Source organism: Panthera leo, chromosome B4 (assembly GCF_018350215.1).
Source record: "Panthera leo isolate Ple1 chromosome B4, P.leo_Ple1_pat1.1, whole genome shotgun sequence".
Taxonomy (NCBI): Eukaryota; Metazoa; Chordata; class Mammalia; order Carnivora; family Felidae; genus Panthera; species Panthera leo.
In genome coordinates, this window is record NC_056685.1 from 47,955,484 (window position 1) to 48,099,662 (window position 144,179).

A 144,179-nucleotide genomic window follows, 5' to 3' on the forward strand; every position below is an offset into this window, starting at 1 on the left:
TACACTTATATATTATATAGTATATATATTATATATAGTATATATATAGTATATATATAGTATATATATACTATATATATTATATAGTATATCTACCCTATGACCCAGCAATTATATATATATATATTATTATATAGTATATATAATATATATATATAATTATATAGTATATAATATATATATTATATATATACATAATATAATAATATATATATTATATAGTATATATATATTATATAGTATATAATATATATATTATATATATTTATCATATATATCATATATATATAATACCTATTTAGGGTAAAGAGAAAAAGACAGTGGAGGAAAACATTCGTACATAGATTAAGGTAATTTACAGATATAATATCATTATTTACCCATGTAACTTTACATATAGGTATAAGTTAAGAGAAGAAAAATGCAAAATAGTATGCTATATAAAACATGTGTAAATATGACAAAATATTAGGTTGTATTAGTCAAGATTCTCCAGAGGAACAGAACCCATAGAATATATATGTATACACACACACACACACACACACACACACATGCATATACAAAGACAAGTTTTATCTATCCATATATATATATATATATATATATAGAGAGAGAGAGAGAGAGAGAGAGAGAGAGAGAGGTTATATGTAAAAATTATATATATTATGAAATTTACATTATAATTATTATAATGTAATATATAGTATCATAAATATTAATTATATTATATTAATTATATTATATTATATTATATTATATTATATTATATTATATTATAAATTAGAGAGAGAGAGAGAAATTTATTTTAAGAAACTGGCTTACATGATTATGCAGGCTGGCAAGTTCAAAATCTTAAGGGTCGGCCAGCAGACTGGAGACTCAAGGTCTGATGTTGCAGTTCAAGCTCAAAGACCTGTCTGCTGGCAGAATTCAGGCAGTCTTTGTTCTATTAAGACCTTCAAATGATTGCCCACATTATGGGCAAAGTCTACTGATTTAAATGCTAATCTCATCCACAAAAAAATCATCCTCACAGAAACATCCAAAATAACATTTGGTCAAATTTCTTGACCCTATCAAGTTGACACTTAAAATTATCATCACAAAGGTACTGATGAAAAATGAAAATAGTTCGGCCCGGTAGCAAGATTGCTAGTTTTTCTTAATACTGTCTTTAAATTTGTTACAGTAAAGGTTAGGCATAATTTATTAACAATGAACTCATGCTGTTCAAAACTCAGAAGGGCTTCAACTTTTATAATGCCTAATCTTCAACCACATTAACAATTATGAGGTCATTATACTATCTATACATTATCACTGACTCCTAGAATTCTTATCAAACACCAGTATACAATTACATTCCTGACCTAATTTGAGCATGTCCCATCAACATTTACAGAGTGGAAACATCTAATTACAAATATAGAAGTATATGGGACAATAGTATAAATATGTGGCAATTATATCTTTTGGGAAGCAGAGGTCATGCAGCCTGGGTTTTAGGCATAATGTTACCACTAACTGGCTACAGCAATTTGAATAATTATTCAAGGGACATGAGTCTGCCAAACTACAAAAAACAAGAGTGACACTTGCACACTAGCCTTAAAGAGGTGTTTTAAGGAATAGATGAAATAATAGATTTTGCTTTGAAAATATAAAGAGGTCCAAAATGAAATAAATATTTCTACAGTGATTTAGGGAAAATTAAAGAGGAATCAAAAAGGTGTCAGAGAGGAACAGATTTTACTTTCAGTCCCTCATAAGCTAATCAGAACTTCCAAACAAGGTCAGGCCTAAAAGGACACAAGTCATTGGTTAAGGGATGGGGAATGAGTAGATGTTTATCATCATAATGGTAACATCCAACATTTAGTAAATGTATAATAAGTGTTAGGCAACCTGCCATATATTGCCTATATTATCCCTTTTAACCGTCATAAAATCCTGAGAGCTGTTATTGCCATGTTATAGATGTGGAAAGTGAAACTCAGATTTGTTAAGGGACTTACCCAAAGCTACTACATGTGGCATGATGCTTCCTGAAATTTTCCCGTTGCTCTAGGCTCATGACAAGGGGGCCCCTCTGGATTCCAGGTTTTATAGTGGGAAGTTAAAGTACAAACCATCCCCTCCCCACTCCACATCTATTGAGCTTAGAGCTAGTCAGCCATGGAGAAAGGAAAAGTTTTTTATACTGAATAAGAGATTGAAACTTTAAGTAGATTTGACTTATTAATAACTGAGACAGTGACCAAAACGTAATGGAATCTTTTCAAGATATCATGAGGTTAAAGGAGAGATCTGATAGAGAATGGATGAAGTTTTCACATTTGTCTCCTGAGTTGAGAATATTCAATAAACCAGCTACATTTGAGGGTGGGAAATGGAGCAGTTATCCAGGATCCTTCAAGAACCTCCACATAGACATAAATATGTATACGGGGTTCATCAAACAATTCCAAACACAAACTGGGATGGGAGAGATACTGCCAATATAGACATAAGAATAGCCAATGGAAAATATTTAAAGATACACATATTACGAACAGAAATTATCTGTGGATTATAGTATTTATGAGGATGTCAGATGTTGGGTGAATCTTCTTTTGTTGTCCCAGAATTCATAACTAGGGTCCAAGCTGTGGATAAAGAGGCATCATGCACCTCAAATTCCAAAGACAGAATTGCAATCAGTCATTGCCTTTCCAGGCTTACTAAAAGGAGGCAGAATCAGTTCCACCGCCATGAGCCGCTGCTTCCGTGGGAAGATAAGGATAATCACAGCTGTGAGTTATCAGTCCAGAGAGGCATTTGACAGCTCTTTTCTCCTCCTTCCTTAGGGGAGACTGAATGAAGAGAATTAATCTCCTATTCTGGACAGACATATCCACAGGCACTAGACTGTTTTGCCAGCAGCCACCTAAGCAAGAGAAAAGAGAATGGACACATATGGTAAAGCTGAGAGAAGGGATGGCAGCAGTTATTACCTTTGGGCCACAACCTGGAATGTAACCAAATTACTTTCTTTCTCTGACCACTGAATTGAGAAACCACTGCAAAAATCGTATTTCATCAAATATTTAAGCAAGACTATTCCCTGGAAGAATTTAAATGTTAATGATTACCTATAGAATCCTTATCTCCCTTCTGGGTCTCCCACTATAAATCAGGGACTCTTCTTTCAAAGAAACAGTTGGCAGGTCTAATTGAGGAAATGAAATCCCTTTACACCCTTACCCCTTACATGTGAAATGTAAGTCACATAAGAGATACAGACAAAGCTATTTTGGGAAGGTATATATAACCTATAGATAATATCATATATAGTAGAGTAGTGTCAATGATACATTCTTCCCACTTGTAATATACACATACACATGTGCATGTGTATATGTATCCTTTCCATATGCACTATATAACCTTCCCATTAATCCTCTGGTCATATCATGCTTGTGAAAATTCATTTCAAAGTAAAATACTTAAAAATATTGATTTCATTACTAAAGTATTATACTAAAGTATTTATACTCGGAAAATACAGCAATATCTAAAGATGAAAATTAAAATAATCATAAACCTCTACTCATTAATAACTACTGTTAACATGTTGGTAAAGGGAAAGATTAATTGTAGTATTTTACTATATCAATATTGTGCTCTATGTAGTTTTATATCCCACTTTTAAATTCTTACTTATACACATATTTGTGCTTCCTTATTTGTGCTTACAAATAAAAGACTTGGAAATAAGTGTTTCTGAATGTAGAATACTAGCAATTATAGCTATGATAACATTAGATGCATGAAAAATGAAAGGTTTCCAGATCAAAAAAGAGAGCTTAGAAATTGAGTGATATATAAAGTATTTAACAAATGGTTACGGGTAATAGTCACTGGCTGATCAGAAGGGAAACCAGGCACAACAGTCAGCTTGTCTCCACACTCGTGTGTCTGGGCTGAGTATTACTCCTGCATAAGAGGAGACAAAGCCTTGAGAAGCCAAATAATCAAATGTCACACTGATATTTGGCAACAAGATCACAATTACCATCTAAGACCCAATTTCCTGTCCAGGGTTTTTCGTACTTATCAGGTTGCCTCCTTATATGAAAGCTTTCTGAAATGTATAAAGTGCTATTTAAATGTACATTCTAATTAATACTATCAATACAGTTAAACAAATACACAGAGATTAGTACACAGGACCAATGAAATATCCAACAGTAGGAGGTCCCCAATACACCAGACCTGGGAACTACTGTGACCTTTGTTCATGACATTTGTTCCCTAAGCTTGGTGTGGCATTCCCCTTCTAATACCATCTGACCTTTGAAGACAGCCCTACACCTGACAAAATTTGTTCTGTACACCAACAGCACCTCATTCATACCCCTCTGTTAGAGTAAACCACATGTGTACCACCCTCCCGATGTCTACTCAGAAAATAGAAACTTCTTGCTAGCAGACACGTGCTTATTTATCTCTGAATCTTCAAACCTTAACAGTACTTGGAACAAAGGAGGCATTAAATGTTCAAAAACCAGAAGAGATCGCTTTGCTAATTTCAACAGCATCCCGTTCACATTTAAGGGAGGCATTACAGAGAAGTTTTAAGTTCTTTAACAAACATTTGTAGTAGGCATTTTAATTTTTTTAATGTTTTATTTACTTTTGAGAGGGAGAGAGAGTGTGTGAGCCAGGGGAGAGGGAGAGAGAGAGAGAGAGAGAGAGAGAGAGAGAGAGAGAGAGAGAGAGACACAGAATCCGAAGCAGGCTCCAGGCTCTGAGCTGTTAGCACAGAGCCCCATGCGGGGCTCAAACTCATGAACTGTGAGATCATGACCTGAGCGGAAGTTGGCGGCTTAACTGACTGAGCCACCCGGAGGCCCCTGCAGTAAGGCATTTTATTAGTCAACTTCAGAAAAATCTCAGTTCCAATTTAAGATACTTTGTTGTATTCTCAAGTCATGTGACCCAGCTTGGGTTTGGAAAACATGATTACTTTAGGACTGCTAGTACTATCATAGGACTCATACAGACAAATATAAAGATTTCCTGTGCTCCAATAATTTGGTTATATTTTATAAAGAGCATAAGACATGAGCAAAAATAGCTATGTTCCAAGGGAGAACGTGAATTCTGTTAGGCAGTTAGGAAGAAATAAGGCCATCACCAAAAATACAAGCAAAAAAAAAAAAAAAAAAAAAAATTAAGCAATTCCTAGTAAGCTAAATACTTAAGGAATAGATATATTGAACTGCCATACAAATACTTATATCCATGACCCACTGGGGTCCTAATCTTCACCCTAATATTTGATTCATGTTAAATTGGAGCTTTAATAGCTACATTATCTATCTACCACCTACTTACATTCACCCTTTCACGGTCAACAAATACAGAGGCACCAAAGTGTGCCAGACTTTGCTGTTTCTTTTAAGTAACTCAGTTTTTTTCATTTGCATTACAGAAAGTTGAGCTTCTGGGACTGTCTCAGTGCCCTAGAAATTTAATTAATACCAGAATCACGAACACACTTCAGTCTTTATGGCGTAGGGGAAAATACTGAGAAGTGAAATATCAGCAAATAGGGCCAAGAGGCCTCCATGGCAGAAGCAGTGTCATATAAAGGTAAGGCCGAAGGCTGCAGGATCTAACAGGGTTGGGTTCAATTCTTGCCTCAAATTCTTACTCCCCCATTATCAGTTTCCTCATCTGTAAAATAGCAATAAATACTTCATAAGTTTGCTGGGGAATCAAACGCAGTAATGGGACACAAAGTGTTCCAAAGCGCCTGACCCCCAATAATTGGTATAATGCCAGATTCCGCTTGGAGAATACTAGAAATGTTTCCAAGTGAGCTCCGTTCCCGCCTCGCCCCACTGGCGGCCCCTGACGGCCAGCACAAAGACGGGTCCCCAGGGTCCTGATCCTACAGTCGCCTGGGGAAAGCGCCCTCAAACAGGCCGCCCCTTGCTTCAGGTTTCCAGGCCACACCGCGGAATCACTGGGCAGGACCCGCGGTTACACAGCTACCTCGCCCCCACCATTTCCACCGAATTTATCAGAACGCGGGCCTCCGTCCATCTCCCACCCACAGCGCCGCCGACGGCTCAGAAAAGGGCTTTTACTCTACAGCTAGGGCTTATCTCCTCCTGAACAGCAGCACGATGCCGCCCCGCACCCCTGGCCGCACTGCCGGCTAACTCCTGAATCTCCACGGCCAGGGGTCAGAGCACCACCGCCAGGCATTCGGGCCGGGATGCTCACCCGCTCCATGCCGCTAACTGCAGCTGGCCACTGGCCGGGGCCGTGAGCCTTGGCCCCGCCTTCGACTTCGCCCGCGCTTGGCCGCCTTTATTCAGCGTCGGCACTGGGTCACCTCCTACTCAAACGTCAGCAAAGAAAATATTCACAGAAGGCGGCACTACTGCGCGCCACACTAGAGCCGCACTTAGCACTTTCCGCGCTATCTGCACTTCCGCGTTCTCAGGAGCCAGGCAACCTTGCCGCACTGACGAGGAGCCGTCCCCTCTGACGCGTGGTCCCCAGACCCAATCGGAGGCAGCACCAACTAGCCCTAATTTGCATAGAATCCTGTATATAGGCTCAGGGACAGAGGCCTCGGCCGCTTACAAGCCAACCGCCACATCTAAAACGTGGTTTTTCTGCAGTGGAGATGCCTCCTTCCCTCAAATGTAACCCGAAGTCACCTCAGGAGCCCAGTGTGTATGTGTACCATAGAACGAGGTCTCCACCCGGTACCGCACGCCCCACACTACATCCTATGCGAGCGGCGCTGGGCCCCTACTGCAAGCACTAACCGCCCACACCTCTCCCCGGAAGCCCAAAGCCCGCCGCCTGCAACCCGCAGCTACCCTCCGGGACAGGTACTTTCAGGGCATCGGGCTGGATTTCACCCAATGCACCGATCTGCGTCTAGATTGCACATTCACACAGTAAATGCAAAGTGTTCGCTCTTTTCTTGACGTCCTGGGGGCCCTTAAAAGGGCCTTTAGAAATGTGGAGATAAGCCGCCGGGACTGCTCAGCCCCCGAAGCCATACAACGTGCGGCCCTGGCGTTTCAACGCGTACACCACGTCCATTGCCGTGACTGTCTTGCGCTTGGCGTGCTCCGTGTAAGTCACTGCATCGCGGATCACGTTCTCCAGAAATACTTTAAGCACTCCCCGGGTCTCCTCATAGATGAGTCCCGAAATGCGCTTGACACCCCCTCGGCGGGCCAGCCGGCGGATGGCGGGCTTCGTAATACCCTGGATGTTGTCCCGTAAGACCTTCCGGTGGCGCTTGGCTCCTCCTTTTCCCAGCCCTTTGCCGCCTTTCCCGCGACCAGACATCCTCTCAGTACGCAAACACCTGAAAGCCGAAGAGCAAGAAACTAGGGGTACGAGACTGGAGACCAAGCTTTATAGTGCCTGGTGGCGGACCTGTTTGAAAACCTCAAGCAAGTGGGCGGAGCTCTAGGCGCGAAGGGACTTTTTTTTTCCACCCTCCCAAAATGAGGGAGGGAGCTGTGAGGAGAAGGAGCTGACTTTCGTTGTTTGCTTTCTTGGGAAAGCTTTTTGGTACTTTTACTGTAAAATTGAGGAAAGACTCATTGGAATTTCGTTTTCTCAACGCTTGAATAAAAGTAGGCCAGATTTATGTGCGCTGGATTCCTCTCCCCAGCTCCTCCCTCCCGTGTCCCCCCTATACCCATTCTCGCGCGCGATTTCTAGGAATGCTTACTTTAATAACAGCATTCCCAGACTAACATGAAAAATAAAGAGTAGCCGGGAATGCATTATATCTTGTTAGATTTCAAAGCAATTAGCTTTACACCTTTTCATCTGTGGATCTTTTTCAAGTCACTAGTGGGAGGCAGAGGAGATTTTTTAATACTTTTTTCTCATTTGTGACCCACGCAAAGAAAGAATTAAAATTGTTTCAAAAAAGATCTTATCCCCTCCTCCCTCCTCCCAGACTTTCCCTTATCACTGCTTGTGCGCCCTTTACAGATCATTCTGCCTCCTCTGCCCTCTTCCCCAACCCCGCGCACTTTTGCTTTTCAACAAATAACGATTTCTATGATTATTTAGTTGAAATAAAGTAAATTTCTTATTTCATTCAAACTTTAGGTTCTCACATCTTCCACTTTAAAATTCAGAGGTCTTAAAATAATAGAGCCCATGATCGTAGCTTTGAAGAGTGATTTGTACTGCAAATAGCTCATCAGGAGGCTTTCAATCTTTTTCTTAAGAGAATCCCTGAACAAAACGAAACTCTCAGTAGTTTCACCGCTCTAGGATACAGGACTCTGTCCTCCCAAAAGGTTTTATTGATAAAAGGCAGCAGTATTTAGAGGATGATTCATAACTCTCTCCCAGGCACTTAACATCTGGAGGAAGGAATATTGTAGTAAATTGTACTCCCTGTCCCGAGTCTTTAACTTTCTAAAAAAAGCTTTATAGTAATTTTTTCGATAGGTATAAATGCTTATAATTTACCCATCCCTACCCATCTCCATAACACATTTTTATTGTTAGTGATAAAAGAGTCCTCAGAATACTGTGTGTATGACTGCAAAAAATCCTGAATACTCATATTGTACTACATGACTTTAACCCTTGACAGGAAGAAAGAAAAGTCTATCAGATCTTGAAGAGATTGGGATTCTTATAATAGTAAATTGGTTGATTAACTTATATTTTATTAAGACTAAAAAATCAAAGAACATTTTCAAGTTAGAAATCCTCTTGCTGACAAGAATAAAAGGAAAACATATCCAAAATAATAATTGTTAAAAGTTTCCCTTAATATAGGCAAAATTTAAGCAAAATTTACAAAACTCATATCAATAACATGTTAATAAATGCACCGGAGGTTTGTCTATTATTCAGTTTATCTAGCAGTTGTTGGATGCTTACTAACATATTTAATCTTCAAACACTTTGGGATACCTACAGAGCTTATCAACTGGTAAGTGGTACAGCCAGAATTTGGACCAAGGCAGTTTGGCTCCAGAATGAACGACTTAATCATAACAGTATACTGCTTCTCAACTTTAAAGACATTTATTGAGTGTCTACTATGTATATATAGGTTAATCATTGTTCTAGGCAATAAGGACACGTACAGAAATAAGCAAAAATGTGATTTCATTGCAATCAAATCTTTAATTAGGATGGTGGGAAGGTAAATCTGTTTTACTTTTAAATGGATACTATAATCCACATAAAATGTTGCTTATTTTAATGTGCTTAAAACAAATAGGATAATTGTATAATTGTTAAATTATGTCAGTGAATTGTTAAAAAATAGTTTCTTATAAAAAAAAAAAAAAACTTATTTTGTTCCAAATGCTATGGCTCTGCAATTTAGGTAAGTACAGTTGCTACCATTCTTTTTAGCCTTTTCAGGACTGGAGCACCACAGGGGCAGCAGAGGACTGGGAAAGGGAACTACCAAGTGCCACCAGAATGTCTTAGGCGACCATATTGATTTCCGGACTCCTCTACAAGGAGACCCTCAGTCTCCTTGGAGAACATGATCAGCAGCGCGGTGATGAATAAGGAGCAAACCAGGGCCAAGATTTTTTGCTTCAGAAACTGTGCTGCTCCTGCGGCCTCTCCTTGGAATCCAGAGACTCTTTTCAGGCTCATAACCTCAAAGACAAGAGATGTTAGGTTTTGGCTAACCGACCTTGTTGCAGTCTCTGAGGAAAGCATTCACGTCTAGTCTAGCACTCTAGTTTCGCAGTCCCTAGAAGCGAAGATTGGCAACCTGTGAATGGCAGAATTGCTCAGGGATCCAGTGTCATCTAGGCTGATTAAGATAGTTCAGATGGTCAGTTCAGTCCGAGGCATCTTTTGGGGCCAGCTCCCCACACTGTTGAGTAACAGCAGGCGCATCTGAGTTTGCAGGATACAAGGCGCGCATGTTTAAAGAAACGGCAGGCAGGCGCTTGCCCACAAGCGCGGGGTCTGGAGTCAGATAATTAGCTGGTTAGGATGCTGTATACGGTGAGAAAATCCACCTACCGGGCAGAGCAAAGTACGGCTCACCCTGCGTCCTCAATTGCTTTTAGTATTTCTTGCTGGAGTGCTTCCTACTTGTAGACAGAGTAGCTCTTCCAGATTTTTCAGTTTCTAACCATGGTTCCTTAATTCTTAAGACGTTCCTTGGAGCAAACTTGCACGTTCAAATCTCAGGATGCACTGAATTCAACGGAGGCCCCAAACGCAGAGCGGTCGGGTCCTGCGTATTCATATGGGGGGTTATGTAAATGAGGACTAGGAGTTTGCTCTTTTGATTGGAGAGAGCTGGAGAAGGCGGTCCCTCAACCAGGAGCGCTGGTTGGAAGCGGAGCCTGCCTGTCATTGGCCAATAGAACTGAGGATGTTGCTGCGCCCAATGAGAAGGCACCGCCTAGTGTCAGCACAAAGTCTTAAAGGCAGTTCCGGTGTAGTACTTCACATTCACTTGCTCAGAGCTGGATTGCTGCGTTTCGCTTCGCAGGCAGGAGTTTTTGGCGAGAGCTAAACATGTCTGGTCGTGGAAAGCAGGGCGGCAAAGTGCGGGCAAAGGCCAAATCTCGGTCCTCCCGCGCGGGCCTCCAGTTCCCGGTCGGTCGAGTACACAGACTGCTGCGCAAAGGTAACTACGCGGAGCGAGTAGGCGCTGGGGCGCCCGTGTACCTGGCGGCGGTGTTGGAGTACTTGACAGCGGAGATCCTGGAGTTGGCTGGCAATGCCGCTCGTGACAACAAGAAGACCAGAATAATCCCTCGCCACCTGCAACTCGCCATCCGCAACGACGAGGAGCTAAACAAGCTGTTGGGGAAAGTCACCATTGCTCAGGGCGGCGTCCTGCCCAACATCCAGGCCGTGCTGCTGCCCAAGAAGACGGAGAGTCAAAAGGCGAAGAGCAAGTGATCCTGACGCCACCACAGGGGAGCTGGCTTTCCCAGCAAAGGCTCTTTTCATAACCGCCCGCAGTATTTTTCAATATACTCGATGTCATGGAAGGCTGGCGGGATTTAGTGGGGAGGTGGGCGGCGAGGGGCCCGCCAAGTCCAGGGCCAATAAAGTCGGTGAAAATCGTGTGGTGGAGAGAGCTATGTAGTCTCGGGGACCTTCCGGATGACCCGGGGGGCAACCGGGAGACCTCTGGAGCAGGTACTGGTGGGCTGGCTTCAGCCGCTTTGTGGGCTACTTTGGTCCGCACCCTCGAGGCGTTTTGTGGGCGGATAAAGGAGACCAGGAGGGACCCACTGGCTTGGAATTGGGCAGAGTTGGGGTCTCTCCCTACTCGCCTTAATGGAAAAGACAGGCCGAGTAGGGTGCGGTTGCGGCAGGGGGATTATTTTTACACCTCTTTCCCAGGGCTTTCACTCTTCTGTCTTGTCCCGGCTGTTCAGGAGGACCCAATTTGGAAGACGCAGTAGGGGCTAGTTGGTGTCTGGCAGGACGTTGGCTTACTGGCCATACTTTTCAAAAGGTGGAGTAACTCTCAGTCTTGGAAGAGTGGTTCTGATGACACCATGTCAACAGATTTTTCTTAGCCTAATAGCTGTTGTGTTTACATGCTTTGGATAGCAGGTATTTTTATATACACACTTATGTTCACATTTCTTTAAGGTGAAGGAAACATCCAGTAAGATGTGTAATACAGAAGCATGAGTCATGAGTAAATTTGTTCTCCTGACACTCATGTTGCATAACAGTGCAGTGTCTTTAGTCATGAGTTGCTTATGCTTAGGAGCTTTTAAAATGATTTTCTCATGATGGCCTTGTCTCCACCATATTATACTCCTTTGGAAATGTAATCAATTTGATTTTGCTTCCTAACAACAAATAACTTGCTTGAAGTCTTTTATGTTCCCCCATTGGCATGGAGTAAAGATCTCATCCCAACAGTCTTCTAGGGTTTGCATTGCTTAATTGTACAGTAATGCTTAAATAAACATGGGATGTGTGAAAAGGTAAGGGTAAATGACTTAAGTGCAAGAAGAAACACGTCTCAGATCAGGAATCCATATTTAAAAGTTTAAACCCTAGCCATCCTATTCTGTCCTCAACTGACCCTTCTGTCTTACCCTTTTCTGCAAGCTTCATCCTGGCCCACCAGGCCCACAAGTAGGATCCCAGTTCAGATTTCACATCTTTGGAGTCCTCTTTCCTATGAGTCAGAGTTGCAGTCTTCCTTTCAAAAAACAAACAAACAAACAAAACATATATATATATATTTCTTCATTTTGGTAGTGTGTGGCCCATTTTCCCACATTGACTTTCTTTATTTCTTCCCCAGTATTTTTTGAGGGAGTACAGCTGTGAATGAGGACAACTAGATTTCCACTCTCTGTGAGCTCACTTCTTTTTCCTGGTAACTGAAGACAGGACATTGAACAAAGAAATGTTAATATCAGAAAAAGAATCCCCTTCAGCTTCCATTAATACTTGTGTCTGTCTGCTGCTTGTGGAAATGAAGGTCGGGATTACTTCTCCAACATGGTCAACTTTGAGGGCTACACACATCTTTGTTAGGAGGCAGATTATTGCCCCCTAATTCCCCAGGAGAATAGACTCCAAGGGTACCATGGGCAGGTGCCAAGATGTCCACAGCTATTTATTTACTTCACTCCTACCTTCCATCCAGAAGGCTTCTTCATGTGTAAAATAGTCATAATACCAATTTTAAGGACTGAGATAGTTCATTTACTATACGTATGAGGCACATATTAGGTACTGAATAAATTAAAAGAAGTATGATTTCCTACAAGATCTGGGGTTACCCTTATAGGTTAAGGTATAACTGTAACAGGCTTTTGTTTGGTTTTGTTTTTTTAGCACACAATCATTAGGATAGTTCTCAATGTTACCACTTTGGGGAAATGGTAGGCAGTAGAGGACTGTATATATGGCATATAATATATATACCTACATATATGGCATATGTATATATATAATATAAAGTGTGTACATATCCAATGCTGGTTTTGACATTTAAGTCTTTTTTTAAATGTTTATTTAGTTTTGAGAGAGAGAGAGAGAGAGAGAGAGAGAATGAGTGGGGGAGGGGCAAGAGAGGGAGACACAGAATTCGAATCAGCCTCCAGGCTCTGAGCAAGTGGTCAGCACAGAGCCTGACTCGGGGCTCAAACCCACAAACTGTGTGATCATGGCCTGGGCCGAAGTCGGAAGCTCAACCAACTGAGCCACCCAGGCGCCCCGACATTTAAGTCTTAATTTTGTAAAAGATTTGAGGCATCTGAAAGGTTATTACCAAAATGGTGGCAAAACAAGAACAAGGGCCACCAAGACAATTATAAGAAAAAAGCAATTTTTCTTGTTCCTCTGAAGATTCACAGGAGTCTGTCTAACCCTGTTACATGAAGAGCAAGCCAGTCAAGCCTAAAAGTACAACCAGTGCCCCCTTTCCTGCACCACCTCCACTGCCCCAGGGATTGTTTCCCCTCAAATACTTCCCTTGCTGCAAGACTCAATCAGTCTCTCACCATTTCTGTCATTTATGTATTTGTTTGTGTGTTCGTTCGTTCATTCATTCATTCATTCATTCATTCATTTATGAGAAAGTGAGCACACAAACCTGCACCTCAGCAGGGAAGGGGCAGAGAAAGAAGGAGAGAGAGAATCTTAAGCAGGCCCCATGCCCAGCATGAGATCATTACCTGAGCCGAAATCAAGGGTTATGCTTAACCAACTGAGCCACCCAGATGCCCCTCACCATTTCTGTTTTCAAGGGTTTTTTTAAACCTGAATAATTTATTGGCTGTTAAAAATGCATACTTTTTGCATTACTTTTTGTATTACTTTGCAGTAAGCATGCATTTACTGCAAAATCAATTCAGCCTGTGATCCTCGATGAACAAATAATTCTTGCCGATGTATGACTGTTAACTGCAAAGGCCAACATTTCTTCAAGCACTAGACTGCATAGAAGATGACTTAGGACAGAACAGGTGGGACCTGAATTCTGATTTTTTAATACATTTACAATCCACAGTTGTATTTATAGACATACGTACCCTTTCCTGCCAAGATAAGTCATTCATGTGGCAGGCTGTGACTTGGGTAGGATTTATGCTTTGTTTTTCCTCTGGGACCAGTCTTGTCTTTGTTTCTCTGAGAACTGGTCTGTGTAGTTTTTTCTGCCTGGAATCAAAAGGTTTAGTCTGTCTCCGTAATTGGTGATGACTGACCTACTGTATGCACTCTTCACAAATGCCCTTGAAAGGTCATAGACCATGGTGTTCAAGGACTTCAGCTACGTGGAACAAGACTTAAGTTCAAGTCCACTCTGCCCCATACTAGTTAGGTGATTTTGGAAATGTTGCTCAATTTCTTTAAACCTCAGTTTTATTTATTAAGGGAGCATACTAGTAGAGTTTATATCAGTGGATTTTGCAGAGGAGTCATTGAGTTAATGTGAATGAGAGCACAAAAGTTTCCCGTGTAGAAACAAGTAATTATTATTTCTATGCGCAACTCGATTTAGAGTGAATTGCAATAATTGTGGCACCTGTTGAAATAGAAAAACATCACTCTAGCAATCCTGTGACTTTTCTGATAGCAACCCATGAAAACAAGCTTAGTGGCTGTTTTACTAATTACAGGACATCCACAAATCAACCTATAACAGGAAAGAGAGTAATAAATGGTTAAAGCTTGTTAACCGGTCAGATTCAAATCTTAATATGCATTCTCCCCGCCCCTAAAGACCGCCTACTTTGGAATTAATGGCTTAACTACACCCACGCAGATTAAAAACGGAACCTGTTTGTTCAACAACTTATTGCGTATATATTATGTGTGAAACCTATAATTGATAACCAGCTGTTCAGAAAAATGATTATAATATAATAAAAAAAAGATTACAGTATAACAGGCTACACGTAAAGAAAGGGAGATGTTTTGGCAAAACATCTGTTTCGGTAAAAGCAGGTGTTTCGGTAACAGGGAACAGAGGCACCTGTATCACTCAGCCTGGCGGGGAGAGTGGCACCTGAGATAGGCCTAGGTGTGTGAGTTAGCCTGACATGCTAGCGTGTTCCAGGCAGAGAGGCAGCACGCACCAAGGCAGGGGAGTCAGAATACAATGGCTGCAGTTGGATGTGAGAGGACCTAGGGAAGAAGGTCTGGCCTGGAGATAAGAATTTGGGAGTCATAACAAAACGGTCCACTAAAAATGGTCAGTGGCTAAAGTCATTGAGAGGGAATATACATACACAGAATATATGTATAGATGCCTAAGTGGCTGTACAGAAAACAGCCACAGCTGAACGGGATGTGGGGATCTATGAGATCTAATCTCCTGGCAGAAGAAGAGGAGCTGAGGAGAAGGAAGGACATGGCCCATGGAGACAGTCTGTCAAAGGATGGAGATTTCTCATAGTTTGGCTCCCTGAACTCCTGGACACCCCTAATTTGCTTATACTTTGCCATATAATTAGAAAATGCTCTTTAAAAGTTATTATGTTCTCCCACACAGGCAATGCAGACAGGCTGACTCAGCTTACCAATGGTGTTGGAATGGATATGGATTTTTACCATATGAATTTTCACTTTGCACAGACAGAAATTTGGGGATGTATCTGATGACAACGAGAGCATTTGTTTAAAAAAATTTTTTTTTAATGTTTATTTCTGAGAGAGAGAGATAGATCATGAGTGAGGGACAGGCAGAGAGAGACAGAGACACAGAATCTGAAGCAGACTCCAGGCTCTGAGCTGTCAGCACAGAGCCCCACGCTGGGCTCAAACCCATGAGCTGTGAGATCCTGACCTGAGCTGAAGTTGGACAGACACATTTGTTTAAAAAGCTGGGAAGAATGTTGGCAAAGGACCCTTTAATAATATATCCTTTATTATCATTCCATTTAGTTGAATATTTTTTTGAATATTGAATATTTTTTGAATATTGAATATTTAGTTGAATATTTTTACATGTTTTAATTTTAATTGAAGTTTTAAGTTTTAATCTTAAAGAAGTTACAGAAACAGTGGTAACTTATTAATTCATCAAACTAGTTATTTAATTTATTTACTTTCTTAAAGAAATATATATTGCTTATAAATATCATTTGTAGAAAGCTATAGTTATTCTTATTGAGGTACAATTGCCATATAACATTTTCAGCTGTAACATAATTGTTCAATATTTGTGTCTAATTAACAAATGTCACCACACATGGTGACGATTCTTGTGACCAGAACTTTTGAGATTTACTCTCTTAGCAACTTTCAAATATGCAATACAGTATTCGTAACTATAGTTACTGTGCTATATATTACATCTACATGACTTAATTATCTTATAACTAGAAGTTTTTACCTTTTGACTCTCTTTACCCATTTGGTCCAACCCCCTCAACGCACCTGCCACCTAAGGCAACCACCAATCTGTGGTCTGTATCTATGAGCTTGGCGGTTTCATTTTTATTGTATATATATGTGAGATCATATGGTATTTGACTTTCTCTGTCTGACATTTTTCACTTAGATAATACCCCCTAGGTCCATTCATGTTGTTGCAAATGACAAGTTTTTATTCTTTTTAATAGCTGAATAATATTCCTGTGTGTGTCTGTGTGTGTGTGTGTGTGTGTGTTTGTGTGTGTGTGTGTGCGCCACATTTTCTTTCTCCCTTCATCTATCTAGGGACACTTGAGTTTTTTCCATATCTCAGCTATTGTAAAAATACTGCAATGAACATAGGGGTGCATATATCTTTTTGAGTTAGTATAATATAGACTTTTTCAAATGTTTGAAATGAGAAATTTGACCTGGACAAAGTGATTTTCTTTTAATCAGCTAATGTTTAGTTTCCCAAGGGAGGGAAGTGGAAAGAAGAACAGAAAAAAAGAAAAAAGAAAAGAGAAAAGAAAAAGAAAGGAAGGCAACTGGCTTCAGGCAGATATGAAGTTACCACTGTAAAGCTTGACTTGGTTTTCCATATAAGGAGAGGAAATAAAGTTTAGGTGTTGAACAACGGATTTTAACACATACACACAGAAAAGAGAATGACAGCACATTTAGAAAGTAACTCAGGTCCTTGATAATTTTATCAAGTCATACAATTGAAAAGCCAGTACTGCTTAACTCCAGTTGGGAAGGAAGGAGGAATAAGTCCTGTATTGTTACCTTTTTTTTTTTTTTTAAGACAAATCAGACCAACCAATCTCCTCATGTGGGTTTATTTGCTTTCTGTTTTAAAGTACTTCTCAAATGAACTATCTTGTTCATTTCAAAAGCCCAAGTGGCAACTGCAACTCTAAAATATCCCTGGTGAAATTGTGCTTATTACAGAGAGAGATGTACAAATTCCTATTAAAATGAGAAAACATGAAGGAAGCAAGTGGTTGGCTTGAAAGAGGTGCAGTTTTAGATTGTGACAACTAAGAAAAACAACATGGTTTATAAAAAGGGTAATTTCTGGGGTGCCTGGGTGGCTCAGTCGGTTAACCATTCGATTTCAGCTCAGGTCAGGATCTCACGGTTCACAAGATGGAACCCCAACTTGGGCTCTCTGCTCTCAGTGTAGAGTCAGCTTTGGATCCTCTGTGTTCCCACCCCCCCACACACACACACCTCCGCCCCTCTCTCACTCGCATGCACCCTCTCTCCCTCTCAAAAATAAATAAACGTTTGAAAAAAAAGGGGGTAATTTCTGATCCCCACAGCTTGTGATCAGTGATGACTGATCATAGATCCAGACAAAACTAAATGGACCAGTCTTCAGGGACACAAAGACAGAGCTCTTTATCTGATTTAGAAATGATGATTGAAAGCAAAGTTTGTCCTAGGGTCGCTGGTCTGAAGAGTCCTGAACGCCTCAGCCCTCGGGGGATAGCTCAGAAACAGACTTGTCAGGCTTCTGTCCACTCTCGCCCTGTGGACTTTTGTGCTCAGACACAATTACAGAGGAGTCTTTTGGTTTTGATTTTTCATGGTCACAGAATGGCCTGGTCTGCTGTTGGCGTTCTATGACACGGTTTATGTTCCACAGAAAGCTATGGTGTGGCTGTGAGGCCAACCCTCAGCAGCACCAAGGCCTGGCTGACAGTCCAGACTGGTGACAAAGCTGTCCTGGGCTGCCTTCCCCTTTGTCAGTGGCTAAAGAAAAAATGTGACACCCGGAAGAGGGCTTGCTGAACCGTGGAAGTGGACAAGGGCATCTCAAGACAATTGCCGGCAGTGTCCAAGCACCATGCAAAAGAGGGAGCTACTGTCTTTGGGTGTTTCAGCCCCACATTTGTATACTTCAAACATCCCGATCCTCTAACAACATCCGCTTGTTTTCATGTTCATCAAGGAACTTTTTATCTTGAATCATTTTTTGTGTGTCTTTGGGTAGGGTAAGAATATTCTGGTTTCTTTAACATGATATAATCCATGTATCGCTCATAATAAATGATATTTTAAATTTATATTATATTTATATATACTTCTATATATATAATTTTTGTATGTTTAAATATAAATACTAAGTAAATGCCATGACCTCACTTTCCTCCCATCTTCCAATATCCTGCTCCCCATGGCCCAGCCCAAATAGAAATCACTGTTACTCTTTTTTTTAAATTTTTAATGTTTATTTATTTTTGAGAGAGGGAGAGAGAGAGAGAGACAGAGTGTGAGTGGGGGAAGGGCAGAGAGAGAGAGACACACACACAGAATCGGAAGCAGGCTCCAGGCTCCAAGCTTCATTCGGCACAGAGGCCCATGCAGGGCTCGAACGCACAAACCACGAGATCATGACCTGAGCCAAAGTCGGTCACTTAACCGACTGGGTCACCCAGGTGCCCCACCACTGTTATTCTTATTTGAACTCGTGTCAGAAAAAAAAAAAAATCCAACCCAACAAAAATATAGACATTTATTTATAAGCTGGCTAAGCCTCTGTTTTTGCATGCATAAAAATAAGGTAATAGTGTCTATCCCTTATCATAAAGCATTTAGTGATTAGTGTATGGTAAGGGCTCAGTAAATTACTGCTATTGTTATAATCATTACCTTATATTTTCTTTTTCTTTTTTTAAAAGAGTTTTTATTTTACTTTTGAGAGAGATTGAGAGAGAGTGAGAGCGAGAGAGCCAGGCAGGGGCAGAGAGAGAAAGGAAGACAGAGAGGACACTGTCAGTGCAGAGCTGGATGCAAGGCTCGAACTCACAAACCTGTGAGATCATGACCTGAGCCAAAGTCAGATGCTTAACCGACTGAGCCACCCAGGCGCCCTACCTTATATTTTCTCTGTGGCTTTTCTCTTTCCCTTTTGTATTACCCTGTGTCTCCATCAGTGTTTATGATCTATATCCCCTGCCTGCCTCCTGAGCTTCATAAGTCCTTCGCCCATTTCAGGTTCCCATGGGGTTTTCTCCCAGAGATCTCAACCTGAGCCTGTTCCGAACTAGACCAGTTCCCTTCGTTCTACTACCCCCTCCCTGGGTCTGAATTTCGACTCCCTTCATTGGGTACCCTGGGCGGGCTATCTAACCATTCTGTGCCTCAATTGACCCATCTGTAAAATGAAGGAAATGACAGTAGCTACCTCACTGGGTTGTAGTAAGCACTGAATACATTGATGCACACGAGGCAGAGGGCATGCTGAGAAGGCCTGGCACACAGCAAATGTTCCACAAGCGTTAGCTGCTCTTACCGTCCGTTTCCTCCTCTTCAGCACCATTATGCCTAACGAACCTGCGCCACACCCTTTATAAGTCCCCCGAATAACGAATAACGTCACTGCCATACAACCAAAGCTCTCAGCTGGAGACTATGCTCTTCCTTCCCTTTCTGTCTCATCCCTTCGATGACCTGGACTATCCAGTCTTGTGCTCTCTGTCCCTGAACTAGATCTTCAACTCCTCTCCTCCACCCTTCTGTGTTAGTCTGGGTGCTTGCCTGCAGTGGTCTCCCCCCGGGTCTCCCAGCTCTGGTGTTTCACCCTGCAGCCAGCCGATCCCCTACATCACAGCCAGGGTCTCATCCTGAAATGCAGAGCCTATTCTGGCAAGCACATTGTAGTTAACCATGTGCCAAACGCTACTCTGAGAGTTTTATGCTATGAACTCAGTTGTTATCTGTGTTCAATGACTTCTCCCTGTCTCATATATTATTTATTTACTCAATAAATCTTATATTTATTCAATAAATCAGGAACTAAATCAGCCAGGATCCTGCCAGGAAACAGATGGCATGGCCCAAACACGGTGAGTTGAGAGAAGTGTAATAACGGGATTATATTTTTTAATATTTTATTATTTATTTTTGAGAGAAAGAGAGAGAGAGAGAGTGGGGGAGGGGCAGAGCAAGAGGGAGACACAGAATCAGAAGCAGCCTTCCGACTCTGAGCTATCAGCACAGAGCCCAATGTGGGGCTCACCAACTGTGAGATCACGACCTAAGTTGGACACTTAACCAACTGAGCCACCCAGGCGCCCCAATGGGATTATTTACAATGATGTGAGTAGCGCACAGGGAAACCACATGGAAGGGGGTTAGTGACAGCTGGGCTCCACTACCACCCTTAGGCTTGATGGAGTGAAAGGAAGGAGTGATCACCAGACCTGGTAGGAGAAGGTTGAGTGGAGGGAGCCTGCATGACAGGAAGAACCAAGAGAATATAACCCAAGACAGCCATGCAGGGAGGGTCCAAGGGAATAGTTCCCATGACCTCACTTTCTTCCCTTCCTCCAGTGTCCTGCTTCCCATTGGCTGGCCCCAGTGAAAGCCAAAAGACAAAAAAAAGCCCATTGATGCAGTCTCCCCAGTTCAGTTTCCTGGGGCCATAGAACAGAGCAGAAACATGCAAAGAGGGGCTCTGGAGGGCCAGGCCTCTTAGTAATCTGAACGCAAAGTGAGCAGGCACCCACTGCCATAGGGGAAGAATATAACTGGGTCTTGCCTCGCATGACAAAGGTCACCCCCTCACATGACCCTTGATATACAGAGTGTGCTAACAAGAGCAAATAAAACAGATGAAATTCCCGTGTTCCTGAAGCTCCCACAAGAGTAGACCTTAAATGAAGTCCATAAAACTTACAGATGCCAGCCTGTTCTGCCATTTTTTCCCATATATATACCACTACTTCCTGTCTCTTCCAGTAGCCGACGTAGAAGCATGGGAGAACTCACACCCACTCTTCTTTGCTTCAGCTCCTTGAGTAGAACTAGCTCCATGTTTATTTATTTTTATTTTTTTAATACTTTTTTTAATGTTTATTTATTATTGAGAGACAGAGACATAGCATGAGCATGGAAGGGGCAGAGAGGGGGGAGACACGGAATCTGAAACAGGCTCCAGGCTCCGAGCTGTCAGCACAGAGCCTGACGCGGAGCTTGAACCCACAAACTGTGAGATCATGACCTGAGCTGGTCAGACGCTTAATGGACTGAGCCCCCCAGGCGCCCTGAACTAGCGCCACGTTTAATCTAAATGTCAATAAGGCTGGAATTTGTCGAAGAGCCGTTGGAATATTTTAGCGAGTGCCACCGTCTCTGCCAGAGTTTCCCAGAGCATGTTTTGCTGACCTCCTAGTTCTTAGCTTTGTTCTATTTAACAAACCTCTGACGTGGAGACTGCCAGTCAACCAGGGTTCCCTTAAGAGTTTGTTAAGAACAAAAATGACCAAACAAGCCTTTTATCATTAGCAAGTACACACAAGCTAACAGTGCCTAATGACCTGCCAGAAGGAGCTGGAGTAATAAATGCTCCCTATTTTTGTCAAAGGAATTGGTGCTGATAACTGTGTAACTAGGCTTGTAACAGTGGACATAAAGAAGACTGGATTTTCTTCACACTCACATGTGCCAGTTCTGAACTGATTGCTTCTGAGCTCCACGTTCAAACTTCAGTACTACTTCTGAGAAAAGAGACCGAATTCCTTTAGTGATTTTTCCATTTTGGTAAGCATGCTGTCTCTCTCAGTAGAGGGCACTGGAATGACTTTGCAGGAGGAAAGGGCGAATCTTGCTGGCTCAGGCTGCTGGTCGTTGTGGTGGGTAAGCAGTGAGGGTGCGAGGACACCCGGTGGCAATCTGTCCCACTATGTGCCCAGAATGCCCCGTCTCTCTGTGACCTGGCAACCTTGCCTCGCTCTGGGGACCAGCTTCCCGTAACCCCCCACCAGGGAGACCACACTCCAGGCCTCTGGCCTTCAGTGGTGCCCAGACTCCCTCACGTGCTTGCTTCCCCAGAGTTGATCTCCTGGGGTCCTTTCCTTGAGGTCAGAGAGAGTGACAGGCAGGCCACCTGCCTGCAGTGTGGGGTTCACACTACGAAGATAGCATTGAGTAGTTGTGACAGAGGCTGTATGGCTCACAAAGCCCAAAATATCCACCATCTGGCCCTTTACAGAAAGTTTGCTGATCCCTGTTCTAGTCTAATAGTGGAAACGAACAAATAAAAATACAAAATAAAAAAACCAAATAAACGCAAAGCATCTATTTAAATAACTGGGTTGCTCTAATAAATGTGGTATGTTATTCTTTGCTTTTTTTTTTATGTTAACCATAAGGTTTTTCATGAACATGTATTTTATGAATAAACTCTCAGTACAAATTATGGATTTTAAAATAGCTCCTCCTATGATCTGTGTTACTCAGCAATAAGAACGGCCGTAGATGTTGGATTTGTACCCTGCTTGCATTTTGATTCCCTTATCACTCAAAAAAGCCAACAAGTATTATTTGAAGGTATGGAGTTTTTTGTCTGTATGTTTTATTTTTTGTTTTGCAGTTAAGTCCCTAACTATGGCAACCTTTATCAACTCCCAGAAAAAAGTCCAGCTTTCATAAAGATAGAATGACCTTTTCGTTTGTGGGTAGTGTATTTTATAAAATCAGACAGGATTTCAGAGCTATTTTAATATCTGTTTTTCCCTTCTCCCTGCCTGAACTTTGGTTGTTACCTTCTTTCTTTACTCTCATTCCCCATTTTATTGGAGTCAAGGTTGCTGGGTGAAGTGATAATGGAGTTAATTCTGTTTTTCCCTGGACTCTAATTTTTCTTGAGATTCTATGGATATAAACACTATCGCATTCTAAGTTTCCTCCCAAAACATTGGTATACAAATCTCCAAAACAAAATTTTTTTTAACGTTTATTTTTGAGAGAGAGAGAGAGACAGAGAGCGAGCGGTGGAGGGGCAGAGAGAGAGGGAGATACAGAATCCAAAGCAGGCTCCAGGTTCTGAGCACAGAGCCCGACGCAGGGCTGGAACCCACTAACTGTGAGATCATGACCTGAGCCCAAATCGGATGGAACCACCCAGGTGCCCCGACACATTTTTTTTTTTTTTTTGCATCTCACAGCATTATTCAAATGTTAATTCTCCTAGTTATCAGTTATTTATCTCTTGTAAATGTGGTACAATTCTTACTAAATAGGGATTCATTATGGTAAATTGCAATACAAGACAACTTTTAGGCTTCAGAAGCCTAATGAGGGGAAATAGCCTGTTTGAATATGGTAACAGATCAAGGAAAAACATGTATGTGGGAATCCATGGTCTTTTCTTTGCAAACTTATTATTTTTTTTTAAACAAAATGTTTTTCCTATTAGGGTCGCAGCACTATTAAGGTAATCAGTTGATATTTAGTATTTTTAACCTTTCAGAGAAAACATTTCCACTTTTAAAAAACTCATTTAAAAGATTTTTAAGATTTTTAAAAAGATTATAAAGATGATGAAAAGGTCTTTCACCGCTACATGGCATGTAATAGCTGTCAGATTATTTTTTTCCAAATTGTTTATTAGCACAGGTTAAATAAAATTCTTTTAAAAATTAGTATTGGTAAGTACCGTATTCAAGGTATGGGACAGAAGTGATATAGACACATGTTTATTTCTTGAAATTTCCCTAAGGACCTTGAAGGTAGGAACCTCATCTGATTTTGCTTTACACTGTTTTCCTAGCACCTAGCTCACAGCAGGTGCTCAGTAACTATCTACAGAATGAATAGTTTATTTCTCATGTCTCCTTAAGCCAGGAGATACCTCATTCCATCAACTACCCTTTCATTCTCCAACCTCTCCTTCTCTACTGTCTATTGACCCTCAGCAAAATTGAGCATGCTGATCAAGCAAAACCCTTCTGCTCAGCCAGTCTTCAGCCACCTGCCCTCTGTCCTACCTACTTCTCTTCACAGCCAAACTATAAGGCATTCTTAGAAATAAGAGGGGCACCTGGGTGGCTCAGTCGCTTAAACGGCTGACTTTAGCTTGGGTCATGATCTCGTGGTCTGTGAGTTCGAGCCCCGCGTCGGCCTCTGTGTTGACGGCTCGGAGCCTGGAGCCTGCTTTGGATTCTGTGTCTCCCTCTCTCTCTGCCCCTCCCCTGCTCACACTCTTGTCTCTCTCAAAAATAAATAAACATTAACAAAAAAAAAAAAAAAAAAAAAAGAAAGAAAAGAAATAAGAGAACTGTGGTAGGGAGACTTATTTTGGTCTCATAGAGGTCCCAGCTCTGACCTTTGCTAAAAGTCCTTCATCCCAGGGATGGAAAGAACAGAAAGATTTCCCCACAGCTCATTTATACCTTCCTGAACCCGGGACTGGGTGTGTAGAAATTATCCATACCTCTGCTCAGTGACAGCTTTGAACTCTAGAAGTGCTGCCATAAAGGCCTGTCCTCCAAACGGATTCTGACTGATGACCATTTTCATATAGTAGATGTGCTGCAGTCAGAATTGAGGACACAACCTGAGTGTGCAGTTGTATATGAGGTGGTGATTGTGGCATCTTCTGTGGCCTGAAGAATTACTTGATGAAGTAAAAGGAAGTTTAAGAAATATTAAAAAAAAGTCTCCCAACTCTGTATAAAGTGGTATTTTACGAAGAGCACAAACTGGAATACACAAAATGAGAATTGAAACTAAACAGAACTTGGGGCACCTGGGTGGCTCGGTCGGTTAAGCGTCCGACTTCGGCTCAGGCCATGATCTCACGGTCCGTGAGTTCGACCCCGCGTCGGGCTCTGTGCTGACAGCTCAGAGCCTGGAGCCTGCTTCAGATCCTGTGTCTCCCTCTCTCTGTGACCCTCCCCCGTTCATGCTCTGTCTCTGTCTCAAAAATAAATAAACGTTAAAAAAAAAAAAAAAAAAAGAAACTAAACAGAACTTTGGGTGTTGTCTAGGACTTTACGCTGACTCTATGCCATATTGTTGTGGTGATCCTTCACATCTTAAGCCCAGGAAAAAAGAGTAAAAGGAATTTCAAAATGACTTTAAGGGGCAATTAATGTATAACAAAGTGACACTTTGAGAAGGAGACAGTAATATCTATCCATATTATCTGCTTAGAGATTTGTATCAAGCTTAGCAGTGATCGAACCAGTTTTTTGAAAACATGACATAAATTATGATCCTGATGGTTAAGTGTCGACTCAGAACCGACCCAAGTTTTGAACTGCTGATTCCCTTTTCCTGCAGATATGGCTAACATATAAAATGTGTCAGATTGTGCAACTGACTAGTTGCACATACAATTAAACTAGTGATATTAGGAAATGACTTTAAGATAAACTGTCAACAGCTCCCTTAATAAATGTGAAAACACAAATCTCTTGGACAAAAATACAAATTTTAAGCAAGAACATTAAAAATTTGCAGACCAAATACCGAAGAACGATTGTTTACACTTAGATTATAATATTGACTTGATGATGATGTAACTGTGTTTCAATCTTGTATCTAAATGATAAAAGATTCAATTCACTTACTGGCCTGCACTGATTATACCAAAAACAAAAACCTCCAAATGATCCATAGACTGCTTTGACAGGATTTGCTTTAACCCAAAGAGTAACTTCCAAGAAAAAGTCACATACACAGATCTCAGAACAGAAATGTAAAAATCCATCAAAGAAATCACCCTCAAGAGAATAACAGCCTTATTGTGTTATTGTACTATCTTTTTAGGATATCACCAATTTTTGATGACTCACATGACAGGTTTTTAAGATCTAGTGGAAAGAATAGGTACACTTAGCCTAAACTCAGTGTATACATGGTCTCCTTGGGCTTATACATGTGTCTTTGTTCACAGAATATTCACACTTTGGGCCACTGGGTAAGTCACACAAACCTTTTGGCTTCAATATTCTCATTTGTAAAATGGGGACAGTATCTACGAACATCATTTCCCAGGATTACTGGCTAGATGAATTAGTTAGAAAATGGTATTGATGCAAATTAATAAAATTAAGCATTCTTATTCATTTTATGTGCTTTTACTTTTTTTAATGCTTAGTAAGTTTTGAGAGAGTATGCACACACATGAGCAAGGGAGAGGGAGACGGAGGATCTGAAGCGGGCTCTGCATGGACAGTAGAGAGCCCGATGTGGGGCTCGAACTCATGAACCCCAAGATCATGCATGACCTGAGCCAAAGTCAGATACCTGGGCGTCCCTCATTTCATGTGCCTTTTTTAGTATTATTTTTGAGAGGGAGACAGTGCAAGCAGGGGAGGGGCAGAGAGAGAGGGACACAATCTGAAACGGGCTCCGGGCTCCAAGCTGGAGGCGCAGAGCCTGATGTGGGACTCAAACTCACCAACTGTGAGATCATGACTTGAGTCGGCCATACGCTTAACTGACTGAGCCACCCGGCAACCCTTATGTGCTTTTACTAATAAAAGCTTATATAACTGACAATGCAATAAAGTAAAAGAAGTAACCATATCTGGCTATCTAATGATTTAGAAATGGTTTCAAAGCTTTTTATCATCAATTAGTGTCAGCTCACAAAGCTCTGGGAAAGCAAATCATCTTTGAGAAGACTCATCTTCCACACAATTAATAACCTCTCAATTTCTCCAAAGCCAATAAGATAATTCTGAAAGAAAGTAATCCTCTTTTCTTGATCCCTTAAAATTTAAAATGTAGTTTTAACCATATCTTCAATCAGAGTTTCATTGTGTACCAGCTACGGTAGTTCCTTAAAACCCAAGTTTTAAATACTGGTTTCTTTTCTGCCCATAACACAGATATCATATTTATATATTACCAGTAACACAGAGGATGTCTTGGTGTAGAACATTTATTTATTTATTCCATGAAACACTCAAAGTTTAGGTCAGTGGGAAATAGTTTTAATCAAAGAATTGTACAATTTCTTCCCACATATCTTGCTTTGTATTAGGAAATGACATTGCGATCCATTTCACTAAAATATTACAAAATATTTACAAGAAAATATTAAAATAACTCAAACACAAAAGGCCAAGATGGGGTAAAATAAACTGTTTTTCTGAAATCTCTACTCCAGTGCCCACAGCACACAAGAAGAGAATCATAACAAATAAGTAACAAAGATCCCCCGATCACGTTTCCAAAGAACTGGAGAAGGGGAACAAACGGGATGAAAATGGTGGTATGAAGGGAATGGATGTTAGCAGCACGGCTTCAATAACCAATCTATTCTGAATGAAATAACTCTGTCTTATATGCAAAAAATTCTGAACAAGGCTAAATTTTAGGATATTCCTTGAACTGAAATTTAAAAATACCCTGACAGTGAAAGCAGCTCTTTCACTAAGTTTAGTAAGAGCCTCTTTCCCCACGAACCACTCATGTGAACAGAAACCTGTTCTGGCATTAAAAGCTGTCACAGTAGCCCTTCCATTTCTTTCATGAAAGCTTCATAAACATCATCCTTAGTTTGCACTGAGACCGGGACAGATGGACCAGATTTGGGGGCTGCTTTGGCAAGAGGCACAGCAGAATCATCCTCTGACTTTCTTTGGGGAGCAGCAGCGGCCCCTTTATTCTCCCGACGTACCCTCAACGCAGTGGGCACGAATCGAGTAATCTCTGCCTTGGGATTGGTGATCTGTGGCTTGGCACTGATGGTTGCGGTGGCTTTCTTCTCAATGGTGGCTGCGCTTGTATCATCCGCCTTGGGTCGCTGAATCAAGTTGGGTGGAGCACTTAGAACCCCCGGGTTCGGCAAGGGAGCTGGTGGGAAAAGCCCAGGTGGGGCAGGTCCAAGTGGAGGCACCAAAGGTGGGCGCATCATGCCAGGACGGGGTGGAGGGATACCTAAACGAAGGCGAAAACGGGCTGATGAATACTACGTGAGGCCATTTTAACCATTAAAGATGTTAAAAACACAGGTTGACAGTTTTTTAAAAATGGGCAATTTAGAAAAAATAAGCTAAAATCATGCTGCTTGCTATTTGAAACTCAGGAATACTTTTTGATAGGAAGGAATATTTTATCATGAAATTGTATTCACTTTCTTTTTTTTTTTTTTTTTTAACGTTTATTTATTTTTGAGACAGAGAGAGACAGAGCATGAACGGGGGAGGGTCAGAGAGAGAGGGAGACACAGAATCTGAAACAGGCTCCAGGCTCTGAGCCATCAGCCCAGAGCCCGACGCGGGGCTCGAACTCACGGACCGCGAGATCGTGACCTGAGCCGAAGTCAGCCGCTTAACCGACTGAGCCACCCAGGCGCCCCAGGAAATTGTATTCACTTTCAGTCTGTGTCCCTGTACTTATGTTTTCTTCCTCTCAGAGTAATGTACTATTTTAATCTATAAAGTTGACAACACCAACTGGTTTCAAGTAGGATGTCACCTTTGTCAAATTTCAAATCTGACAGCCCAAGACACTATACTAGCTGTGTAATGCAGATACTATCAAGGCCAAGGTTGGGGGTTTCATTCTCATGCGTTATTTACTGATTTTCACACCATTCCTCCCCTGAAAAAAGTAGCCCAATGGGCAGGAAATGTAATTCTAACCTTGGAATGAGAGAACGTAACTAATCACAGTATGTAACCACCACTGGAAAAGAATTCGTGTCCTTTTGATGGTTCAGACATACCATTGTCATTTACCCAGAACCTCCAGATTATTTTTCTTCAAACACCACTTTTAAGATTGAATACAAAGTACCAAGTTTCACAGAACCTAAGATGCTATTACTTATACAGACTCATAATTATTCCGGATACCACTGAGAATCCGGGGAGCTTAAAAGGCGGCTTTCACACTAAACCGGGAGTCAATGTAATAAACTAGAAATACACATACCACACAAACTAAGAGTGCAAGGAAATCTGCATATTTCACACTGATACCGGTTAAGAGAAGAGGGGGAATCTGCCTTATAATTTTAAACTTTAAATTCATACTCATGTAAATAAATGGAATGACTTCAGAATTAGAAGCGTTGCCTGTCCCTGTCTGTGCAAAACACCTTACTCAAATGGAGAATTTAATCCAAGGTGGTCTTTGGCTGGGAAAAATCCTTCATACGACAGACAGAATCCAATGCAAATACCCTTTGGAAAAACTCAACTTCAACCTACGCCAAAAGCGATTTAAAAACATTTTAGAGGGGCGCCTGGGTGGCTCAGTCGGTTAAGCACCCTACTTCGGCTCAGGTCATGATCTCACGGTCCGTGAGTTTGAGCCCCGCGTCAGGCTCTGGGCTGATGGCTCAGAGCCTGGAGCCTGCTTCCGATTCTGTGTCTCCCTCTCTCTCTGCCCCTCCCCAGTTCATGCTCTGTCTCTCTCTGTCCCAAAAATAAATAAATGTTAAAAAAAAAAAATTAAAAAACAAAAAACAAAAAAACATTTTAGAATACCTCTTGACTTCAGGATATCGAAATGTGACAATATGCCTTAGAGCAGGATGAAGTATGTGGTAGTCAAATTTTTGTAGTATAAATCAAAAGCTTTACCTGGAGGCGCAGGGGGAGGTAGCCTTGGTGGGGGTCCCCGAGGAGGAGGGCCAGGAGGCAGACCTGGAGGTGGACCTGGGGGAGGACCAGGGGGCCGGCCTGGGGGTGGGCCTGGAGGTAAAAGTCGGGGTAAAGGCCCTCGGAGCCCTGGCATTCCAGGTGGTCTCAGGAATGGAGGAGCTCCTGTAAAGAGAAAAACGGCAAATTAGCATAAGACAAATAACATGAAGTAGGTAACTGTGGTATAAAGGTAACTCCGATGTGGTCTGACTTATCATTTTAACTTGAAATCAGGTAACTTCAAAAACTGACCAAAACATTATGGAAACTGAATTCATTCAACAAATATCTGAGCACCAGATAGGGTAGTAATTTTGTTATGGATCATTTCTCTTTATATCCCAGCACTGAAAAAAACCATACTCAGTCACAGCTCTGCTGGGCTAGACATTGTACAAAGATGAGAAGAATTCTTAAATGTCCAAAATAAAGCTGAAAATGGAATACAGAGCAGGGTGCTTTAAGAATTCCCCTGAAACACAGTAAGATATTGACAAGGACCACTGAAAAGGGCGTAAGATAGGTAATTTGCTTTTGCACCACCAATTGGAAAAGGATAAACTCAAGTGAAAAAACTTAACTGGCCAACTGCAGGATGAACAACTATAAAATCATAAATGGCCAAGAAGTTCGCATTTTAAATAAACTTCTTATACTGGTATGCCAAACTACATTAATACTGATCACTTTTATCTCTGAAGACTGACATCCAACAATTCCCAACCAAAGAAGGATACTTGATAGTATTTACTGTGCCCTAGTCTCACTAGCTATCAATTTAGAATTCGGCCAACCTGTCATATTAAAAAGCAGTACTAAAGAAACCCCCAGTTTCGTATTCAGTTTCTGCCTGCGAACGTCAGAAGTAAAGAACCCTGAAAAAAGAAGACCTTTGGAGAAAAAGACGGCTGTCGTAAGTACTATACATTGCAAACAGTGCTGTAGGAATAAATCGTACTTATCCTTTCTCTCTTAGGGTATCAGGAGAAAACATCAGCACTAATGATGTATATTTTTGAAATGACTTCATCATTCTAATCACAGAGAGATGTAATTATTTTTCACAATACCGAAGTGCTAATTTACCTGGAGGTGGTCCAGGAGGAAGGCCAGTAGGTGGTCCAGGTGGCCGTAAAGGTGGAGCAGGGGGTGGTCCAAGAGGAGGTGGTCCTGGCATGGGAGGTGCTTGTATCTGAGAAGGAGGAACAGACTGTGGGGGAGCTTGCTGCTGTGAAGAGGCAGCAGATGTGCCATCAGAAAGAGATTCCTCTTTATGCTGTTTCTGTGATTGCTTTTCCGCTTCAGAATCATCAGAATCATCTTCATCATCATCCTCTGAAAATTCTTCTACTTCTCGTCCCTCCTCTGGGATTTCCTGACCTAAAGGAAATTTTAAACCAGGTAAATGGGACTGATTCATTTTTTACAGTCTGCAAAAAAGTGATGCCTGAAGACACATGCTCAATTCAGTGTTTTCTTACAATTATCTCAATAGTCTTCTTCAGTAAAATACTTAGATGTGGAAGAATCAAACAGTATTCCACTCATCTATGTTAGTGGAGCAGAGGGAAATAAGCCCAGGCTTTTGGACAAGACCGACCTGGATCTAAATGCCAGTGTAACAACTTACTAGCTGGGCAACTCTGGACAGCTTACCTTAATGTCTCCAAACCTAAAACAGGATTTATTATTTACTTTAGGGTTGCTGAGACACTAAATGGGAAACCATATGTAAAGGAACTAGCAGGAGGCAATATCCAAAAGGTGATTTCACGCCTCTTTCCCAGTTTTACCTGCCATTCGAAGCATCATGGCTTGAAGAGGAGTCAGCTCCTTCATGTTCTTCTTTTTCTTCCTTGATTTTCCAGGCATATCTGCAAATCTTACACTCAGACCTTAGGGGCCAGGGGAGGGAGAGAATGGGGTAGATCAGGAACAACAAAATTCAGTAAATGCTTACTATATAATGCTATAAAGCACCAGATATGATGGCTGCCCACTATTTGGCAGAAGTTAAGTGCTGAAAGAGCCATATAAAAGGTAATAGAAGAAGTGCCCACTGGTGGTAAACATATGCAATTGTGATTTCAAATCCATCAATTTTAAAAACTTGAAGAATACCATCAATATCTTTATGCCTGTAAAACTGAAAACCCTGATAAGAGACAGTTCTCTCTAAAAATATAAATTACAAAAATTGGCCAGAGATAAGACCAGAATTTATAGAATTGAAGTGGTAGTTAAAAATCTTTTTTTAACCTGGCCCAAATAATTTTTACAAGGAACTTCAGGCAAATGTGGGAGTTACAGAAATTTCCTGTAAAAGGGCACAGGAAAAGATAGAATGCAATCCAGAACTCATGAAGCCAGCACAACCCTGATACCAAAACTAACCTACTATAAAATACAGTTGACCCTCGAACAACATGGGTTTGAATTGAGTGGGTCCACTTATGCATGGATTTTTTTTGTGATACAGTACAGTACTGTAACTGTACTTTCCTTATGAATTATTCACACTATTTTCTTTCCTCTAGCCTACTTTATTGCACGACTGTAGTATATAATACACGCAACAGACAAAATGTGTGTTCATCAATGGTTTGTGTTATCAGTAAAACTTCTGGTCAGCACTAGGCTATTAAGTTTTGGGGGAACCAGAAGTTATGCACGGATGTTCTGATTGCACACAGGGTCAGAGCTCCTAACCCCGGTGCTGTTACACCCACCTGTATAACCAAACAGAATCTAACAGTGTTTTAAAAGAAAAATACATCATAAACATGTAGGGTTGGCTCCAGAAACGCAAGGTGAGGTTTAACATTAGAAAAGCCATGAATATAGTTCATTACATGAAACAACTTAAAAACCATAACAACATCCCAACAGATGCTTAAAAATATTTATTACAAAAACTCTTAGCAAAGTAGGACTAGAAGGGACCTTTTTAACCTGATAAATCAAGCTATCTACTAGACGCTATTAAACATGTTGCCAAAGGGTACAACATTGGAAGCAATCTTTGTTGGTAAACATTTACAAAGTTCCATGTGGGCAGGGCTTTAGTTGTGTTCACTTTGTATTCTTTGTCTAGGAAAATTCCTTGCATACAGTACAAAATGAACAAATATTAGGTGAATGTCAAATCATAGTTAGGATAGCCACTTTCAGCACATGTACACTGATGAGTATGTATGAGTAACAAAAGGTGGCAGGAAAAGGGAAAAATGAGGCAAAGGATCACACAATGCCAGAGAAAAATGGAGCTGCTGTGGCTCTAAGGACTTGCTGTTTTTGAGTGCTAGCTCCTATGTAAGTCCTCCATAACTTTTCGTTACCAGCTCTATACACCCCTTTAACCAAGTTTTTTGGTTTGCAACCATGATTTTTAAGAAATATCAGAGGAAAGATCTGTCATCATTATAAATACATCAGTAGTATTACTAACCATAATACTAACCATAAATATGGTATTGTAGGTTACAAAAACAATTTTAAAAGAAACTGCAAGACTACAGAGGTGTGAGAGATTATTATACATTTTGCACTGCTCAGTTTCTATCATGATGCTTAACATTTTCTTGATGAATATCATAACTACTTTTTAAAAGTACATGTAACTCAGTCCGATTTTGTAATAATCAAATGGACACATAACCTACATTTTGGATGTTTCCATTACATCATGACTCACTTGCAAGTGTACCTGAATTATAATTGTGGTCTGGTTCATGTGAAGACACAATGAACACAGAAAATTTAAGTTATTTAAACAGACTTATTAACAAACAAACAAACCAACAATGTGAATATGGCTTTCTCAGTATGGTTGTGTGCTTATTCTCCTTTTTTCCTACACATCCCCATAAAAGTACATCCTCATGCTGTTGAAATAGTTATTTTTCTCCCCAAGTGGACTTTATTACATAGGCTTCTTTATTACATACACTGCTTAATTTATTTTTCCATCACAAACATCCACCGAGTACTTAGTATGTGTCAAGAACTTTTAAGATTGAGATATAAAGATGAATGGAGCTATGATCCTTCCTTTCAAGATATTCACAATTATTTTTACAGATGTATTAATAAATCAAGACCTTTGCCTTGTGTATTTATTGATCAATACCATGGACCTTTCATCAGCACATACCTGACTTTTTTTCTTCATTGTTGTCTCTTTCATTATCATCACGGTGCACAAATTCGTCCCCTTCACTTTCTCCATCTGATCTGTCAGTGTCGCTGTCATCAGTACTGTCATCATGCTTATCTTGATCCATGTCCTCAGGATACCCATCATCTTCACTGGTGCTGGAAACATCGTCGTCATGACCCCGTTGAGCTGACAAAGTAGGAGGGAGCAGGAAACAAGTATTACTATTGGATCCTCCACATACACACGGGGTCTCAGAGCACAGAAAACTATTATTTAACTCAGAATGACCTACCTGTTTCTGTAGGTTCTGTATATGAACCTACAGATTCTGGTTCTGTATATGAACCAGAAAGATTCTGTATATGATATGAGCTGTTCATACCGTCTAACAATATTTCCATATGGTAACAGTTTTAAAATCTTTTTGATAACGTAAGGTATTTTTTAAAAGGTTTAAATTTGAAAACAAATTCTATATGTGGAAACTTGGATGCACACACATATACAAGATATTTGTTTATATAGAGAACATATAAAACTATGTTCTAGTCTGATGGCAATAAAACTGAAAAGGAAACAAGTATCTGAATCTTAAGGGATTGTTAGTAAGAAGGTGACATCTCTTAATAGAGCCTATTTTAAAACACAATAAACATTTCTATACTTCCTTATGTACGATGCTTTTACTTAAGTAAATTCTATGACTTATCCATCTGTTAGTATGTACATGTAATCCCCATTCATTTTCCAAGTTCTGAGGATGGTAAACAAGATATTAAACAGGGCCAGCTTAAAAAATGACGGTAGAAAGGTTGTTAAAAGCAAAAGAAACAGTCATTCCTTACCAAGTTCCGGACTATATAACATGTCTTCATCCCGCCTACGAGGGGGAAGATCTAGAGCAAAGCCCACTTTACGGCCATACATTTGCAAGACTTGAGGAGGTGGTGGGCCAGGGGGAGGACCAGGAGGTTTTCTGCCAGGGGGCAAACGTGGAACACCATGACCGAGAAGAGGAAGTATAGAAACTGCCCGCGTTGGAGGTCTATGAAGAAAATTTTACAGTTACCACGTTAATAATGAGAAGATATTTATTTCCTCTTTTCAAACATTTTTAAGGGATTTCTTCATATTTAATCAGGCGGGGCACCACTTACATTCACATTGTCTTTCATTTCCACTACAATAATTTTGGCACTGGATAGTCAAAAGGTACTTTTAATAAATGCTATCTGATTATGCTACCGCTTCCTTACCCATAGGCTGAGGTCTTTTTAAGGATGGAGGGTGGCTGGGCACCAGGAAGTGGAATGTCCTGGATCAGAATGTTGGAAGGAGCATGCGGCATATCTGGCAAGGGAATACTCTCCACTTCCACATGCTGAGCATTCTGAAACAAAATTTTTCAATGGTATGGTAAGAGCAAGCCACAAACTCAACACTAAAAATTCACCACCTGCTGCTTCATAAACTGGATTGACTTTCCATTTAACATAAGTATCAGGAAAAAATATCAATACCAATATTTGTCAATATTTCCAAAACCTGTCAATGAATGGAAAAAAAAATCCTTATCACCTCTAAAAGAGACAAGCTCTGCTGCTCTTCTCCCTCCTATCATCAACTTATCCTTTTGGGTTATGGTTTGAAATAGCTGTTTATGGAAATCCAACTATTAAAAGTATGTAGCACCAAAGCCACCCTTTTAAATGTTCTGGATGATAAATAGCACTTACCAATTAACTTAGAAATAGCATATAACCCGTGGAAGAGCTTGGGTTTCTAAAGTTAGTCTGCCTTCGTTGAATTTCTGCCACACACTAGCTGTGTGACTAAGCAAAGTTACTTTAGTTTCCTTATCTGTAAAGTGGGACTGATACTACCTACTTTATAACAACTATATCACTTTTTTTTTTTTACATTTTTGAAACAAAATTCACAGTGAAATGTATAAATTCTGTTTTGACAAATGCATATAGTTCATATTCCTGTCGATCCCTAACAATATCCCATAGCAACCACTGTTATAAATTTTTTCATCCACAGATTGGTTTTGCCTATTCTAGAATGTCATACAAATGGAATAACTATGAAAGAAGTTCAACATGTTTTGACACATATCCATGGAAAAATTTTTTTATCCCATGTGGTTTTGAGTATCAGTAGGTCATTCTTTATTGCTGAGTACATTCAATTTTATAAATATACTAGTTTGTTTATCCATTCTCCTATTAATGGACATGTGGGCTATTTCCAGTTTTTGGCTATTACTGTGTTGGCAGATGGATTAATTTCTCTTGTGTAAATATGTAGCATTAGATTTGCTGGCTCATGGAGAAGGTGTATGTTTAGTTTGACAAGAAATTGCCAAGGGGCACCTGGGCGATTCAGTCGGTTAAGTGCCTGACTTCAGCTCAGGTCATGATCTCATGGTTCGTGAGTTCGAGTCCCACACCCGGCTCTGTGCTGACAGCTCAGAACCTGGAGCCTGCTTTGGATTGTTTGTCTCCCTCTCTCTCTCTGCCCCTCCCTGGCTTGTGCTCTCTCTCCCAAGAATAAATAAACATTAAAAAAAAAATTGTCAAGAGGAAGAATATGACCAATTCTCACACTGTCAATTTTAAGAGCAAATCTAAAAACATTTTAGTTTCTCTAAAACTTGATTACCTTGACAGCATCAAAATATTGGCTAAGTTGAGCCCTCTTCTGTTCGTATTCTACTTCTAGCTTTCTCAATTCTTTGTAAATATCCGGATTCTCTTTTTCATAGAGTCGTAGAATACGTTCAAAGGTTTCACGCAGCTTTTTACGCTTGTCTTTCAGCACCTTCTCATTTAACTGTGGTTGCTGCACTGGGTTAAACTCTGAGAGAAAAGAGTAGATATTCAAATTAAACACAAAAACTTGTTTCATTTAGGTTATCAACTAACTATATAATTTAATATAATCTCCCTATATGCTAAAACTTTTAAAAGGGACCTAGACCAGGTATATACTTCTAAAATTTATTATAAAGTACAACAGACATTTGTTGAAATTCCACCCTTTTAAGATAGCCATTAATTTTACTTTCTTTTATAAAAACAGCACCTAATTGATTTCATCATCACTGTAATAAAAATCGATTTTCATTCCCTTACGCTAACAACTTGCTATATAGTGAGGCTTCAGTCAGACCAGACTCTGTCCTTTAATTCGGAGATCCTGGGCACTTTACTTGAATTCTATGATCTTTAACTTCTTCATTTGGAAAATGGGGACATCAACTACTTTACAACAAAGTCTGATGACTTAATGGGATCACAAATAAAATATCCAGTGGTGTCTACCTCACCACTTAATTATTTTTATAGTGGACTGGTGTCTAGTTACCATACAATCCTTTCTCTTTCCATGTATTCAACATAGGGCTTCATTTCAAGTCTTCTGCCCCAAGAGGGATTATCAGCACAAGACTCCCAGGCTTGCCTGGTCAATTATACCTGCCTCCCTCCACTCCCCCTGCCAGTGACTGACTCAGAGATCAAATGGCACATGATCCAAACTGAAACTAGATACTTCTCTGAGATTTTAAATGTGGATGTGGAGATTTTAAGTGTGGATCCCTCACAGGAGGGATAAAATAAACCTAAAGCTGAGACCTTGTGTCCCACTAATTCCACACACACATATTTCACCTTCCATCCCAAGAAGTTCATTAGCAATATACTGAATGAGGCTAACAAGAGAGTAGACCAGACAAATACATGAGAGCTTCCCTCTGGGATTTACCAACTATGGGAGTCAATGTACATATTTTTTCTGCCTAAACTAGTTTATACTGAGTTTTATAAACTGTGTTAAGTTTTATAAATTGTAATTAGAGCCCTGATCAACAGTGTTCCCTTCTTTTTTTACAGATAGCAAGTTTAATTATCTTCTTCCCTAAATCCTATTAACCTTGGTGATTTATTTGGAAGATACAGTCTTACATCACACACTATTCTTAGTGTGATTAATACAAGTGTTGAATGCCTGAGTTTTAATCCCAGCTTGCCACTTCCTAACAGCACAACCTTGAGTAAAGTATGTGCCTGAGTTTCCTCACTCATAAAACAGGTGGAACACACCTACCCAAAAGCTGTTGCAAGGGTTAAATAACATCTGGAAAAAAATTGGTAAATAGCAAGATAAGAGCTCAATAAACCTCAATTGTGACTATTATCTCCTTTAAAACCACAAAAATCATTGAAGTCATGTTAATAGGTAATGTCTTGACATCTCAGGGACAGCAACTGTCCATAGTAATATTTAACGCAGAGGCAACAAGTGGGATCAGTTACACATGAACTGGGAAACATCTGGGATCACGCAATCTGACCCAGAACTCTTGCCCCAGCTAAATGCACAAGATTTGCCACATTATTTAACAAAACTTCTAATACCATAATCCCACATAACTGGATTTTAAAAATTCATTTAATGTATTGTTGAGACCCACTGTACCTCTTTTGCTTACTATCTGATTTTTGGCAAACCACTAAAACTGGGAACCTTTGCTAACAAAACTTGGAAAAATCATTTCATTATGCAATTAAAAAAAAAAGGTAGAAGCAAATGTCCATGAACAAATAAATGGATAAAGATGTGGTATATACATACAATGGAGTATTACTCGGCAATCAAAAAGAATGAAACCTTGCCATTTGCAATAACATGGATGGAAGCAGAGTGTATTATGCTATGTGAAATCAGAGAAAGACAAATATCCTATGACTTCACTCACATGTGGAATTTATGATACAAAACAGATGAAGGGAAGCAAAAATAATACAAAAATAGGGAGGGGGACAAAACATAAGAGACTCTTAAATACTGAGAACAAATGGAGGGTTGCTGGATGGGGTGTAGGTGGGGGGATGGGCTAAATGGGCAAGGGGCATAAAGGAGGACACTTGTTGGGATGAGCACTGGGTGTTATACAGAGGGATGAATCACTGGCTTCTATTCCTAAACTCACTATATGCTAACTTGGATGTAAATTAAAAAAAAAAAAAAAATTAAAAAAAATAAAAATTAAATTAAAAAAAGGTAAAGGAGGCAGAAAAATAAAAAAATCCCATGTTCTGAATGGATCTTTGTGGGTTGGGATAAAATTTCCAGTGGTAGCATCACAGAGACAATTCTCAAGCAACTTTGATTCAAAGAAAGATAATAAGTTATTTGTATGATTCCAGTTATAAAAAAACTTGTGACACTGAAGATGCATATGAAGAAACTGGGTAAAATTACTCAAAGAAATGTGAAAAAAGGGAGAAATCCTAGTACGATATTCTATAAAATTAGATTTTAAGTATTTGATGACTTCTACCATCTTACTAAGTGGGTCAAGTGTCTGATCTTCTCATTGGGAAAAATGGGAAACTGATAAATTCATGGTGGGGTAATACTTAGATGTACATTGTAGTTGCCAAAATTAAAAACCAAAACAAACAAAAACCTCCAGAATTCAGTCTTGTCTGGAAAAAACAGGCTTTCATTTTTGAACTGGTCAAAACAGGCTTTCATTACTTCAATAACAATTAGTTCCAGCTAAATAAATGGGATTCATCTTACACTAGGTAAGATCTTCATGTGCAAATCGCTCCCTACCCCTCCATTTTATTCCTCCTGATACTAAAACTAAGCCTAACTGTCAAATGTCATCATGCTTTTGTTTTACTCATGCCTGTGCTGCTCTCCTCATTACCTGCTTGCCTGCCTCCATGTATAAGACTGTTATACCTGCTATGAAATCTAGCCTTTTATAAATTCTTACCCATTTCATCCAATTTCTCCATGTCTCGGATAATCTGTTTGGGATCCTTCATCTTTAAAACTGCAGCTCGTACCATCATGCGCTGTTTTTTGTTCTTAGAGAAACAAAAGAGCACTATGTCAAGAAACTGGACACCCATATGAGTTTTTATTTCCATTTGCATCAAGAATCTGAATCTATTTGAAATGAAGCCAAACTTCTCCTCGGTTTCTAATCTCGTTTCAACCACCACAACCAAAGCTATGTAATTTTTTGCTCTCAAATATTTCAACTTTAGACAAAAAGATAAATGACCATTACTATGTGTGCTTTCTTAGGCAAGTATTTCCTTCAATTTTGTGAGGTCTTTAGCAATTACTTAAAAAATCTTAGTATTTTTAAGCTTAATTCTAAAACTATATATTAGAGAAAAGTTTTGCAGATATGATACTGAACAATGAACTAAGAAAACCCCATTAAAAGCTATTAAAAATCTGCATTCTCTCAATGTGGTAAGGCATGATACTAAAAAGTAAATACTTTTTTATTCTGGGAAAACACTTTGCCACAAACTCGACAGCTACAAAATGAAAAAAAGGAACCCACAAAACTATTTAGAACCATATTTATTTCCATTCACTAATTCAGTAGCTTTTAACAGAGCAATATGCCTTAATAGCAAAAAGAAATTCCTTTCAAAGATATTTAACTCACTGGGAAAGATAATCAAACAGACAATGTTACAATAGCTCTTCATGAGCTTAACTGCAAAGTTTTTTCAGTTCTGTTTCCAAATATGGTATTTTGGCTTAGTAATTTTATGGTTTGTTAGAAGCAGTATGAAGTATCTTTCCTGACAAATAATTGTAAATATTGTTTTGAAATCCACTAATCCCAAACAGTAAGATGTGCCAAACACCACTACGGCTCATAGGATGCTTCTGAAATCGTACCTTCTTTAATTCTCTCTTCCGGGCTTCTTTTCCTTTAGAGACAGAGAAAACATAAAACTTTCAAATCTTGAACACTAACATTTTCTCCAACTTAATACAGATTAATTCTTATTGTGGGAGGTTGTCCTATGCACTCCAGAATATTTAGGAGCATTTGTGGGCTCTACCCATTAGATGCCAACAGCACCCTTTAATTATGTCAACCAAAGATATCTTGAGAAGTTTTTAAGCTTCTTAAAAAGTAACTATGAATCTGAAAGAAAAAGATGTCACTCTCTCTGCCCTTTCCCCCGATCATGCACACACTCTCTCAAAATAAATAAATATACTTAAAAAAAATGGGTACTATTTTTTTTGCATGTTTAAAGTTTTCATCATGTACTCCCAAGAACACTGGATAACTTCCTACAACTGACTCCTAGCACAGCTGGTTTTATAATTAAGGCATAATAGATTCTCTAATGTTTGCAATTTTATCACTCCTCTTCTTTATCATTCCATACTAATGGACACTTACGGGCTTGGTCTGTAGGGTTCATAAATTTTCCACTCTTGGTGGATGATGTAGATCTCCGTCCCATGTTGACAACTTGTATGATTTACTTGTTCATAAAAACAAAAAACAAAAAACAAAAACCTGCAAAGACAAAGAAATAGCTTATTTTTCCTCTATTTACAACGTGTCTTCCATTTTATGTTACAAAATTTCTACCAATCTCTTGAAAAGAAACACTCCTTTGATTATTAACTTTTTAAAATGGATCACAACAGACTGACTCTGTCAACTGAAAAGAATCAGAATATGCTTTGACAATATGGGGACAAATCATGCCTACGAAAAACCATTAGATCTTTTCCTACACCCTTGGTTTCTATTTAGGGTGAAAGGGGAATCAAAAGAGAATGGTGGTAATAACGTGAGTTCAAAAAAACAGACAGCTCACTCTTGTCTCTCTCCATGGTTTTTCTTGTCATGTATTCCCAACATCTTTAAGATAGTAAAAACTCATTAATTTAAGGCTATTTAATTCAGATTTCATTCTAAATCAGATAGAATTCTTGACTCTCAAGAGCTTAAAACATAACTAAAGGTGCAAATATTAAAAATGAAAAGTATTATATGCAGGAGTGTCCAAGAATGTCAAGACACACATTTTTACTAGTACCCACTTGATTCCTGATTTGTGCTTTTTACGATAACTGAAAGGGATGATCGTGCTTGAGAGAAAATATTTTGCAAGTCAAGATTTTTACTAATCTGAGACATTATTATATTACTTCTTTCTCTTGTTCCAATTAAGGTTTAACTTTTTAATGCTTACCCTTCCCAATAATAAAGTTGACAAATTTACTTTCTTTTGAAAGTAGACTTTTATTTATCTTTTTAAATTTTTTTTTACACATTTCTTTCTTTTTGAGAGAGAGAGAGAGAGAGAGAGAGAGAGCAAGCAGGGGAGGGGCAGAGAGAGGGAGACACAGAATCGGAAGCAGGCTCCAGGCTCCGAGCTGTCAGCACAGAGCCCGACGCGGGGTTCGAACCCTCAAACCGTGAGATGGTGACCTGAGCCGAAGTCGGACTCTTAACCGACTGAGCCACCCAGGCACCCCTGAAAGTAGACTTTTAAAGGGTGGGAAAGGGAAGATCATGAGATAAAATTTTTAGTAGCCTATATAAGTAATTATACCTCCCCTTCTTCCTCGTATGAAGATTGTGTCAAGAAAAGTTCACTAGTTAATGCCTCTTTCAGCAAGTGTTCAAATGCCTTGATTTCTGCTAAATGCTTCAAAGCTTTTCCAGCGGCAACTAATTCACCCTGCGCAGGATTTCCTTCACAGAAAAAACTGGGAGTCGGGGAGAAAGGAGGTGGGAACAAGCAACATTAGTAGAAATATAGGCTCCCGTAATCTTTGATGACTTGTATCTTTTTGCTGTTTTCTCAATTACCCTCAGGCTCCTGTTTTGACCTTCCTCTCCCGCAACTGTAACAAAGAACAGATACTAATTAAAGAGGATTTCTACAGAAGACCATGGAGCCTTAGTCTGCACGAACTACTTTTGGTTTAAAAGCAGAAACGACAGGGAAACTGGGCCACAAAACCGTGGGGAAACTAAATTTAACCGAAGAGGCAGCAGTGGGACGGAGCCCAGTTTACCAAGGGAAGCAACAGCAGCAGCAACTGCCGAAACCATAGCGACGGTTGACCCTGACTCGAGGTACAAGAAGACGTCAAATCTAAAGCAGCCGGTCAACGAGCACAGGCAGGAGGTGGCGCTAACTGACTCGGGTGAACAGCTGCTGAAACGCTGGAAGCCGCACCGCCCTTGGCTCGAAGATCCCCCGGTCCGCGACCCGGGAGACCCAACCGCGGAGAGGAAGAGCGGAGCTGACGGGCCTGGTGTCCCCGAGGCAAACGCGCGGGCCCGGAGAAGGGTCGGGAGAGATGATGGAACGGAGTGGAACAATCCTGCACACTCACACTTCTGCTGGGTTCCTGGGACTGCAGGAAGCGGGGATGGGACGATTCTTGGCCTCTTTTACCTCGTAGGGGCCTTCACCTCTGCCTCCCGGTCAGCAACCCTGCCACCGCCATCTTGAAACCTCGCGCCCCTCCGCCATCCTTACGTCACTTCCTATCCCTATTGCCGGAGATCTTAGCGTTTCTCCGCCCTGGTACCATAGAGAGGAACCAAGAACTCCCGGACCAGAGTCTTCTTCCGCTCCGAATTAACACCGAATTGGTTGACTGTCTGGTAAGAGCCCGCCCCCATTGCACAGAACCACGTTAATTGACACTTCTTTAGACCAATAGAAATAAGGAAAGCGAAGCAAGTGGGCTAGGTGATTGGCTGATGAGAAGACCACTTTCCCTCTAGGACCGAGACATTCTGACTTAATTTCCGGGGTCTCCGTCACGTTGGGTTGAACGGGACGATTCCAGTTAGCTGTTTTGCGGTGTTTCTTTTGGCCAGAATTGTATTAGTTTTTGGATTTTGGATTTTTTCGTGATGTAAGCGCGTGCTGTCTCTTTTGGTTGTGTCTGTTTGAGAGCGGGCCCCCAAATTGCACTTGGTAATGTGTTTGTTGCTCTTTGCTAGCGTCATGTCGGTCTGGAAATTTTATAGGCACACAGAGCATTTTGTAGATTTGAGCAAGTTAGTGCCCGTTTTAGAGTTCCAGATTGTTCACCTACGATAAATTAATCTACAGTAATCTACAATAAGTTTCTGAGGAGGAAATGTGGAGATACGTCTGCAATTTTAAATCTAGAAGTGGCGAGGTTGATTTATGTTGGCTCCTTTCCCTTTTGGTCTTTTCACCAGCTAGAAGTCCTTTATGATGTCACTATACCTATATACGGATTTTCACTTAGGTCTAGTCTTTCATCCTTCCCTGCTATCTGCGGTTTGTCTGAGACTCCTCCCCCTTTCCCCTTAAAGGTAAGCTCAAATATTTAAAAATTTTACTTTTAAAAGACTCCCTTGGTTATTTCTGATTTTAATATCCCTTAATAGGAAAATATTTTAGATACAGTTCTTACTATCAATTATTGTAAATACTCCAACATTGAAGGAGATACATACTAATTTTAGCAGCAGAATATTTAAATGTGCACTTAAGCATTTAAGATCGGTTCCTTACCTAAACTACCCTTTGCTTTAGAAAATTTCCCGGTTTGGTTTTGGACCGAATTTTGGGTCCCAGAAAGAGCATTAACAAGGTATTGTAGTTTAGAACTTGTAAGTTAGGTAATAAAAAAATAAGCTTTAATTTTGAATGTGAACAAATTTAGTTTGCAACTAAGTTTAAGAAGCAGTGACAGAAGAGAAAATGAGTACATTTTGAAACATTAAATTATTTCATCTAGCTTTTTAATTTTGGGGACATGATGAGATTTTAAAATCTCAAGACATTTCTTGTACTTTTATGCAAAAAATAAACTGTAACAAACACATTCTTGCATCAACAACTTATTAATAATTTTGTGAATAGAACCTAAGAGTCTCGATGGGTAGTTATTGGTGAAAAAACACTTGTGTCTGTAGAAATTAACTGAACCATTAGGCCTCATTAACTTCTGGATTTTTCTGAAATCAGGTAATTAATGAAATGGGCCACCTAACGTTTTATGTAGCAGAGGCAGCTTCCATTCTGATAGTATTGAAAATGAAATTTCATTTTTCTGAAAACTCAGGGTAATAAAAATTATGACTCTCCTTTAAATGACAAAGTGACAAATTCTTAAGAGAGTAACAGCTTCCTCCCCTGCATCCTAAGTGCATGTTATGTAAGTGTAGCTGGGGTTTGCATGTTTTCTTTTTAAATGTTCCAGAGGGTTCACACGTTCACATGAGGGATATTCAATCATTACACCACAGTTGGTCAGGGTTGATTGCCATTATAGAAACAGAGCCTTTATCTTTTTAGTTTTAACTTTTATCTTTTAAAAAATCCATCCAGGTTATAGCATGTGATTAGTAGAAGGTAAAGAACCATTGTGTTCTTTCATGATTGAATTGTTGCAAAACCATATTTCAGTCTCTTCCAGTTTATAGAAAATTGGATTTAAACTGATGAACAAAATTATGGTTGCATTTCTATTTCATTCAAAGGTCACAGTTTGTCTAGGCAGCAGTTACCAAGTACATCGCCTTAGAACTAAATGATGTCTGAAGCTAGTAGTAGAAACAAAAGTCAGTGTAAATTTTAAAGATTTGAGGAATTAGAAAAGGAAAAGGTAACCCTTACACCTGCTCTTCTACAATAGCATTAAACCTAATGTCGATCCGGTAGAGAGCAGTGTAAGAAGGTATCCTGGGATATAATTTTACCTCACAGGGTCTAGCACCAGCTGATTTAGGCATTCATTGTTGACACAAAACTCTAGAGGCATCTAGTTTCAACATCTCTAAACCATCTTGCCACGTTGTTAACTGTATTTATGTCCATGTTGGAAACTTACAGAAAATGAACCTAATCAAAGAAGCAGAACACTGTTGTTGAGAAGCAGAAGTGGCACAGTGGCTGTTTATTTCATTTGGTGTTTCACTATGTTGGTGACTTCGGTAATGGCATGATGATATTTTTCTGAAGCTGACTTGAATTCCACCAGATGCTTCTCATAACTTTTAATGGCTGCTTGAAGCTGTGTTTTCTCCACTGCTCCCAGGATAGCACGGAAAATCATATCTATGCCAAGGCCAAGAACAGCAACCCCTATACTACCAAGGAGAGAAGCACCAATTTGAGCTAACACGGTGACCAACTTGTTAATTATGCCAGTTGTGACATTTGAGCCCACAAGTTTGACAGCCACTGCACTGGCTGCAGAAGTAGCTTCTCCCAGGATGACTGAAATGACCTTTTGTACTATTGCAATTTTCTCTGTTTCCCTTTCTTTAATATCCTGAAGTTTTCTGTAAAGGGTTGGCTCTAGTTTATCTTTCAGTGCTTCATCAACCTTTTGCAATTCTTTTTGGATTTCCATCATGGCTTGGATGATGATATCACAGTTTTCCTTGATGGTCCCATCTCTTTTCATCTCAATGGAGGCCAGGCTGCACCGCAAGTGCATGTTTAAAACCCCAATGAGCTTATTGGTGGCGTTGAAGCTATCAGATAAGCAGTCAAGAAGCTGCTGGTGAAGACGGTTGACTTCTTGCCTTCTCCTTGGGTTATCTGGGTAGAGGAAGTCACTGTGAGCCATATTTCAAATATAACTTCTGAAAAATAAAGTAGTAAATATTCACTAAAACTTTTGAAAAATAGCTGTAGTCTGCATACATTTGACCAGGAAATCTTACACTTTATGAATAGAAAAATAGCACTGTGCTGTGTAAGGAATTCCTCAGAAAATTCAACAGGTTCTTCTAAACAATTATTTTTATGAAACTTAGAGTCAGTGGATGGAAATGTGGGTAACAGAATGCAACCTGTTGGTGCATTAATTAGGGCACTAGCTTTTTGTGGTGGAGAGAAATCCTAGATAGGAAACATTTGGGTTTATCAAGTATCTTATTTGATAAATGTGATTATTTCCAAGTAATATTTAATAGCATTTGACATACTGTGTAGTTAGCCCTTGGTTTCCAGTGCTGCTTAATTTTCCCAAACCCTAGTCACCTACCAGATTGTTTTCTTTAATATTTGGAGTTAAGTTACTAGGGCCAGGAGAATAGTAAGATCTGAGTTTACAGGGCTATTAATATTTGATTTTGTTTGTATACTGTTACTTTATACTATTCAAGTCACTCTGTATGTCCTTACAGGCAATTATTTGGTCTCTAAACACAGGGGCCATCCAAAGGCAACACAGATATAACATGAGAATCTTTACACAAAATTTTCACAGTAAGAGCACATATTCAAAATTCTTTAGATTAAAATCTCCCTTGGGGAGAAAGTGTTCATGGTGCCAGACACAGTGTAGTTATGACTACCTCTGTAGTGTCCGTTTTTATAAGTTATTTAGACTGGTCTGTAGTGCACTTGTGCACTATTAAGTTTAGCTAGAGGGAGGGGCGCCTGGGTGGCTCAGTTGGTTGGGTAACCGATTTCGGCTCAGGTCATGATCTCACAGTTTGTGAGTTCGAGCCCGCGTCAGGCTCTGTGCTGACAGCTCAGATCCTGAAGCCTATTTCAGATTCTGTGTCTCCCCCTCTCTCTACCCCTCCCCTGCTCACGCTCTGTGTCTCTCTGTCTTTCAATAATAAATGTTAAAAAAAACTAAAAAAAAAAAGATTAGCTAGAGGGATGCCTGGGTGCCTGGGTGCCTCAGCCGGTTAAACATCTTACTCTTCATTTTGGCGCAGGTCATGATCTCTGTGATATTGAGCCCTGTGTGGCCTCCACGCTGACAGCATGGGGCCTGCTTGGAATTCTCGCTCTCCTCTCTGCCTTTTCCCTGCTTTCTCGCTCTCTTGCTCTCTCTCTCTCTCTCAAAAAAAAAAAAAAAAAACTAGCCTCAGTAAGAAGACGATACCATTTCGTGAAAGTAGTAAGGAATGAGTAGCAAGAACGCACCATCGAATAAATAAAATGAATCTGGTAGGAGCCTCCTTGTGTTTATACTTCTGGCTCAGGGTACTATGTAGAGAAAAAAGGAACAAGCATGTTCTGAGTTTATTTGGGTGAAAAAGTTTGAGTCCTGTAAGAACAATGTTACTCCATATGCATTTGAATAGGCTTACTATGTGCTTGGCCCGTCTATTTTTAGTTTAAAGTTCTCTTGGGAGAAAAGAGAAAAGGAAATCTGTATGGGGTCTGGCACATTCTGTCTTGAGTAAACAACATCCTGAGGAATTCAGGCCCTATCTATTCTGGGACCATGGGTCTTGGCCTAGATATGAGGAACCTCACAAGCATAGAATGAAGGAATGAAGATACTTTTTTCTCAAGAAAATAAATATGAAAATAACCTACTCTCCAAGTCCTAAAGATATCATTTGAAAATGGAAAGGGGTACACTTTTTAAAAAATAGATAGGGAACATAATTATTTATGCTGTTAAATTTAGAAAAAAAATGTCTCAGTACCCCTGATAGCATAAATTATCATGGCAAAAAATTCATTTTTTAAAAAAGTCCATTGATTTATTTTGAGAGAGTAAGAGTGCAAGCAGGGGAGGAGCAGAGAGAAAGGAAGAGAAAGAATCCCAAGCAGACTCCATGCTGCCAGTACAGAGCTGGACGCAGGACTCGAACCCACAGTTCTCGAGATCATGACCTGGGCCTAAATCAAGAGTTAGACCCTCAGCCAATGGAGCCATCCAGGTGCCCTAGTCAGAAGTTCATGTTTATATTTGATTCAGATCCGGCACACCCATGTGTTACACAAATTGCCACAAAACTGTTCTTAGAAGATATCTCAAGTTCAATTAAAGAAATGGCTGAGGGTTTATTAAATACTCCCCAAACACACCATTGGGTTGCAAACTGCACTTCAATAACCACGAATCTGGACTTTGATTTCTCTTTTATCTTCTTGAAATTTTCCATTAAACTTGTTTCTTTTTTTGGCTCTGAGTTTTCAGATATTATCATGAAGTGAAAACTCCAGTTTCTGACTTTGAATTCAGAAGATCATCAACTACATTGCTATTCAGATATTTAGGTGAGAGGAGTCGTTCTTACCCTGAAAAAGCATAAAATATCTCTAGCATCTATCCTATGCCATTATCTGAAGGCATAGCTTCCAGAAAAGGTGTGTGGTCCTATGTATGTAAAGATAAACAAATGGAGAGATGAGTCTTCCTTCTGGGTGGGAGGGTGAATGCTTCCAAGTGGTCAGTTTCTTCCCAGTTAATTCACTGTGTTAGCACAACTTGATGAATGAATCATAAAGTAACAATTGATCAGGATGTTGTTTACCTGAGGAGAATATGTACCAGATCCCACACAGATACAGAGGACTCCATTTTCTCTTTATTTTCTCCCAAGGGTTTAAACAAAACTAAATAGGTGAGGTTTCCTATTTTTCCAGGAAAAGTAATGATGGGAATTTTTCCTCCCTCAGTATTAAAACATTATGAAAACAATCAGTATTGTACGGGTATAAGAATAGATGAACTCCTAGAACAAAACAGTTCTGAAAACAGACCCTTTTATATATTTGATAAGTAATAAACATAGAATCTCAAGTCGATAGTAATTGAAATTATTATTCTATAAATGTTCCTGGCATAATAGACTAGTTTGGGGGGTTAAAAATTAATTTTAAAAAGTTAATGTAATATATGTAAAAAATTATAAAGTAGCTAGAAGAAAATGGATAATTTTCAGATGTTTATATGGAGGAGGACTTTATACACTTAAAGCCAAAGTAAAAAGTTACACAAAAATTTGATTAACAAGGATGACCATGTAAAAAGAACTAAAAGCAAACTGGGAAACGTGCAAGAAAAATGAAGTATGAATTTTCAAAGAGTGTTGTAATAAATAAGAAAAACAGTAGTAATCTAATAGCTAAATGAGCAAACAACTTTAAACAGGACAGTAAAAGAATAGTAGCTAATTAATTGATGAAAAAACTTAAATCTTACCTGAAAGACAGAGTATTTCAATTATATTTTCTTTCTTTTGTATACCCAAGGCATTACACCTGCACTTTTATACCCTTCTTCCCAGTTTCCAGATATCAAGCTATAATTTTGTGCCAGTAACAAGTTTGAATAAGAGACACCATGACTTGCTCAGAATTGTTTTTCAAATCTAATCAAAAATGACTTTTATTTTTTCTGAGTTGGGCTTACCTTTCTAGCTCCTTTTCTCTTGGGGAAGGGTGTTGAAAAGGTTCCTCTGGTACTGAATAAGTTCAAGATTATTTTTATCCCAACAGTGAGGTAAACGCTAGAGAATTAGGTGGAGGAGAGGTAGGGTTTTAAGGTGAAACTAATGAATTATTTTTGGACACATGAAATTTGAAGAAGCTGGTGAAGGAAGCAGTTTAATAATTCAGTGACAATTTATCTAATGGACTAGTACCTTACTATGTATACGAAAGCATGCTAGGCTCTATAAAGCACACAAAAATGAAAAGTACATGGTCCCTGCTTTTATGGCATTTCCAATTTAGTTAGGTAGTTAAGACATTTAAAAATACACGTGGAGTTGAAAGTAATGTGTCATTTGAAATTATAGGCTTGGCGCTTGACTTGTGCACATTCAAATTTTATTTTATTTTAATTTTTTTTTGCCAGTTTCTACAAATTATTTATTATATTTTTTTATTTCTATTTTGTTCTAAATATTTATTGTCAAGTTAGCTAACATACAGTGTGCTCTTATTTCAGGAGTAGGTTCCCATGATTCATCACTTACATGCAACCAGTGCTCATCCCAACAAGCGCCCTCCTCAATGCCCATCACCATTTTCCCCTCCCCTCACCGCCCCCCCCCCCCCCATCGACCCTCAGTTTGTTCTCTGTATTTAAGAGTCTCCTATGGTTTGCCTCCCTCTCTGTTTGAAACTATTTTTTCCCCTTCCCTTCCCCCATGGTCTTCTGTTAAGTTTCTCAAGTTCCACATATGAGTGAAAACATATATCTGTCTTTCTCTGACTGACTTATTTCACTTAACATAATACCTTCCAGTTCCATCCACGTTGCTGCAAATGGCAGGATTTCATTCTTTCTCACTGCCAAGTAGTATTCCATTGTGTATATAAACCACATCTTTATCACATTCAAATTTTGAACAACCGACAGGTTAATATATATTAACACTAGGGCCATATGGAAATATTCAGTCATCTAGGGAAGGTTAACAATTTGTACACTTTCAAACTTACTCTTAAATAAGTGTTTGATATTTAGAGGAGAGGTTGTAAACCACATGGAAAAACAGCTGGCAATATGCAGCATTTCTACTATTGCCCATGACAATTTAGCTTCGACTCTCAAATTGCTTACTTCACTCAGCAAAACAAAAGCCTTGCAATTACTTGGAGCCACTCTTCTTCTTCTTTTTTAAATCTTTATTTATTTTTGAGAGAGACAGAATGAGACCGGGGGAGGGTCAGAGAGAGAGAGGGAGACACAGAATCTGAAGCAGGCCCCAGGCTCTGAGCTGTCAGCACAGAGCCTGATGCAGGGTTCGAACTCACAGACCATGAGATCATGACCTGAGATGAGGTCAGACACTTAACCGACAGAGCCATCCGGGTGCCTCCGAGCCACCCTTCTTGAAGATCATAGTGTTACTTAGGCATGCCTCAAGTGATGTCTTACCAACAATACACTTCACTTACCTAAGAAGAGTTCTGGGTCATATACTTCTTCCTGTCTTTATTACAATTTCAGGGATAACCATTTATTTATTTATTTATTTATTTATTTATTTTTAGGTTTTTTTTTTTTTTTTAGTTTTTTTTTTTTTTGTTTTTAACGTTTATTTTTGAGATGGAGAGAGAGCGCGCAAGTGGGGGAGAGACAGAGAAGAGAGCAAGACAGAAGATCTGAAACGCCTCTGCACTGGCAGCACAGAGCCCGATGTGGGGCTCAAACTCACGAATCATGCATGAGATGGTGATCTGAGCCACACTCAACCGTCTTAGCCACCCGGGCGCCCCAGGGGTGACCTTTTAAATATTGACTTTAAAATTCAATCTTTTAAAAATCATTTCAAAGTCATTTTATAAAAGACATTTAAAGATTGGCACCTACAGGGAGCTAAGTGGTATACACTTCATCCAATTCTTACTTATTACCTGCACCTTTTGTGTGGTAAATGTGATTTTTACATTATTTGTTATCACATGATAGTGTTCCCTGTCAATGAAAAAAATTCACTTTATGCAGTTAGCATCCACTTCTTAGCAGCAGAGTTTGTACTGTTATTTGAGTTATTTTATTGCTGTGGTTCATGAAATAGGTTCCAAAGATTCTGGGGCAGCCTGATAGAGAATTGCTGGCCAGCAGGCGGAGCTCGTGGTCTCTGGCATGCCTATTTTTCCAGAGCCTTTGCTGAAGCAGCTATGATTTCTTGTTGCTATATATGGACTGTGGGTGCATAAAATTTTATTTGATGACAGAGTTGTGTTGCTAAAAGGAAGTTTGGAAATCACAGGTATTTTTGTCTTGGGAAATTGGAATGTGAACAAAGACTAGCTTCAGTGGATTCTTACTGAAATTAACCTTGTCAATTTTGTTGAAATGAGAAGTCAACATTCAAGACAGAAGAGCTAATAAATGGTAGAAATATATTGATTGTATCTAAAAGTTAAGATTTATTTAGTGATACTATACAATTGTTTTAGTTTTTTTCAGGGAAGGAACCACCTTACAAAGTGAAAATATTGATTATCACATGTTCAAATAAAAAATTCTCAGGATACTTTTGTGAATAATAGTAGTTAAATGTCAAGTGTCACAGAAATTTAAAGAGGGAAATTATATTGAGGTGTTCAGAGGAAGCTTCATGGAGAAACACATGTGATATGTGTTTTGACAGATGGTAGAATTATAATATGAAGAAATTAAAAGATTTGATAAAAAAGTATTTTAAAATATAAAGTCAATAGCACTGATATATAAACACTTTAACATAGAAGAAGAAAAACACCCATTTACCTATCTTAATTTTTTTTTTTTTTTGGTTATTTCTTTCTAAAGTTTGTTTAAAGGTGCAAGTAGTTTATAAAGTTGCAATAACAGTGTAAATAAAATTGTCATCTTATATTAATTTACCTAAACACTTTCCTTTATTTCTAGTTTTATAATCATTATATAAAATATTCCATAAGATATCTATCATAATTTAATAAATATCCAATTGTTTCCCTATCATAATATTCTTTAAAATTTTTTTTTAATGTTTGTTTATTTTTGAGACAGAGAGAGACAGCATGAACAGGGGAGGAGCAGAGAGAGAGGGAGACACAGAATCTGAAGCAGGCTTCAGGCTCTGAGCTGTCAGCATAGAGCCCAACGTGGGGCTTGAACTCACGGACCATGAGATCATGACCTGAGCTGAAGTCGGATGCTTAACCGACTGAGCCACCCAGGCACCCCCCCATCATAATATTCTAATGGACATTTTAATACACAGGTTTTTTTTCCCCTTTTCAATTACCTGGATTATTTCCTCAGGATAATTTCCAGAAGAATTCTATAATCCATGGGAAATAAAGTTTTTATTGCTTTTGATAAGTATTGCCAATTGCATTCCAAAAACTTTTACACTACCATCAAAAATAAATTTTTACAGCAGGACACTGTATGTTTCAAAGTCAAAGATGGTTCTGTTAAACATTGTTAATTTGGGGAGCATGCAGTTAAATTTCAAAAAGAGTTTTTGCTTTTGTAGAAATACATAGTGAATATGTTAATGATAAAATGATATGCTTGATCTCTGAGATTTGCTTCAAAATAATCTGGAAGGGAGAGTGGAGTAGGGTTACAGAGGATGTAACATCAACCTTGTTTTGATAATTTTTGAAGCTACATTATGGGTAAATGGGAGTTTATTTTTTTATTATCTCCACTTCTGTGTATGTTTGAACTTTTTCATAATAACAATTAAAGAAAAAGATAACTTCTCAGCCTCTAATGTTTAGTCATTTGTGCTCTCTGAGGTTTTACATTTTTCCAGGCTGTTACTTTTCCTCACTATCCATTTTGGGTCCAGCGATCATGCAAGTTTCACTTATTTGGGAACATGGGAAGAGGGTATAGGTGAAGCCCGAAGCTTTTCGGGAGAAAATAACGGCTATTAACTCGCTCTGGGCCTCCTTCTGTACATCAAAACCATGGCCTTTAATTGAAAAAACAAAATCAGGGGTGCCTGGGTGTGTCAGTTGGTTAAGAGTACAACTTTGGCTTAGGTCATGATCTCACAGTTCGTGAGTTCAAGCCCTGCATCGGGCTCTGTGCTGACCACTCAGAGCCTGGAGCCTGCTTCAGATTCTGTGTCTTCCTCTCTCTCTGCCCCTCCCCAGCTCACGCTCTGTCTCTCTCTTAAAGATAAACAAACATTAAAAACAACAACAACAAAAACAAGAAGCTGATCATGGTGTGATGACACTGTTTCCCATGTGAGTTCTTCTAAAAAATATTTCTGACTAGGGAGAGGAGTATCAAGGAGTTATCAAATGCTCAGGTGAGAATCCTCTACTTATGTGCCTTAAGGAATTAAAAAAATTAGTAGACAATGTTTCTTGCCCTCAAGAAGATGACAGTCAATTTGGAGATACACAGCAAATGCCAATGATATTTAAATGTAACATGAAGGAGCAGAAGCAGTATAAATTAAGTAGTAGTAGATTATATGTTTCTTCTTTTACAGATACTGAGTTGCTTATATTGGTGTTAAAGACAAGAGGAAATGTTACAATCCATGTAAACAGTACACATTCACATAGGTATCATTTCTTCTTTAATCCTAATAGTGATGTCTTTACTGCTTTATCTTCCCCTCTGATTTAATCAGTCATATGAGCTGTTACTTTTTTTTTTTTTTTTTTTAATCTGGTGTCTTCAGAGAAATAATCACAAGGAAGCTGACATCAGATCCTCTTAAAACGAAGTTGTTTTGTGACTATATTATATTTATGGCTAGGATTCAAGACTGACATGTTGTTTCAGGAACCCTTTAATCCGGAGAAGCAGAATATTATATCAATACTAGTAGAAATATCCATATTGCTTACCTTGCTGTGTTCCTGAGTTCAGTAGCCCCAGCTTGTTTAGGAGTATTGCTGAAGGGCTTTTTCATCTGGTTTCATCCGGATGTTTCCGTGGAATGTGATGACTTATAGCCTTTGCTAGTCTCTGCTGGGTCCCTCTGCCTGTCTGGTTTATAGACAATTTCTGCATTCTTTGTTCTCAGAATTCTTCTATTTCCTGTATAATATAAAGTCAGTGTATGTTAAGTAACATAATTAGAAAGACTAGTAAAGTAGTGAGCCAGTTAATTTTCTGTTCTTGAATGGACTTCATTGTTGAAGGGCTGTACAACTGAACTAATTCTATTCAGCAGAGAAGATGACTCTGATCGCAGCTCTCAGATTCTGAGATTCTGTCCTGTCCGCTATTCCAGACATCAAGCTTCCTTTAGCTTCTGTTGCATTTATACTTCCATCTGTTGCTGGTGGCTTTGGGTCCTCAAGAGATGTAAATCCAGATACCTGCAGCCAAATGTGATTTGTGTGTAGAAGTTCTGCTCTTTATCACTGTCTCTCATTGCATTGGTGAATGTCTTGACAACAGAAAAGCCCAAAAGACCAACCTGACTTCTTTCCCTTAAAGCTTAGATCATGGGGTGCCTGGGTAACTCAGGCCATTAAGCATCTGACTTTAAAAAAATGCTTATTTATATTTGAGAGAGACAGACAGACAGACAGATGGAGTGTGAGTGGGGCAGAAAGAGACAGAGACAGAATCTGAAGCAGGCTCCAGGCTCTGTGCGAGCTCTGAGCTGTCAGCACAGAGCCTTACACAGGGCTTGGACTCATGAGTGGTGAGATCATGACCTGAAGTCAGGTGCTTAACCGACTGAGCTACCCACGCACCCCAGTGTCTGACTATTGATTTCAGCTCAGGTCATGATCTCATGGTGACAAGAGATTGAGCTCTGCACGGGGCTCTGAGCTGAGTGTGGAGTCTCCCTAAGATTCTCTCTTTCCCTCTCCCTATGCCCCTCCCCCACTCATGTGTGCTCTCTCTCTCTCTCTCATTAAAAAAAAAAAAAAAATGCTTTGATCAGAGTCTTCTATGCTTCTTCATCTAGATTCTGCCCTAATACCCACTGGTTCCTCTACAGCCGGCAGGGACACCTCAGACGCAGGAAAATCACTCAGTCCCCATATAACTTAATGGAAAAAACACAGGCTTAGAATTGGACCGTCCTGATTTTGTGTACCCCAAGTATCACTTCCTAGCTATGTAGCCCTGGGAAAGTTACTTAAGATTATTTTTTTTCATCAGTGTGATTTGAGTATTAGTTTGTAATTTATGGATTGTCATTATGTATTGAGTGAGATAACGCATGTATAATATGGCAAAAACTTATTAAATGGTAGCTATTCTTATTATATTAACAACACTAATTTCTGTTGCTATTGAGTGGGTAGAGGATATAGAACCAAATCCAACTAGAAAATGTGTAAAATGTAAAGATGCTGCTCTATAGTTTTAAAGAAGGATTAAGTGGGGTGTTATTTTACTTTTGTCCCAGTGGGTCATTTTGCACTTGACATATCCTAGGGCTTACCATGTACAGGCATGGGGGGAAAAAAGAGAAGAAAGATGTGTAGACAGTGTATTGAAAGTAAGTATGGATGGATAAGTACGATTTCAATAGGTGTGGAGGGGGAAGGAGTGGGAAGAGATAATGCAGGTGGAGGGAGTACTGTGAACAAAGGAGCTAACAAAGTATTGTAGAGCATTTCCAGGGGACAAAATTAATCCACTAGGCTGGTGGCACAGGATCTATATGAGAGCAGTGAAAGGAAGGCAAGTAGTGAAAAATTGAAAACAGTTTATAGATGACCTCAAATGCCATTCCGGGAAACTGTATTTTATTCTCTAGGCAATACTGAATTATTGAAGGTTTTTTATTATGAGATATATGAGGAGGTTTGGATTTCAGGAAGGTTACTTCATATAAAGTGCATTAGTGGGTATAGCCAATAACGTAACTCAGTGCCTACAGTAACTGGACAAAACATAGGTAGCTGAAACACTTAGTGTAAGACAGTAGGGTGTAGAGGGTAAGTGTCTAGTTTAAAAACGACAGCTGTAGCTCCAGACGATTTTTCTAATTTATAACATGGGCTTAGTGCTGCCAGTTAATCTCATTTTTTTTCAATCATCAATAGCAATCCAGATTTCTATCTTTCAGTTTTTGAATTTAGCAGTTGATATGCGTTTTGAAACTACTTTATGGTGGGTCAGACAAACCACATCTGCTGGTTGGACTTTGCCTGTGGATTGCTGGTTTGTGACTCCGGGGCCAGTGTTCACAATCCTGTCTTTTTGTATCTCCTCTGGAATTGTACTTGTGAACGTTGGTTAGAGACATCAACACTCCTCTCTGAAGCAGAAGAGGAGGAATTGCAGTGAAGGTACAGAAACATTCGGAGGCAAGAGAGACTCTGATGGAGTTTGCATCAGATGGCCTTGATCTTCTTTGGAGTGTGACACTCTACCTCCTTGGTCTGCTGTTATCCACCTCTCAGAGCTATCTGATAGTTACTTTATATGTTCTGTCCAGGATTTTTAGTTGTACTCAATAGGAAAGATTGGATGGAGTGTGCTTGCTCTATCTTAACTGGAAGCAGAGCCCCTCTATGTAATTTGTAAGCTTTATACCATCTTCTCCACTAGATTGGATAGTTATTGAGGATAATCTCTGAGAATAATGCTACTCCATATATCAGCACATCTAATTGTGGATCTAGCACACAATATTCAATATGAGATTTAAGTTCATTGAAGCACTCCTACTTTATATGTTTATATATAGAAAATATATATTTATATATAAAATATAAAATATATATATTTATTTTAATTATTTTTGCTGTTTTTTTAATTAAAACACAGGATCATTTCTGCTTTATAGCTTGGGTAGCTTTCCTACCCTTGACAGGAGTTACCTCCACATTTAGATTATACTTTCAGTCTCCCTATGGTAGACAAATATAATTTTAGTTTTGATTCAGATTACTACTTTGTTTTGCAGTGCTGAAACATTTTTGTTGGAGAAATGTCTTCAGAATCAGAAAAGGATAGAGACAGGCTGGTTCAAGCTGCCCAAAAGTTCTTCTTTCATATGCAAGATCTTGCTTCCTTCACTAACATACTTATTGAATTGTTTAACTACAGTATGAATACTCAGATCAACCACATGACTGTGAAAGAAGATGATAATGTTAAGGATGTCTTTGAACAAATGTTCAAAATTTTAAAGGAGATGCAATCTGTACTGGAGGCAAAGTATGACCAAATGCAAAAGGAACCTTTATGTTCCCAGATTGCAACAGCTGTTTGTTCCATAGTTGAGAAGAACACCAATGTAAAGGAGTTGCATCAGTCAGCTAAAGAAATGTTCAAAAATGTCCACACACCAATCATTGTCTCTGTGCTGAATAGTAGTAACATCCTGGGGAGTTTAGAATCTTCTGTCTCACCCTTGATGAAATATCCCATCATGAATCTTCGGTTAAGTGACCTCTATAGAAAAGACACCAAAGAGCAATCAGATGCCACCACATCTGAGAAAAGCACAAGTCCAGGGCCACCCCAAATCAGTACAATAGACACCTTGAAGAAGTTGCAGGGTGCGCCGAAAAGTGAGCAAACCAAGAATACCATCAAGTCCACTGCAGATCAGCTGGAGCAAATTGTCAAAGCTTTGCTACCAATCTTAGAGGTCCTCCAAAAAGTCATAAGCACTATGGAAACCAAGACGCCTGTGCCTAAGAAGACCAATGACCAGTAGGAGTGCTCATTTCTGTCAGAGAATCAGTTTGAGTCCTGTGAAATTTTGGAGTATGTTCTAAGACCTTTCATGCTAGAAATGTGTTATGTTGAGACATAAGTGCAAAGAGTAGTCACCCAACAGACCATTTACCTTGAATTTTGCTTTATTCAAATAAAAATAATCAAAGAAAGCCTGCTTGAAGTGGCAGTTACTAAAGATAACATTTTGTTCAGAAAAGCAAGGTAATGTATTATGTTTGAGGATGTTTCTAAACGTTACCTGTCGTCTTAAAACAGTTAAAATAACCCCAAACTAATTTCCACCCTTAGTAATTTTTTTGAACATTTATTTACCTTTGAGAGACAGAGAGAGACAGAATGTGAACAGGGGAAGGGACAGAGAGAGAGGGAGATGCAGAATCAGAAGCAGGCTCCAGGCTCTCAGCTGTCAGCACAGAGCCTGACACGGGGTTCAAACACATGAACCATGAGATCATGACCTGAGCTGAAGTCGTACACTTAACCAACTGAGCCATCCAAGCACTCCCCACCCTTAGTAATTCTATTTCTAGATACTGCAGTGCGAAATCCAGGTAAATGTCAACGTTATCATTAGATAATCTGGCAGAAACTACTGTTGAGACAGGACACGTATAAAATAAACTTCTGCATTTCTGGCCCTTATATACCCATCTCTGAAACATTAGTGCCTTAACTTTTATATGCCATCACTAAATATTTTTGGTATGATTTATCCAGAAGTCATTGATTGATTGATTGATTTTTTAATGTTTATTTTTTATTTTTGAGAGAGACAGAGACAGAGCACAAGTGGGGGAGGGAGAGAGAGAGAGGGAGACACAGAATCCGAAGCAGGCTCCAGGCTCTGAGCTGTTAGCACAGAGCCCGACGCGGAGCTCGAACTCATGAACTATGAGATCATGCTCTCAGCCGAAGATCATGACCTGATCGTGATGCTTAACCTACTGAGCCACCCAGGCGCTCCCAGAAGTAAATAAGAGCAATGAAGGAAGAGTAGTTGTTTTCTTGCTTACTTGACTAAGACCAGAGCAAACAATTTATTCTTGTCTGTTTCCTACTGAAGTTTTGTGATTAGGAACTATTGGAGGTTGAAAAATGGAGTTGCTCTAACCTTTCATGAAGACTGAAACACTTGTAGGATTTCTGAGATGTGCTTTTATGGGGGAAGAAAAGTTAGACAAGTCCCTTTGCCTACCAGAAAGTCTTTGACGCTCATTCAGTGGGAAGAAGCATATGCTTTCAACATTGCCATATTCTACATGAACCTAGTAAGAACTTCACTGAGAATAAGAAAAGCAATTAGTAACTTGAGTTCTTTAAAAAAATTTTTTTTTAATGTTTTATTTATTTTTGAGAGCAAGAGAGAGTATGAGCGGGGGAGGGGCAGAGAGCGAGGGAGACACAGGATCTGAAACAGGCTCTAGGCTCTGGGCTGTCAGTGCAGAGCCCGACGCAGGGCTCGAACTCACAGACCTTGAGATCATGACCTGAGCCGAAGTCCGACACTTAACCGACTGAGGCACCCAGGCGCCCCAGTAATTTTAGTTCTTTATTGGAACTTTTTTTCTGAGAATACCTAAGTTTTTTCCTCGTGTAAACATTTTCTCATCTGAAGCTTTAAGTCTCATTTTCTTCTTTAAAGAGAAAACATATTTCCCTATACTTAAAAAAAGTCTGCAGCATGAGAAACTAAAAGGGAAAGAGATGGTGGGCATTTGATGGAGGGGGGAAGATGGCACTCAGTTTGTGTACTTTTTAGCCTGCGATGCAGTCACTTCCACCGAGGTTCCCAGGTCACCTCCTCAGTCATGGCTACTTTGAAGTTGCACTTTTGCTAACCTGAGTCAGGAGCTCAGCTCCAAAGCCAAGGCTGTCATTGGAATCACCACTATAATTTTAAAGTAGGAATCTCTTCCTTGCTCCCTAACAATAAGACCTTCCAAACGTCCTGTGGCAAGGGCCACAGGGATTTTGACCATTTCCAGGGTTTAGAGGGTTTGCAAAAAGGATGAGTTTCATTACATGGAGTCTGCAGTTTCTCTCAGCTCCAATGCTGAAATCTTGTTTGTTTGCAATAGGTATCCATTAATAGCTGTCTTATTTTGAGGACATTCTTGAGCTGATCCATTTCTATCCTGACTTCAAAAATACGCATATATAAATGGGAGGAGGGAGACGTGGTTCTCACTTTGTTACTTTTTCTGAAACTGTGTGTATTCAGGTTTTCACCTGCTTTCTCTTGGTCTTAAGATTGTGTCCCAGGATATTACAACAGCAGGGGGGGGGTCACATGGAAATGAATGGGACAAGGGCCAAGAAAAGTCTTGGGCAGAGTCTTTCTGTGAAATGACTGGAAGAATGACTGGTAGCAGTTCTAGGGAAGTTCTCACCACATGTCAATGGGAACGACAGCTGGTGTCATCCCTTGACCTCAGAGATGGGCAGTGCATCAGTAATAGTGGTTTTCAGATGCTGGTGGCTCCTGTGAGGCTGGCCATCACTGACAGTGCCTCTCACAGATATTCCCCCACCACCCAGGACTGCTAATCTTCCCACATTGATGACTTCTTGGTGGTGGCTGCTTCCCAGCCTGTGGAGATACTGTGTGTGTGTCGGTGGGGAAGCCTCACTCCTTTCAAACCTATTACTCTTGTTTAATGTTTCTCTCAAATTCTTTGTTTTGCGTTCCTCTCATTTTCTATCAGTTCCTCCAGGTTTTGAAAAGCAGCACGGGGAAGACTCACTCGTTTCTACCTCTTATCTAGTCTCAGTCCTCAGGGGCCATGAGCCCAGTGTGAACTAACTGAATGAAGCATAAGTGGGGACAAAAATGTGAACTGCCATAAAGCAAAACAAAATGAAACACATGGGCATTTACTACGAGAAAATAAAGAAAAGAAGGAAGGAAAGAGGAAGGAAGGAAAACAAGGAAGGAAAGTAGGAAGAGAGTCCTGTAATACTTGTAATGCTTTTTTTTCTTCATGTTTTCTCACTTGCCAATGTTTGGTACATGTTGGCATCTCTGAAAGCATCTAATTCAATGAATGTTTGTTGAATTTTACCAAATCAAGATCTGGTTCATAGAGCATAAGTCAATTTGATTCTGATCATGACACAACTCAGGCCAAGAATCCTGGCTCCCCAGGCAAATCAAACTCTACAGAAATTTTCTTTCACTGGCTTTATTATTTTTCAAAGTAATAGCGAACAGAGAAATTCACGACAATCAGATAGGCATATTAGAACACTAAATTATAAAGATAAAAATAAAATAATAGATGAGGCCAGATAACTTTTTGTGTACACAAAAAGGAGAGAAGCATGTTTTATTTTAATAAAAATTACTATAGGAGGTAAATACTATGCAACTTTATAACACCAGCTCTTTTAACAATTCATGTGAATTTGTGCACAGTCAAGCGTCCATTTTATCTTCAAAGGTATCCCGGAAGAAAAAAAAGAGCAGAAATTACAGTGAAATTTTTGAAAGTGATGTCCTAAAATTTCATGAACTTAGACTTTAAATTGATTTAAGTCAACGGTCCACCTCACGGTTTTCTTGCACAAAAACTGTGGACCATAGAGAGAGATCAAGGGAACGTAAACTATGGACATTCATCCTTAACCTACAAATCTACATAATTCAGGGGAATAACTTCTATCTCTGGAGATTTGTTCTATAAAGCAGCGGCAGGATCATAATCCCATAAGTCACAAGCCTGGAGGGCTTCTTAAACATAGGTTCTAAGTTTCTGATTCCATGGATTGGGATCAGGCCCTAGAGCTCACATTTCTAACAAATTCTTAAGGGACACTGATGCTGCAGGTGCTGGAGGCATGTATTAAGAGTCACCTATTTAGAATGTCTTACTCAGAAAACTGATTTCTCATGGAGATCCAGTGCGTTAGACTGCCTTTTTAGCTTGACTGGGTGACTCTTTCCTCTCTGGTCCACATTACAGCTTCACTCTGCCAGACCTACTTCCTGACCCTTACGTACACTGATCATTCCTATATCCTCCGACTCTCTCCTGCTCAGGTGTCTCCTTTCTACCCATCTGAACCCCTTTCTCAAGCCTCATCTCTGATAGAAAGCTGTATCCAACCATAGGTCAGAAGGATCTCATTTTTCTCTAAACTTCAAGTGCTTATTTGTATGCACGATGACACTAAGCACTTGACGCATACCTACACTTACTATCTTCTTCTTCTAACCCCTTGCTCCACTCCCAGTGTTCCAAGGCCTCGTTCAAATCCTGCCTCCTCCCTGAAGCCTTCCTGGCATCTCTTCTTGCTTCAGTTTGAAGGAGTCTCTCTTTTGAACTATCATGAACAGAAGGCTTGATTTCCCCCTTTCTTTTGCTATTTCCTCTGGGACTCGTTTATGTTCTTTTTTTAATTTCTCCCAAGAGATTGTAAACTCATGGAAGATCTGGCCTACGACATTCAACTTTTAATCCCCAAAGTGTTTTGTACATAGTATGGTTCAATAAGTGCATTTATGTGGCACAGAAAAAAAAAATTATATATGCAAGATGTTGGAAGGCTTTTCTATTGCTTCACTGAGGCTCACAGCAAAGCTTCTTCCCAGAGTCAGGCCTGCGGGACTCTACTCAGTAGCCACTAAACTGCCGAGGTCCCTGGGCAATAAATCAGGAATATTGTGTTTATGGAAATTTTATCCTTGCTTTATTAGGTATAGAGACCAATGTAAGCTAGGTGACAGAGATGCGCTTGGCCCTATTCTCAAAATTCCGTGTAAAGTATTAGATGCCTGAATTCTCTACCAGCTGATTTTAGGCTAATTCTTCACTGAGTCTCTTCTCTCATGGCACGGTCCTTTTAGAAAGTTCTCCTGGGGTCAGTTAAGCTGATTTTACTTTCATTGTTTCTTACTCAAATCTCAGAGGGGCTAAGTAGCATGGACTTTCAAAATTCAAAGGTGTAGAGCTAGCCCTCACTTTCACTCCATTTAGCCCAATACTAAGGTCTTTGGAAATCCGCTGAAACAACCCCATTGCCCCACTCGTATTGTATACTACTGAGGTGAGTTGGAGAACATTCCCAGCTGTGAAGTTCGATGATTTATACTCCCTTTCACTTAATTATTGTCACATAGTGGCGACTCAATGTATCTTTGATATGTGCTTGGTTATCAGACTTTTTTTCTCCTACATCTTCTCCTTTATCTCCACACACATCTACATACATCCCTAATAAATGTACTTAAATTTTTGATGCTGACTTAAAATCCAATTTGCCATAAAGTTCTTTCTGAATTACTATATGAATTTAAATTCTCACTTCTGTAATGTTTTAGAAACACGTGCAGCACCCCACTACTGGCAGTGAATGAATGAGATTTCACTAACATCTTGTATTAACTTTCCTTTTATTTCTCAAGTTTTCATATTTCCTCCTATCTAAGACTATATTGGTTTGGTCCGAATGCTGATAAAATTTTCACACTTTAGTTAAGTCTCTGGACTTCAAAGCTTTTCCATCTGATGAAGAATTTGGTCTCTGCTTTCGAACTCAAGCTTCTCTGGTTTGTTCCTATTTAGGATTGCTAAAAAAAAAATAATGGAGAATCCTTGTATTCATGATTCCTTTAATTGCTTAAGGTAGTATATTCAATTCAAATTATTTATGCAAATATAATATTTATTGATTTCTGTAATAAAAAAAGCCCAGGAGTCCACTTGCAGGCACAATTGGATCTAAGGGCTCATTTACTCTCATCAAAATGGTTTCTTTTCATTCCTCAATTCTTCCTTCATTGTGTTCGCTCCATTCTCAAGGAGATAGAGTCTTCCCTGCTGGTGGCAAGATAGCTGCTTAGTAGCTCCAGGCTCCTACTCACTCTGCTTTCATTAATCTTCACTCAAAAAAAAAAAAAAAAGGCTCCCACCCCACTGCCAATCCTGATGCCAAAAAATTACCATGATTGTATCTCACTGGCTCTGGCTGGGTCCTTTTCTATTTCAGTATGAATCTCTGTGTCCACGGAGAAGAAATATACGGAGTTACAGGTCCACTCACAGGCAGCGGGCTGGGCCAGCTCTGTGTCAGTTGGTGACTGGGCAGAGTGATTCCCCAAGGGTATTCAGGGTGCCCTGGCTGGCGTCAAGCAAAAGGGCACAGAGAAAGCAAAACCACAAGGTTCCTTTATACTCTACTTTTAGAAGAGATGACGACACTGGTCAAGAAGGAGAGAGAAGCAATAACCATGGGAGCTGGGTTGTACTTTTTGCTGGAAGCTGTAAAAACAAACACAAAGTTAGAGATGTTTTAGGTGGCAGAGAATTTTTTTTTTAATGACCTCATTTCTCCTTTGATTCACTTTTTTTTTTAAGTTAGAAAATTCCTAATAAAAGTATTTTAAGTTGGCTACTTAAAAAAATATTCTTTTAGATATTTTCTAACAGAACTCAGCTTGTTTATTTTGCAGATGATGAAACAGGCACCAAGAAGTTCAGATATTTACTGCAGGTTACCCAGCTAGTAGGTATTTGAGATCTCCTGATTTGCCACCCTTATTATCATCAGCAGCACTCTCCCCATCACCCTTACCCCCATCTAATTACCATCAGCTTCGTCATCATTATGAAAGCTAACATTGATTAAACAACTCATTCTGTGCTATGATCTATTTTAAGCACTTGCTATAGATGAACTCATGTAATCCTCACAGGAAATCTACGCAGTGTTTATTCTCCATTATCCCCATTTTTCAGTTGGTAAAATGGTGACACAAAATGTGGAGACATTTACCAAGCATCACACATCTTTTTAACCACTATATTGTTTCTCCATACTTTGCATGTCCATTTTTTAATTACAAAGTGGGCCAAGGGTATTGACACAATCTTGCTTGGTGTGTGGTATGTGTGTGTGTGTGTGTGTGTGTGTGTGTGTGTGTGTGTACTGCCTACACATGCATGCTCTTCACAGGAAGTATGGGGAAGGTTAGCAGGCAGTTAGATGTGGCTCATGGAAGCAAGACTGGAATACAAGAAACTATGTCAGGTATCACTACTAATTGGGAATTTAATGGGATGAAGATATAGAATGAGTTGGAAGATGGAAACCTTTAAAAAAGGCTCTAGATAAAGAGTGGAATCACCTTTTTAACCAGCCTTCACTGATTATTTAGAGTAGAAAAGATGTTTAGGGTAGGAAGACTTTCAGCTCTGTGATTGCCTATTTAAACATCTCATTTGATAGGATGACCCGATGATGGAGAAATATTTTTCCACTACTTTCACATAATAATGTGTAAAATCCTTTGAGTTTCCTGAAATTTCTTGGAATTCTATATATGCAAACGATATTTAAAACCCCAATTTTCACCAATAAGAGTAGACACGGAGAGTTAATAGTGGGTACAGATTTCTAAGCTTTTGCCAAACTTTGTGTAAAACTATATTAATCTGAACTCTCACAGGGACCTTGGAACCATTAATACCACTGTCGCAGGTTATTCATTATTCACTTCTTGTTTTGTTTTCTCTTCATTCAGGCTGAGGTCCCAAGGACCTCTGACCCTGCCTTTCCTCACTTTTTAACGGGATGAGATTCTACTGAAGAATTATCAGAAAATATTGATTGACAGCAAACCAATATAGCTGGTTTAAACTATGGTTATTGGAAGGAATTAGCTTTGGTCTTGAAGCTTTGCCCCTAGCCTACCTTTACCATGGTAGTCACTTTCACTGGGCCCCAGTTTTCTCATCTGTAAAATGAGAGCACCTCGAGGTTTTTGGAAATACTCGGATCACTGTCATTCCACTTTGTTTCACGGCTATTACAATGAGGCTCAAAGAAGTGACAGACATACAGATATTACTATTTTGAATCATACTCATCCTTCAAACCACCTATTAAGCCCCTTTCATAATAACCAGGATATTAAAAAAGCTTACTTTAATTTTATTTTCTCAGCTAAAGTAACTTTTCTTTCCTCTTTTGTTCCTTTTTTCTCTACCTTTCTTACAGTCATTAAGTTTCTACCTCACACTTTATTATTTTTTTGCACAGACAATATCTTTATTTAGGAGAATAAATGAAAAACATCTGTGAATTAAATTCAATGCAATCTACAAAATCTTTCATTTAAGGATAACTCACATTAAATTGACTTTTGTATTTGTTTTTACTTTTCTTCTAGACTATCTATTTAATACTTTGTGTTCCCTCTGTCCCTAGTAGAGTATTTTTCAAATTGGAGTTTGTGATGCATTAATGCCTTGTCATGACCATCACGCTTTAATAATGTCATAAAATGGGTTAGAATAAAAAACACTCTAGTTAAACGGCATGCAAAATGGTAACTGATTGTTGTGTGTGTGTGTGTGTGTGTGTGTGTGTGTGTGTGTGTGTGTGTTTGTAATTTATGTGTATGCAAAGTGAGTTATAATCTAGTCACAGTCACAGAGCATTAAGGTTCTTAGTAATATTTTTGAACAGCAAATAAATCTCCTGAAAATACTCTATAGAGAAAACTGTCATGGGCTTTTTGTCATAAGGCATGGGAAAAAGTTGTACTTTTGTCATTTGTAAGCTGAATGATCTCACATAAGCCATTTAACCTCTCTAAACCTCAGTATTCACATCAGTACAGTGGGGTCAGTAACCCAATGTACAGGGTGGTGGTAAGAATTAAACAGATAATGTGTGTGAAAACCTTTTGTAAATGAAATTGCTACATAAATATCATTTTACTAGTGACTTATAACCTCAATTTGGTCATCTATACCTTAGGGTATACAGCCTGGGGACAACATATGATTATTATACCTTTTATTTAATGAATTCTGAATCTGCGAATTATACCAGATTGTTCAGAAAGAGTCAATCCCTTGAAAAAAACAGAAAAAGCTAAAACTGATATACAGCGTATCTAGGTAATCTGGTATTTGGAGCCGAATGCTATCTATAGCTCGTTTCTGTCAAAATGCAGAGATTAATGAGTGTCATTATTTTAGAGTTAGCTAGGAAAAAGTTGGCACTCAAACAATGGTAAGCATTGTTTCTTCCGCCTCTTCTTTTGTTTTATTTTTAACTCTCAATGTCACTGAAGCACACATTTGTGCCATTAAACTATTATTCCACTTCCATGTGCAAAGTACTTTGCAGAGTTTTTCAATTGTGTTTGAGAGAGTGGATACCAAGTACTACCACAACGTTCCCTCTTGCCCCATTTTATGAATAAAGAAACAGGCTGATAGGCTGTCATTTGCACAAGGCCACGTAGCTATTAACATATGTCCAGCCCATCCTGGCTCCAAAGTCTTCTCTTTCCACCATGCTGTGGTGGTTTCCACCATCCCAGGTTCATTCAGTTACTCATTGTTTCATGCATTCGGGTGAGATAGACACTATCCTTCGAGAGTAATGTGATATCACAAATTGGGAAAACTTGTTTGAGATAAAGCCCAGAGTCAAAGAACACAGGAAACAGGAAGTTAATAAAATAAATAGTATGTAACAGTAATAGTAGCTGAAAGTTTGGAGTACTTACTAGCATCAGGTATTGTGCTAAGAGCTTTTACATGCATAAGTCATTTTATACTCACTAGAATCTTATAAGGTAGGTTTTTATTAAAATTTTCCCCTGTGTTACATATAAAGAAATGGAAGCACGGAAGAACTAAGCCATTTGTCCATGTCCTTACTGCTAGTAACTGGCAAAGTTAACATGTAAAACCAGGCTTGCTACAAACAATTGACTGTATTTTTTTCTAGAAACATGCTTAAGAATGTTGATTATGTGAAACATTTTAACAAATAAATCCTTCCTTGTGAATCCAATGATATAGAACAGAGCATGTATTTGTGTGTGTACAGATTTTTGGCACGGATTATTTTCTTGAACAAAGCAACATTTAAGGACAAATAACTGACATAACATATTTCGAATGTTTCAGTGAGCATCAAAACATCTGTTCCTATGGTAACCAGTATAGGTCATATGAGGGGTGAAAGAAGAATTAGAAGGGAGAGCTGTTAGTTTAGAATGTCTTAAATGATTTGTCTTTTTCAAATTGACTCGCTTAAATATATTATGCTACCAATTTGACCTGTTGACTCTCTGAAGGCGACAGATTCCTGGGTGCTCTTTGAACTTGGGAATTGTAGTTACAAGTTAACAGAACCAATTTTGAAATAAATTGAAGGACTGAAGAAGCTATGCTCTCTAATCTACTGTCTTTTCATTGGGAGAATTATGGTGTCCTGGCTGACCAATTTAAATTTTTTTTTTTTTTTTTTACGTTTATTTATTTTGGGACAGAGAGAGACAGAGCAGGAACGGGGGAAGGGCAGAGAGAGAGGGAGACACAGAATCGGAAGCAGGCTCCAGGCTCTGAGCCATCAGCCCAGAGCCCGACGGGGGGCTCAAACCCACGGACCGCGAGATGGTGACCTGAGCTGAAGTCGGACGCTTAACCGACCGAGCCACCCAGGCGCCCCCTGGCTGACCAATTTTAAAGGTCTTCGTGTTGTCTTTCAAATATGTTGTCTGTCAGATTAAGAGGGAACAGGAGAGGAAACAAGTCACTGGCTGAGAGGGAATTGTTGAGACATAAGATAGTTTGTGGCTTCTGCTCAGGAAAAAAATTGAAGGGATAAGAAACAGTTGAGAGGACTCCGGTTTCATGAGGAATTAGATATCAATAGAATACCATCTGTGCATCCCTAGACTGAGGTTGATGGTGAACAATATCAGTTACCTAGAAAAACAGGTCTGGAGAGAGTCCACTGATCTTACTCCCTTCCAGTGAAGGACTCCCAGAAAAGAAAAACACACCGCCACCTTCCTCCTTCCGTTGTTCATGTAGGGATCAATCCAATACTGCTCCAAGATGTTGGGATAAGTGGAGTGTTACTTGTTAGTTAACAGAAATGACTTCAGGAAAGTTTCAGAAATAGCTTACTCATTGAGAAAACAAATACCACTGCAGTGAATGGCTGCAAGCATCGTGAAATTAATCAAACTTTTTTTGTAGTGAGTAGAGATAGGTGGATATTGGTTGTGTTTGTCTCAAGATTAGTCTTTTTGTCCTCAACTAAAGTGTCTGTGCTAACCACCAGCCAATGGCAGCCTTGAGGCTTCCCTCAGTTGGCTTCCCTAAGGGGTTTAGGGAAGGCAGAACCAGAGGATGGAGGAGCCTTCTCTGCAACTTTCAGCCAGAGCCAAAGGAGTCAAAGGAAGAATGGCATCACAGCAGCTTGGGCTTGTTCCTTTCCCTCTTTCAATCTCCCAAATAGTTTTGTAGTTGTGCTGGCTGGGAAGACACTCCAACTCCAGCTCTTGGCCTACCATGTAATGCCTCTGACCAAAACATCACCTTCTATGACCAGTGGTAGTTTCATTCCACCATTTACAATTTCTTCCCAAGACTGCACAGTTGGGGAATTTCTGGGAAAGATTTAGATATAATAACTCACATTGCAAGTGCCCACATTCCAGATCATTTATATTATGGCTACAGCTCCTTAGTTTTTGATTAGGGGTTGAGCTTTCTAGAATATTTTCTCATTCTAGTAAGTATTGAAACTGTTTTTAGTCAATTGTGTTATCTGGTCATCTGACCCAAGGCCCAGGTCATGTAGAGGCATTGAAAGAGAATGCTTCATTTATTCACTTACTTATTCAACAAATACAGATTAAGTACCTCTATGTTCCAGGAGACTAAAATTAATATTGGTTAAGGCTTATTTACCATATACTATATGCTAGGGAATGTAGAAATTCTTTAGTGTTTTATTTTATTTTCCCAAGAGCCCTGTGGGGCTCTGTTATGATGCTCCTTACATAGCTGAAGAAACATAGGGAGTTTAAGCAACTGGATTGAGAACACAGCTAAAACATAGTACCAGTTGGACAGGAATTTAGACAGAGTGGATCTGGGGTCCAAGCGCCTGGATTCCATGCCATGCTGTTAAATACTATGTAGTCATATCCTGGCTCACAAAAAGCTTACAGAGCAGTACAAGATTATTGATTCCCTTAAGTATGATTTGTGATTCCAAAGATCCAGTCAAGACCAACTAAGCTTCCAGAATCTAGTGATATGCATGGCTACTCCAGCTAAGCCTTAACTCAAAGTTGTGCTTGAGTTGTTTCCTGACAGGAAAGCAAGGGTCATTAATTTGGTGTGGAGGGTCTTGAAACACCTTTTCTTTGAGACTTAGAGAGAAGAGAGTATGGGTAATTGTTTCTATTACATTCTCCTTTTTCTCAGTTTCCTGAAAGCTACAAACATCATGAAATTAATACATTTTTTTGGTAATAAGTAGAGATAGGTGGATATTGGTTGTGTCAATGCCCTACAACTTTTTACTTAATATATTTTATTGTGCTCATCAACCTTGTAGAAAAATTTTTCTGTCTCAACTTCATCATGATGAGGATGAAGCAACCGTGTCATAGTCAAGTATAGTTCCAAAGAATCCTGGAAACTGGCTATGAATGTTCTCATTTATTATCAAAATCTCACTGTTTTCTTCATACTCTAGTGTTTCATATTCTCCTCTGCAAACACTAATCTCTTGGTCTGTGGAACAGATACTCATTTCACGCATAGTACTGCCTACCACACTTCCAAGGAGAGGCAGGAGGAGATTAAAGTATTGATAGGTCACCTCTCCTCTGGTCTGTGTTTGCAGATAGCACCAGAGTGAGCAGGCCCAAGACTTCAGCGTGGATGATAGTTTCAAGATCTTTGTAACACTGTAGCCCCAAAATTTTGAGAAACGCTGACAGCCTGAATTACTAACAGTACCGATAGTGATGGAGTAGAGAAAGATTCAGGGATATTTCAAAGGTAGACACTGCAGTTGTGTGAGTGGGAATGAGTGCACAGGTGGATAAGGACGGTCTCCCTTCTGAATCAAACAGGGCACAGCACTTGCTACAGAAGTACCCTTTTGTGCAGTGACTGTGGCTGGCAACATACAGGGATGGAAAGGAGTCAGCTATGTATTTTTCTAAAAAAGGCCTTAACATATATTTTTGTTTCATGATGTCTCCAATTCCTCCTGCTTCAGTTCATTTTTTTTCATGGTATCATCAGAGCTCTTGCTCAAATACTGCTCTAATCGATGTTCCATTCCTTAAAAACTTCCAATGACTTCCCATTATCTATAGCATGAAATTTGAAAAGTCCTCAGCATAGAATACAAGAGTTTTAATGGTCTAGCTCATCTGAATCTTCCCACTCCAATCAATCCCGTATTCCCTTTCTACTCTTCCTATGTCCTACACCTCCTACATTCCAACCATCCAGAATTGTGGAGATTCCCTAAAAGCACCAGCTATTTGAAATCTGTGATTCAGCATATGCTGTTTTCTGCTTGCAATGGCTTTTCCTCTCTTCTTTCACTGAAAACCCCCATTCCTACTTCAAGTCCCATGTGGTCCTCTATTCTGAAGCCTTTCTTACTTTCTCCAGAGACAATGAATAGCTTCCTGCATAGGGAAGCCACAGCCGTTGCTTAAACATCTGGTGTGTTGCTTAGTGCTTTTGAGTGTGGACAGTTGTTCATATTTCCATTTCTCATTAGACTAAAAATCTCCCTAGGATAATGATCTTGCTTGATTCATTTCACATTGCCTGGGGTCTCCCATCCCAGTTCCTGGAACATAGAAGATAGTTAATAGATAAGAGTGAATGAATAAATCATGCTTCCTGCTTTACTTTCAAAACTCCTTATTCCTGTGTCTACAATGCACTGCAGAAATACATTTTTTTTTTCTAGAGGTAGTTTAGCAGAAAGAAGAGAAGGGAAACCAAGAAATAAGGCAGGTTATCTCTAATCTGTCAGTTCCACCATCCCTGAAGGCCAGTTTCCATGGTTTTGGCCTTTCCCTCAACAAGCTTACCCAGAAAAATAACTTTTGTAAAAGAACAGTGGTCTGTGATCCTGATTAGAGTGGATTCAATTTAGATCAATAATATAATACCTTTTAGTAGCTGACAGTTATATGTGCTCTGGTTCCCAGCTGACTGCAATTGCAACCAATTTCCTCTTGGGTTGTAGCTCATATTTACAACTTTGAACAACTCATAGGGAGGGACCAGGACCTCCTTCTTGACAGAGACTTCTTCTACAGGTGCACCCAGACAGGTGAATATGGTAAATAGAGTTTGATTTTCAGACTGCTGTGTGTCTTCTTTTCGGAGGGAGGTGGAGAGGAATTGGCCAAATCTGATGGTGGCACCTCTGTAGGCTTCCAGATTGATACCCTTCATCTCATGATGCACCTCATAACACAATGAGTTATTCTTCCCGACTATCTCTTTCCTTAGCAGCTGGATTGCTGAGGTCAGGTAGTAGTGTAGGTATTTGAAATGGAATGAATGTTCATACTGCCGTGGAGTCCTAGTAGCACTGGCCATGGCTCTGATGAAGTCTGTGCGAATGCTATTGTTTGATGTATAAACTGAGATGGCCACAGCATGCATAATATTAATGTTCTTGGGGAGAACTTTTGCTTGGTTGAACCAGGTTAAATAGGCATTACTCCAGACCCTGTAGTAATTTCTACGTGTTTCTATTTCTTTTGTGAAATAATCCCCTTGACTTAGCTTCTCCATGACCTGCTGGCTGCATCCTTGGTACTGATCATCAAAGGAATTTGGTGCCAAGTCAAAGTTGATGTTAATGGCAACCTATAAGAAAAGAAAAATATTGATTTTAACCATTCATATCAGATGGTAGGTGTGGTGGCTGACTTGCTATACTCCATAAATCCAAGTCTTTGCTTCAAAACTTATTTGCTGAAGTAAGTTTCACTCATATTCATTACACACTGCCCCAGTACGCCCTGCATCAGTGACCTGTGTTAGAGATTGAATTTGGGTTGATAAATATTACTAAAAGCTCAAAAAACCCTCATCTCCTCAGGGAGGAAGTGACCCTTCTTGTGTAACCAAAAACAGTATTTTTGCACAGGGAGTACTTTGAAGAAAAAAATTGTAATCTTAAAGTTTATGTGTACCTTCTGTTTCCCCTGTCGATTCCCTCCACATTCTCTCATGGGTGTTAAGAAATATCTTTGTAGGTGAATACTTAAAACCTATATTAAGTCTTTGAACTTTATTTAAGAAAAACCTTCAGTGATGAGTAATGTTGGGTTCTCCCAAGGGGGCCCCAGTATATAACAGCCCTCTTTTCTGACCAATTGAAAAAATTGAAGGGGGTGGGAAAGCATATATGAAGGTTAAAATAACATCTTTACCACTGAACTGTTGGGGCACACATCTTTAGGTCTGATGGAAAGTAGATTTGCTAAGAGTAAACCTCAGAATGAGGCAGACCTGCCTACTTAGCTGTAGACAGTGTTGGACTGTGGTCCTGCCCAAAGTAAGATTCTGGTCATGGAGGTACACGGAGCTCATGCCCTTTGCCATCAGGCTAACTCCCAGGAAGAAGAGCAGACTCAAACTCAGAATACCCAGTTATTAATCCTAATGTTACCAATCAAGTAAATTTGCCCAGCTCCAGAGGAGTAGTACAGTGGTCAGGAGTGTGCCGAAGATAGTTCCTCCTCTTAGGAGACAGGAGTGGGAAAAAGACATTTTCTCATTGGTAGTCAATAGAATGTTACTTATTAATATCTAGTCCATATTAAACTGAGGTTAGAGATTTGAATACAAATTCATTAAGCATCATCAGTCCATATTTTTTAGAGCCCTATTTTCAATTATCCAAATTCCAAGATGTTTTCTTCTTGGCAAAGAAACTGTGCTTTTCTAATAGACAGTACTCATTATATTAGGAGATAGGATTCCATCCAGTCAATGTCAAAGATGTTGCAGCTAACACTCAAAAACATACCATTTGGTGTTTTTACTGTTATTTATGATGAAAAGATGTTTAGTTGTATGTAAAATGGAACAGACTTTTAAGACTGCTTAATGATTTTAACCAATAGCTCTTTACGGAAGATTTACAAATAGTTCTACAGAATCTATTTATGCCAAAAGAAGCCAAAATCAATAATATCATGTTCTGTTCAATCTTGTAAGCTCTAAAAACTTTACTATATTACTCAATCTCAAATATGTACTTTGTTATCTCTTAACAGTAGATTATTTTTCCTTATGCAGAACTTTATAATACTTCTTGTGACTTGATCCATATGACACAGTCTAAAGTCAAATAGGCTATTTTGCACCACTTGTCCTACAGAAGCAGTGTTTCACTTAAGTTTTATGGAGAATCAAGAAAATAACACTATGCCCCTAGCTTCCATAATGCCAAATTTATAAACTCTAAAGAATTCCACAATTGTTGATCATTGTTTTCAACCCCCTTCACTAAGCATTATTTGTTAAAATGTCTGAAAGAACTTAGAACCAAGTGACTAAAGGTCATTTAAAGGTTGTCACCAGGAAAGTGCCCCACCGGAGCACTCACCATAAAGAAATCTCCTCTTCAATTGTGCCCTACCTCAGAACTCCAGGACGGTGTCTGCAAGGCAGAGAACAGCATCAGGAGAGGAAGCTGCTTTGGAAGGAGCCAGATTCTCAGCACAGGGGCTGTAGGAGTAGTTGGGAAAAGAGTCCTCCTGCATCTGTTGGTCAATGGATGGTATTTGTTTGTGTTAAAAGTACTTCTTTGCTGTTGCGGCTTCATCCTGAAACGAGTGTTCAGTGTTCCCCTTTGGGAACCTTCCTTGTTCACATCTTGTTGATGACTACCAGCCAGCAGTTTTCTGAGGGAAGAGATCAACTCCAACTTACTTGCAGAGCTGATATTTCTGTGAAAAAGCCAGATCTGTGCACCAAAAAAGGGATTCTAAAGTGAACTTGTTAAGTTTCCCATTAAAAAAAAAAAATCCCTTATCTAGTCTGTGTGGGGGGAATTCCAAAGGCCTGTTAAAGGTCAGGCTCAGCAGCTCAACCTTAACTTTCTCAGGAAGACAGGAAAAGGCACAAGCTGTACAGTGTCTGGGGCCAAGCGACATTATCTTGAGCTGCAGGGTTTCATCGCGAGTGATATGATTGGCTCCCACAGGTTGCTGGAAAGATGCCACCTCAAGGTGGGTCTATGTCAGGTACATTTGGTGCCGCTGATAGGCCGCCCCTGCCCAGAAGGGGCTGATAAGAAGCAGCACACCTTTTAGGGTGAGTGTCAAAAAGAAGGCTCTCATTGCTGCTTTCCCACGATAGCCTTGAAACTCTCTAATCCAGAAACTATTCCTGTGGGGGTCACAGCTCTTCTGTTTTTCTCTTCTGAAGGCATCAGATCCTCTATCCACACTATTTCAGTCTATAGTGAATCCTACTGACTACTGTCAGAAGACAGCCTCTGAACAGCTGACATCAATCAAAAGCAGGGTCCAGTGTGCTAAGTTAATGCAGCACAAGTGTTCTGTTAGACACTCTCTCTCAGGCACTTCCCTTTCTAGTTTGAACATCTTTCATCTGTTCCCAATCATTGGGATAATTGTTTTTCTTGCAAATCTTTCCCATTAACACTTCCCATTTCACTATTTAACTGTGAAGAGAGACTAAATCTTGTTCTTAGAAATTCTGGTATTTTGGGGGGTGACTGTGTGGCCCAGTCTGTTAAGTGTCTGACTTTGGATCAGGTTATGATCTTACAGTTCATGAGTTTGAGCCCCGCATTGGGCTCTGTGCTGACAGCTCAGAGCCTGGAACCTGCTTTGGATTCTGTGTCTCCCTTTCTCTCTGCCCTTCTCCCATGCACGCTCTGTCTCTCTCTCTCTCAAAAATAAATAAACACTAAAAAACCCGTGAAATTATGGTATTCTTTTCAGCATCCTAAAATAGTTTGTAATCTAAATTTTCTGATGATCACAGCAGTTCTGTCTCATGACAGAAGTTCAGAGTATTCACACAAGTATAAAAGGGGATACAAAATTACCCATAACCTATCACCTGGACAAGGGTACTATTTAGATTTAGATTTTGGTATTACACAACACACACACACACACACACACACACACACACACACACACATTTAGGACTAAATTAATATAGTATGCAATTTTCATACTGTTTTTTCCCTTAACATTTTTAATGTAAGCACATCTCCCTATAGTTTAATAACTATTGAAAACATGACTTTTTTTTTTTTTATAGCTGCACAGTATTCCACCATAGGTGCTACAATGCAATGAAATATGGAATGGATCCATGCATCCATCTCAGAAACAGATTGATCAATGAATAGAACATAATAGTACCTCCCTTATCCAACGCTTTGACCTGTTTTTATTTCTTACAACATCTTCTGGCCCTGAGAAATCAATTAAATAAATAAATAAATAAATAAATAAATAAATACAATTATCATTATTTGTGCCAAGGTTTATTGAATAAATATCTTATATTTAGCTTGCGTTCAACTTTGTGCTATTATAAGCAATGATTTGTGAGCCTGTTTGGGACATAAATCTTTGTGTGTTTCTCTTCTTGCAACTTTAAGATGCAAATCTGGAGATGTGACCACAGATCGTTGAAATGGATATTTTTTGGACTTAAAGGAAAACACGATAAAATAAATATCCCTTTAAGACTTTTAAATTCTTAAGATTCCTCATTATCAACCATCAATTTGGGAGACTGAGGTGTGGTGAAGAGCCCTGGAGTCTGAAAACTTGAACTACGGGCTTAATTCTACAGCTTGCTGGCTGGATCAAGAAGAATAAGCAGGCTGGCTTAGTGGGTTAAGCGTCAGGATCTTGATTCTGGCTCAGGTCATCATTTCCAGGTTCATGAGATCAAGCACTGCATTGGGCTCTGCACTGACAAGCTCTGTGCTGACAGCGTAGAGCCTGTTTGGGATTCTCTTTCTTCATCTCTCTCTGCCCCTGCTCCCCACCCCCCAAATAAATAAACAAAAAAAAAAAAAAAAAAAAAAGAAGAAGAAGAAGAAACAGCAAGTTGTGCTGAGCTTCAGTTTCCTAACCTTATAGGGTTGTCAAAAGTAAATAACAGTTACCTTTTATTGGGAGTGTACTGTGTTTCAAGACCCTTTTTTTAGTATCTCAACCTACAAGACCACTGTGAGGAGATTAACTTCCACGTCACAGGTGCATTTCCTGAGGCTGTGTGAGGTTAAAGAGACTGTCAGTGATCACAGGTTCATTCCTCTCCTCCCATTGGCTCCCTGTCTCCAAAAACTCTAAAGGAGTCTGTCATTTTATTTCTATTGTCTGTAAACATTTGCTAATTTTCCTTAAGTGTGACTTCCACTTCCAGAATAATACCACTAGGGGGAAGTAGGAAACCTTGTAACCTTTTTATACAGTTCCTTTGTCCAGAATTTAAAGGAGCTGGAAGAAAGAAAGGGAAAAAAGGGAGGGAAGGAGAGACAGACAGAACAGAGAGTGGGTCTAAGAACAGTAGTGAGAAGTTGAGACTATTGTCCTTGAGCTGATTAAAGAGAGAGGGAGGGAGGGATGGAGGAAAGGAAGAGAGAACTCTGACAATAAAATGGAATAGGGAAAGACAAGGGGTCTGATGTGTGTGTGTACGTTTTTGTATTAAAATGAAAACAATATTTTCTGATAATGTTTTTTAAAAAATATTTATTTTGAGAGAGAGAGAGAATGAGCGAGGGAGGGACAGAGAAAGAGGGAGAGAGAATCCCAAGCAGGCTCTGTGCTGTCAGTTCAGAGTCCAATGAGGGGCTTGATCTCATGGACCATTGTTGCAGGATTCTTTACCTCAATACCCCGGGGTTCGTTGTCTCCCCGGCTTGAAAAAAAGAAGTTGAATGTAAAAATGTGAGAAGTGAAAATGTGCAGCAGGCAAAAGTTTATTACAGTATAAGATTAGAAAGTAAGAACAGTATGAAAGCTCTCTTTGCAGAGAAGGAGCATGTGAAAGTGAACGCCCCCGACTATAGGCAAGGCTCTTTGCTTTAGAAGGTTCCGGTCAGTCCCCCCGTACTTTCCCCCCTTGTTTCTTCTCAGTTTTCATCCTTATTGGCTTGATAACTCTAGGTGCTGGGTTGTCCATTCCTGGTTGGCTCGATTCCATTGTGTTAGGAGTCCGACTATGGTCATACTATCCCTTGTATAACATAAGTTTTATGTTTACTTCTTTTAGTTAGGTATTTTGACTGTCAAACTCCTGAGGAGAACCTGAGGGGGAGGAGGTGGTGTCTGTTAACATTCTTAAGAGGAACCTTAGGCCTGAGGGAGCTTTCTGTGGTCAGATGCTCCCAGCATTGTTCCAAAATATGTGTTGTTTTTCACCCTGGGACCTCAGGTTCTAACCTTTCCCTCCCTGCCTATTTTATCCTACCTTTCCCTTATCATACCCAGAGATCATGACCTGAGCCGAGACCAGGAGTCAGATGCTTAACTGACTGAGCCACCCAGGTGCCCCTTTCTGACAATATGTAGACTCATTAAAAAATCATCTTTTGCCTTGGGGGCTATTTTATGAAAGTTCCCATGTGATAATTTAATATTAGTTCATTTAGAGCTGGGAGTTCACTCCATTATCATTTTCTTGATACCCAGTTCCTTAAAATGCAATCTATTTCTGCTGTCTTGATGGGTAAAAGGGATGTGGGCTTTGAAATTGCACAGAACTGTGTTGGTATTTTGCCTTTATGTCTTCCTTGTTTTTGTGAATTTGAACAAATTATGTTGGTTCTTAGTCTCATTTTCTTCGCGTGTAAAACTGGAGGTGGTATCACTCTTATAGGGCTGTGATGGCAGTGAAATTGAAATAGTCTATAAAATATCATGGAATGGATCCATGAACCATACTGCCTCAGGAACAGATTGATTAGTGAATAGAGAGGCACTTTGGTTCAATTCCTACTTCTATTATGACCTTAATGTCTGACCATGGGCACAGTATTTTACCTCTCTGCTCCTCAGTTTCCTGTTTCTTAGTGCCACTGACACCAGCGTCTCAAGGCATGTGGGCTCAGCTTACGCTCTACTCAGATTTGTGAAGACCAACAACTCACAGGGTGTCCAACAAAGTAAAAGTTAATTTTTATTATTTTTTTCCCAAATAAACAGCTGTTTAAGAAAAGGTTTTCAAAAAAAAAAGAAAGAAAGAAAGAAAGAAAGAAAGAAAGAAAAGGTTTTCTAGAATAAATTCTAAACATTCTAGACCAGTTTTGTAAAGCTACTAAAGCTACTTTTGGAGCATAGGTTGAAGTAGTCCTAGAGGGTCTTGTCCCAGGGGAACTGTGTCCTTTGCCACCAACCTAAAGGTTTTGTAATGGCCCTGAGTACTTCCTGTTTGGATCTTATTAAACTCCTTTGGACCTGTGTCAATTTAAGGCCAGAAATCCTTGTTATCTGCCAGAAATCCTTTGTTATCCAAAGGAAGGTAGTTTGATAGAGACCCCCAAATTTGGTAATTTGGGATGGTTTTAACATCTTGTTAGTTCTCTTTTACCCTCAATATCCTTACAGAAGTGAGCAAAACTTCCTTAATAATTTTATTTTTATAACTTTTATTTAGATAAAAATTTTAACTCACAGAAACATTTCAAGTCTGTACAAGGAACATGCCTATGTCCAAGGAATTCCCCCATACCCTATCCATAATAGATAGCACACATGTTTAGATTTCTAGATTTTCCCCCACTTGATCTATCATTCTCTTACTTTTTTTTTTAAACCACCTGAGAATTAATCATAGACATCATCCCCCTGTGAAAAGATAAACTGAGGCATATTAAAAATGTTAAGAACTTATTTGTGCAAAAATAGATTCAAATCAGGCAGCACCAGACCAGAAGTGATTAGGAGAGCTCCACCAATAGGGTCCAGAGGCAAGATTTTTATGGAGAAAGGTGGAAGCAAAGCAAGGACATTATTTGATTGGCTGTAGCATAAGCATTTGCCTCATTTGGGAAAGCTTAGTTGGCTGTTTGTGATTGGTTGTCTTTAGGTTCTGATTTCTTAACCTTGAGGTCTTTACATGCTTAGGTTTTGGTTTGCTTACATAGGCTATTAAGGTACTAGAACCTTCTCAGTCAAATGACTCCCTTGTTTAATTAATTTAATGTACTTCACGCTTAAATACCTCAGAATTTATTTTCTAAAGACAAAGATTTTTTTTTTACATAACCACAGTACAATTACCAATGATGAGGTTTTTTTGGGGTGATAGTGGGGTTCGTGGGGTCCAGAGCCAACGACAAAGAAAGAATTCTTAAAGACGTCTTTGTTGCAAAAAGGTGATTTATTGAAGCACGGGGACAGGACCTGTGGCCAAGAAGAGCTACTCTGGACCACAGGAGAGACTGGTTATACGCTATGGGGTCGGGGGAAGTAAAGTTGAGGGGAAGTTTCCTGTGAGATTTTCATATGCTAAGACTTACAGGATACTGGAGGCCTAGCTATTGTCAAGCTAAGGTTGTTTTTCCCTATAGCAAAGCGTTGACATTAAGATAGTAAGGAGTTTCTGGAGAAACTTTTCTCTGCCAGCCTCCAGTATTTGTCAAAGGGCTGCAGGTTATAAGGAAATTGTATTCTATCTGCCATTTCCTTCTGCCTTTGTTTCTCACATCACTATGAAGGGATGATGTTGGGGCTCCAGGAAACGGAGTCTATTGGTTTCTGGAGATTAGGCTATTGATAAGATTGCCTTTTTCTTGTGATTTACTAAGATATTTGTCAATAGATGGAGACTCAAATCCTGCAGGACTATGATCTCTATTAGTTATCCCTTTGGTTTTCTCCTTTCCTTTGTTCTTGGGCAGCCAGGAGTGCCCAAGGAATATCACAAGTATGGCACCTGGGGGATGGGGGAGCGTTTGCGGCCTGTCAGCTTGGCTTATGCTCCCTTATCAACCAATATCATGAAATTTAACATTTATACAATACTATTATCTTACACATAGTCCAGAAATGATTTCAACTCTCCCTATAATTTCCTTTCTGGCTATTTTCCAGGATCACCCTTTGCATTTAGTTGTCAAGTTTCTTTAGTATCTTGAAACTGAAACATTTTCCTCAGTATTTATATTGCTTTTTGACCTTGACGTTTTTGAAAATTATAGGCCAGTTATTCTGTAGATGTCTCTCATTTGGGGCTTCTCTATTATTTCCTGATGATTAGTTTCAGGTCATAGAGTTTTGGCAGGGAAATCACAGAAGAGATGTGCTATCCCAGGAGGCACTTGCCTCCATTATTTCAATATATTTGTAATAATAGTTGTTAGATCAATAGCTTCATTATGAAACATTTGTCTAACCTTTCTTATTTCCACTTTTTTTTTTAAGTATAGGACCTTAGTGTTGGGAATCGTCTTCTACCCACGGTGAATTTCCCCCTCAACATTCTTACAGAATAACTTCTGTTGTGTGTGTTCTTGTAATATTGAGATTTATAGCAAATAAATATTTGCTCTTGTCCATGGTGTGTGGCACACACCTCCTAGAACCTTTGTAATTTCTTAAGCACTAAGAGCTATAGGGACATCTTTTCCAGTTCCTCAAATAGCTCCAGAGCCAAAAGGGTGAAATTGGAACTGAGGGCTGACTAAACACCTACTGAGCAACCAAAGATAGAGAGAATGGCATTGGAACTGCAAGAGAGACAGAGACACAGTAACAAATGGAACCCCCGCCATTGAGGCTGCAAACATAGTGGGGAGGGATAGTACTGAGGTTCTGGGAATAGATCCCTGGGTCCTTGAGCACAGGACAAAAGCCATGGTTTAAAAGGGCAACTAGCATATAAAAGAGACAATGCTAGAACCCCGGCAAGTGGTGGAGGAGCTTTGGGAAACCTTTCCAGGTCAGAGGGACATGGTTTACCTTTTCACCCACCTAGACCGGGGCAGGGTCTGGACACCAAAACAGACAGGTGCGGTTGTCTCAGTGAGACTGGGACTTAAGTGAGCCCAGGAGTCACAAGCCCACATCAGCGCTAGTCATGCTGGGGCACAGAAAAAGGAGCTGAGTTTTAAAAAGTCCCAGGAAGGGGCACCCGGGTGGCTCAGTCAGTTAAACAGTCTACTCTTGATCTCAGCTCAGGGTCATGAGTTCAAGCCCCACATTAGACTCCATGCTGGGTGTGAAGTGTACTTTAAAAAAAAAAAGGGCCAAGGAGATGTGGGAATGCTCTCCCCATGCCACCTTAAAATCCCACACTGGATCAGGGTCTGGACATCATAAGGTATGGGTTGGGATGGCATAATTGGTGGGTCCAGATGCCATAACTGGTGAGTTGGATTGGCACAGAAAGCTTATGACCTCAGCAAGTCCAGGGTCGACAAACCCCCACCAGCCCTAGCCATGCTGGGACACAGGACTGCAGGAACATTCTCTCCCCCTCCACTTTAAAAGCACAGAGCGTAGGAAGGTCAGAATACCATAAGGTAAAGTTTTCGTTGCCATAAAGGACAGGTTCAGAATGCATCCTTGGAGGGTCCTGATGCCCCAATGAGCAGGTCTAGAAACCATAACTGGTGGATCCATTCATCACAGGGAACTTGTAACCTCAACAAGTGCAGGAACCTAAAGCCCACATTACCCACCCCCACATCACACTGAGGCACAGAAAAAAAAAAAAAGACGAGGTTTAAAAGGTCTGAGAAACTGTGGGAAAGTTCTCTCCCCATCTACCTAAAAAGGCCAGACTAGAGCAGAGTCCAGCTCACAGATAACTTGTGACTTCAGTGAGACCAGGGTCCATAAGCCCACACCAGTCAACCTTTGGTGTTGGGGTATAGAAAACACATCGTGATTTTGTGGATTTTTAAAATTTTTTAAATATTTTTTAATTCAACATATATATTTTTTATTTTAAAAATTTGTCTTGTTTTGTTTTTATTTGTATTGTTTGGTTTTGTTATTTTCTTTCTGCTTTTTTCTTTTCTATAATTTTTTCTTTTCTTTTCTTTTTTCTATTATTATTAATTATTATTATTATTTTCTTTATTCTTTCTGTAAAAAGTCATAGTTTAAAGGAGGCTGCACACTGAAAACCATAAAACATTGATGAAAGAAATTAAAGATGATACAAGCAAGTGGAACGGTATTCCATGCTCATGAATTGGAAAAATTAATGTTGTCAAAATGTCCATATTACTTAAAGCAATCTACAGATTCAGTGGAATCCCTATCAGAATATCAACAGCATTTTCCACAAAACTAGAACAAATAATACTAAAATTTTTATGGAATCACAGAAGACCCCAAATAGCCAAAGCAATCTGGAGAAAGGAGAACAAAGCTGGAGGTATCACAATTATGGATTTCAAGATATACTGCAAAGCTGCAGTAGTCAAAACAACGGGTACTGGGGGAAAAAAGACACATAGATCAATAGAACAGAATAGACACCCCAGAAAGAAACCCACCTTTATATGGCCAATTAGCCTATGACAAAAGAGGCAAGAATATACGGTGGGGAAAAGACAATTTTTTCGATAAATGGTACTGGGAAAACCTGACAGCTACATTTGAAAGAATAAAACTAAACTACTTTCTAATATTATACACAAAAATAAACTCAAAGTGGATTGAAGACCCAACTATGATACCTGAAACCATAACATTCCTTGAAGAAAACAGAGACAGCAATTTCTCTGACATCAGCCGTCACAACATTTTTCTAGCTATATCTCCTAAGACAAGGGAAACAAAAACAAAAATAAACTATTGGGACTACATCAAAATAAAAAGCTTTTGCACAGCAAAACAAAACAAAAGGATAGCCTACTAAATGGGAGAAGATATTTGAAAATGATATATCTGATAAGGGGTTGATATCCAAAATATATAAAGAATTACATAGCTCAACACCAAAAAACAAAAAACAAAAACAAAAAAACCCCAAATAATCCAAATAAAAATGGCCAGAGGACCTGAATAGACATTTTTCCAAAGGATACATCCAGATGTCCGAGATACATGAAAAAATGCTCGGCATCAGTGATCATCAGGGAAATGCAAATCAGAACCACAATGAGATATCACCTCACACCTGTCAGAATAGCTAAAATCAAGAAGACAAGAAATAAGTGTTGGCAAGCATGTGGAGAAGAAAGAACCCTTGTGCACTATTGGTCAGAACGTAAATTTTTACCGCCACTGTGGAAAATAGTATGGAGGTTCCTCAAAAAATTAAAAATAGAAATTCTATATGATCCAATAATTCCACTACTGGGTATTTACCCAGGAAAAATGAAAACACTAACTTGAAAAAATACATGCACCCCTCTGTTTATTGCAGCATTGTTTATAATAGCCAAGACACGGAAGCAACCTAAGTGTCCATCAATAGATGAATGGATACAGGAAATGTTTTACATACATAATGGAATATTACACAGCCATAAAAAGGATGAGAATTGTGCCATTTGAGACAACAGGGATGAACTAGAAGGCATTGTGCTAAGTGAAATGAGTCAGACTGAGAAAGACAAATATTATATGACTCCACTCATAAATGGAGTCTTAAAAAATAAGTGAAAGCAAAATCAGAACTATAAATACAGAGAACAAACTGATGGTTGCCAGAAGAGAGGGGCAAAATGGGTGAAGGGCAGGTGGGCAAAATGGGTGAAGGAGAGAGGGAGATACAGGTCTCTGGTTATGGAATGAGTAAGTCACAAGAATAAAAAGCAGGGCATAAGGAATACAGTTAATGATATTGTAAAAGCAGTGTAATAGCACAGATAGTAGCTATACTAGTGGTGAACATAATATAATGTAATAACTTGTCAGATCATTAACTTGTACATTTGAAACTAATATAACATTGTGTGTCAACCATACTCAAAAACATAAATAAAATACAATAAATAAATACAATAAAGTTGAAAAAAAGCCTTCTAGGTCCAAGTATCTCTTTTATGTAACTGGCATTTGGGGAAATTAATATGTCAAGGAATCTTAAACATAGACTTACTGCAAGTGTGTAAAATAATGTACGTTCTTGCATTTTTCAGAGGAGACCGTCCATAACTTATATTAGGGTCTCAAGCTATTTGTAACCATAAAAATTAAAGGCAATAATTTTAAATATGTTATTTTTAGATAAAAATTACTTATATGTCATTTTTAAAAAGCCCCTAAAGATGGTTGCCAGGGGAACCAAACCAATGTTAGAGGGTTGGAACTTTCCGTCCCACTATCTCTAGGGAGGGGAGGTGGCTGAAAGTTGAATAATCACCAATGGCCAATGATATATCGATCATGCCTATGTAAAGAATCCTCCACAAAAATCCATCAGGCTGGAATTTGCAGAGCTTCCAGGTTGGCTCACACACCCACATTCCAGGATGGTGGCACACCCCACTTCCAATGGGCCAGAAGCTCTTGCATTTAGGACCCTTCTGGATCTTGCTTTATGTATCTCTTCATCTTGCTTATCTGTATCCTTTATAATAAACTGGCAAACGTAAGGAAATGTTTTTCTGAGTTCTGTGAGCTGTTCTAGCACAGTAATTGAACCCAAGGAGGGGATCTTGAGAATCTCTGATTTATAGCAATTTGGTTAGAAGCACAGGTTGATAAACTGGACTTGTGATTGGCATCTAAAGTGGGGGCAGCAGTCTAGAAGGACTGAATGATATTATCTCTGAGTAGATTGTAAGACTCAGGTGGATTGAATTAATTATAGGACACCCAGCCACTGTTGCAGAATTGCTTAATGTGTGAAAATCCCATCCCACACATCTGGTGTCAGAAGTGAAGTGGCATTGTAGCTGAGTATTGAGAGTAAGGAGACATATAGGAGTGTTTGCCTTGATAGCCCCCACACAACAGTTGGCACTCAGTAAGTGTTTGCTGAATGAATGAATGAGTGAATGAATGAGCACTTGCAAACTTTCAGTAAGTGGACAGTTTCCACCACCCTAGGAAGTTGACATTTGCATTAGAAATGAGAAATGGAAGAGCTGACATTTCCAATAATCTTCTAGCCATTTGTTCAAGTTCATTTCTCTCAAGAAACATGGGAGAATAAACAATGAATAAATACAAAGAAAGTAAACAAGGAAGGAAGGCAGAAGGAATCAAGAACTAAATGAAAGAAAAAGTGGCTGAAGGAAAGCAGAAAGACAAGGAACGAAAGGAAGAAAGGAAAAAAGATAACTTCAAAAATTATGAAGACATTTTATTAAGTTGCTGTAATCTTACCCACTTTTTTCTTTGCTGGTACATGTGCATACCCTGACTGGGGCAATATTGTCTTCGAGGATGAAGCAATGAATGGAAGGAGACAGGAAGACTAGGAAACTTAAAGCTGGAAGAGAAGGTAGAAAGGACTAGGGGTTAGACAGACAAGACAAGATTCCTTCAAGATGCTCTGAGGCCCAGGCTCACAGGCAAGACAAAGGTCCAAGGACTATGGTTGGGTCTGTCTGTAGCTCTGGGTGCATAACTGGCAGCAGAAGATCCATCATAACTCTGGGACCATCCCAACACTTGGGAAGAACAGAGTGAGAATATCAGGCAAGGGAGTAGCCATCCATCATGCATTTGCTTATAACATATTTGCTGAGCTCTGTCTGAGGTCCTGGAGATTCAGCAAAAACAACCAGAAAGGTCCTGACTCTCAAGGAACTTAGATTTATGCAATTTTGAGGGTCAGCTCATAGGTAACAGGGGCTTAACACTTGGAAGAAAATTCAGGCAAAAACCTCCATCTTTCAAAAGGGTCCTATCTATCTATCTATCTATCATCATCATCTATCATCTGTCATTTTTTCTTTCTGTCATATTATATATATATATATTATATATATATATATATGTTACATATATAATATATATATTATACTAGTCAGATTAATTAATTAATTAATCCTATGCCTCAGGAGATTAGAACTGAAGCATAGCCCCCAAATGAGCAATTTTTAGTAGAGAATGGAAGCTATAAAATTTTGAAGACATAGGATTGAAGGTAGTAGAAGCTAATTACATTTCTAGGGAGAGGTCTGTAATCCCAGATAAATCCTGAGAGCAAGTTCTTGTATGGGAGAATTGTAAATGAGAAGACCTGCTTCCAACACCCAGGCTCTGGGTCTCTCTGAGATGCGCATATGAGGCTGGGTGTATGGCAATCTGGAAATGAACAGGATTGAGTTTTTCAGAGATGGAATGAGTGGGACCCTCTGTGGGAAACTGAGGCTGGTAGAAATGGGAGGAAACAAGGAAGGAGCAGTATTATGGCATGAGCAGCCCTGCAGGCACTCTAGTGAGCACTCTAGTGAGATCGCTGACATCTCTATTTGAGGGGTTTAATTTTTTTTCTTCAATATATGAAATTTATTGTCAAATTGGTTTCCATACAACACCCAGTGCTCATCCCAAAAGATGCCCTCTTCAATACCCACCCTCCCCTTCCTCCCACCCCCCATCAACCCTCAGTTTGTTCTCAGTTTTTAAGAGTCTCTTATGCTTTGACTCTCTTCCACTCTAACCTTTTTTTGTTTTCTTCCCTTCCCCCATGGGTTTCTGTTAAGTTTCTCAGGATCCACATAAGAGTGAAAACATATGGTATCTGTCTTTCTCTGTATGGCTTACTTCACTTAGCATAACACTCTCCAGTTCCATCCACATTGCTACAAAGGGCCATATTTCATTCTTTCTCATTACCACGTAGTACTCCATTGTGTATATAAACCACAATTTCTTTATCCTTTCATTAGTTGATGGACATTTAGGCTCTTTCATAATTTGGCTATTGTTGAGAGTGCTGCTATAAACATTGGGGTACAAGTGCCCCTATGCATCAGTACTCCTGTATCCCTTGGCTAAATTCCTAGCAGTGCTACTGCTGGGTCATAGGGTAGGTCTATTTTTAATTTTTTGAGGAACCTCCACACTGTTTTCCAGAGTGGCTGCACCAGTTTGCATTCCCACCAACAGTGCAAGAGGGTTCCCGTTTCTCCACATCCTCTCCAGCATCTATAGTCTCCTGATTTGTTCATTTTGGCCACTCTGACTGGCGTGAGGTGATATCTGAGTGTGGTTTTGATTTGTATTTCCCTGAGGAGGAGTGACGTTGAGCATCTTTTCGTGTGCCTGTTGGCCATCCAGATGTCTTCTTTAGAGAAGTGTCTATTCATGTTTTCTGCCCATTTCTTCACTAGATTATTTGTTTTTCGGGTGTGGAGTTTGGTGAGCTCTTTATAGATTTTGTATGTGAGTGTGTGTGTGTGTGTGTATGATAATATAATGTTTTGTATGCAAGTATTCTTCACGATAAAGAGTTTTCTATTGAGCCATGTTCCTTCACTTTCTGCCCTTTCCTCACTTTGGTACATGTTTTGATTGATGCCCTTGTTCTTTCTCATGTACAGGGAGGAGCTTGCTAGGTATTGACCAAAGTTTCCAACCAACAGATGCAAATCTGTGCTCCATGGCTTAGTAGTTGTAAATTCAGTTCCACGCTTATGTTGACTGCTAGACGCTGGTGAAATTAAGGTACTTCTGTTTTGGTATAATAGTTTTATATTCAATAATATTTTCTTTGCACATTTTCATTTTGTTCGTTAAAGGGCAAGGGACTGGAAGGGTTTATACCAGGTTAACATCTGTATCCTGTGTGTATGATCGGTCCCTTTCTTGCATTTCCTGTATGATGTATCTCTACCACTGATCAGAAAACAATCATTCAGGGAGTATGAACCTTACTCTTCTCCTGATGCTCATAGTGAATAAATACTTTTGTGACTCAGAAGTCTGCCTCTGGAATCATTCTTTTAACCCATTACTCCTCCTGCTTCTCTGGGTTCATAAACCACTCCCTCGAAATATAATTAACTTTTAGTACCTTCAGTCCTGACTGTGTCTTAAAAACTTTGTAGTTTCTGTCTTCTAGTAAAAATTGATGGCCTTTCTTCTCCACCCAGGTATTGTCTCTCTGAGAAGAGAGGTGAATTCTGGGTTCACTGCTCATTGATGTTTCTTGAGAGTTGGGCAAAGTGACTATCTTTTAATGGATGGTGGTGAAAATAGAGAATAATCTATGCTACAGCCATTTTTTTCTCCTAGGTTCTATGAATATCTGAAATCAAAATGATTTATCAATTTAAAGATTGAATGATTTATCAATTTAATTTTCTTTTAAAAACTCTTATCTTCTACTTGAAAAATTTATGTTTGAGTCATAAATATAATATTAGTCTTATTCTATAAAATTAATTACCCTGGACTTATGCTAACAGAACTTTTGCTCTCCTCTTACTCTGAGGCATGTCACAAATCTTACATTAATTAACAATGACTGGTACAAACAAATCACATTTCTTTAATCATTAGCTTTTTCCCCCCTACTAACTAGAGGAGAAAACGTTTCAGTCTACCTTATCCCAAATGTAATAATGTATCAAATAGCACATAGTATTACATCAGTTTCGTCTAATCCCAATGTATTCACTGTTGTTGTGAATAATCTCTGATATTGGTGGCCAAATCCCTCTTCCCTCTTTCTTTTCTAAACTTGAAGATCCTATTTTGTTCTTCCAAGTTTTCTTTTTCCAGACTCAACATTCTGACTCCACCCTTCCTTAGACTCTATCATCCTGGCCATCTTCCTCTTTCAATTCCAGTAACTCAATGACCCTTGTGAAACATGGCAACAGGACACCACACATGTGTCTAATTAATGGGACTGAAACTTCTTTTGTTCTGAACACTCTCCACTGTTGCAGCCCAAGGTGAAGCAGCTTTTGGGGGACTATATCATTTTTTTGAATCACTGAATTCACACCTATTAGAAATTATGTTATTTGCACATGAACTTCGACTGTTAAGTCAGATATCACCAATAATATGCACCTGTAAATTTGAAGTAGATTTAGCAAGCTGACTTTTAGGACCTGACGTTTATGCATACTTAACCTCTTTATTTTAACCTGTCAGTGACTTCATGAATCCTGATTCTGATATGTAGTGTTACAGCAATAACTCATTGTTTAATTTCATGCAAAAATCAGAATACTATTCTTTTTTTTATATCTTCATCAAAACATTAATTAAAATATTAAAAACAGCACAAGACTAAGTAGAGATTCCTGGGTATGATAATAGGTGTTTCTTTTAGGTTGAAATTATGCATTTAATTAATTAATTAATTAATTAATTTGAAATTATGCATTTTAAAGTTCTCTTTAGTTATACATCAATCAGTTAGTCAGCTCAACTAGGTTTGAACACATCTAATTCTGCTAACATCTTAACCAGGTTCACAATTTATCAGGTGAAATCAAAAGATAGTTTAACACGCAAAATGTTTAAAAACTTTTCTAAAAATGCTGTTAGACACATGAAAAGATGCTCAACATCGCTCATCATCAGGGAAATACAAATCAAAACCACACAGAGATAACACCTCACACCAGTCAGAGTGGCTAAAATTAACAACTCAGGAAACAACAGATGTTGGTGAGGATGTGAAGAAAGGGGAACCCTCTTGCACTGGTGGTGGGAATGCAAACAGGTGCAGCCACTCTGGAAGACAGTGTGGAGGTTCCTCAAAAAATTAAAAATAGAACTACCCTATGACCCAGCAATAGCACTACTAGAAATTTATCCAAAGGATAAAGGAGTGCTGATTCATAGGGGTACATGTACCCCAATGTTTATAGCAGCAGTTTCAACAATAGCTAAATTATGGAAAGAGCCCAAATGTCCATCAACTGATGAGTGGATAAAAAAGATGTGGTATACACACACACACACACACACACACACACACACACACACACACACACACAATATGGAATACTACTTGGAAATGAAAAAGAATGAAATCTTGCCATTTTCATCAATGTGGATGGAACTGGGTATTATGCTAAGTGAAATAAGTCAGTCAGAGAAAGACAGATATCATATGTTCTCACTCGTATGTGGAATTTGAGAAACTTAACAGAAGACCATGTGGGAAGGGAAGGAAAAAAATAGTTACAAACTGAGAGGGAGTCAAACCATAAGAGACTCTTAAATACAGAGAGCAAACTGAGGGTTGATGGAGGTGGGCGGTTAAGGGGGCAGGCAAAATGGGTGATGGGCATTGAGGAGGGCACTTGTGGGAATGAGCACTGGGTGTTGTATGTAAGTGATGAATCATGGGAATCTACTCCTGAAGCCAAGAGCACAGTGCATAGTCTGTATGCTAGCTAACTTGACAATAAATTATATTACAAAAAATGCTGTTAGGTGGGTTTGTACTCTCCATTTAGCCATAATTCACACTTTTTACTCTTAGACCAGTTTAATAGCATATGCTATCTACCCACCTGGACTCTTTAGACATTTGAATATCCCAACCTTATCTGAGTCATTCCACTTAGGATGTAGAAACCTTAATAGACTATCACTCTCACTCTGAAAATAAGAAAAAAAAACCCAGATAATCTACAAAATCATAAATTTCCTGGAATCCATGAAAGAACCAAGGTCACATGACAAACAGGTCAACTGAATTTCAAAGGGTAACAGACCCCCTGAGGAGATATGGGACACGTAAGTTGCTTCATCTTTGTTGAAATAGAAGAGAAAGATGCAACTGCCATAAAAGTAGGGAAAAAGTAAGCAGCCAAAATTTTAACACATTCTTAAAGGTCAGGTGTGGGCTAGCAAAACAATTTAGAATCTTCTGAAGCTCCAGACTGAAAGAGAATAGACACTAATTCTCAAGATCAGAGATTCCTCCTTGGTGATGAAAACAGGTTCACAACTTCTCTCATTTAAAGCAAAGGCCATTTGCCTTTGAGGGAGAGACAGGGAAACCCATCTGGCTCAGGAGCCTGACATGATAGAAAGCAAAGGTCTACTTCCATTGGGAAGGGGCGGGAAACTGTCCTTGCAAGATCCCTCATAGATACAAGGCAGAGTTTGGCTGTCATGATAAGGGGTAAAGGGGAAATTAGGGTAGATAAAGGGAGTGCTGAGATAGTTCAATCCCAGAGGCCAGGCCAAGAGTCCTTCTTAAGGTTGAGGCTCTAGAAGGAGGACAGAGAACCCCTTTCCCTGCTCCACAAGGAGCCTAGCAGCAAGCAGTGAGAAACAGCCAACTACCGCAGGGGGAGGAGCAAGATCACACAGAGAGATGATCTCCTACCCCTGGTAGTGCAAGTGCACAGGACCTGCTGAAAACTGAGAGTAGAACAGAAACATGGAGAAAATCCATTAAGCACCTCAGACTCCACACCAGGCACAAGTTAACAGCAGTCCACCACTGGGGGAGTTCGAAGTCTGTGGTGCACTGAAGGCAGCGAGAGCAAAACAAAATCCAACACAGTTCAACTTCTGACTAGGTTGACTTAGTTCCCAACACTAATAGCCTGATAAGATGAGTGTCTCTTCAGGGCCAAATACCACTGACCTCGACTTTATTGTTTTCTACACACAGCATCAAGCCTTCAACCACAAATTATGACACGCATACAAAACCAAGAAAAACAATGTCCAAAGATCAATCTGTAGTGCCAAACATACAGATGGTCTGGGATCCAGATGTTAGAGCTATTAGATAGGGATTTTAACTATGATCAACAGCTTAGAAACATAATGAAAGTTGGTCAAATGCTTTCCTAAAATCTAGATATAACATGTTCCAACCCTATTTTTAAAAATTTTTTAATGTTTATTTATTTTTGAGAGAGAGACAGAGACAGAGCATGAGCAGGGGAGGGGCAGAGAGAGAGGGAGACACAGAATCCAAAGTAGGCTCCGGGCTCTGAGCTGTCAGCAGAGGGCCTGATGTGGGACTCAAACTTACCAACTGTGAGATCATGACCTGAGCTGAAGTTTGCCGCAGACTGAGCCACCTAGGCATCCCTACCTGTTCCAACCTTCTTAACTCAGCTGTCATTTTAAGATCTTCTGCCTTCAGTTGTGTTTGTTCTCTCTTTGAACTTCTGGAAACCTATTTCATAAGAATCTGGTCTATCCTGTTTATTAATTTAAATTTCTTCATGCTAATCATCTTGTTTGTTTTACTTAATTTTCTAATTTTCCTCAGCATTTGGTATAGGTGCTCCTCAAATATTCTATACCTATCTTCAAAAAAAAAAAAAAATGTTGCTTTGATTAGATTATCACCTCTTCTGTCTTTTCTTCTCTGTGCCTTCCAAATGACTTTGACATGTTAGGGATCTCATGGTTTCCATGTTCTTTGGCTTCCTATGCCACATATTTGCTTAATCTACACTCAGGTCTTCTTGAAGCTTTTCTAAGCTCTTAGTCTTTGCTATATTTACCCTCTGGTTGCTATTAATTTGTGTATGCATTTTGGAGCTATCACTATGGGTCACATCAACATAACAATGATAGTTCTATCATTTTGTATACTTAAACTGTTCTAGAATTTGACATCATTTTATTGCTAAAATTTAGGGCTCATGATGTTGAGAAGAGAGAGGAACTTGTTTTAGGTAAGCTTTTTGAACTTCCCAAATAAGTCCAAGCGATCTCTAAGTTCCCCAATATATTTAACAGCTATTTGTGTTAGGAGATAACTATATTTTAAATTAAATTTATATATTCTGAAGGAAGTGGGTAGTGTTTTAAGAGTTTACTGTCTTTGGGGCAGCTGGGTGGCTCAGTCATTTAAGTGTCTGACTTTGGCTTAGGTCATTGTCTCGCTGTCTGTGAGTTCAAGCCCTGCGTTGGGCTCTGTGCTGACAGCTTAGAGCCTGAAACCTGCTTCAGATTCTTCCTTTGTCTCTGCGCCTTCCCCACTTGCACTCTGTGTCTGTCTCTCTCTCAAAAAATAAATAAACAAAAAGGAGTTTACTGTCTTTGTCTTCTCAGTAGATTTCTATTCAATATGTAGTTATTGTTGTTCTTAAAGGCTTTTTTTTTTTCATTTACAAATATGATTCTGCTGGTCCACCACCTATTAACTGTGGATTGGTGATTAAGTTGTGTACTTTGTGTGTCTAATGGCCAGAATGACTATGCTAACTCTTCTCTATCTGGAGCAGTGATGAATAATCTTGTTTCTTCATCCTCTTCCATTTTTAGTATGTTCTACCACTTGTTTCTAATAAATCAGGGCTTGTGGGGCTGTCGTTCTTAGGCAGTCATATTATCAGCTTGATTCAATATGCAGTTCAGATCAGACAAACACTTAAGTAGGATTTGAAATCAAATCTTTTGTTCACTATTCTATCACCTATGCTTATAATAGTGCCTGTCACCTGGATAGGCCTTCAGTAAATTTTGGTTGAATACATTTCTTTTTTTTTGGCGGGGGCTGGGGGGTATGTGTGAATGAATCTGTGCTTGCCAAATACTATGCTAAGAATTTTCTAATATATTCTTAATTATGTCAACAATGTTGTGAGGAGGTATTATAGTCCCTTTTTTACAGGTGATTATATTGAGAGTCAGGCAATGTGCCTTGCCTAACTTTGCTCACTTAGTACAAAGCAAACAAAAGATTTAAACCAGATCTCCTGACCTTAGTCAATGAGTGTTTGCTCTAAACTGCACTATATTAGAAAGCTGAAGGTAACCCTTTAAAACAATAAGACCACCACCACCATTTATTGAATCTTTTCTATATTTCCAGGTATGTTGAATCTCACTTAACTAAATGTCATTTTTTGGTAATATTATTATCATTACTTCAAGTTTACTAATTGAGGTTTAAGGTAAATAAAGTTTAGCCTTCTTTCCTAGTTTCTGTTACCTCTTCTTCCTTAGATCCGTTGTTGGGGTCAGGGGAGTGGGGAGGTGTTTAGTCCTTTTGTCTTCACTCTTCTCACTTTGTTGTTGACCCCTTGTACTCTGAATCTTGCTTTCCTGGAGTGGTGGTACAAGCCTGTCTCTTTCTTTCTTTCTTTCTTTCCTTCTTTCTTTCTTTCTTTCTTTCTTTCTTTCGGGAGCTCATGTTGGGTAGGGGCAAATTAAGAGAGAGAGAGAGAGAGAGAGGGAGAGGGAGAGAGAGAATACCGAGCAAACTCTGCCTTTTCAGCCTGGAGCCCTATTTGGGGCCTGAATTCACAAACCATGAGATCATGACCTGAGCCGAAACCAAGAGTCCAGAGCTTAACCAACTGAGCCACCTAGGCACCCCATGTCTGTTTTTCCTATGTTCGATTCTTTTCCTTATGAAACTATAGTATTTATGTCTCTTTTCTGACTCAGCTTACTTCTCTGAACTTGACAGAGTTTGTCCAGTTCACAAACCCTGATGCACATGGTTTGTGATTCTCTAATCTTGTCTTGAATTATGGACAGTTTTAATACTTCTTGGCCAGACTTAGAGTCTTGATGTCTGAGTTCTCACTGGACTTATCTTTCAAGTCCCTGCAGGATCAAAGGACACAGTGCTTAAGATATAGGCAGATGTGGGTTTCACTCCAGATTCTGTTTTTTCTAGTGTGATGACACTGAGCAAATTACTTACCCTCTCTGGCAAATGGAGATAATCCAACTCATATGGTCATTATTAGGACTGAACGAACAAAGTTATGAAGTGTTTAAGACAGTATTATATAGGCAGTGCTCAAGTAATGGCAATTACTACTATAGTTTTGATTACTATAATTATTATTATTTAGAAGGAGTTTGGCTAGACTCAAATTGGTATTTTTATTATTCTTAATACTATATGTTAATCATCAGAACAAACCAGTCAAAATAATTTATCTGCACAATAGTTTCCTGACAAACGAACCTCACTTTTCCCGTACATTTAAATAATTTATATTTATATTATTTATATCTTTGCTTAGCAAAGACCTTTGGGAAAGGGGTGGAGGGAAGAGGGATTTAAGTATCAGATGAGGGACCTTTATGATTCTTTTAAATTTTAAATTATACACTTCCCTTAAGTTGCAACTGTTCAACATTTTATTATGTTTATTCTTATTCTTTCTTTTCTCTTTCTTTCTTTCTTTTTTTTTTTTTTGAAGTAGGCTCAACTTGGTGCTTGAACTCATGACCCTAAGGTCAAGAGTCACATGCTCTACTGACTGAGTAGAGCACCCCAGCCAGGGGCCCCTCTTACTTACTTTTTTAAAGCATTTATGAATGCTATAAAGATTATTATTTTTTTCTTATAGAAGAAAACATATGTGCATTTTGCAAATAGATGCTTTGTCATTTCAATGTATATTTAATTATAAAAATGTTAATTGGTAGCCATCATGTTCTTGTTCAAATTTAGAGAGTAAGTAAGAATATTTTAACTGAGATATAATGTAGGTTTTCTGGGCCTGACATCCAGTTTCATTGCTTAATTACTAGTATTATTTTTTCCCCTTCATTTTAAAAATATGCTTTTAACTGTTGTTTCAGGCTGGAAGACCTTTGGGTAAAACCCTAATTGCTGTCAAGGAAAACATAATTTTCCGGCCAACTTAATATAACCACACAGTTCTACATTCATGTAAGTTGTGTACAGACGCAGAGCCGTTCTGTAATATTGAGAAGGAAAGTTTTGGTCAAGCTGGTGCCTCTGGATTTTGACTGTAGGTGCATAAACATTGACATTTTATGACTAATAACCAGGAAAACAGCTACTCACACCAAAGGTTCAGGATTAGTGTTGTTCACTTATTGGCCCAGAAGAACAGCTTACTATAATTCTCTCAATGATTTGAAATTGTGAGTTTTTAGAGCCAGCTGGGGCAGGAAGGATAGGAAACTAAGCACATGAACTCTACAGGCTCACTTGTGCCTGATCTTCCTCACATTAAAGAGGACTAGGCTTGCAGGCAACAGCTAGGGATAAATCTAAAAAGGTGATTATCTACAACAAGAATGGCACATTGATTTTCATGTATCAAGAATGACACATTGGTTTTCATGACTGACTGCAGATTATTTCCCAAGGGGGAGATTTTGGATTGGAGTATGGGTTAATGGGGCTGGCACAGGGCTACCCCTTACCTAGCAGTAAGAGGTGGTAATGGAAGGAGGGGCAAGCAAAAGGGATGAGAGACAGTGAAGTAAAACAAATCTATTTTAAGGATTTTACCTTGAGATAGTCCTTTGTGTGATGAAGTCTTCCATTATCAGATTTCGGTTAGAAGTATTGAATTATCAGAAAACACAGAGATACATACGTTAGTATATTTTCACATTTAACTGTTTGTAGCACATAGGAAACTTTTATTTTAAAGATGGGTGTTAGAAATTTTTTTAAAAAAGAAAGTGATTCATGATCTGCTAAAAAGTGGTTGAGTAGTGTGTATTTTTACCAGCTCTATATCTAGAAGTATGTACTAATGTAGATAAAAATATCTAACCTGGGTAGAGAATTGTTTTTAATGCATGTCCCCTGCCGCATACCAAATATACACTTAGCAGTTTGAAAATTCTCATTATCCAACTTAATTGTAATAAGTGATAAAGTAGGTAGAACAGACATTATTAGCTTTATTTTTCACAGTGAAGAAACTGTGGGTCAAATAGGCCAAATGCTTCTGGTAAGTACTATGTAACCAGCAAGTGTTAGGATTAGGCATAAGACCCCCATCTATTATCTACTGTTCTTAAGCCCAGATTCATTTTTACTATATCACGTGGACAATAGCAAAATAAAATGTGTATTACCTTGCTTATATTAGTTTAATTACATTTAAGACTATGAGACGCAAGATGCTTAGAGAGTAATAGAAATTCTTTCCTTCTTTGTCGAACTCTTAAATGTTACCTATGTTTGACCACATTTGTTTCATAACCCAGAGCTATGTTTACAATAAGATCTAAAGAATGAAATAAGCTATTCAAAAAATAAAGTCCAAAGCCCCAAATATGCTCACCTCAAATATATCTGTGCATATTAATGAAGAGTCAAGTTGTGGGCCTAAATGCCAAATAGTTATTTTATTTTATTCTGTAACCATTCACTGAACTAATAGCTCAATTATGATCATCTCCTTTTTTTCCCATCCTCATATGTTCATTCCACCTGTCCTGGAGTAACTCACTTTCTTCAGCCCACTTCTTGCATTGTATACTATATAATCTTCTCCCTATTCTGAACAGGGTGGGGGCTAACAGCTGGTTTTATGGATATAAATATTGGATTCATATATCTTTCCTTTTTGAGCATGGATAAAAATCACAGAGTATTAAGGTTAGAAGGTTCATTTGGTCTAACTGACAATCCATTCCCAGAATCCCCTTTTCATTGTTCCTGTCGAGTGGTGTTATCCCCATGTTTAAACGTAGTCCGTGGTGAGAAGCTTACTGAAACGACCTTTTTCAAATTTGGATTTGTCTCTTAAATTTTGCATTCATTGAAACATTTTTTCTCCCTGTCTTTTTTACCCTTTGTTCATAATCCCACCCTTAAGATGACAACATGTAAATCTTTTTCTTTTCTCACATGTTAAACCTTTGCATGTTTGTACCTGGATGTCATATACACCTTTTCTGCTTCAAACCAAACAGCACTCATGATGTTAACCACTGGTCATACTGCCTAGTTTTAAATCCCTTTCCTTTTCATGTTTATTCTCCTCTAGACATAATGGCCTGATATCCAGAGCCCATTTCTATGCTGTAAAATAGAGCCATAAGATGAGTCACGATAGAGAGACAGTCATTCGATTTAACGGACACATACATCTGAACTTTCTAAGGAGGAGATTTGGGTTACTGAGATTATGACATGAAGAGAGGTCAAACAGAGGAAGGAATCTTCCCGACTAGTTTTGACCCTCTTTGGTTCTAGTGACTGGAGCGCAAGAAAACACGGAGAGAGATACTGAAAATAAATTCCAATTAAGTTTAGAGAAATACATGGCCTCTCATGAAGGAATAAACTTTCCAATCCACCTTTCCCAAAACCTCACATGCCCAGCAAAACATCAGCCAATGATGAATTGTGGAAGCAGAGTGCCACCACCAAATGGGGAATAGACACAGGCTTCATTTTGGTGCATCCAAAATGAATTATTTTGGATTTCTTTTGGTAGCTGAAGACAGAAAGAAGGCATTTCCTTGATTCTCTTTGAAAGCCCAGATTTATGTGTACCAGGATTAGCATAGTTATCTATTAGATAAACTAAATATCCTGTGGGGTGGTCTCTGATGAAAGATCTTGGAAATCTGGAGGCTTAAAAATACGGATACTGAAAAAACTTTTTGAAGTATACATAGGGCTAATTCTACAGAATATCTGAATTCCTAGTTGATCCTGTCAAAATCTTATTTAGCCTCTGGAAGTAATATCTCTTTGTTTTCAATGTGAAGATAATAAATCATGTCATTGTTTAAAATTGTAGGTATGTGTACACCAGGCAGGCACAGAGCTGAATTATGACTTTGAAGGTTTTTAACTGCAACATTTAGAAACCCATATTTTGGTTTGGCTCAACGCCCTCTTTTCATCTTTCAGGTCACTGAGTGCAAAGGGGGAAAAAAAAAAAAAACCCTGAACTGTAAATATTTTTGAAGTACAGGTTTATTTTCCCTTCTTGCAAAACTAAAATTGAATTATTTGATTTTGTCCAAGGGATCTAGTTTGTTACAAACTGAAAAGTGCTTTTTAGACTGATTTCAAACATATAACTTTGTGATTCCCAAAGAAGTCTTATCAGAAACTGAAAGATGATTGCACAGGAGTTTTTCATTCTCAACATTTCTTCAGCATTAGGGTTTGGTCTTCTTTTTTTTCTCTGCTGTTGAAAGTATGGTCGGTTTGCAAACATGGTCCATCCCTATTTTATTTTATTTTTTGCTTTTGCAAAAAGACTCCCAAAGCTTCTCACTTGTGGTGAATAAGGGGCCATTCAGATGTCAAAAATTGAGTTTCAGTCTTGTTTTGCTTTTAGCTTACTTATGACTTTAATTTAGTACTGTTTTAGTTTTCACATCTCTTGATTATGGATAATGATACCTGCTTTGCCTAAAACCCATAGATATTGTTAGTACCAGTGGAAAATATGTATATATGTGAAATCATTTAAAATAAATTCATTTATAAAAATGAAAAATTAATACCATACATCCAAGGCTCCGTGGGCAGAAGTAAGGACAGACCTTGTATGGAGAAGATCTTGAATTGCATTTGCAGTGAGCTGGGAGAGAGGAGGGTTATCTGCAGTGAGATTGTTTCTCTTCTTTTTTTCATCACATACATACACACATATGCACGCACACACAAATACCATTTCTACTTAGGTTTGCATCCATAGCTGACATTCTAGATATTAGGCCTAGAATGTTTCTCTTTCAAACCAATCCTGACTTCTTATATATGCTGGGAAAATGCAGGGGCTCTAGAAATGAATAATTCCCAAGGTAAGCTTCAGGTTCCCCCTCATCTAGAGAATTCCTCTAGGAATTGTCTGGGTCTCTTTTTTCTTTACTTTTGGTTCACAACCAGAGAAACCTGCTGTTCAGATGGCAAAGAAGAGCCTCTTTACTTGTCAGTAGACTAGATTGCTACTTTATAATATGATTTGAGATGTACCCTGTGACAAAACATCTTGTTCAGGAGCTTGTCTTGATGCCTTTAAGGTCACTCTTTGAGACTAGTTTTGTGTGTGTGTGTGTGTGTGTGTGTGTGTGTGTGTGAACATAGTCCTCTCCAAATTCTATTTTTAAAATACAAACATCTCCTTAGAAAAACAAAGGCAAACTTGTTTGAGTCAGTAGTGGAGAGGAGAAAAAGAGACACTGGAAAGGAAAAGTGTGGATCCTTAAGACAATATTTTCCTTCTTTGTCATAGTTCTAGCTCAGATGACCTGGTCTCATGTCTTTCTATGCCAAAGCACATGTTAGTACCTAACATGGACTTAAACCTCTGGGGTAGGGAGGAGTGAGGAAGGCCTGGCCTGGGAAATCCTCTAAATAGCATTTCATTTGGGAGACTTTATCTGACTCATTGTAAACTTTTAATGAACTTCCTTTGTCTTTTGCCCTCTTGGCCCAGTTAGCTGGGTTTATATTGGATTATATGTTAGCAAATCATTATGTAGCACCTGATAACTCTGTTAGGCATTTTGAATGATAAGGGGATAAAGTAAACGGGGGTCAAGTGACTGACCTCAGACAGCATATGTAATGAACTTATTGGCTCCCTAAATCTGCACTGGGACCTCCAATATAGCAAGCTACATTAATGAAGATGCAGTGGCAAGGTGTTACAATTAGCTTTGAAGTGAATTTTGATGCCAACCTTTCCTTCCTAGTGCTGCCTTCCCTCACTCTTTTTGGCTCTTTCCCCCTGATGAATCTGTTGCTAATCTTCATTGGTAAAGATATTTTATTCAAAGGCATAAAAGACTTTCTCATCAAATTTTCAGGTGAGTCATATCTCCAAAAAGAGCTAATAAAATAAATGACAAAATTATTTCAGCTATCGAATTCAGCAAGATGACATTTAAAAAGCAATAAAATATACTTTGCATTTAGATTATAAAATGTACTCAGAAGGAGAGGATGGGGGAAGATATGATTTGCTAGCAGCTTATGTCAAAACACCTGAAGGATTTAACAGCCCATGAGAAGCAACCATGAAAGAAATAAATGTAAGCTTGGACTCCTCATAGATGAAATAGGTTTGGGTCATGACAGGTCACAGTTAGTTGAACTCTGAAACCATCAGACAATATTTTGTACTTCGGGTCCTATGGGACAGATACTGATAAACTAGAATATATTCAGAAAAGGATGCATTGAGGGAGTGTGACATAAGCAAGATGGTGAAGTGGGAAGGCTTGAACTTGCCTTTTCCTTATAAACATCAATTCAGCAACAATTTACAAATTCTCTTTGTGAGTAATCCAGAAACTAATTGAAAGTCTCCTGTGCCTAGAGCAAACACAAATCCAGACTCACTGAAGCTGGTAGAGAAACTTGGGACCCCCTCACACTGGAGTCCCTGTCCCTAGCACAACCATATGATCTGGAAGAAACCCTTTAGCTCCCAGCTTCTCCAAGGGGAAGGAAGCTGTTGGTTTGTACACCCAGCATCCTAACTTTTCTCAAGGGGCTACCCAGAAGACTGGCTTCTGTCTCACTAGTTTTGCAACTCTGACAGGTTTGGCACAATCTAGCCACCCGGGGGAAAATGAAGATGGCATCTTGGGTTCGTAGATGCAATAGATCCTTCTCTCTGCTCAGCGCAGAGTTATTAGGATGAAGAGTGTCATCTCTCAGCTATACCTCGGGAGACGAAAAAGTTGATTCATGTGTCTAGAGCCCCAACTTTTCTAGGGCTGACCAAAGAATTAACGTTTGTCAGTTTTGACAATCTTGGGTGTCTGATGGGTCTGGCACAGTCTAGCTGCTGGGAGAGAATGGGCCAAGTGTGTAGATGCCATAGATCCTCTCCCCAGCTTAGCACAGGATAAGCAAATGAACCTCCCCCTGTCCCCAGCTCTCTGCTTCCCTCAGAGGAGGAAAGGATTGATCCATGCATCTAGCACCCCAGCCTCTCTGGGAGTATCCCCACGAACTGGTATCTATTTTGCCAGTTTTGGGGCTTTGGTTTTTCCAGCACAGTCTTGACAATAAGGAGGAATAGAAATAATGGTTTGGACTGGTAATCACCATAGTTACACCTCCTCTTGCTTCCCCAGCTCAGAACAGAGCAAGAGGACAAAAACCACAGCTTTCTGCTTCTCTTTGAGAGGAAAAAGAGTTAATAGAGGCCCCTAGAATCTCTGGCTGTCTGATAGGTGAAGCTGTTCTTCTGTGTGAGGCCAGTCTATGAAGACTGGGATAGGTGCTTGCTTTGTTAAAGGTGCAGACACCAATAGAGAGTCAAGAAAAATGAAGAATCAGGCAAAGATTTTCTAAACAAATAAATACGATAAATCTCCAGAAACCAAAATTAATGAAATGGAGTTATATGGCTTAGCTGAGAGAAAATTCAGAATAACTGTCATAAAGTTGCTCATTGAGGTCAAAAGAGCAATATATGAGCAAAGTGAGAATTTCAACAAAGAGAAAGAAAGTATAAGAAAGTCCCAAACATAAATCATGAAGCTGAAGAACACAATTGAACTGAAAAATTCACTAGAAGGGTTCAGTAATAGACTAGCTGAAGCAGAAAAAAGGATCAGCAAAGCTGAATACAGGGCATTGGAAATAATTCAGCCAGAGGAGCAAAAAAGACTGAAAAAAAAGAAAATAAAGCTTTAGGGAACTAATTGAACATCATCAAGAGAACCAATGTACACATGATTGGAATCCCAAAAGAAGAGAAAAAGAAAGGACCAGAAAGTTTATTCAAGGAAATAATGGCTGAAAACTTTCCAAATCTGGGGAAGGATATGTACATTCAGATTTAAGAAGCCCAACAAAGCCTAAATAAGATGAACCTCCCAAAATGTACAGATCTTCCTCAACTTGATGGAGTTATTCCTTAATAACCCATCATAAGCTCAAAATATCTTAAGTTGAAAATGCATTTAATACACATAACCTGAACATCATTAAACACATCACCTTAGTCTGTCTGGGCTGCTGTAAAAAAATACCTCAGAACAGATATCTTATAAACAACAGACATTTTTTTTTCACAGTTCTGGAGGCTGGGAAGTCTGAGATCAAAGTGCCAGCATGGTCACATTCTTGTGAAGTTCTTCTTTCTGAGTCATAGCCAACATTTTCTCACACATGTCCTCACACAGCAAGGGGCTAAAGAGCTCTTGACACCTCTTTTATAAGGCACTAATCCCATTCATAAAGGCTCCACACTTGTGATTTATGCATTTCTTAAAGTTTACCTACTAATACCATCACCTTCAGGAATTAGGATTTTAACATATGAATCTGGGTGAGAGGATACATTCAGATGATAATACTCCCAAAGCAAAAAATATGGAGTGACCGAATGGATTAAAAAATCCCAACTAGGGGTGCCTGGATGGCTCAGTCGGTTAGGCGGCCGACTTCGGCTCAGGTCATCATCTCGCGGTCCATGAGTTCGAGCCCCGCGTCGGGCTCTGTGCTGACAGCTCGGAGCCTGGAGCCTGCTTCGGATTCTGTGTCTCCCTCTCTCTGACCCTCCCCCGTTCATGTTCTGTCTCTCTCTGTCTCAAAAATAAATAAACGTTAAAAAATCCCAACTATATCCTGTCTGTAAGAAACTCACTTTAGGTTTAAAGGCATACATAGGCTGATAGTGAAGGGATAGAAAATGATAATCATGCAAATAGTAGCCAAAAGAGAGGAGGTGTGTTTATATTTATAACAGACAAAAATGACTTTAGGTCAAAAACCATCAAAAGATGTAATGAAAGTCATTAAATAATGACAAAAGGGCCAATTCAACAGGGAACATATAAATATATATGCAATTATAAATATATATGCACTCAACATCAGAGCACCTAAATTTATAAAGCATTGACGGAACCAAAAGAAGAAATAGACAGCAATACAATCATAGTAGAAGACTTGAATACTCCAATAATGGATACAACACCCAGACAGAAGATTCATAAAAAAACAAAACAAAAACAAAAACAAAACAAAACAGAGGACTTGAATAACACTTTAGACCAATTGGACCTAATATACATATACAGGACATTCCACCCTATAGTGGCAGAATACACAGTCTTCTCAAGCATACATGGATCTTTCCTCAAGATAGATAACATATTAGGTCATAAAACAAGTCTTAACAAATTTAATTTACTTCCTTTCTGGTTTGTATGCCTTGTATTTCTTTGTCTAGCCTAATTGCTTTGGTTAGGACTTCCTGTATTACATTGAGTGAAAATGAAAGAAGTGAAATTGTCCTAGTTTGCAGACAACAAGATTTCATATATAAGAATCCTTAAAAACTCTATTTAAAAAGGCCTATTAGATCTAATAAACAATTTTAGTAAAGTTGCAGGATAACAATCAACATAAAAATTTGTTGAATTTCTATACACTAACAATGAACTATTTGAAAAGGAAAATAATTCCATTTATAATAGCACCAGAAAGGATAATATACTTAGAAGTAAACTTATTGAGGTTGAAAGACTTGTATATTGAAAACTATAAAATATTGATAACATAAATTAAAGAAGACATAAATGGAAAGACATCCCATGTTCAATGATTGGGAGACTTGCTAAAATGCCCATACTACCCAAAGGAATCTACAGATTCAATGCCGTCTTTATAAAAATCCCAATGGTATTTTGGATAGAAATAAGAAGAAAACAATTCTAAAATTCATTTGGAACCACAAATGACTGCAAAAACCCTGAGAAAGAAGAACAAAGCTGGAAGCATCAAATTTCCTGATCAAAATATATTACAAAGTTACAGTAACCCAAATAGCATAGTACTGGCATAAAGACAGATATATAGACCAAGAGAACAGAATAGAGAGCTCTGAAATAAATAAATGAATCTACAGTCAACTGATTTTCAACAAGGGTGTCATGAATACACAATGGGGAAAGGATAGTCTCTTCAACAAATCGTGTTTGGGAAACTAGTTATCCACATTCAAAAGAATAAAATGAGACCCTTACATTACACCATGCACAAAAATCAACTCAAAATGGGTTAATGACTTAAACCTAAGACTTAAAATTATAAAACTGCTAGCAGAAAACATAGGGGAAAATCTTCATGACATTGGTCTTAGCAATGATTCATAGATATGACACAGAAAGCAAAGGTATTCAAAACAAAAATAAACAATTGGGACTACATCAAACTAAAAAGCTTCTGTAGAGTAAAAGAATCACCAGAGTGAAAAGGCTACCTAGAGGTTGGGAGAAAATATTTGCAAACCATATGTCTCATAAAAAGTCAATCTCCAAAATATATAAGGAGCTCCTACACCTCAGGAGCAAATAAAATGAAATGAAATAAAATAAAATAAAATAATAAAATAACCTGATGAAAAAAATGGGAAAAGGACTTAAATAGCTATTTTTCCAAAGAAAACATTCAGATGACCAACAGATACGTAAAAAGATGCTATCACTAATCATCAGGGAAATGAAATCAAAACCACACTGAGATATCACCTTGCAACTGTCAGGATGGCAATTTTGGAGAAAAAAAAAAGAGATAACTATTGGTGAGGTTGTGGAGAAATTGAAATCCTTGCACACTATTGGCGTGAATGCAAAATGGTGAACTGTTATGAAATACAATATGGCAGTTCTTCAAAAAATTAAAACTAGAATAAAAACATATTAAACATATTAAAACATATAGTCTGGCAATTCTACTTCTGGGTATACACCCCCCCCCCCAAAAAAGAATCAGAATGTTGAAGAGGTAATTGAACTCCCATGTTCATTACAGTGTTATTCACAATAATCAATATGTAGAAATGAGTAAAATGTTCATTGACAGATGAATGAAGAAAATGTGGTATATACATACAATGGAATACTATTCAATTTTCAAGAAGAAGGAAATTCTGCAGTGTGCAACAAAATGGATGAATCTTGTTACATTATGCTAAGTGAAATAAGTCAGTCACAGAAAGAAAATATTGCATTATTCCACTTATGTAAGATATGTGAAAATGGTCAAATTCATGTAATTGAAGAGTGGATAGTGATTGCCAAGGGTTAGTGGGGGAGTTATAAATCCAGGAATATAAAGTTTCAATTAAATAAGATGAATAAGCTCTAAAGATCTGCTATACAATATTGCATCTATAGTCAACAACTACATGTAAAAAAATTAAGACAGTAGATCTTATGTTAAGTGTGCTTACCATAATAAAATAAAATAATGAAAAAGAAATTGTGTAGCTTTTCTGTACTAGAATCATAGCAAATGGAACATATAGCATTGGGCTATTTTTTGTATCAATATAGAAAGAATATTTCAATCAGTAAATGAAATAGACCCCCAGTCCTGAGAGTTGTGAGGTCCTGGTCACCATGTATTTCTCAGACCATAGCTGATATACCAGGTTGCCATGCTCCTGATAAGAGAATAAGTTTATTTTACAAATGAATGGAGTTTGTGTTTCTGTTTGCTAAAAATAAATAAATAAATAAATAAAAATAAAGAAAAGAAAAGATATATGGGAGTATGAATGTGCCTGAGCAGCATAGCAAATATAGAAATTTGAAAAGAAAAAAGATATATAAGGCAGTTGAATATATGCACACTGTTTTATTCTAGAGAGAAGAGTTAATGCTAAAATGTTTAGATGGATTCAATGTAAGAAAAATTTCTATCCTAACATTTAGTTATCCAAAGATGAGCTAGAGCATCATGTGACCTAGAGAACTTTGCAACACTAGAGATTTAAGTGCAAACTGATCATCTGCTACAGTATGGCCATAGGGTGTAGTGTAGAGCAGGTATATGATAAATACTTTTTAAATGTTCAATACATGCTAGGCATGCTATATAAGGAAAGAGTGAGAGGTTGGGCTTGACCAACAATTCTAAAGTAAGTTGGGCATGGTGGTGATCAATGCTCTTTAAAAAGAACATTCTAGTGTCAAATTGTGACCCCCTGTGTTAACTAGATTCAAACAGATCCCTTTATTGATGGACCATACAGAGGTTTTAATATACCAAATTTTATATAAGTATATGCCTCCAAGAGGAGATATACAAAAACAATAGAACTTATTTGGGCATAAAACAACTTTTGGCAGGACAATGACTGGAACATCATTCCTTAGAATATTTTTTTGGGAAACACTGGTGTAAATGTGCTCCATTTTTTTTCTTCTCTTAATTCCTTTTATGTTTTCAAAGACATGGGTGCTATTTGTCCTTGTGCTTCTACCAAATTTTGTAGTTCTAGCCATCTTTTCCTGTATAGCATGGCTGTATGTAGAAATGTATTTATCAGTTTATTGAAATATTTATCTCCTCTTTCTCAGGTCTATGACTTTTTGGTGCACTCTCATGTTTGAGGTCTAATTCACTCCTAGGAGTAAGTCACAGCATTTATGATTTTCTTTGAATACTTTTATAATACAAAATCATTATTCTTTAGGATCTTTTCTAAGACTCCTTGTATGGAGGAAAATTCTCTCTCGGAATGTTTAAAAACCGTATCTAAATGTATGCAGGTTATTTTTCTATTTTATTATAGGTTTGTGGTCAAAAGAAGTCATTATCCTTAGATGAAATGGGTAGAGACAAATTTTGTATATTACTTTCTCCAAAGTAAAGGAGTCAGAGTGTTTCTAGGTAAGCACCATAAAAATCTCCTGTATTAGCTGAAAAAAAGCGCATTTCTTGAACAGTATTTTTCAAAGCTTAACCTCATGTTTTAACAACCCTAGATGACTTATGTTCCTGGCTTTCTTGTTTGTTGGTTAGCCTTCACTGTCTGAATTCAGAGAAATGAGAGATGGAAAAACCCCCAACAGGTCACCCAGTTCATTTCTCTAAAAGAAATTAATAGGTAAGTCTCATAATGTAGTCCCTACCATCAACTTACTTAAGGGTAATTTGGGGGTAGCTTACATTTTTAAATTGGAGAAAAATGGGGCCAATTTCAATCTCAGTGAATTTAGAGTCCACCAAAAGATTTCCATATTCTATCTCTGCTGTGTGAATGTGTGTGTGTGTGTGTGTGTGTGTGTGTGTGAGTGTGTGTGTGTGCGTGTGTGCACATATATTCATAAACTGAGCAATTAAGCCAAACATTTCTGGCTTTTTAAAACTGAGCTGGCAGGGGAAGGGAAGATAAGAAAGAAGTAATCACAAGACTGAAAGAATCCAGTGTCGGGGAAAAGGCTTATGTCTTTATGCCCTTGCACTGACCAGTTTTAAGATGTGGGCTGTTTCATAACTTGGAGCAAGTTGCTCTCTTCAGCTAAGGGCAATTTTGGGGACAGGGACTCAGCCCACTGAAAGCCATCAGCTGCTGGCATATGAGGAAATGAGTGCCTCAGTCCTGGGGAAAGGAAAGGACCACAAAATCAATTACAGTCCACACTTGCACTGTTACATCCACATAAACACTGTTTATGTTCCAGAAGCAGCTTCTCCAGGATTCTGGTTGGACTCTTTTCCAGGAAAAAATTATAATCTAGTCACATTTTCCTGTTTTATCGAAATGTATTTCCCTGTTTTAGTATAACAATGATCTCTTCTTTCTCAGCTCTACTTCTCTTTTAGTATATTCTCATGTTTGAAATCTAGTTCCCTCCTAGAGCAAGTTAGAATACTTTTAAAAAATAGCAGGACAAACCACAGCCCCTGCTACTGCAGCTCATTGTAATGCTGAGAACCACTAATACTCACTATTTCGCTTTCAACTACCCATTCTAGATCACCTTACTGTTAGTCAACATATCTGGTGGTCTAGGTGTCTAATTTACTAAGTGAAATAGATCCCCATTCCTGAGAGTTATGAGCTGGTCGCCATGCCCTTCTCAGACCATGGCTGATATATCTGTCCATTTCTTATCACAATTGGGCAGAGAAACATCAAGAGGTATTCCAATGGATTACCTAGATATCAAATGCATTTTTCCCTTCTTAGATTCAGAAGCCCTACCTTCTCCTGATAAACATGTTCAATTATCTCCTTGAGAAAAGATGACTCTGTTATTTGCCAACTGTCCTCTTAGCATGAAGAGATGTGACCAGTAGCATCTAGAGCTTAAATGGGACTTTTGCAAATGTCCTGTGGTGAAATTGTTCTTTTTGTATGACTCAGGATTTTCAACCCACAGGTATTAGAACTGTACGGAGGGAAAGTATAAATTCTTCATGTGGGTTACAAAATATGATAAACAGACCCCACTCCTGCTTCCTTACCTTAGTTCTCAGACCCTTCCTTACCTTAGTTCTCACTCAGCCCTCAGTCTCTAGTGGGGACATACTGAAGTATTATGGTTGATAGTTTAGGATGTATAATACATCATGGATAAAGATGCCCCTTCTTGTAGAGAAGAATGGATTAATTCTTCTTGTAGAGAAGAATGGATTAATATGTTCTTTTCTGAATTAACATCAATTACCAGGAATTCTTACTTATGGACGAGGCATGGCAGAAGATATATCTAGTGATAGTCAGAAAGGTGGCAATGTCTAGGCTCCAGAGGAGGGCCACCTAGGGTGAAATAGAACCCTAGTTTGTGAATTAAAAAAAGAGAGCCAGTTTGGGCAGTTTCAGGGTTCCAAATCAAAATAAGTTCAGGATAAAATTTTCTCTCATTAGAATTATGTATTATGGCAAAGAACTGAGCCCAGATCATAAGAATTGAGGAAGTGAAGGAAAGGTGACTAATGATGGGTAATCAAGGTACTTAAGAACTCAGAGGTAGAACAACAGGTTTCTTGCAAATTTTCTTTACTGAAAAGGTAGAGATAGGGATTTAAATAGTGCTTAAACGTACTACTACTACTATTTAAGTATATAACTTTCACTCCATTCTAATATGGATACTTTTATGACTGCATAAAAACACAGCTGCATGAATTCTAAACCCAGTTGAGCATAAAAGCTAAGATAATAAATTTTTCTTAACAAAAATGAATTACTCTGGCCTACTGTTCTTACACTACATGTTTCATCAGCATAGGTAGATATTGTATGGGGGCAAATTGAGGAAGAGTGGAGTACAAGCTGGCCAGTGCTCTCAATAGCTTTTGGCTATAAGTTCTGCTGACTGCTTTCAAAGTATAAGTGGGAATCCCCAAGAGGAATTGTCTTGCCATTTCTTAATATACAGAGGATAGTACATTACAACGATAGTAATAGTAGAATAGGAAATAACAGTAACCATAGTTAACATTTATTAAACACTTACTCTATGCCAGACACTGTTTTGTGTACTTGCATATATTTCATTTATTTAATATTTACAACAACTTTAAGGTGGGTACTAGAATAATCTCATTTTACAGATAGGGAAATTGACACCCACTGAGATTAAATAACTTGCCCACAAATTTCACACTTCTAAGTGGTGAAGCTGGGAGTTCCAAAGTCCTTATTCTTAAACTCTATGCTGAAATGTAAGATTTCTTTATAGGTTGGGAGAAGAGTATTCTGCCTACGTTCAAGCACTCTTAGGTTCCCAGGATGTACTATTCCACGAAAGGCCTCGCCAAGATCATGAAAGGGGAAGATAATAAGGCCTGTGACCTCTTACTTCATTTGTCTTAGCTCTGAAAGACCAAAGCATATCAAAAAGGAAATAGAACTAAGAAGGTGGATAGATAAAATTTTGACCGACTTGAAACTATGTTAAAACTAGCTTCGTCAGATTGGAAAGTGTGACTATATACGACGAAAGTTTGGTACAAATATATGGACCATTTGTACATAACCCTTTCTAAAAACTGGCTTATGGAATTAAGTTTCATGAGATCAGTACAAGTGAATTTCTCAAGAGAATAAAATTACCTGGTCTTGGAACAGTCATTCAGTCGCTAAGCTCTCAAATTACTCAACATAAAATGAAGAGGTTGAATTAGGTTATTGATGAACTCCTTGTCAGCTCAAAAACTATGACTACAGTGTTGTGTAATTGATAAGAGGTCTGGAGCTTGAAAACCTTGGTCCCAATATTTACCATCTGATTGATTGTCACAGATTTGGTTCCTGGGAAACAAACTCTAAGACTCAGAGATTTGTGTGCAGATGGTTTATAAGGGAGTACTTTTGGGTACAGCCTGAGAGGGATGAAGAACATAGGCCTAGGCAGAGTGAACATTTGAGCTGTTATACAATTTAGTAAATGGCTCAGTCAGTTCTATGAGAAAACTCTGAGGCTGAGATGACTATTCAGAGTAGTCCTGTCTGATAATGGGCTTTTAGGCAATTTACCCTCTCTTAATAAATAACTAAAGAAAACAGACAATACATATGAAACAATGATTTTCAGGACACTGGGCATCAGTTAATGAAAGATGATGGTGATCCCTAAGAGATGAGAAACAAAGTGAGTCCTGTCATTACCTCAGCTTGTTGCCTTAATAGAATTTCCAGGCTATGGCTCAGGGAGGGAGGACCAAAATGAAATATGGTGGACTTGTTGAGTTGATGAGTTGAGAGTCGTGGGAGAATATGGTGGTTATAGTTTACATGGCAAAACACTGGAAAGGAGAGAGTTACAGAGAGAGGGATCTCCGGATATCTTGAGGACACCTCTCACATATGTGGTAGGGAGCTGATTGGCACATAAATATAAGAAAATACTCATCCAAGAGAAATAGAGGGAACAGTGGCTGGCACTAACTAAGGGCTGGGATTATTGCCTATTCTTACCACCCAGTCATGGGACATTGGGTACAACACTAAGAAGATCTTTTCTCAGTGTGGGGGAAGCAATTGGCCTAGACTAAATACTGAGTTTTTCTCATTTTAAAAGGAAGATTTAAGACAATGAAGCTTTTTGCAGGTGATTTAACTTATTCCCAGAACAAAGCTCAAGAATACTTATAAAAATACAGTAATATCCAGCACACACACACAAAAATAAAATTTGCAATGTCTGGCATCAAATAAAAGATTACCAGGAATTAAAGAAGTAGGAAATTATGATCCATAATAAGTAGAATAATCAACCAACCAAAACAAGTGTGGAAGTGACACAGATATTGAAATTAGCAAACAAGGACATTAAAATAGTTATCCAGGGGTATGTGGGTGGCTTAGTTGGTTGAATGTCTGACTCTTGATTTCGGCTCAGGTTATGATCCCAGGGTCTTGGGATCAATCCCCCCATTGGGCTCCACACTGGGTACATAGCCTGCTTGAGATTCTCTCTCTCTCTCTCTGTCCCTCTCCCCTGCTCGCACTCTCTCCCTCTCTTTAAAAAAAATTATCCTAACTGTATCTAAGATGTTTAAAATGTTGTGATATGGAAAATAAGAAAACATCCAAATCAAACTACCATAGATGAAAACTGTAATGTCTAAAATGAAAAGTACACTGGATAGGATTAACAGTAAATTAGATATTACTGGATATAACTGAATAAACTCTAGACACATTAAAAGAAACTGTCAAAAATGAAATACACAGAGGGAAAAAAAAGCTTATAAAAATTAAATTAATAACAGGGAACCCTCGACAACTTTAAGTGCATGTCATTGCAGTCTCCAAAGGAGAAGTGGAGTGAAGGAAGGAAAATCTTTGAAGAAATAATGACTGATATTTAATTCAATTTAATTAATAAAATGTAATGCAATCTACAAAGCTCAATAAACTTGAAGAACAAAAAAAATAAGGAAAACCACGCCAAGGTACATCATAACCAATTTAGTCAAAACCAATGATAGAAAAACCTTAGAAGCTGCAAGACATAAGACAGTACTTATAGAAGAATAAAGATAAGAGCGACAACAGATTTATAGCAGAAACAATGCAAGCTATAAGACAGTGGAACATCTTAAAAGAATGAAAAGAAAAAAAACTGACAATGTAGAATTTGATATGCAGTGAGAACATATTTCAAATGTGAAGGCAAAATTTGAAAACTTAAAGAATCCAGCAGACCTTCACTACAAGTAATGTTAGAGAAAGTCCATCAAGCAGAAGGAAAATGAGACCAGATGGAAATCTAGATGCATACAAAAGAATGAGGAGCAATGGGAATGGAAACTACATGGGTAAATGTATGAGATATTTTTTGTATTATCTAAGCCCTTTAAAAAATAATTGACTCTTTAAAGCAAAAATAACAAAATTGTCTTATAGGATCTATAGCATATGTAAAAGCAAAAAAATAACTAGACCATTTAGATTGTTTACGTATAATGAGATTAGTGTGATAGGTTTAAGTCTATCATCTTGCCATTTGTTTTCAATTTGTCCCTTTTAGTTTTTATTCCCCTTTCCCCCTATATTTTGCTTTATTTTGGACTCCTTGACGCTGATGCAAATGAGGATGAGTCCTATAACTGCCCCAATTTTTTGGAGACTTTTCAGAACATACAACAGAAAATAGAACCCAGCAAAGCCTTATGGCCTTCCTAAATTGAGGAGACAGAGCTGGGAGTCCAGAAAGGTAGCTAGTGATCACAGAGAAGAGTATCAGAGAGGAGAGAGATGCACAGAAGAGAGAGCTCTAGAGGTCTGTAGGGAATTGTACTCAAACCCTTGGCTGGGAACCATCAGCTGTCAATATGTCTGTTGGCCAGGGGCATATCTCAGCTTGAGTAATACACCACGGCATTCACTACAATGTCTTCAGAAAGTTACCGTTCTGAGTCTGAATTTTACCATCTAATAAATACTACTCATCTTCTGGGCTATTGTAAGACCCAATGAGTTATCACATGCATAATAGCTTAGAAAATGATAAAACAGTCATCGTTACATTTATATGATGATGGTTTAAATTATATAACACACATTATTATGATGAATGTAACAGTTTCAAAATTGGGGGGTCCCTCCCAGGCATGACTAGTCAGTCTGTGTTTATACAGCTTTCATTGAAAACCCTTTATGAACAGAACTTAGTACCAAGTCTGTAGAGAGAAAAGAAATTACACTTTCTTACCATAATGTTAGCCAAGAAAATATACATAAAAAGAAATTTTGATCAAAACATGAATTGAATAGGGGCTCCTGGGTGGCTCAGCCGGTTAGGTGTCCAACTTTGGCTAGGTCATGATCTCACGGGTGTGAGTTTGAGCCCTGTGTCGGGTTCTGTGCTGACAGCTCAGAGCCTGGAGCCTGCTTCAAATTCTGTATCTCCCTGTCTCTCTGTCCCTTCTCAGTTTGTGCTCTCTCTCTCTCTCTTAAAAATAAATAAATAAGCATTAAAAATTTTTAAACAAATTGAATAATGTTATTGTACTTGACTCTTTACATATATTCCTCAAAGGCTAGACACTGGCTTGAGTGGTGTGATAGGAAGTGGGTGAATTTAATCATTACTGATTTCATAAAGTGGTTGGGTTTTGTGCTGGATTTTGAAGGATTAGAAAGATCATCCACTAAAGACGTGAAGACAGTGGGCCTACCAAAAGGAATGGATGATAAAGGTGGGCATGAACAAGTTCTCATGGCAAAGAAGAGAAAGTTCTGAACAGGGATTGAGAAGTCCTGGGCTCTGTCTCTAACTACCAAGCGGGAGACTCTGGAGTCTCATTTCCTCATTGACAAACCAGGCTTAAGTGAGTTATAGCATATTGTCTGGCTCCAAAATTCCATGACTGAATTGTTAAAAAATCTCTGGTGATTGTGAAAGCAAACATTTTCTTGGCCTAAGTAAGAGTCAAAGCTGTGACATCTTAAGAAATGATAACACTCAGGAAATTATGATGAGGGTGATGAGCCAAGATAGAACCTGGAATCCACACAGAAAGGATTTAGGACCATTTAAAGTTTGGGAGCAGAGTCGCCTGGCTGGCCCAGTCAGAGGAGCATGTGACTCTTGATCTCAGGGTTGTGAGTTTGAGCCCCACACTGGGTATAGAGACTACTTAAATAAATAAATCTTAAAAAGTTTGGGAGCAGGAAAATCATATGATTAATTATCTATAATGTTTGAAAACCCTGGAAATACTAAGAAGCAATCATTCACCAGTCCCAAGGTAGAGTTTAGACAAATTATGGCTGGGTGACTTATGCCTTCTAAGTTTCATTCTTTCTATGCAGTTATGTTTCTAATCAACACCAGAACATGATTAACAGAATCTCATATTCTGGGTTAGGTGGGCCATGATTTAAATATCTCAGCATTTTGCCGGAAGAAATCAGACTCACAAAATGAAAGTATCCAACCAGCAGTTTATTTTGTAGTAATTACACATCTTAAGTCCTTCTTGACTTTCACTACGCTGCGCTTTCATTGCTTATCAATCTGGGGGCAGGGAGGAGGGCTGCAGCCAGACAAGAATGTTTAAGAAATAAGCAGTTTGTATGTGTTTATATAGTTCAGTGATGCTACTGCAAAGGAATACAAAACCAGGCACCAGGCTCTGGAAAGAAAGAGACTTTTTCCAATCTCATTTGCCCCCTCGGCGCTGTGGGAAATAGCGATTGTAGGCAGCATTGTATCCATAAACCATGGCATAGCGTTCACAAAGCTTGAAGTCATCACAGGCTTCCCGATTGATCTCATAGGTGGGCTTGGTCCTTTCTCTAATCCTAGAAAGTGGGGGGAAAAAAGAGGCCCCAAATGAGAACATAATAGAAATTTTTTTTAAAAAGGAAAAGGGGGAAAAATAATAAGAAAATATAGGAGACACACCCCAATATTAAGAGATACTTAACAGGGAGGAAAGGTGGAACAGGAGTAATTTTTTTTTTTAATAAAAATAGAAATTTTCTTTCTGTCCTCCTTTTCCTTCTCCCTCCCTCTGCTTTCTGGGTCTTTCATAAACTATTCTTCTTGAAATTCAGTTGTTTTCTGTATACTGTTTTTAAATTCTTTGATTTAGGGGACACAATTAGAAATAATATATATGATTAAAAAAAAAAAGTTTCTCATTCCATTCTGATCTGCGATGCTACGTTGGGAAAAATTACCTCTTTCCATCAAGTTTTGTTACCCACCTTTCATGGGCTTTAGCTCTCCATCTCTGTTGCGGGGATATAAAAGTATTAGCATTTCTCCTGTTAGTGAAGGGATCTTAAAAGAAAAAAAGATAATTATAGTTTTAGGGAAACAGTAGTTGAAAATATTTCCATGAATAGTCCCTGACACATATATATTTGAAAACTCATTAATTCATGCATTCCATGTAACTAGAGATCTACAAAAGTCAAAGGGAAAGATAAAGCCGATTTCATAAACTGCCTGATCAAAGGAAAGCAGTGTATGTATTTTAGAGACTTATTACATAGGCCACAGTAATTTCTGTGTGTTTATTTCCCCTTTGGGAAATCATTTTGCCGTTTTCAATGTTGGTGTTCCTATTCGGTGTGTTTTTAATTCCTGTGAGGAGAAATTCTCTCTGTCCTGAGGAGGGACATGCTTGTAAAGCATGACTTTTGATTACTGGAAATGGACAGTGTCAATGTTATGAAAATAGTGAAAAACTGAAAACGAGAGTGTTGCGTTACTTCTTCCCACACTCAGTCTTTGAAAGTCCAGATATTCAGTAACATTCAATGTAATGCTGATGACTGTGGTTTCCCAGCTGACCAGGCCTCGAATTCCTTACTCTGCCATTTGTTGTTACTCCTTGTTTTCCATCTGTGTGGTTGATGTGGTGCCAACTTAAAATTTCCAAATGAGATTTTATGGCTCCAATTCTGTCGAATGCACTTGCAAGGCCATATTATGCTATTTCAAGCTTAAAAAAAATTGCTCGTCTGGCGATTTTTACGGTCATTAGATTTTTAAACGTAGTTTTCCAAAAGAGACCCTCTTTCTCTTCCCTGTATTACCTCAATGGATTATTATTTTGTCTATTTAAGACTAGGGAGGGAGATTCTTTAATACATGAGATTTAAATAAGGAAGTCAAATATTTACTTACAAATTTCATAGGATTCCATGCTTTCATGAGATTCTGGAATAAAAAAAAATTCATTTGATTGTTATTTATCAGACATGACAATGGTCTGCATTTGGGGAAGGAAGGAGAGAAAAGAGTCAAAAAGATGTGAAGAATATATTTAGCAGTGTGGTTATGACAAATTTCAGGCATTTTGGATTTGCAAGTTGTGTCTCTAGCTCTGTCCTTGATGTAATTATCTCTACACTTCAGATTTGCTGATGTTGAAGGAGCTAGTCGTCACGGCCTTGACTGAAATTTCTCAAGGGCTATGAGGTCCTCAGGCTAGTGAAATAAGATAATTTCGATGTTGCACACAAATCTCCAGAGAGGCATCTTCTGTGATTAATTTGGGACCTGGCTAAGAGCAGGGTTGAGAAAGGGACAGAAGGGTCCGGAAAATAGCCAACGTCTTCCAGGCAGACTGGGGAGATGGTCAGTTGGGCTTTACCAAGACAGGTTTTTAAGAGGTTCCTAAAGCCTCTTAAGGACCTGTGTTAACTTGGCAGGCACAAAAACCACTGGCTCCAGAGGACAACTCACACTGGGCGTGATGCCAGTTCAGAGAAAGAACTGAGACGATGCCAAAGCAAAAGGTTTCTTCTTTCCACTGCTCTCCCATGTGCTGCAGGTAAATTTGGCAATAAGAGGTTTATATTCGTAAGCAAGTGGTTTTATGTAAAAAATTAAAAAGGAGATGAAAATACCAAATCCTCTGATACCGAAACCATGTGAATAATTTCAAGAGTGAGAAGAAATACAGATGGTTATTAGTATGATTTAGGTTTAAGGACATCTAAGATATCCAGATAACTGAAGCGTAAGACTGATCAAAAATAATCTTGCTTTGGATTTTCTTTCATAAGCTTTGATCAGACACAGATATAATTAACAACATAGAGAAACCAGGTGAAATTTATCTTTGGACAATAGAAATTATACCGTCTATTTTTCTCTGAGGTTCTTTAAATGTAAAACTTTGTTTTTAGATCAATTCACTGAAGAAATGTAGTAAGTTTAGGAGATTGTCTTGTCCCTGCAGAGAGAGCTATACTTAACACTTCATGTGAGAACTGATTTTCTTAAAGGTGAGTGATTTAACTAATACCTTTAACCAACAGTTCCCAACGTAGAAGTAAACATCCTTAAACATGAGAACTCAGGGGCTGGGAATTTGATATCTTCTTTCTGAAACAGTGAAGTGTCTAGGTGAATAGTGACTTACCAGAGACAGGACAGGCCTGTCAAGTTGTATACGAAAGTCTGGATATTCAGTATGTAAAAAAAAACACTTGATGGAATGAATCAGTGTCCACAGGGCTTGGGAAATGTTAAGTTAATGATACTTTAAGATTATATCAGAGAAAGGGGAAGAAGAGGAGGAGGGGGAGGAAAAAACTGCAGTAAACTGAAATCAGAGACAGGAAAGAAACACCAGAAGAATGGCAGAAGAAAGGTTTCTCACCATAGCACAGAACTGCCACGGCCAAGGCAGCCAGAATGGAGAGAAGGAGCAGGCTCTTCATGGTGTCTCTGTGGTCCTGTGGGTTGGTCTCACTGGCTTGCGCAGCAGCAGAGGGGAGAGAGGCTCCTGCAGGCTGTCAGTGGAAGGCTGTGGAGTTTTTATAAGAACTAGAGCAGCTGAAATGGGAGGAACCAGTGGGAGGGGGCCAGAGAAGGTGGAGACTGGTTGGCCCTAAACTAACACTGGGACTTTTCCCAAATATTCATTCCTTCCAGATATTATCTACTCTGGGTGGGCAGTTTTCCCTCACTCCTGGACCTGACTGTGCTGTAGCAGGATGCTGCCCTGAGACAGAAGTTGTGGCCACCCTATATTTGGGGCCAGATCTGGGCAAAGTTCCACAGAGAAGGGAGTTGCCACAAACACGTGTTTGCCTTTCTGATTCCTTCTCTGATCTACTCTCCTGGCCCTGAGTGCAGTCTGGTTTGAAGACAGAGCTGCAGTGTTCTGCTCGCTCCCCTGATGGATGGAGGAGAGGTTCTGAGGGCAAAGGACTTCACTTCATAAACTGGTTCTCATACAGACTTACTTTCCCAGTAAGGTTGAGCTGTCAATTCTGGATCACTTGGCATGTGTCCGGTGGTACGCAACTTTTTGCATTCTTCCAAGACCTCAGCACGGCAGAGATGCCCAGTGATCCCATGGGTTCTGTTTCCTCCCTTGGCCCCATCGTAACTTGCCCATCCAGTTTTGTGACTTGAGTCCAAACCTGTGCCCTGAGGCTCTCTTAGGCTGGATATCACTGATCTAAAGTGCAGTGAGGATAAAAGGGTACTCATCTCTTATTTTCTGAAGGCAGTGTCTTGATAATGAACTAATCCAATATGCTCTTCGTGAGTGATAGGTGAGAGGCTGGTTACTGTGCTAGGTGCTCCTGGGGGATCTAGAGACAGACAAGACACGTCCCTAAGGAGGTAAGTAATAGCTTCTTGTATATTCGCTTTGCTCTTTAGCTGTCATGTATCCTCAAACGTAGATTCTCACAAACTCACACTTCCACTATACCTTCAGTAGCAGAAATGCTGTTTCTTTTCTTTTTTTGTAGGAGACAGACTGTAATTTGGTGTCTCTGGTTATCCTGGAGGCAGAGCTTTTTTTTCTTCTTCTTCTTGGAAATGTAGAAAACTCTTCTATCAAGATGTGTCTCTGCTGCCTGGTACCCAAGAGTCCTCTTGGCAGACAGGTAGACTTGAGTCACAGAGCAGCAGATTGTAGATGAGCTGAAGCCGCAGGAACTCTGACTCGGGCTCGAACAGCAAAAGGGTTGGGAATGAGAGCAGGTGGTATAGTTTTCAATAATAGTTTCTTTCAAGGAGCAGTGATGGACAGTTAGGTGGAGCCTCATTCTTTTAGTCTTATTGGAATGGATTTCCTTCCCAACCTCCCCCCGCTGAAGAGCTTTTAGGATTCCCTGTTAAAGGAAATAGTTCAGAACCCTTATAATCTGAAGGATTCATGAGTTGTGAAGGAGCAATAAAATTCAGGCTTTCCCTCCAGATTTATTCCTATTAAGAGGCATATTCTTTGTGATAAAATCTTAAAGAAGACTTCAAAAGGAGACGTCTTATCCCTGTATGCTTATCCCTGATAAAGTAAACCCATCATGATTTCTGGTCACAAGATTGGTGGTCGTTTCCCTCTTTAAATTACAAACTTGCAGGGAGCCTGGGTGGCTCAGTTGGTTAAGCACTCTTGGTTTTGGCTCAGGTCATGATCTCATGGCTCATGAGTTTGAGCCCTGTATCGGGCTCTGTGTGACAGTGCAGAGCCTGCTTGGGATTCTTCTCTCTCCCTCTCTCTCTCTCCCCTCCTCCCCCCCCCCCACTTGTGTGCTCTCTCTGTCTCTCTGTCTCTCTCTCTCTCTCTCAAAATAAATACATAAACTTAAAAAAAAAGTTGAAATCACAAACTTGCTCTCAGGGTTGGCTTCAGTGCCCTTTTTACAAGAGAAATCATCCAAATTGTTATATTTGCAAAAGCTAGTTTACTACATTGCATTTACTTCATTTACTGCATTGCTTGTTTGGGGAAAACAAACTAGCCGTGGCCTATTCATGTAGCATTTTATATGTACTCAACTCAGTTACTAACCCCCAATTTACCTGATATGAAGCAAGTTTAGTTCCAATGTTGCTTCTCTAAAATGAGTAGGACACTCCACCTCCTCTCCACCCTATCTCCAGAATTAAAGAGAATTCTCTCTTTTCCAGCTACAAACACGTGCTTTGTTTTTTTTCAATATATGAAGTTTATTGTCAAATTGGTTTCCATACAACACCCAGTGCTCATCCCAAAAGGTGCCCTCCTCAATAACCATCACCCACCTTCCGCTCCCTCCCACCCCCCATCAACCCTCAGTTTGTTCTCAGTTTTTAAGAGTCTCTTATGCTTTGACTCTCTTCCACTCTAACCTTTTTTTTTTTTTCCTTCCCCTCCTCCATGGGTTTCTATTAAGTTTCTCAGGATCCACATAAGAGTGAAACCATATGGTAACTGTCTTTCTCTGTATGGCTTATTTCACTTAGTATCACACTCTCCAGTTCCATCCATGTTGCTACAAAGGGCCATATTTCATTCTTTCTCATTGCCACGCAGTACTCCATTGTGTATATAAACCACAATTTCTTTATCCATTCATCAGTTGATGGACATTTAGGCCCTTTCCATAATTTGGCTATTGTTGAGAGTGCTGCTATAAACATTGGGGTACAAGTGCCCCTATGCATCAGTACTCCTGTATCCCTTAGCTAAATTCCTAGCAGTGCTGCTGCTGGGTCATAGGGTAGGTCTATTTTTAATTTTTTGAGGAACCTCCACACTGTTTTCCAGAGTGGCTGCACCAATTTGCATTCCCACCAACAGTGCAAGAGGGTTCCCGTTTCTCCACATCCTCTCCAGCATCTGTAGTCTCCTGATTTGTTCATTTTGGCCACTCTGACTGGCGTGAGGTGATATCTGAGCGTGGTTTTGATTTGTATTTCCCTGATGAGGAGCGACGTTGAGCATCTTTTCATGTGCCTGTCGGCCATCCGGATGTCTTCTTTAGAGAAGTGTCTATTCATGTTTTCTGCCCATTTCTTCACTGGGTTATTTGTTTTTTGGGTTTGGAGTTTGGTGAGCTCTTTAAGATTTTTGATACTAGCCCTTTGTCCGATATGTCATTTGCAAATATCTTTTCCCATTCTGTTGGTTGCCTTTTAGTTTTGTTGGTTGTTTCCTTTGCTGTGCAGAAGCTTTTTATCTTCATAAGGTCCCAGTAATTCATTTTTGCTTTTAATTCCCTTGCCTTTGGGGATGTGTCAAGTAAGAAATTGCTACGGCTGAGGTCAGAGAGGACTTTTCCTGCTTTCTCCTCTAAGGTTTTGATGGTTTCCTGTCTCACATTCAGGTCCTTTATCCATTTTGAGTTTATTTTTGTGAATGGTGTGAGAAAGTAGTCTAGTTTCAATCTTCTGCATGTTGCTGTCCAGTTCTCCCAGTACCATTTGTTAAAGAGACTGTCTTTTTTCCATTGGATATTCTTTCCTGCTTTGTCAAATATTGTTTGGCCATACGTTTGTGGACTAGTTCTGGGGTTTCTATTCTATTCCATTGGTCTATGTGTCTGTTTTTGTGCCAATACCATGCTGTCTTGATGATTACAGCTTTGTAGTAGAGGCTAAAGTCTGGGATTGTGCTGCCTCCTGCTTTTGTCTTCTTCTTCAAAATTACTTTGGCTATTCGGGGCCTTTTGTGGTTCCATATGAATTTTAGGATTGCTTGTTCTAGTTTCGAGAAGAATGCTGGTGCAATTTTGATTGAGATTGCATTGAATGTGTAGATAGCTTTGGGGAGTATTGACATTTTGACAATATTTATTCTTCCAATCCATGAACAAGGAATGCTTTTCCATTTCTTTATATCTTCTTCAATTTCCTTCATAAACTTTCTATAGTTTTCAGCATACAGATCTTTTACATCTTTGGTTAGATTTATTCCTAGGTATTTTATGCTTCTTGGTGCACTTGTACAAACACGTGCTTTGTAATGCACATTAGCTTGGTCTTTTCTGGCCAGATTCCAACTGTGCTCTGTCAGCCTTCTGACATCACAATTATTTATTTTTACACCTCTGAATCCAAATGTGAAAATCTTACACTTCTCTTTCCAATTTAAGCTTCACCTCTTCCCCACAAGTTTTTTTCATCACTGCTTCCACTGGATTTCTAAATTTGTAAGCATTTTTCCTTATCTTCTTGCTCTTTGCAAGGCTAACACTTTCTGTTGGAAAAGGTCTCTCACCAGTCACTCATCTTCCCTGTCTACTGTTTTCCATTTATTTATGGGTTCTCCTATGCTAAGTACCATTTTTATATAATTTGTAAAAATTAATAGCATGTGCGAGAATTCAGAGCCCTTCTTTTTTCTCTTCTCCCATTCCACTCCCTGTCTCAAAGATAATTTTGTATGTGCCAACTCCAGTTATGTGTTTTTATGAAGAGGATTGGGCTAACTCAATGGGGAACTCAGTGGGGGCTTTGTATTGGAAAGGGTCAAGATTGATTCATTGGAAAGAAGAAAGAGGGAGAAAAAAAATGGAGGTAGAAAAAAGTGGAAGGAGAGAAATAAGAAGAGCCTTGTAGGAGAGTTTTAGATAGAGACTGAGTCACAGAGAGAAGAGCTTTGAGGCAGCTGTAAGATGTGAGACATTAAAAGTGAGACATCAGAGGGGTGCCTGGGTGGCTCAGTCTGTTGAGCATCCGGCTTCAGCTCGGGTCATGACCTCATGGTCTGTGAGTTCGAGCCCTGCATTGGGCTCTGTGCTGACAGCTCAGAGCTGGGAGCCTGCTTCGGATTCTGTGTCTCCCTCTCTCTCTGCCCCTCCCCTGCTCATGCTCTGTCTGTCTCAAAAATAAATAAAAACATTAAAAAAATTAAAAGTGAGACATCGGAAAAGACAAACAAGAGCTGCTTTGGTTATGAATAAGATTGTTTGAGATTTTAAAAGATTGAGAATTATCAGAAAATGTTAAAATTGGGTTTTTAAAAAATGTTTATTTGGAGAGAGAGAGCATGAGTGCAAGCAGGGGGAGGGGCAGAGAGAGGGAGAGAGAGAATCCCAAGCAGACTCTGTGCTGAGAGCCCTGACTTGGGGCTCCATCTGATGAGAACTGTGAGATCATGACCTGAGCTGAAATCAAGAGCCAAAATCCTAACTGACTGAGCCACCCAGGCACCCCTTAAAATAGTTTTTAATGAACGTTGGTTGCTAGCTTATATTTTCTTCATTGAAATATCTTGTAAAGACTAGACTACATGAAGCTCCAGCTTGTATCTGGATTTTAGATAATTACGAAAGACATTTTTCTATTAGTGCAGAGCCTGCTTGGGATTCTCTCTCTCTGCCTCTTCCCCCAACCCCCTCAAGATGAATAAAATAAACGAAAAAAAAAGGGCTTTAAAAGTTGCCAGCTCTTTTTAAAATTAATAGCTAATATTCTTGTTATTATGTTTACTAAATTTCTGTTAAATCATTTGCTGTTGTTTAAAACTAGTATTCTATCTTCCTTCGAACTATTTCTCACAACTTGTGACTGTGCTCTCAAGTTCCTGTGTACTACGATTTGATGAGCAAAGCCATCATACTCTCCCTTCCCTTCATGTCTTGACAGATGTTGACTACACAAGTACTTTGTTTTCACCTCCTTCATAGAGACATCGGCTCATTCCCCCTTACATCCCAGCTCATTAGTCCTACCTGCAAGGCTCCTCTTCCTGTGAGGCACCAAATCTCCTTCAACTCTTACACATTATTTGGGTCCATTGCTTGCTGTTGTAAATTTCCTGAATGTAGGAAGGAGCATTTTAGAGTTGGAATAATGAAAGGCGAATACAAGGATAAACCAGAATGTGGGATGCCAGTAGAAGAGTTCTAAGGGGATTCCTTCCCCTCCAGCTAAGGCCATTGGTGCTGTGGGAGAAATTTGCCAGACTTTTCCTTCACACCTCATTCTGAAGCAGCAACTGGAGTCTGATGAGCAAATGGCCAAACTTTCCTAACCTCATGTCCTGCCAAGACAGGAGACATAGAAGCTGTTCTCTATTTTGCTCTGAGTTGAAGGAGCAGGTTGTAAACTGAACCTTGATTTCCAGTTTTGCTTGGGGTTGAAGTAACCGTAGAAATTGACTTTGTCGTCATTGCAGAACCTGTATTCTTATACCAAACCAGAGTAAATGTCAGATGACAGTCAGCAAACATGAGTGTTCATAGACTTGGTGATTTCTAAAGTAAGCTGAAAGGTTTTGGAAAGCAGCATATTTGAGTTAGAGCTTCTTTGGATAGACAATTTAGTGTGCAGAGTCCTGAACAGAGACATGGGGTATTTGGGTTCCAATACCAAATTCATCCCTTTCTCTGATTTTGTGAGCCATTTAACTATCCAAGTGTAAGTGGTGATACACAAATCTTTCATTCTTATTGTTAAATTTCAAAAGACATTGAAGAAATCAGCATTTTAAATATGTATATCTTTTTATAATTTTATCTTTATTTCTGAGACTTTAGACTCATGCATCCCTGTACATGCGACCACAGAATTCCTTAAGCAGGTGTCAGAACCTTGGGGAATATTGCATGGTTGTATCAGCAGTTAATTCATATTCTTTGAGATCAAATAGCCCTGTGTTTCTATGAAATCAAATAACCCTCTGCCATGAAGTTACTGTATGACATTGGATAAAATATACATAAAATATATAACCTCTTTGAGCCCTAATTTTCTCATATATAACATGTGGATAATTACATTCAGTTTATAGGATAATTATGAAAAGTAAATCACATAATGAATAAAAACTGATTATCATACCTATATGATACATGATAATATTACTTGGATAGTTATATGATTATTACTTCACATCTGCTATCTTATTGAAATATTGAAGTTTTAATGGAAAGGAAAAGGGTAGAGGAGATGATCTATATGGGAAGACAGCTGTCCCCAACCAGAAGCCCAGTGTATTTAATATCCAGGCTTCTCTGCCTTTCCCCGGACATTTCTGTACATGGTTCCCTAGATGCCCCTCCCATGTCTGAGTTTGACAAGCATTTATTTTCACTTAGTTCAGCTAAGACAAATTAAGAAGAGACAGGGATTCAGTGGTCAGGAAGCTATGGCAGTTAAGGAATCTGAGATGTAGAATCCATCCAAGGATCTTCCCTTAAACGAACAGAACGAAGAGGTCAGCACTGTGTTGTGAAGCTGGCTAGGTTTCTGTCTCTCATTTCGTTGTCCTTTGTTGTCCTAGAAAGTGATTTCTGTTTACATTTTCAGGGCTGGTACTGCCTAATTCTTCTCCCCTTTGCCTTTTTCCTTTACTGGCAAGACCAAGGATATTAGTGCTGCCAGTAAAATCATACTATGAACTCATAAAACCAACATTCTGTAAATAAAGCTGAATCTCATGGAACAGAAAAAAAAAGTCTGACTGGAGCCAGGAAAATTCCTCAAAGAGACAAAATACTTAGTCTGAAAAAGAGAGGACGAATAAGCAAGGACGGACAGAGGAAGTAGAATTGGTGAGAAATACATTAATTTTATTACTATGCCATTATTTTAGTCACAGAAATACTATAGAAAAGGGTAACTCTCTTGGCATGTCCTCCAGCAAATAGTTTTCTGAAGAGCTTCTGGCAGATCTGACCATTTTCCCTCTCCTCCATTCTCTCCCTGAATTCAGAATTCTCTGAGCTTGTCATCGGTGCTTTACGCAATGTTCTGCAAATAATGATGCTCCCAAGTGCTAATAAAAACTTTGTCCAACGAGAAAGCATACCACTTAGACTTTTCTAGGGCTGGTTGGCCGCCCAAACAAATTTTTAAAGAAGAGGAACCACTACTTAAATTTGGGACCTAATGTCACCCTTGATTCATGAGGCTAGGGTCCATCTCTGTATTTTTCTCCGTTATATTTCCAGTTTAGAGTTGGCACATAGAAGATGCTCAGTACATTTGTTAAATGGATTGATGGTCGGATGACTGGTTGGATGGATGAAAGAATGACTAAACCATGAGACTACTTCTGTCTCTGGAGGGCAGGGTCATACTTCTCTTATCCTCCTGAGGGCAGGTGGAATGCAAGATCTTGTTTTGCTTGTGGCTTCTGTTGCCCAGGTTATACTACCCTGCCAATTTCACAAGATTCCTATATAGTCTGAAAACACTGCCAGTCATATCACTGTCTTTCTAATCCCTTTGTTGTCACTCCTGGGAATATCTGCAAATAGTCTCTCCACTAAAGAATACTCTTTAGTTATGGGAAAATATCTATATAAAATATCTATATAAATTCTGACGTGGTGCTGGAACTCTTGGACTGGAAGATCATGACCTGAGACAAAATCAAGAGTCGGATGCTGAACCGACTGAGCCATCCAGGCACCCCTCAAAATTAGTTGGCAACTTTTAAAGGTGACATGAGAAATGAAAATATGCTTTTTTTTTTTTTTATTTTTTTTTTTTTATTTTTTATTTTTTTTATTTTTATTTTATTTTTTTTTTTTAATATATGAAATTTACTGTCAAATTGGTTTCCATACAACACCCAGTGCTCATCCCAAAAGGTGCCCTCCTCAATACCCATCACCCACCCTGCCCTCCCTCCCACCCTGCCCTCCCTCCCACCCCCCATCAACCCTCAGTTTGTTCTCAGTTTTTAACAGTCTCTTATGCTTTGGCTCTCTCCCACTCTAACCTCTTTTTTTTCCTTCCCCTCCCCCATGGGTTTCTGTTATGTTTCTCAGGATCCACATAAGAGTGAAACCATATGGTATCTGTCTTTCTCTGTATGGCTTATTTCACTTAGCATCACACTCTCCAGTTCCATCCATGTTGCTACAAAAGGCCATATTTCATTTTTTCTCATTGCCACGTAGTATTCCATTGTGTATATAAACCACAATTTCTTTATCCATTCATCAGTTGATGGACATTTAGGCTCTTTCCATAATTTGGCTATTGTTGAGAGTGCCGCTATAAACATTGGGGTACAGGTGCCCCTATGCATCAGTACTCCTGTATCCCTTGGATAAATTCCTAGCAGTGCTATTGCTGGGTCATAGGGTAGGTCTATTTTCAATTTTCTGAGGAACCTCCACACTGCTTTCCAGAGCGGCTGCACCAATTTGCATTCCCACCAACAGTGCAAGAGGGTTCCCGTTTCTCCACATCCTCTCCAGCATCTATAGTCTCCTGATTTCTTCATTTTGGCCACTCTGACTGGCGTGAGGTGGTATCTGAGTGTGGTTTTGATTTGTATTTCCCTGATAAGGAGCGACGTTGAACATCTTTTCATGTGCCTGTTGGCCATCCGGATGTCTTCTTTAGAGAAGTGTCTATTCATGTTTTCTGCCCATTTCTTCACTGGGTTATTTGTTTTTCGGGTGTGGAGTTTGATGAGCTCTTTATAGATTTTGGATACTAGCCCTTTGTCCGATGTGTCATTTGCAAATATCTTTTCCCATTCCGTTGGTTGCCTTTTAGTTTTGTTGGTTGTTTCCTTTGCTGTGCAGAAGCTTTTTATCTTCATAAGGTCCCAGTAATTCACTTTTGCTTTTAATTCCCTTGCCTTTGGGGATGTGCCGAGTAAGAGATTGCTACGGCTGAGGTCAGAGAGGTCTTTTCCTGCTTTCTCCTCTAAGGTTTTGATGGTTTCCTGTCTCACATTCAGGTCCTTTATCCATTTTGAGTTTATTTTTGTGAATGGTGTGAGAAAGTGGTCTAGTTTCAACCTTCTGCATGTTGCTGTCCAGTTCTCCCAGCACCATTTGTTAAAGAGACTGTCTTTTTTCCATTGGATGTTCTTTCCTGCTTTGTCAAAGATGAGTTGGCCATACGTTTGTGGGTCTAGTTCTGGGGTTTCTATTCTATTCCATTGGTCTATGTGTCTGTTTTTATGCCAATACCATGCTGTCTTGATGATGACAGCTTTGTAGTAGAGGCTAAAGTCTGGGATGGTGATGCCTCCTGCTTTGGTCTTCTTCTTCAAAATTACTTTGGCTATTCGGGGCCTTTTGTGGTTCCATATGAATTTTAGGATTGCTTGTTCTAGTTTCGAGAAGAATGCTGGTGCAATTTTGATTGGGATTGCATTGAATGTGTAGATAGCTTTGGGTAGTATTGACATTTTGACAATATTTATTCTTCCAATCCATGAGCAGGGAATGTCTTTCCATTTCTTTATATCTTCTTCAATTACCTGCATAAGCTTTCTATAGTTTTCAGCATACAGATCTTTTACATCTTTGGTTAGATTTATTCCTAGGTATTTTATGCTTCTTGGTGCAATTGTGAATGGGATCAGTTTCTTCATTTGTCTTTCTGTTGCTTCATTGTTAGTGTATAAGAATGCAACTGATTTCTGCACATTGATTTTGTATCCTGCAACTTTGCTGAATTCATGTATCAGTTCTAGCAGACTTTTGGTGGAGTCTATCGGATTTTCCATGTATAATATCATGTCATCTGCAAAAAGCGAAAGCTTGACTTCATCTTTGCCAATTTTGATGCCTTTGATTTCCTTTTGTTGTCTGATTGCTGATGCTAGAACTTCCAGCACTATATTAAATAGCAGCGGTGACAGTGGGCATCCCTGTCGTGTTCCTGATCTCAGGGAAAAAGCTCTCAGTTTTTCCCCGTTGAGGATGATGTTAGCTGTGGGCTTTTCATAAATGGCCTTTATGATCTTTAAGTATGTTCCTTCTATCCCGACTTTCTCAAGGGTTTTTATTAAGAAAGGGTGCTGGATTTTGTCAAAGGCCTTTTCTGCATCGATTGACAGGATCATATGGTTCTTCTCTTTTTTTTTGTTAATGTGATGTATCACGTTGATCGATTTGCGAATGTTGAACCAGCCCTGCATCCCAGGAATGAATCCCACTTGATCATGGTGAATAATTCTTTTTATATGCTGTTGAATTCGATTTGCTAGTATCTTATTAAGAATTTTTGCATCCATATTCATCAGGGATATTGGCCTGTAGTTCTCTTTTTTTACTGGGTCTCTGTCTGGTTTAGGAATCAAAGTAATACTGGCTTCATAGAATGAGTCTGGAAGTTTTCCTTCCCTTTCTATTTCTTGGAATAGCTTGAGAAGGATAGGTATTATCTCTGCTTTAAATGTCTGGTAGAACTCCCCTGGGAAGCCATCTGGTCCTGGACTCTTATTTGTTGGGAGATTTTTGATAACCGATTCAATTTCTTCGCTGGTTATGGGTCTGTTCAAGCTTTCTATTTCCTCCTGATTGAGTTTTGGTAGAGTGTGGGTGTTTAGAAATTTGTCCATTTCTCCCAGGTTGTCCAATTTGCTGGCATATAATTTTTCATAGTATTCCCTGATAATTGTTTGTATCTCTGAGGGATTGGTTGTAATCATTCCATTTTCATTCATGATTTTATCTATTTGGGTCATCTCCCTTTTCTTTTTGAGAAGCCTGGCTAGAGGTTTGTCAATTTTGTTTATTTTTTCAAAAAACCAACTCTTGGTTTCGTTGATCTGCTCTACAGTTTTTTTAGATTCTATATTGTTTATTTCTGCCCTGATCTTTATTATTTCTCTTCTTCTGCTGGGTTTAGGCTGCCTTTGCTGTTCTGCTTCTATTTCCTTTAGGTGTGCTGTTAGATTTTGTATTGAAAATATGCTTTTTGAAATCCTCCAATTAGAGACAGATATCTGGATGGATCTTGTATAATCCAAAGGTACTTCACTTAAATGAGAATTTAAATCATTCTTAAAGTGGTTTTAACTTTAGGAAACAGATTGACTAGGAAACTTAAGGAAAATCTAGTAGCTAGCTGCATGGAACAAGTCTAGCAAATTCCTCTGCACTGCAGCACATTTTCACCTGCTCTTGCATTGCTCTCTCGGACAAAACAAACAAGTTGGGGACGTGAACATTTCTCATCTTCATTCCATTTTGGTATTCCCTCCATACTTTTGGTATTCCCTCAGACAAACAACCATCACATTAAATAGGTTGGACTCTAAAGAAAGGCCCTGTAAGAAGTAAATAGCTCTTCTGGCTGAGGGATGTGCTTTTTGGGATAAGAAAGTCTATGGAAACAACCTAAGTGTCTGTTGACAGGTAAATGGAGAAAGAAAATATTGTATACACACAATGGAGCATTATTCAGCCATAAGACCGTTTGTGACAACGTTAATGAACTTGGAGGATGTTATATGAAGTGAAATAAGCCGGACACAGAGAAACAAATCCTGTATGATCTGTCTTACATATGGAACCTAAAAAAGTCAAAATTACAGAAACAGAGGATGGAATCAGTAGTTGCCAAGGACCAGGGGTAGGAAATGGGAAGATGTTGGTCAAAGTGTACAAATTTTAGTTACAAGATAAGTAAGGTTTTTTTTAACGTTTATTTATTTTTGAGACAGAGAGAGACAGAGCATGAACAGGGGAGGAGCAGAGAGAGAGGGAGACACAGAATCGGAAGCAGGCTCCAGGCTCTGGGCCATCCCCCCCCACCGAGCCTGACGCGGGGCTCGAACTCACAGACCGTGAGATCGTGACCTGAGCTGAAGTCGGACACTCAACCGACTGAGCCACCCAGGCGCCCCCAAGATAAGTAAGTTTTACAGATCTAATGTGCAGCATGGTAAATATAGTTAACAATACTGTACTGTATACTTGAAATTTGCTAAGAGAGTAGATCTTAAGTGTTCTCACTGCACTAAAAAAAAAAAAAAAGATAACTATGGGAGGTGATGGATATGTTAATTAACTTGATTGTGGTAATCATTTCACAGTTTGCATATCGAACCATCACATTCATCTCAAATGTATACAATTTTTATTTGTTAATTATACCTCAGTAAAACTAAAAACAAAACAAAACAAAAAAAGGCCTGGATTTAAATTCTGGCTCTGCTGTTTACTCTTTGTGTGACATTCGACAAGTTATTTAAATTCCTGAGCCTCGCGTTCCTCAGTGCCACATATAAGCATTATAAAACCTGCCCCAAAGGACTGTTAGACGGATTAAATAAGACAATAAATATTAAAAAAAAAAACAACAATAAATTTAGAGCTCCTTGAGTAATGGCTGGCATGTAATGCCATGGGATACACACATTCAATAAATATGATTTCAATAAGATCGGGTTAACTTCATTGGTTTAGTGTTACTTACGATTTTCCCCAGTAGTGGAGGAATAGACGGCCAAAGCAGAGGAGAGAATGGAAAAAGTGGAAGCGACTGAATCAGCAAGGTGTCCTCCAGTGGGAACCAAACTGGGAGCTGGCAGAGCTCAGTTTAATTCTTACACTGCCATGTAATGCCTACGTGACTTTTGATCCGAGAACTCAATTTTCTTTTCAAGCACTAGTTGGAATAGACTTGTACAAGTTTGTGCTGCTAGATTATTTCATCCTTGAAGTGGATCAACAAGATAGAAAATGATTCTCTAATCCAGTGTTTGAGGGAACACTCTGTTCTTAATGCTGTTTTGGGAGTGGTGCTTCCAGGACTGACTGGTGTTTGGATGGCAACGCTTAGGCCTGAAAGCCGCTAGCAAGATGTCTTACAAATGTTCCATTCAAATCACTGCCTGCCAGTAGGGCCCAGGCAGCTGTTGTTTCCCAGGGCAGTTAAATATCTTCATACATTTGCATGAGATGTGGATATGCTTTGCAATCTTTGGGACAAAAAAAAAACAAACGATTTTTTTCAGCCAGTGTTTGGTCAGTGAGGGAAAAACCTCATGGAGGAGATGTGTAATTCTGCAATTTCTCTCCTTTGTTTCCTCATCTGGTCATTGCCAATCCTGGAAACAGGACGAAATTCAGAAAAAGGATCTTGAGACAGGACACAAAGGAAAAAATTCCAGGTTAGTATTAGGGAGCGTAGGGTGCAGAACATGTCTCTGCTGACCAAGCTACAAAGCAAACGGGTTGTATAATAAGAGATGGTTTCCACATCCGAATTCTCCCCAATAGAGCCATTTTGGAAAATAACGCTGTGAAATGTGTGTCAGGATGACCCGTGGAGACCTAATTCAGCCCTGCCTGCCGGCGTTCACTTAAGCAGTCCCATAACCAGGGCTTATCTGAATCCTGGTGGCCTCACCCAGACTCTGTTCCTTCCAGTTGATCATTCTCTGTGTTTCCTGTCTTCCTCATAATCTTAGATTATTTATTTCCTGTCCCTATAGAATTTGGAAAGTGACTTTTATTCTGTTGAGGGAATGAAAGGGAGTTCTTCCTCTGGTTTTTTGGTAGGAGATAAATGAATGGGTGTAAGAATGGGATCCAAAGGAAAGGAAGATAAACTGAAGAAAACAAAATGTAATGTAGTTTTGTATTATGTTTTGCAAGAGCAATAGAAGGGCAGGTGAAATGGATATGGGCTGGAATGTGGATTAGTAATGATGAGGGTTCGGCATGAATACTCATTTGTCTTGCTCCTCCTCCAGACTTTGAGGTCTTTGAGGTTAGCCTCTGGATCTGATTCATCTTTAAAACATACAACAGTAGCTGCCCACTGCTTGAATTAAGCCAATAGCCCTTTCACATGTGTCCCCGGTTCTCTGGTGACAGAAAACAGTGGAAAAGAGCACAGGCTTTGGAGTCAATGGGACAGAACGTGAGTTCTGGTCTGTCACTTTGTGATCTCTGTCATTTCCCTGATTCTCATTTTCTTTATCTTAAAAAAAAAAAAAAAAAAATGGCAGTGATAATGCAAAGTAGCCTGTGCAGTTGTAATGAGGATTAAATTAAATAATGCATGAGCACATGTAGCGGGCATAGTGCTGTCATATAGTTAATATACCATGAAAGTAACTACTATTATTTCAAACTAACTATGTGACTGTGGATAAGTCATTTTCTCACTGTAGCATTTGACGGATAACAATTGTTACATAAATTGTTGTAAAGATTTATTGAGATAATCCTTATAAAATACACAGTGCCTGTGATATAGTGGTTAGTCATTAAATGTAGAAGTCATTAAACCTCTACTCCTGGTTGTCTTTTCCATTCTTTTCTTTCACTATTTCCCTGCATATAACCAATACTCTAGCCAAAATGAGCAACTTGTTCCTAAGACGTCCCTCAACCTTTGCTCCTTTTATTGTTTACTCTCTTTTTCTGTTTTTCTGCCTCTGTCTATAACAACCTTGGGCATTTTTTGAAGCTTATCTCAAAAACTACTGACTTCATGACATATTACTTAAGTTAGCCTCCAAGTGGGTTATTTTTTTTTCCCATTAAACACTCCCTTAATACTCTTTTATTTCTTTACCACTACATATCTTCTTCCTTTTTGAGTTTACAGGCATTTTTGTTCTCTATCTTGCTACTTACCTTCTCCCCAGCTGTTGATGGTAAAATCACTGGTCTCCAGGCACATTTATCTGCCAGAGTCTAGCTCGTTAGCTAGGAAATTATCATTTCCAGGGAGATTGAAATCTTTCTTTCTGAAAGAAGAAAGGATTCTCTTGCTGAATTCACATATTGAGTTAAATATCTCTGGTATCTTCTCATAGTAACCCTAGGATTCTCTTGCTGAGTTCACATATTGAGTTAAATATCTCTGATATCTTCTCATAGTAACCCTATATATGCCAAATAGCTTGAAACAAAGCCCAATTTTTAATTTGAAAAGGAAAAAGGTGACTGGCTAATTTATAATTAATATACAGAAAGTTAATTCTAAAAATAGGGTAGGGCAATCCAAAAGCTTCTCTTCTACCTCAATTTGCAAAATTTTTATATTCACTAAACATTTACTGAATAGCTGAACCATTTTCCCTCTTCCCAGAAGCTGTGCTGTATTTATTGGAATGAATCTCAGCACTTTCTTCCCATTTTCAGATGACTGTAACATATGAACTTTCTTACAAGGTCAGCAACCAGAGCTGGAGGATTTGTGGGGATTTGTGTTTTGAAGCCAAAGATTCTTGGAAACGAGAAGAAACTTTGATACAGAGATTGGCTATTCTCTATATTGTGGACTCTCCAGAAAAGCAGTTTGTAACATACTTAATATTTTTGTGCCAGCAATAAATCCAATGGACAATGGCACAAAAGTAAAAATGTTCCCGGAACAGCTGGAGGCCTTTGACCTTAGCAAGTCTGGCAACTTTGACTTGGTTTTCTCAGCCGCCACATTCGGTCTTCATATTGTGCTTCATACCTGGACTCACCCCTTCCAGGGTCACGCACAGTTTATCTGGCCGCATTTTTCCTGCGGAGGCTCAAAGACACATAAAAAAAGCAAACTCACTGCTCTTCTTGCTGGCGAATTTCTCTGTTGCCCTAAACGAAAGCAACAACGTAGGCTGTCGTGAGTAGATTTCGCAAGGCTTTCTTGTAGGAATGGTTTCCATATGGTGTAAGATTAATTATTCAAACACAGAGCAGTTGAAGAGCCCTAAGGCATTTTAATTGTCCCGAAAGAAAAGAACAAGAAAGGAAAAGATACTGAAACATGTCAGTGACTCTCGAAATAAATTTATGCAGGTCAAGGCATGGAGCCTATTATTTAAGCTATGTTTTAAGGCCTTAATTTATGGTTTGTGGAAACATAGGCCTTAAATTATGTTTAAAAATTCACTAACAGTGTGTACCAAAATTGAAAAAAAAAATACATGCATAATAAAGAGACAGTTCTTATTATTCTTTAAAGAGGACCAGGAGTAAAAGGCAGACAAACAACTGAACAAATCTATGATAAAATTCACATATGCCTACAAATGCAAAATATAGCCTGAAATATTATCTTCATATAAGGAATATAATTTTATTTATTTATTATTTTTAAAAATTCTTATTTATTTGAGAGAAAGAGAGAGAGAGAGTAGGGGAGAGGAGCAGAAAGAGAGAAAGAATCTCAAGCAGGCTCAATACTCATCATAGGGCCTGACATGGAGCTTGATCCCACAACCCTGGGATAATGACCTGAGCTGAAAGCAAGAGTCAGACGCTCAACTCAGCCACCCAGGTGCCCTTAATTTATCTTTATAAAGTTCTTATGGGAAAATGAAGGCTTAGAACTCTCCACTGACTTGTCTAAACGATACCAATACCATGGGCTTACATGCCTTGGGCTTTACCTGATTAGAACGATTCTATGTGTGCATGTTTATATGTTTGTGCATATACCATTTGTACTAAATTACAGTATATTAGATTATGGATATTTAAAGAGTGAAGATTATGTTCAACTCCTGTCTGTATTGTAATGTAACACATGGCACATGGCCTGGCAAGTAGAAAGCATGTTATAATTATAATACATAAAACAAGTTAACATAGTGACAGAGCAGTTTTTAAGCACAATAATGATAATTCATTCATTTGCTCATTTATTCTACAAATGCTTATAAACTGCCTACTCTATCTAGATACTGTATGAATTAAAATTCATCTTTTCTCAAGCAATTAGAGGGGTAGGAAGATATATAAACAAATAATTATAAATACTGAGAGAAAATCTTTTACCAGTTGTATAAAAAATTATACTGTAGGAACTAATCCTAATATAATGGTAATTTTAGTTAATGTAAATGAGTCAAGCTCACCAACTAAAATACAGACTATTGAACTAGATTTTTAAAAAGAAGTCTAATATTATGTAGTCCTTACGGGAGACATTTAAGACAAAAGATACAGAGAGATTTTAAACAAAAGAATGGAAAAATTGTTTCAAGCAAATCTGAACCAGGAGAAAGTGGAGTATCACTCTTAATGTATGACAAAATAGAAGTTGAGAAAAAATATAAAGGACACTGGAGTATGCTCTATACTGAAAAAAAAAAACACCAGTAGAACAGAAAAACATAACCATCATGAACATGAGCGCGCCTAACATTTCACTGCATGCACACTCAACCTGGCAACCTAGGACAAGATCAAGCAATAAGTTACAGAATTTCAGGCATAAACAAATTCTAAAACTGGATGTTTAACACATACACCTTTCTTTGAAACTCAGAAACTGCTCACCAAAGAATACTTGGTTTTCTATCCTATTCTGAAAAATATTATACTTCATGACACAAAGGAAGCTTCAATAGTTCCAAAGTACCAACATTATATAGACTACATTTTCTGATTATAATCCAGTAAAATTAGAATTTAATATCAAAATGATAGCTAAAAAAAGTCAAACGTTTGGAAATTGAAAATATATTATCAAATAATCTTCAGGAAAAAAATGAAATAAAGGATTCAAGGAAATAAAGAAATGCTTAGATCTGAATAATAATAACACTATATATCAAGTTTTGTGAGAGCCAATCAAATTGGTGTCGAGAGGGAAATGCATAGCTTTACAGGCATTAATCAGAAAAAAAAAAAAAAGAGGCTGAAAACAAGTGAGCTGAGCATGCAGTCTGAGTTGGAAAATGAGAAAAAGAGCAAGAGAAAAACCCAAGAGAAGAAGGAACAAAACAATAAGTTATACAGTAAGAAATCGATAAAATATAGAGCAAAATGTAATATAGGAGGTATTTATCCAAGCTTATTGTTTGAAAGATAACTAAGAGAAATATCTCTGCAAACACAAAAGTAGAAAACCCAAAACTGGCACGAGAAGAAATAGAAAATTTGAACAGACTATTAAACATCTAAGAAATGAAAATGGCAACCAAATATCTCCCCTCCAAAATACCCCCTGCCCAGATGGCTTTTTAGTTCAGACATACACATCCTTTGAGAAATAGTTTCTATCTTATACAAGTTGTTCCGCCAAATTTTAAGAATGTTAAAGATATATAGTTTGTTTTATGAGACTCGTGAGTTCTTCATTATAAAACCAAATTAAAAACGGCAGAAGAAAACAAAATTGTAGGTCTAGTTTATGAATGTGGATACTAGAATCTAAAATAAAATATTAGTTAACATAGTCTTAAAAAATATTAAAAAGTCTACATACTGATCAAGTAGGTTTGTACCAGGAATGCAAGCATTTTTAACATTAGAACATAAATCAATGTTATTCACCATAGTAACAGATCCAAAGACAAGAAGTGTGTAATTATCTCAACTGATGCAGAAAAAGCAGCTGGTGATGTATAGCTTTTGATTTTATATATATTTTTATACTGATTTTGTATTTATGTATTTATAAATATAAACATGATGTAATTTACATATAATTACATATATCTTACCAAATTAGGGATATATTGGAAATTCGTTAAATTGGTAGTTATATGCCAAAAACTCACAGCAAACATTCTTCTTCTTTTTTTTTTTTTTAATGGTTCATAGCTTTTTTTTCTTTCATGTTTATTTATTTTAGAGAGAGAGATAGAGACAGAGCGCAAGCAGTGGAGGGGCACAGAGAGAGGGAGACACAAAAACTGAAGCAGGCTCCAGGTTCCAAGTTGTCAGCACAAAGCCTGATGCGGGGCTCCAGCTCACAAACTATGAGATCATGACCTGAGCCGAAGTTGGACGCTTAACCAACTGAGCCACCCAGGCGCCCCCACGAAACATTCTTCTTAATGGAGAAAGTAAAAACGCACTTCCTTTAAAACTAGGGATAAGAAAAGTATGTTTACTGTTATCACTATTGTTTGTCACAGAACCGGAAGGCCTGACCTGTGTTATACAGAGAGAAAAGAAGTAAAACAAGGACTGGATGGGGAGAGAAAGATAAAGAACTTTATTTTTTTTGGAAACAATGTTACCCAAAACACATAAAAAATAATCATCCATTCAACAAACTATTAGAATCCATGAGAGGTTAGCAAACTTGCCTATCACAGATCAATTGACAAAGACAATACCATTTCTTTACATCAGAAATAACTGAAAAATATAATGAAAATGGAATACATTTCATAATACCAGCAAGAACTGCTGGATATCTTTGAATTAATATAATCAAGACTACATAGACTCTCTATGAAGAAAATGCCAACACTCTAGCAAGAGTGATGGAAGATAATCTGAATAGATGGAAATAACTTCCATGCCCATGGATAGCGTGATTTTCCGCTATAAAGATATCAGTTTTCCTGCACTTAATCTATAAAGTCAGTGCGATCCCAATAAAAATTCCAGTTGTAAATTTTGAGATGTCATAAAGATAATCTCTTAAAAATTTCACTTTTTATGTTTCACATTTAAATCTTTAATTCATCTGGGAATATTTTTGTCCTGGCTTCTTTTATGTAATAGTACATCCTTTCCTTATTGATTTGCAATGTTCTCAAGCTGCCTTCAAAGAGGAACTGTTTCTGGTTTCTGTATTGTTACATACCTGTTTTCCTTGTGCCATAACAAATCTTACAATTTCCCAAGACTTCTAATAATTCTGTTGTCTGGAAGACTAAGTTTTCTCCTTTTCTTAAAATTATTTTGGCTATGCTTGGCTTTTTGGCTTCTCATATACTCTTGATTAGCCTTGTCAAATTTTATTTAAAAAACTTTTTGGGATTTTTCTTGGAATTTTATTTAAAATGATTGAGAAATTTGAGGAGAAATGACATCTTTAGAAAATTGAATCTGTCCATCCATGGCCATAACATGTTTTAAAACTTCTTCAGTTCATTTTATATTTTTTATACAAATTTTACATTTTTTCCCGTAAAGATCTTGAACATCTTTTGTTTGATTTATTATGACTTTCAGTGTTCTTGTGAATGGCATTTAAAAGGTACACTTAAATATAATTTCTACTGGTGTATTTAGGAACACTGAGGATTTTAAAAATATCCTTTATTTTATTTTTATTTAATTTTTTAAAATGTTTATTTTTGAGAGAGAAAGAGACAGAGCATGAGCAGGGGAGGAGCAGAGAGAGAGGAAGACACAGAATCCAAAGCAGACTCCAGAAAAAAAACCTTCTTTTTATAACACGGTAATCATATTGATTATCATATTAATTAACTCCCATATTAATCTAAAAATTTGTCTATAGCTTCCTTCAATTTCTATGTAGGCAAATATAAACAGTAAATATTGACAATGCTGTTTTTGTATATTCTTTTCAAAAATATATTTTAGATTTTTTGTTTGTTTTATTGCATTGGTAGGAATAAGGTAGATAGTAGGTATCTTTTCTGTGTTTTTAACTTGCAAGGAAATGCTTCTCATGTTCCCCCTGATTATGATGTGATATATTTATAGATTTTTTAAAAATGAATATCCTTTATCTGGAGAAAATGTTCTCTTCAAATCTTAGTCTGCTAAGAGTTATTATTTTTAAAACCAAGAGGGGTCTTAAATTATACATATAAGGTTGTTTTTTCATGTGTTGCAATATCACACATTATCTTCTCATTAATCTCTCAATATGATGGGTTACAATAATAGATTTTCTAATGTTGGCCTTATGAAATTATTTTTGTTTGCTTGATGATTAAAAGGTTTAATGCCAATTAAGTTATTCCCATGATTAGTCACAGTCACCATTAATGTTTTAGATACCCACTGTTTGTTTTGACTTACACATTTGTTTTCCAATCTCCTTGCATTCAATTTCACCTCTCTTGGTACAACTTTCTGAAGTAAATACATTGCCAACAAATTACAGTATTCATCCAAAAATATACTTGTGTATTTTGTCCTTCCTCTGAAGTGATAGTTTACCTAGAAATAAAAATTTTAGTTTGAAATTTGCTTTCCTAGTACTTTCAAATGCTTTTCCATTACCTTCTGGCTTCTTCCGATACTGTTGCAAAATCTGAGGTCAGTCTAACAGTGCCTTTTCTCATCAGTGATTTTAAGATTTTTCTTTTAATTCTTTGGTGGTCTGTGTTTCACTATGACATGGGTATCTGTGTTTATGTTTCTATTTACATAGCTCAGGACTGCGCTTCGGCCATGTGATGAATTCATGCTTTTCTTCAATTCAGACATTTTCAAAGACGTTATTTCTTCACATACTGCCTCTGTCTCACTTTCGTTCACGCCTCTTTCTTCAACTTTTACTAACTGGTGTTGGACATGCTCAATTTATCCTCCATGTGTCTTAATACTCTTTCATACCAAATTCTTAGTAGTTTGCTAAAATATTTTACTGAATTCTTTACTGAATTCTAAGTAGCTTACTAAAATATTTCCCCCTATTCACTAATGTCTTCTTCTTTTTTAGTGAATTTTTTAATGTTTATTTCTTTTTGAGAGAGAGAAAGAGACAGAGTGCAAGCAGAGGAGGAGTAAAAAGAGAGGGAGACACAGAATCTGAAGCAGGCTCCAGGCTCAGAGCTGTCAGCACAGAGCCTGACGTGGGGCTCAAACTCACCAACAGCAAGATCATGACCTGAGCCGAAGTGGGCCGCTTAAGCGACTGAGCCACCCAGGCGCCCCTCTTCTTGATTCTTATGTCTGTTGATGAGTTCCCTCATATATTTTGTCTCTTTGAATAATGAGTTTACCTTGTTTGGGCTACTCTTTGTAGGAATCCTAATCAGCCAAGTCATTAGATTATCTTTCCAGAATTGTTTTAGTTTCTATGCAGTTGCCCAAGGGGGCAGAATTTTGTGCTAATTCATCAACTTGAGAGTTCTTAGATACAAAGGTAGTATACATTTAGAGTTCAAACCCATCTTCAGAGTAGACCTAACTTTTTGATTTCTCATGGGAGACATCTTTTGGATATAAACCCAGATACTAACAAGCATCCACGTAATCCCTCTATGCTACTGCATGAATTTCTTTCTGGTCATTTATTGACTCATTTATTCAACAGTATTTGTCGCATACTAACTGTGTGCTACACACAGTCCTAGATGCTGTCTACTCTCAGTACAAAGATGTCCCTGATATACTTTTCAAAACAAACAAACAAACAAACCCAGAATACAGGGGTGCCTGGGTGGCTCAGTTGGCTAAGCATCCAACTTTTGACTTCGGCTCACATCACCATCTCATGGTTCATGAGATTGAGTCCCACGATAGGCTCTTTGCCGATGGCCTGGAGCCTGCTTGAGATTCACACTCTCCCTCTATCTGCCCCTCCTCTGCTCTGTCTCTCTCTCTCTCTCTCTCTCAAAATAAATACGTTAAAAAAAAAAAAAGAATGTAAAATGGTTCAGTTAGTCACTCAAATGTCACAGTAGCAGAAATGTAGGCAGTCCTGCATTTGAAGGCAGTAGAGCCTCATCAGGAGTTAGCCAGGTCCAGTCTGTGCCAGGGCATAGACACTGCACTTCCTACTTCAGATTCTAGAGCCAGGAAGCTTTGCTGATTTGTTTTCACAACTTCTCAATGGAAAGAATGAGGTATTGGCATGAGTCACCATGGTCAGTCTGTGCTGCTCATGTTTCTAGCCTCTGAAAAGCCTCAAAGCTCAATCAAGCCTAGAAAAATGGCCCCAACACTCTCACCTAGCTCATAGGTCTGCCATAGTGGGGTTTCAACATTTAGGCTGCTTAGAATATATAAAAAAGGCAGAACAGGTATTAGAGGCTCATTCTTCACTGAGGTGGTGAAATGGGGTGAATACAACCAAAGATTAATTAATCACATCCTTCCTTTGTCTACTGGTTGTTAGTTTTACCCCTTATTAAAATAGCAACAGCAACAACAGAGGTTTATGGAGATGCATTCAACGTCTGTAATAATGTAACCACATATCTCACAGCCACTTCCTTTATTTTATTTATTATTATTTTCTATTCTCAAGTTAGTTAACATACAGTGTAGTCTTGGCTTCAGGAGTAGAATCTAGTGGTTCATCTCTTACATATGACACCCAGTGCTCATCCCGAAAAGTGCCCTCCTTAATGCCCGTCACCCATGTAACCACCCTCCACAATGAACCCTCATTTTGTTCTCTGTATTTACGAGTCTCTTATGGTTTGCCTCCTTCTCTGTTTTTATCTTATGTTTCCTTCACTTCCCCTGTGTTCTTCTGTTCAGCTTCTCAGATTCCACATATGAGTGAAATCATCTGCTATCTCTCTCTGACTGACTTATTCACTTAGCGTAATACCCTCCAGTTCCATCCACGTGGTTGCAAATTCCCACAGCCACTTCCTATGCCCAGTGCTCTCTCCAGAGCTACCTTTCCAGATATTCATTTCCACTTTCCAGTCATACATGTTATTCTGAGACACTGACCACCCTCACACATTTATACTGATTTGTAATTATAGACATAATTTCCTTCTTCCCTGGGGCACAAATTCATTTTTGTGGCATGAGTTATTTCTTCCAAATTGATTCATTAAAATTTTTTGTTTTAATGTAACATTCACTTTAATTCATTGTTCACACCATCCATTTGTCAAGCTAATACTATGTGTAGGTACTAGCAGCAGAGGAGACAAATAATAAACTAATAAAAATAAGTAAATAATTTTATATAAGATAGGGGTAAATGCTAAGAAGAAATGGAAAGATTATAGGAATTGCTTGGAGGGCCTGTACCTGTACTGCAAGATGTGAAGCTCATTTGCTCATTTTTTAAAAATTCTGTTGAAAAATTTTTTTAATGTTTATTTTGTAAGAGAGAGATAGAGCATAAGCAGGAGAGGGGCAGAGAGAGAGGGAGACAGATAATCCCAAGCAGGCTCTGCACTGTCCACGCAGAGCCCAACGCAGGGCTCAACCTGTGAAGACCATGACCTGAGCCGAAATCAAGAGTGGGACCCTTAACCTATTGAGCCCCCCCAGGCACCCTCACTTACTTATATTTGAATGTTCCCTTGGACCAGCCCACCCCCATCTACTCCCAACACTTGTTTATCACAGCGTGGTGCTATGCGAATGAGCAAGATGGATATATCTCCATCCTG

At 38.8% G+C, this 144,179-nt stretch overlaps 7 protein-coding genes and 1 long non-coding RNA gene across 28 annotated transcripts; 3 read left to right on the forward strand and 5 right to left on the reverse strand.

The window, feature by feature from the left end:
- Window positions 1-7,056: 7,056 nt before the first annotated feature.
- Window positions 7,057-7,386, reverse strand: LOC122224281 (histone H4). Its single transcript, XM_042945868.1, has one exon. It carries the CDS (start codon window positions 7,366-7,368, stop codon window positions 7,057-7,059), a length of 312 nt encoding a protein of 103 aa, XP_042801802.1. The 5' UTR covers window positions 7,369-7,386.
- A 2,720-nt stretch (window positions 7,387-10,106) lies between these two features.
- On the forward strand, window positions 10,107-11,114 carry LOC122224280 (histone H2A.J). Its single transcript, XM_042945867.1, has one exon. It carries the CDS (start codon window positions 10,555-10,557, stop codon window positions 10,942-10,944), a length of 390 nt encoding a protein of 129 aa, XP_042801801.1. The 5' UTR covers window positions 10,107-10,554; the 3' UTR covers window positions 10,945-11,114.
- Window positions 11,115-27,052: 15,938 nt separating this feature from the next.
- On the reverse strand, window positions 27,053-43,291 carry WBP11 (WW domain binding protein 11). Of its 5 annotated transcripts, none has more exons than XM_042945874.1 (14): window positions 43,212-43,291; window positions 42,617-42,651; window positions 42,357-42,513; window positions 41,189-41,308; window positions 40,672-40,703; window positions 39,740-39,833; window positions 36,610-36,806; window positions 35,199-35,332; window positions 34,788-34,987; window positions 33,937-34,128; window positions 31,577-31,678; window positions 30,870-31,163; window positions 29,724-29,906; window positions 27,053-28,071 (listed from the first exon to the last, which is right to left on the reverse strand). In XM_042945874.1, the coding sequence occupies exons 4-14, from the start codon at window positions 41,250-41,252 to the stop codon at window positions 27,638-27,640; spliced, it is 1,926 nt and encodes a 641-aa protein (XP_042801808.1). In that variant the 5' UTR covers window positions 41,253-41,308; window positions 42,357-42,513; window positions 42,617-42,651; window positions 43,212-43,291; the 3' UTR covers window positions 27,053-27,637. The 5 variants fall into 5 exon arrangements, with proteins under 5 accessions (XP_042801808.1, XP_042801804.1, XP_042801805.1 ...); XM_042945870.1 differs by having other exon boundaries at window positions 43,150-43,235; XM_042945871.1 differs by lacking the exon at window positions 42,617-42,651 and having other exon boundaries at window positions 43,150-43,235.
- A 43-nt stretch (window positions 43,292-43,334) lies between these two features.
- Window positions 43,335-58,781, forward strand: CB4H12orf60 (chromosome B4 C12orf60 homolog). Of its 15 annotated transcripts, none has more exons than XM_042945887.1 (4): window positions 43,335-43,423; window positions 44,334-44,391; window positions 48,696-48,782; window positions 57,851-58,781. In XM_042945887.1, exon 4 carries the CDS (start codon window positions 57,875-57,877, stop codon window positions 58,607-58,609), a length of 735 nt encoding a protein of 244 aa, XP_042801821.1. In that variant the 5' UTR covers window positions 43,335-43,423; window positions 44,334-44,391; window positions 48,696-48,782; window positions 57,851-57,874; the 3' UTR covers window positions 58,610-58,781. The 15 variants fall into 15 exon arrangements, 13 of the variants coding, with proteins under 13 accessions (XP_042801821.1, XP_042801822.1, XP_042801824.1 ...); XM_042945888.1 differs by having other exon boundaries at window positions 48,703-48,782; XR_006204710.1 differs by lacking the exons at window positions 43,335-43,423; window positions 48,696-48,782; window positions 57,851-58,781 and adding exons at window positions 43,445-44,110; window positions 45,636-45,928; window positions 46,940-47,178.
- SMCO3 (single-pass membrane protein with coiled-coil domains 3) lies at window positions 45,683-54,878 on the reverse strand. Its single transcript, XM_042945891.1, has 2 exons — window positions 54,816-54,878; window positions 45,683-46,393 (listed from the first exon to the last, which is right to left on the reverse strand). The coding sequence occupies exon 2, from the start codon at window positions 46,375-46,377 to the stop codon at window positions 45,700-45,702; it is 678 nt and encodes a 225-aa protein (XP_042801825.1). The 5' UTR covers window positions 46,378-46,393; window positions 54,816-54,878; the 3' UTR covers window positions 45,683-45,699.
- Window positions 58,782-61,814: 3,033 nt separating the features above from the next.
- ART4 (ADP-ribosyltransferase 4 (inactive) (Dombrock blood group)) lies at window positions 61,815-75,906 on the reverse strand. 2 transcript variants are annotated; one of them, XM_042945875.1, is made up of 3 exons: window positions 75,094-75,906; window positions 72,602-73,310; window positions 61,815-64,892 (listed from the first exon to the last, which is right to left on the reverse strand). In XM_042945875.1, exons 1-3 carry the CDS (start codon window positions 75,277-75,279, stop codon window positions 64,801-64,803), a joined length of 987 nt encoding a protein of 328 aa, XP_042801809.1. In that variant the 5' UTR covers window positions 75,280-75,906; the 3' UTR covers window positions 61,815-64,800. The 2 variants fall into 2 exon arrangements, with proteins under 2 accessions (XP_042801809.1, XP_042801810.1); XM_042945876.1 differs by having other exon boundaries at window positions 75,061-75,143.
- Window positions 75,907-108,579: 32,673 nt separating this feature from the next.
- Window positions 108,580-111,780, forward strand: LOC122225579. Of its 2 annotated transcripts, none has more exons than XR_006205244.1 (3): window positions 108,580-108,671; window positions 108,767-108,888; window positions 111,473-111,780. It is a non-coding gene; the product is annotated as an uncharacterized LOC122225579 (long non-coding RNA). The 2 variants fall into 2 exon arrangements; XR_006205243.1 differs by having other exon boundaries at window positions 108,804-108,888.
- Window positions 111,781-116,167: 4,387 nt separating this feature from the next.
- LOC122224286 (matrix Gla protein) lies at window positions 116,168-119,516 on the reverse strand. The gene is made up of 4 exons (XM_042945893.1): window positions 119,367-119,516; window positions 117,884-117,916; window positions 116,956-117,031; window positions 116,168-116,547 (listed from the first exon to the last, which is right to left on the reverse strand). The coding sequence occupies exons 1-4, from the start codon at window positions 119,425-119,427 to the stop codon at window positions 116,406-116,408; spliced, it is 312 nt and encodes a 103-aa protein (XP_042801827.1). The 5' UTR covers window positions 119,428-119,516; the 3' UTR covers window positions 116,168-116,405.
- Between the last annotated feature and the right edge of the window lie 24,663 nt (window positions 119,517-144,179).

Bases quoted from the DNA above. Each gene is read 5' to 3' on its own strand.
- CB4H12orf60 (XM_042945887.1), top strand. From the start codon at position 57,875: ATGTCTTCAGAATCAGAAAAGGATAGAGACAGGCTGGTTCAAGCTGCC.
- SMCO3 (XM_042945891.1), bottom strand. From the start codon at position 46,377: ATGGCTCACAGTGACTTCCTCTACCCAGATAACCCAAGGAGAAGGCAA.
- WBP11 (XM_042945874.1), bottom strand. From the start codon at position 41,252: ATGGGACGGAGATCTACATCATCCACCAAGAGTGGAAAATTTATGAAC. The intron at 39,834-40,671 runs GTACGATTTCAG...TGTTTCTCTAAG, and splicing joins GGAAGAGAGAATTAAAGAAG to AACAAAAAACAGCGCATGAT. The intron at 29,907-30,869 runs GTAAATTAGCAC...TTCTCTTTACAG, and splicing joins TCCTCCTGGACCACCTCCAG to GAGCTCCTCCATTCCTGAGA.
- LOC122224281 (XM_042945868.1), bottom strand. From the start codon at position 7,368: ATGTCTGGTCGCGGGAAAGGCGGCAAAGGGCTGGGAAAAGGAGGAGCC.
- LOC122224280 (XM_042945867.1), top strand. From the start codon at position 10,555: ATGTCTGGTCGTGGAAAGCAGGGCGGCAAAGTGCGGGCAAAGGCCAAA.
- LOC122224286 (XM_042945893.1), bottom strand. From the start codon at position 119,427: ATGAAGAGCCTGCTCCTTCTCTCCATTCTGGCTGCCTTGGCCGTGGCA. The intron at 117,917-119,366 runs GTGAGAAACCTT...TTTTTATTCCAG, and splicing joins CGTGGCAGTTCTGTGCTATG to AATCTCATGAAAGCATGGAA. The intron at 116,548-116,955 runs GTGGGTAACAAA...CCCACTTTCTAG, and splicing joins AGAGCTAAAGCCCATGAAAG to GATTAGAGAAAGGACCAAGC.
- ART4 (XM_042945875.1), bottom strand. From the start codon at position 75,279: ATGAAGCCGCAACAGCAAAGAAGTACTTTTAACACAAACAAATACCAT. The intron at 73,311-75,093 runs GTAGGGCACAAT...CTTTTCTTATAG, and splicing joins CACCGTCCTGGAGTTCTGAG to GTTGCCATTAACATCAACTT. The intron at 64,893-72,601 runs GTATTATATTAT...TTGTTTTTACAG, and splicing joins TAACTGTCAGCTACTAAAAG to CTTCCAGCAAAAAGTACAAC.